The following is a 119,707-nucleotide window of genomic DNA, read 5'->3' on the forward strand; positions in this document are numbered from 1 at the left end:
CTCATTCCCACCTAGGGACAATTTGGACCAGCCAATCCACCTGAAATGCATGTCTTTGGAATGTGGGAGGAGACCGGAGTGCCCGGAGGAAACCCACGCAAGTACGGGGAGAACATACAAACTCCGCACAGTAAGTCCGGTAGCTGGATTTGAACCCACACAGGAGGTTCCCAAGACCTTAGAACTGTGCCGCACACGCGCTAACAAATGCGCCGCCGTGCTGCCGTGCACAAATACCCATTTCCTGTAAAATAGAAGGCTTGTGTGAAACGTTACGCGATTGGGTCCTGATCCTGATCCGGTTCATGACATTTTGTTTTAGGTTTGAATTGTAGTTATCGAATAAAAAAGAATAAACATTTTTAGTGCCTGTGTTTGTCATAAATATAAACTATTTCAATAGGGAGGATTCAATTAGTTTAGGGCGGCAGTAGCTCAGGAGGTAGAGCGCTCGTCTTGGGATCAAGGGATTCCAGTTCGAAATCCGGCTCGTCCGTGTTACATGTCGAAGTGTCCTTGGGTAAGACACTGAACCCCTAATACTCCCAATAAGCAGGTTAGCGTTTTACATGGCTGCAATACAAGGCCGAATTTCAAGTCAATGACTTTCCAAAGCGCTTCACATTTCCCAATAGCGGCCTTGTATTGCAGCCATGTAAAATGCTAACCTGCTTATTGGGAGTATTAGGGGTTCAGTGTCTTACCCAAGGACACTTTGACATGTAACACGGACGAGCCGGGATTCAAACTGGGATCCATTGATCCCAAGACGAGCGCTCTACCTTCTGAGCTACCGCCGCCCCATAATGACATTTACAAAAATATCGCATCGGTATCGATCGATACCACCATGTATTTACCTGCAACGGATTGATACACCCTAATTTTTCATAACTACGCACCTTTGCTATGTTCCTCTGTTGATTTTCTTCAAGGAATCCACATAAACGTTTTTCAGTTTTCAAGATGATTTAAGAACCAGTTTTTGATTGAGAAGGCGTCTGGAGGTTCCAGTTCAGATAAGAAGCATACTTCAAATAGCTGAGGAAAACTCAGTAAGGGATTAAGCCTACAGGCTTCGAAGCATTTCAGACTCTTCCAGATTTCTTTTTGATGTTGGCAAGCATGCCATATCTTTTAGCGCTTGTGTACTTTGGACCCGCGTGTATCCGTATACCACCCGAGGAACTTCTGATTCATAGTCAACCCCTCGGCTGCTCACCACTGGAGAAAATTTGATGCTGCGGAAGAGGGTTGCGGTTTTCTATGGGTCATTGTTGGAAACTTTATGCTGTGGTGAGATTTCATAATGGCCAAGGTATTTCAATCATTGCTGAAATCGATGTCTCGGATAGGGGTGTCAAACTCATTTTAACTCGGGGGCCACAACGATAGAACAAACATTCTGTCGGGGGGGCGGAGTAGTAGATTAACGAGAAAGAAAAAAGAGAAAAGAAATAAGAGAAAGAGGGAGGGAAAAGGAGAGAGGGTGGGGCCAAGAAAGAGAAAGAGGGAGAGAGTGTGAAAAACAAAAGAGATAAAAAGAGAAGTCGTGAGAGAGGGGGAAAGAAAGAGAGCGGAAGAAAGAAATCCAAAGAGAAATAGAAAGACAGAAGAAGAGAAAAGAGAAAAGAAAGCGCAAAGGGTAGGAAGAGAGAAAGAGAAAAGAAAGAAAAGGATAAAAGGAAGTTAGAGCAAAAGAAGTTAAAAAGACACAGAGAGAGAGAGAGAGACAAAGGAAGAGAAAAAGAGAGACACAGAGAGTGAAAGAGACAGAGACAGAGAGTGGGAGAAAAGGGGTGGAAAAGAGGGAGAGAGAGGGAGAGTGTGTGAGAAACAAAAGAGATAAAAAGAGAAGTCGTGAGAGAGGGGGAAAGAAAGAGAGCGGAAGAAAGAAATCCAAAGAGAAATAGAAAGACAGAAGGAGAGAAAAGAGAAAAGAAAGCGCAAAGGGTAGGAAGAGAGAAAGAGAAAAGAGAGAAAAGGATAAAAGGAAGTTAGAGCAAAAGAAGTTGAAAAGACACAGAGAGAGAAAGAGACAAAGAGCAACAAAGGAAGAGAAAAAGAGAGACACAGAGAGTGAAAGAGATAGAGACAGAGAGTGGGAGAAAATGGGTGGAAAAGAGGAAGAAAGAGAGAGAGAAAGAGAGAGAAAGAAAGAGAGAGAGAGAAAGAGAGAGAGAGGTAGAGAGAGAGGGGGAGAGAGAGAGAGCAAAAAGCAACAAAGGAAGAGAAAAAGAGAGACGCAGAGAGTGAAAGAGACGGAGACAGAGTGGGAGAAAACGGATAGAAAAGAAAGAGAGAGAGAAAGACAGGGAGAAATAAATACAAGTACAGTCTCTTTGAACGAGGCACCTTTCTTTGGCAACATTAAGTTTACATATATCAACCTGCAGCTTGTTTTTCTCTTGCGCTTCTCTGAGTGTTGTCTCGCGGGCCGGATTCCTTCCTTTAGCAGGCGTGATCTGGCCCGCGGGCCGCCTGTTTGACACCTGTGGTCTAGGAACTTTGGTTATGTAGCAGATGCAGTACAAATACAAATCGAGTAAAAATGTATTTTCTCGCACGTATCTGAAACCTGCCGGGCATGTCGATTGGTGAGTATGAATTGGCCCCAGGAATGAAAGAAAGAGTGAAGGGTTGTTTGATTGCTATACAATTGCCTGGCTATCATCCTGGGGTCCCCTGCCCACTGTCCATTTTAGCTGGGATGGGCTCCAGCACTCTGTGGTCGCTGTGAGAATATGCATAGCACTCCATGTCAAGAACAGAACGGAGACAGGACCCACTTGCGTTGCGTTTCTCACAAGTTTTATAGGAAGAAAGAGAAAGGGTTGCGCCCACGATCCGGTGATTGCTGGACGCGGGAAGCAGGTCGCTCTGAACGCGGAAGTAGATCTTCCGTGGCGAGCGATGGCGGTGTCAGGAACAGAAAAACGGGTCAGTAGCCGGGACAGGAGAACAAAAACGTGGTCACGGTTGGAAGCGAGTCGTATGCCAGGAAAGAAGAGTAGACGTGGTCGGGTACAAAAGAAGTTGAAAGCCGGGACGGGAGAGTAGACGTGGTCAAAAATGGGTTAAAGCTGGGGGACTCACAAAAACAGGTGGGAGTCAGGGTCGGAAAAAGGCTTGCCTAGTGTTAACTGAGGTTCGCAGATGGACTGACAAAGGGGACAGATATGAGAGGGACAGGGAGCCAATCAGAGTCCGCGGCAATTGGCGCCAAAGGAGCGGACACAGGTGATCCACATTGGTAATCATGATACTCCAGGGTAAACATGTACTAAACACTTTATCCATCCATCCATCCATTATCTGCACCACTTATCCTCAGTAGGGTCACGGGGGTGCTGGAGCCCATCCCAGCCATCTCCGGGCAGTGGGCAGGGGACACCCTGAACTGGTTGCCAGCCAGTCGCAGGGCACACAGTGACAGACAATACGCCCGCTCATTCACACCTAGGGACCCCGGGATTTTGACCGGCCAATTCACCTGACATACATGTTTTTGGAAACCGGAGTGCCCGGAGGAAACCCACGCAAGCACGGGGAGAACATGCAAACTCCGCACAGGAAGGTTGGTAGCTGGATTTGAACCCAGACTGGTCAGACTGGAGGATGCTTGCACAATAGTATTGCCCTTTACACATTGGTTAACTGCTGTTAAAAGTTTCAATACAAATTGTTCAAACCTCATATTGTTAGAATACAATATAATGAAATTGTGAATGTATTTAATTGCTGTTAAAAGTGTCGATAAAAACTCATATTGTTGGGATATGATATAATGAAATTGTTTGTTTAATTGCTGTTAAAATGTCGGAAAAAAATGTTCAAACCTCATATAGTTAGAAAATGATATCATGAAATTGTGAATATGTTTAATTGCTGTTAAAAGTGTCAATAAAAATTGTTCAAACTCCTCTATCTATCTATCTATCTATCTATCTCTAAATATCTCCGTATACCTCCGTATATCTCTGTATATCTCTATCACTATATATCTCTACCTCTATCTATATCTATCTGTATCTATCTATATTTATCTATATATACATCTATCTCTATATATCTGTATATCTATTTATATCTATCTATATATTTATAACCAGCTCAGTAGCCTAGATGGTAGTGTGCCCGCTTTGAGACTGGGAGGTCGCTGGTTCGCGCCTCGGCCGAGTCACACCAAATTGGTAAAATGGCGGCGCCCTCTGTTGGCTGCGGCTGCATCGGCTTGCTACAACGGGTCAGGTGTATCGACATTTCGTTCTGTGTACATTGTTACAAATACAATATTATTATTATTTATCTATATCTATAGCTCTATATCTATATCCATCTATATCTCTATACCTCTATATCTATATCTATATCCATCTATATCTATATCTCTATATATCTATATCTATATATATATATATATATATATATATACATATATATATATATATATATATATATATATATATATATATATATATATATATATATGTATATATATTTATATATCTATATACCTATATCTATCTATATCTAGATCCTTATCTCTATATCTATAACTATCTCTATCTCTATCTCTATCTCTATATCTATATCTCTATATTTATCTATCTCTATACCTCTATCCCTCTCTCTCTCTCTCTCTCTCTCTCTCTCTCTCTCTCTCTCTCTCTCTCTCTATATATATATATATATATATATATATATATATATATATATTTATTTATTTATTTTTTTTATTTATTTTTTTTTCATTTGAACCTTTCATATTTTATTATAGTTTATGTGCCTTTTTTTACTTTGCGGGACAAGAATATCAGCTTGCATCGCAGTTTTGAACTACATGAAACAAAGACTGCCATATTCCATGTGCCAGAAACAAGTAAAGCCTTTCAAAAACATATTCAAGGTGATGTAGCATGTGAGCTGTTTTCAAAACAAACTCAAATAAATACCTTTAAAGGACTCGGTGTTCTTGACAAGATTAAATGCAAGTACCTGATGAATTAAAAAAAGGTATGTTTAAAGAGAAAAAATACCCCTTAAATCCACATATTATATTTTCATTTAGATTTCAAATATCTAAATGATTTAAACTGTACACAGTAAAAATCAGTGATTGTAAGTTCCAGATTTGGAACCTGGAAAAATCGTTTGTTGGTCTTGCTGGTATCTCGAAACCCAGATACAATTCTTTGTTACTGTTCGTTCTTTTCCTTCTTGCTTCCGAGCAACGACACCACCAGGGCGGCGATGCCTACAGTGGCAATGGTTAGCACCCCTGCGACGACAGCGGCCTCTCCAGCTTTACGCACCTGTCGGGATTGAGGCTGGCCATAGCGGAGCGCGGTGGCAAAGTGTTCGCAGTTTCTCCTTATATACATACATATATATATATACATATACATATATATACATATATATATATATATATATATATATATATATATATATATATATATATATATATATATATATATATATATATATATATATATATATATATATATATATACATACATATATATATATATATATATATATATATATATATATATATATATATATATATATATATATATATATATACATACATATATATATATATATATATATATATATATATATATATATATATATATATATATATATATATATATATATATATACATACATATATATATATATATATATATATATATATATATATATATATATATATATATATATATATATATATATATATATATATATATATATATATATATATATATAATTTCTAATCTTTTTTGGGTTTGAACATTTTTTATTGACACTTTTAATGTTCACGTTTGTTGTGGCAAAGATTTGGTACAGGCCAACAGAAAACGTCAATTCACAGATTGCGTAATCTGTGCTCCACTCTGAATCACAATATTCAGATTCGCGTCACGTTCGTGATCAATGATGACAAAAATTATGATTAAAGGTAATAGGTTACGATGCATATTCGTTCTCGAACGTCATTTTTTAGCACCGGAAAATTCCCAATAACAGTTTAGGTATGAAAGTTGGTGTGTTTTTATGCAATGTTCATGTTCTGGTTGCAATTTCATATTTGATGTTGGAAAACGATTTCGGACGATGAAAAGTACATCGCAGTGACAGGAATAAAGCGCATTTGTCGCGCATGACAATCGAAGCAGCCCTGCAAAAGATGCCTGGGAATGGGAGAAAGGTGGGATTTATTTTTCTTACTCTATGCAGTAACACTATTAGACCACAAGACAGCAGCAGAGTTTAGTTATCGTGTGGGTTTTAAAGGTTCACAATGTGAAACTGGTTTATTATATTACTGCATTTTAACCAGGGTTGGGTAGGGTTACTTTAACTGGATTACTTTCAATTACTTTTGGATTACTCCAACACCAAATACGCTAATAAAAGACAAAAGAAACTAAATATGAATGAAATTACTCAATTTTGTGCAGGCTTGGGGAGTAACGGAATACATGGAACGGCAAAAATGATGTTGGCAAGCTGTTTGGATTTATTTTCATTTTGATTCTGTCGCATTTTACGTTAGTTTTGCCGGAGATCAACGAGATCAAAGCCAGGAGAGAAAGCTTACCGCGTGTTGTGATTCATCATTTTATTCATATTTCGTTTCTTTTGTCTTTTATTAGCATATTTGGTATTGGAGTAATCCAAAAGTAATTGAAAGTAATCCCGTTAAAGTAACCCTACCCAACCCTGATTTCAACTATTAGGAAATGCATACCTGCCATCCCTAATTAAAAATTAAAATTAAAAGAAAACTATAGGTTTTTTAAATTTAAACAAAATTTGATATCCAAAAGCTGAATTAATTTGAAGCGAGACTAAGTCTCTGTCTGTGCATGAACCGCTCCGATGATCAAAATTGATTTCCGTTTTGGTACAAATTTGCCACTTTGAAATACAATTTATTCTTGAGAGAGATTGGATGTCTCACTTTAAAATAGACCACTTTTCAATGTCAAATTATTGGTAGGCAGAGGTGGGTGGAGTTGCCAAAAAATGTACTCAAGTAAAAGTACAGTACTCTAGCCTCAAGTCAAGTCAAGTCAAGTCACATTTATTTATATAGCCCTTAATCACAAAAATGGAAAAGGACTGCACAGGATTACAATGACACAATTACCTGATCTTAAACCAACATTCAGAATAATATTAATCAAGTAGAAATAAAAGTATTCACCCAAACACTTACTTGAGTAAAAGTAAAAAAGTACTCGGTGAAAAAATGACTCAAGGACTGAGTAACTGTAGCAACATCGTATTTATTGATTTTTTCAAAACACAGATCATGTTATCTAATGATCAAAGTCCATCCAATCAACAAATACATCTCATCTCATCTCATTAGCCGTACCGCTTATCCTCATTAGGGTCGCGGGGGTGCTGGAGCCCATCCCAGCAATCATCGGGCAGTGGGCAGGGGACACCCTGAACTGGTTGCCAGCCAATCGCAGGGCACACGGGGACAGACAACTCACTCGCTCATTCACACCTAGGGACAATTTGGACCGGCCAATTCACCTGAAATGCATGTTTTTGGAATGTGGGAGGAAACCGGAGTGCCCGGAGGAAACCCACGCAAGCACGGGGAGAACATACAAACTCCGCACAGGAAGTCTGGAGCTGGATTTGAACCCACGACAGGTTCCCATGACATGAACTGTGCCGCACAAGCGCTAACCACTGCGCCGCCGTGCTGCCTCAACAAATACATATCACTTAAAATTAGATTAAAATATGCAACGTAAATTAATGTGCTTTAATAAACAAAAAGTGAAAATAGTATAAAACAAATAAATAAATGAAGCACATGTAGCACATTTAAAGCCCCAATACTTAACAGGCTCTGCAAGCAGAACAAGTTAGCAGGTGAACTCGAACTAAGGAGACAATGAATATTGTAGCTGGTGTTCAGGGTTGGGTAGGGTTACTTTAACTGGATTACTTTCAATTACTTTTGGATTACTCCAATACCAAATATGCTAATAAAAGACAAAATAAACTAAATATGAATAAAATGACTAAATTTTGTGCAGGCTTGGGGAGTAATGGAATTCATGGAAGGGCAAAAATGATGTTGGCAAGCTGTTTGGATTTATTTTCATTTTGTTTCTGTCGCATTTTATGTTAGTTTTGCCAGAGATCAAAGCCAGGAGAGAAAGCTTACCACGTGTGGTGAGTCATCAATTCATATTTAGTTTCTTTTGTCTTTTATTAGCATATTTGGTATTGGAGTAATCCAAAAGTAATTGAAAGTAATCAAGTTAAAGTAACCCTACCCAACCCTGCTGGTGTTTGGCACCCTTTTTAAGCATGCTTTAGATGTGAGGCCAGGGGTGTTCCTCATCTTCTGGGTTTTCATAGTCAGTATTACTAAGCAAAATTTTCCATCTGTTTCAACCGTAAACAAAATTTCCCCCGCTGAGGTTGAATATGGTCACGTGACGAGGCTGCGACGTATGATTGGTTAAACATGGTAGAGCGTGGCGTGTCAGGACCAGAACGGAGACAGAACCCACTTGCGTTACGTTTCTTTCAGTTTTATTGGAAGAAAGGAAAGGGTTGCACCTACACAAGGGGATCGCTGGTCGCAGGAAGCAGGTCGCTCTGAACGCGGAAGTGGGACTTCCGTGGCAAGCGATGGCAGTGTCGGGAATGGAAAAACGGGTCAGTAGCCGAGACAGGAGAGCAAAAAACGTGGTTGGGATCAGAAAAGAGTCAAAAGCCAGAAGAGGAGAGTAGACGTGGTCAGGATCAAAAAGCGGGTCGAAGCCGTGGAACAGAAAAAGGTGTGAGTCAGGGTCGAAAAAAGCTTGCCTAGAGTAAACTGAGGTTCGCAGACAGACTGACCACAGATGACAGAAAGGAGGGGGTTTAAATAGGGACAGGGAGCCAATCAGAGTCCGAGGCAGTTGGCGCCAAATGAGTGGGCACAGGTTCTTCGCATCATGACATGGCGGAGTTCTCCGTCAAAATAAATGCGCCTTAGCAGAGACAGACAGACGCGTACTTACATGGAGGGGATTTATTAAGTAACGATGTAACGACTTCAATGTTGCCTAATGTAGCAGAGTAAAAGTCCCGTTTTTTTTTAACAAATTTACTCAAGCAAAAGTAAAAGTATAGGGATTCAAGAATACTTCTAGAAGTACAACATTTCCCAAAACTTACTCAAGTAAATGTAACTGAGTAAATGTAGTCCTTGTAAATGTACTACTACCCTCTTCTGGTGGTAGGTGATACTGCTGTTTTTTATCAATCCGATCAACTAAATACAGAATAGTCTCAACCGATACCGATCCAATTCTGAAACTTTTTGCATGGAAATCTCATGATCATTGAATAACTGAACTTCTCCCCCTCGAGAGACTTCATAATTACTAAAAACATCTAAAAATATCTATGTTTTATCGATTAACTACAATGCAACCTTTTAACTGTACGAAGATTATATAAATATTTGTATTACACCCGTTTCAGAACCAAGAACCAACAACAAATATAACAACTTATCACACTATCCATCCACGTCAATCGTGGCCTTCCTCTTGGTCTCCTTCCATTGACTTCTGCTCTGTAGATCCTCTTCAACATTCGCTCCTCATCCATCCTCTCCACGTGTCCAAACCAACCGAGTCCTCTCTTATCTACATGCTTGCTCAGTTCCACTACTACTCCTGTTCTGTCTCTCACAATTTCATTTCTCAATCCATCCAATATTGTCACTTCTAACATACTCCTCAAACACTTCATCTCAAAAACATTTAAATTCCTTCTCAAATCTGCGTTCAGGCTCCAAGTCTCTGCACCATACGACACGGTCTGCACAATCACACTCTCATACAGTCCTCTCTTAACATCCATACTCATACTCTTATACCTGTCAAGCTCCAGGGCTCCATGCCCTTAAAAACTGTCGTATTTTCCCTTACAAAATACAAAATAATCTTAAACCATTTTTTTTCAAACGTGTTTATTTATGTAGTTGAACATGTTATATTGTACATGTGTTTCGTTATATCATATATATTGTTAATTAACATTTTGTTGTGAGATACTGGGTTGCTCGACATGAATGAGGTTTATTATAAAAAAAAGTTCAAAAATTAAGTCGCTTGGACGTTCACTGTAGATGTAAAAATACATGCAAATATAATTAAGTAGAATTTTCCTATTGAAATTATGAATTCATTTTCTGCATTAAATTATTGTTGGTAATATACTGATTAAAGGGATAACCACAAACCTGTCTTTTATCATTTTCTCCTTTTATACAGGGAGTGCAGAATTATTAGGCAAATGAGTATTTTGACCACATCATCCTCTTTATGCATGTTGTCTTACTCCAAGCTGTATAGGCTCGAAAGCCTACTACCAATTAAGCATATCAGGTGATGTGCATCTCTGTAATGAGAAGGGGTGTGGTCTAATGACATCAACACCCTATATCAGGTGTGCATAATTATTAGGCAACTTCCTTTCCTTTGGCAAAATGGGTCATAAGAGGGACTTGACAGGCTCTGAAAAGTCAAAAATAATGAGATATCTTGCAGAAGGATGCAGCACTCTTAAAATTGCCAAGCTTCTGAAGCGTGATCATCGAACAATCAAGCGTTACATTCAAAAATAGTCAACAGGGTCGCAAGAAGCAAGTAGAAAAACCAAGGCGCAAAATAACTGCCCGTGAACTGAGAAAAGTCAAGCGTACAGCTGCCAAGATGCCACTTGCCACCAGTTTTGCCATATTTCAGAGCTGCAACATCACTGGAGTGCCCAAAAGCACAAGGTGTGCAATACTCAGAGACATGGCCAAGGTAAGAAAGGCTGAAAAACGACCACCACTGAACAAGACACACAAGCTGAAACGTCAAGACTGGGCCAAGAAAAATCTCAAGACGGATTTTTCTAAGGTTTTATGGACTGATGAAATGAGAGTGAGTCTTGATGGGCCAGATGGATGGGCCCGTGGCTGGATCGGTAAAGGGCAGAGAGCTCCAGTCCGCCTCAGACGCCAGCAAGGTGGAGGTGGGGTACTGGTATGGGCTGGTATCATCAAAGATGAGCTTGTGGGGCCTTTTCGGGTTAAGGATGGACTCAAGCTCAACTCCCAGTCCTACTGCCAGTTTCTGGAAGACACCTTCTTCAAGCAGTGGTACAGGAAGAAGTCCGCATCCTTCAAGAAAAACATGATTTTCATGCAGGACAACGCTCCATCACACGCATCCAAGTACTCCACAGCGTGGCTGGCAAGAAAGGGTCTAAAAGAAGAAAAACTAATGACATGGCCTCCTTGTTCACCTGATCTGAACCCCATAGAGAACCTGTGGTCCCTCATCAAATGTGAGATTTACAAGGAGGGAAAACAGTACACCTCTCTGAACAGTGTCTGGGAGGCTGTGGTTGCTGCTGCACGCAATGTTGATCGTGAACAGATCAAAGCACTGACAGAATCCATGGATGGCAGGCTTTTGAGTGTCCTTGCAAAGAAAGGTGGCTATATTGGTCACTGATTTGTTTTTGTTTTGTTTTTGAATGTCAGAAATGTATATTTGTGAATGTTGAGCTGTTATATTGGTTTCCCTGATGAAAATAAATAATTGAAATGGGTATACATTTGTTTTTTGTTAAGTTGCCTAATAATTATGCACAGTAATAGTCACCTGCACACACAGATATCCTCCTAAAATAGCTAAAACTAAAAAAGCCCCACTCCAACTTCCAAAGTATTCAGCTTTGATATTAATGAGACTTTTGGGTTCATTAAGAACATGGTTGTTGTTCAATAATAAAATTAATCCTCAAAAATACAACTTGCCTAATAATTCTGCACTCCCTGTACTTCCTTTTTTTCTTAACTTTTTTATACAATATAATAATTCGTAATATATCTATCCGTTTGAGAGCCGGCTCTCTTTAATGAGTTGAGCCGAAAAATCCGGTTCTCTAAAAAGAGACTGACTTCCTTTCACTACACAACTGCCACGGAATGATGCATGATGGGAAATCCCCAGGCGGTAGACCAGAGGTTTGGGAACCTATGGCTCGCGAGCCATATATGGCTCTTTCTATGAGTATCTGTGGCTCAGAGACAAATTTGATTGCATGCAAAATTTCTCCTTCTTGTTCAAAACTTGAGTTGTTTATCCTATTCAGGTACACGCAAGGCCAAACCAGAGCTAAATAATGAGGTATTACTTTGCAGTATATATAGGGCACGTTTTTCACTACGATTTACAGTCAAGGTGTCACACAAAAAAAAAAAGGGGGGGGGGGGACTCGTTTTGGCTGTACAACGCTAAAGAATTCTTCATATAAAAGTTCACTATATAATCTGTGTTCAGTGTTCAGATACCTTATGATGAATCCACAGAACTGAAAATACGCCAAAACACCGGAAGAGAACTTAGTCATTTGATTGGGTGAGTGGGAGGGATGGGTGGAGCTATGCAAAAAGTGCAAGCACTCCCTCCCATCTCTCGCCCTATGCCGTCTGCGGCAAAAGTGAGCTCATCAGGCTCCCTATTTGCAGAATGTTGTGACGTTTTTACACAATAACTGCTTGCATCTGGTTTTGAAACCAATATGTATGAAAAAAGGGTCAAAAGGAGTTTAACCGATCTTGAGTAATTGCAAGAAAGAGACAAGTTTAAAGTGGTGTGTTTGTTGATTTTGGGACAGGGGCCCTGGCATTCTCTTTTCATAATTTTTATCAAATCATCAAAAATAAATGTGCTGAAGACTAAGCTTTTGTCTGGGGCGCGGGTTTAGCAATTTAGTAAATTTGTCTCATAATATATGGTGTGGCTCTTTCCCCAAAATAAAATTAATATTTTTTGCTTTTATGGCTCTTTGAGTCAAAAAGGTTCCCGACCCCTGCGGTAGACGCATGCGCACAGTAGCTTCAAACCGCTCGCTTCGTTTGCAACGATACCGAGATAGAGGCTACCGCGGCGAACTCGTTTGACTTGATTGATTTGCCGTTTGGTCATAGTCGGTGTATACCGGATGGTACCCATAATTGACAAATTTGCGTTTTTCCGTACAGATCTTCTTGTACGTCGTACACGTCTTAAAATGCATAATAAACGTACTTTGTACGGCAAAAACGTACAGGTTGACAGGCATGTACTCTTTTTATTCATCACTTTCCCTTTTTTCCATTAACTACTAGTAAACATGTATTTTCGAAATAACATTGTTGTTCCCCCACCAAGACGTCCTTGGGGATACTATTGTTCTTCATAGGACATGCTGGTGTACTTACTGTTCCTCAAACAGAACAAAGGAAATAATAATGTGGTAGAGAGTTGAACAACAATAAGTGAAACACACATACAAAGAGAAGCTTTTCTTGCAATTCCGAAAATATCACAATGTCAGCTTTTTTTTTTTGTCTGAATTCGCAAGAGAAACAAAATTCACGAACGAACACGACAATGGATTTTATATTCTATAAACAGATAGTGTTGGCAAATCCATTCACTGGCAACTTGCTTCATTGTGTGAATATGGAAAGCATCCAAAAATATTCTAGTCACGACCCAGAATGGAATCTCGGACCCAATTGCGTTCGTTTTAAAGGAATCTTTATTGGATTGAGCTGACAGAGCTGGCTTTGGAAGCCGATGGTTGTCGGTCGCTAGCAGCGTTGGACGGAACGGCAGTTCCGTGACAGGTAGGCAGAATCAATACGTCTTAGCGGTGATAGGTTGGTCGTTTTGGTTGTAACATTTCTCAGAATTCACTGTGTGAATATAACTTGTTTTTATATTCCTAAATATAAAAACAATCTTTCACACACACACACACACACACACACACACACACACACACACACACACACACACACACACACACACACACACACACACACATGAAGTAACGGTTCAATAATCAGTCTAATTGCATCTCTTGTACGTTTATCAGTTTTGTACTCTTTTATTTTGAAGTTGCATTTCCGGTGTATTTACCTGTTTCCTGTGTGACTAAAGTTAACTAGACACACGGGGGCGCGCAGTGTGGCCGCAGCCCTGGTCGGGGCGAGAGGTGATGGCCCCGATGGGTCACCAGACAGAGCTAATAAATTTATTTACCTTAATGCTTGTTTTTATTTGTTTAATTCTGCCAACATAGAGTTTATATAAGTTTTGGCTTTATCAGGCGGGCAGGTCGATGACTAGGTCAGGAGAGTAGATCGTAAACGCGGGGCAGAAACAGGTCGGAACCGAAGGCAGGAATCCAAACAGGAGAGTAGTCTTTGGTACTTGGTAATCTGGCGAAACACACAGGAACACAGAAGTACGGTCTGACGTCCTTCTCTGGGCGCTGACCGCTTAAGAAGAGAACGTCAGCCAATCAGAGAGCGCGCTCCAGCGCGCCAAACGATTGCCACAGGTGTCTTCACTTTGGCAATCAGGACAATTCTCTCATTTTGGTGCTTGAGATACATTGACAAAATGGTACAGACGCTACTTACAAACATTCGAGTTACAAACAAACCGGTAGATACGATCATTTTTTTCTGGATGTCGAAAAATATCCAGACATTGCTGTAAATTAGATTTTGTATTGTGTGCACCATTTTCTGAGTACAGGACAGTACTGTAGTGCTTCTTTCTGCCGCTACTGGCGTGTTGCGCAGTGACAGGTCACCCAGCATCCACCCCCAATAAGAAATCCGCTTCCACTTCCTAGTTCGGCTGTAAACATTCTATACTGTATCTCCAGCCTGCTAAGAACATTGACATTTTTATTGTTTAATATCTCGTGCATCCATTCAATAGGGTTGGTGTAAAGTGTAAAGAAGAGGAGAGCCGTTTCTTTGGAAATGAAAGTGGAATAAGGAAGATTGATGCGGTTGAGATAATGGTTGGATCGCTTTTTTTCCGCCACTTTCTTCCACAGAGGAGGACCTCTTAAAGCGCATCTTCCAAAAGTAAGTTAAACTTCACTTTATTTATCTTTATAGAGCATATTATTTTATTATTTTTTTTTTTTTTTAGTACAAAACAACACAGGTTACTTATATAAGCCTTAAACATACTTATTCAAACCTTAAACACACAAAATATAGCACTGAAGCAACTTACGAACAAATTCAACTTACGACCAATCGTCTTTGAGCCTCGATCGTATCGTAATCCCGATTGTAAGTAAGGCAAACAAAATATAAACATTTTAGGCTGCTCCCAATCGACATCTCAGTTTTCTTGGTGTTCCCAAAAGATTTCAGTTTTGGTGTTGTTTTATTAAACAAAATGACTTAATATTCAGTTGGGCAAAAAAAGACAACAAAAAACGGGTTGTTTTGTAAGTTGTGGATGTTTTTCATGTTATTCTTTAACAGAATGACAAAACACAACCTTTGTAAAATGTTTCCGTGTCAGTTAAAAACTACAACAACTTTTATCAGATGTACCCTTGACCCCATTCAAAGCACTACTACCGCTACTACTACTAGTTCTATTAATACTACTACTTTACTGCCGCTACTAAAACTACTACTACAGTACTATTAGTATTAAAACTATTTTTTTACTGGACTTTAATAAACCCAAAAAAAATTCCTCTCAAAAAGCAAAAAAATATATTGCTATATTTTTAACATTTTTCCCCAAAACACTACTACTAATACTATGACTACTACTACTACTACTACTACTACGAATGCTACTACTGCATTCGACCACTGACACCTCTAAAACTACCAATACTACTCCTACCGTGACCAATACTACTACTGAGACTACTACTACAACTAATACTACCATTACTAATACAGACGCTGCCCTACTTACGGACGTTTCGGACGATCGTTCCTAAGTTGAATTTGTTCGTAAGTTGCTTCAGTGCTATATTTTGTATGTTTAAGGTTTATATGAGAATGTTTAAGGCTTGTATAAGTAACCTGTAATTTTTTGTACTGAAAAATAAACATTTCATAAAACAATATGCTCTATAAAGATAAATAAAGTTAAGTTTAATTTACTTTAGGAACATGAGCTTCAAGAGTTAGGCCCTTTTCCTCAGTGGTAGAAAGTGGCCGAAAAAAAGCGATCTAACCGTTTTCTCAACCGCATCAAGCTTCCTTATTCCGCTTTCAATTTAAATGAAACGGCTCGCCTCTTTACACTTTACACTAACTATAACGAATAGATGCACGATATATTAAACCATAAAAATATCAAAGTTCTTAGCGCGCTGGAGATACAGTATAGTATGTTTACACACGAATCAGGAAGTAGAAGCAGGATTTTTTTTTTTTCGGGGTGGATGCTGGGTGACCTCTCACCTACCTCAGTGATAGACAGTGGCTGAAAAAAAGTGAAAAAAACCCCAACAAAAAACGGGTTGTTTTGTAAATTGTGGACGTTTTTCATGTTATTCTTTAACATAATTGCACCATTGGCGGGCCTGAACCGTTTGTGAGCCAAAAGAGCTGACTCTCTTTAGTGAGCCGAGCCGAAAAAGCCGGTTCTTAAAAAAGAGACGAAATTCCCATCACTAGTTTCCCGGCTTGTATGTGCGGATGGGAGGAGTTCGTCCTGCAGGTTGCGGCCAAGCTTTTCTCTCCGTAACCAACTGGCTCACAAAGCTAGTCAGGGCTTCATTGCAGCTTCAATCAGCCTTTCCGTGCTAAACCAGCCCGCCCCCTCTTCTTTTCTTACACTCTTTCTCTCTTTCCCTCTCCATCTATCTCTGTGCATCTGTAGCAAGCAGAGCTGCCTTCCTCTCCTCCTCATCACTCCTCCACTCCTGCAGCATCGATCTCTGTTTGAACGGGACACTGGCCTGCAGCTCAGCAACTGATTCTGCATGACTGTCACAAAGGTAAGAGATGTTTTGTGGCTCACTTTTCGGATTTCATGTCTCCCATTTGATGAGATTTAAGTAAAGTGCAGGGTGATTAGTTTTTAACATGTTTTTTGTGTCTGTTTGCATAAAAAAAAACATTAGTTTGGGTCTAGGGAAACATCACAGACTATACATTGTTTCTTCTAATTGCATACCTCTTATTAATAATCGGGATTCCCTTTCTTAAGCGATAGTAAATATTACAAACAGCGCGGGACCTATTTACTCACAGCAATACATACTGTAACCATGCAGAATGAAAACAAAGGTTGTGTAAACAAATGTATATTATTTATTAAATAAGCAACACATATCATTTGTTTAGCATCTTAGTTCTTTCCCCATTTGCAGTAAATCCAATGTTGCCTATTATACTGTATTTGTCAGGACCAGAACGGAAACAGGACCCAATTGTGTTATGTTTCTCACAAGTTTTATTGAAGGAAAGAGGATGGGCTGCGTCCACGATCTGTTCGCTGGACGCAGGAAGCAAGTCGCTCTTTTGTACTCGGATTGGGATCCGAAAACGGAAGTGGATCTTCCCTAGCGAGCGATGGCGGTGTCAGGGACGGCAAAACTGGTCGGTACCCGGGACTGGGAGAGCAAGGCGTGGTCAGGGTTGGAAACCAGAACGGGAGAGTAGAGGTAGTCGGGGACAAAAAGAGGTCATAAGCCGGGACGGGAGAGCAGACGTGGTCAGGATCAAAACGGGTCGTAGCCGGAGACAGACGGGAGCAAAAACAGGACAGGTGGGAGTCAGGGTTGAAAATGGTTTGCCTAGTATTCACTGAGGTTCGGAGATGGACTGACAACAGGGGACGGACAGGGCTGGGTTCAAATAGCGACAGGGAGCCAATCAGAACCCGCGGCAGTTGGCGCCAAATGAGCAGGCACAGCTGAGTCACATCAGTAATCATGACAGTATCAAAAAAGTTCCTGTACAAAAAAAAATGTACAGCGTATACTATTTGAAATGATCAAAAAATAGATAAAATAACTGGAAAAATGTATTAGTATGAACATGTGTTAGAATCCAGGTATTTGTTATATGTGAGAGAAGCAGTTGTATTTGTTTGCATGCTTGTATAGTTTTTTTCTTCTCATTTTTTTTCCATTTTCACCTCTAGAGTGATCCACTTGATTTCTTGGTCAAACTTGTTTTTGCCTTAAAGAGTAAAACATTTTTCTGGGAAAGCTGCTGAGTCCGCAAAACGAATCATCATTTTTGGTCAGTTTTCCTATCTGGGGTACCTACCTGACTTCCTGCAAATGATGGTGTTGATATTCAATGCCGTTCAGGCCTCGGAGAGTGTAATGTCCTGGAAAATATGCTGAGTCAACGAATCAAACAAACCAAGTCAGCCTTTTTTGGGACATTTTTCACATCTGGTGTGAACCCTGCGAAGGATAGTGGTCATATCTTAACTCATTCTCCTTTCTTGGATGGACAGACACACAAACACAAAGTCAAAATAATACAGATGTGTTAAATCCTAAACGAAAACCTTTGTAAAATGTTTCTGTGTCAGTTAAAAACTACAACAACTTTTATCAGATGTGCCCTTGACCCCCTTCAAATCACTACTACCGCTACTACTACTAGTTCTATTAATACTACTACTTTACTGCCGCTACTAAAACTACTACTGCCACTACTACTACAACTACTACAGTACTACTAGTATTAAGACTATTTTTTTACTGGACTTTAATAAACAAAAATTCTTGGGGTTCCTATTCTTATTCTCAAAAAGCAAAAAAAATATATTGTTATATTTTTAACATTTTCCTCAAAACACTACTACTAATACTACGACTACTACTACTACTACTACTACTACTACTACTACGACTACTACTACGACTACTACGACTACTCTGACTACTACTACTACTACCACTACTACTACTACTACTACTACTACTACTACTACTACTACTACTACTACTACTACTACTACTGATACCTCTAAAACTACCAATACTACTGCTCCCGTGACCAATACTACTACTGACACTACTACTACAACTAATACTACCATTATTAATACAGCCGCTGCCCTACTTACGAACGTTTCGGACGATCGTTCCTAAGTTGAATTTGTTCGTAAGTTGCTTCAGTGCTATATTTTTTATGTTTACGGTTTATATAAGTATGTTTAAGGCTTGTATAAGTAACCTGTTTTGTTTTGTACTGAAAAATAAACATTTCATAAAATATGCTCTATAAGAATAACTAACATTATCGGTAAGTTGAATTTACTTTAGGAAGATGAGCTTCAAGAGTTAGGCCCTTTCCTCAGTGGTAGAAAGTGGCCGAAAAAAAAGCGATCTAACCGTTTTCTCAACCGCATCAAGCTTCCTTATTCCGCTTTCAATTTAAATGAAACGGCTCGCCTCTTCTTTACACTTTACACTAACCATAACGAATGAATGCACGATATATTAAACCATAGAAATATCAAAGTTCTTAGCGCGCTGGAGATACAGTATGGTATGTTTACACACGAATCAGGAAGTAGAAGCAGGATTTTTTCTTCGGGGTGGATGCTGGGTGACCTCTCACAGCACCATGTGGCGGAAAGAAGCACTGCAGTACTGTCCTGTACTCGGAAAAAGGTGCACAATACAAAATCTAACTTACAACAATGTTTGGATATTTTTCCACATCCCGAATTTTTTTATCATATCTACCGTTTTTCGTAAGTTGAATGGTCGTACGTAGGGGATCGTCCATACTATCACTATTGGTTTTGCTATTACTTTAATTTAGGAAACAAAGTGAATGTTATTTCTCTTCTCAAAGACAAAAAACTGTCATATTTATCCCAAAACACTACTATTATTACAACTACCACCACTTCTACTACTAGTAGTAGTAGTAGTTGTAGAAGTAGTACTATTACTACTGCTATTGCCACTAATCATACTACTGCCACTATTATTGCTATAACTATTGCTATTATGTTATTTTAAAAAACAATATGAATTTATTTTTTCTTCTCATTGTTTTGTTTTAAACGTTTGTTTCCCAGAAAGAAATACATAAAATTAAATTTAAATGAGTAAAGTGAACAGCCAGTGAAACACATTTCATGGTTTTTACCCGGTTGAATAAAAAAAAGAGTAATTTTTACAAATTCCTGTAACCTATCGGCTCATCTTTACAGTCACTCCTATGTTGATTTAAGTGTTCTGTTGCCTTAAGATTGTGCTTTGCGCTTAAGGCCGAAGCAGCAGAATGAATCCTCTTAATCAATTAAGTGAGTGAGAGCAAGACCCTATATGAGAGAGGAAGAGTGACAGCAAGACACATAAGGAAAATTAGTGCACTTACACCCAAGAGGAGAATTAACCTGCACTAAAATAGATGACCTAGTGAATATGAAGTACAATGGCCTCAATTATGTCCCATACCTGCTAGCTATACAGAATGTTCCATTTCCTGTAAAAGTTTTGTTATACTGGACAGTGATGGTTGGCAACCATCCGTACCAGACTGTGGGACATTTGGTTCTGGACCACACAGATAAAAAATGCCTTCATTTTTTCCTTGGCTGGTTGGATCCCTTAACCACTAGGGTCGTAGGGCACCATTTCCTGTGCTGTGTCTAGGACAAGTACAGTTTTTCTTTACACTCACGTTTTTTTCAGCTTGGGTTCGCGTTACACTGAGGTTTTACAAGGATATATCACGCAATTGATCAATCAGTTGATATTCGACCAATTAACACATTTTGCTGAATTATTTTGATTAGAATTGGATGATTAGAATTAGATGCAGTGGGAATCGAAACCGGATCACGGCAGTGAGGGGGGGGAGGGGTTTTGAGGGTTATTATTCTATCTTCTTTATTCATTATCCATTATCCGTTATCGGTCAGTTCATAATACGCCACTAAGTCTAGGAGCCGGGACTCTTACTCTCAGCCAAAAGGCTAAGCTAAGGTCCTAGCCCTAAAGCCTTGCTGCGATCATTGCGAATGCACCGATCCCGGAGGTACTGCAATACCGGGCTGATGCTGTGGAGTGGACAGAGCAAGCTCTTATTCCATCTCCGAATTGCAAAAATCAATGATCAAGATCACCTTTGTAACAGCCGAATTTCATAATTGCGGCTAAATGCCAATACACAAGTCAAAAACTGTAGAAATGATCCCTAAGAGTATAGTCTACACCTTCATGATCATGGTATCTTCCCTGCCAGGTAAGAGCACCCAATCCTAGTCTTAATCTCGCTGGTATTGAAGGTGTCAAAGCAAAAGATGTTAGGTTTTATATCATCATCATTTTCACTCATGGAACCATGTTGTAAAATGTTGTTTTGGCTGAATTATTTCCCACAACACTCGATTACAACATAAAATTGAATCCCGTTTCCTATGTTGTCTGAATCTCCAGTTGTCTGGTGTTTAAACATGGGATTTGAGCTCATTATTATTAATATTATTGTACTTTTTATTATACTAATGTTATTATAAGGCCTCGAGTGTCATGATTACTGATGCGAGGCACCTGTGCCTGCTCCTTTGGCACCAACCGCCTCGGACTCTGATTGGCTCCCTGTCACTTTGTAAACCCCATCTTTCTGTCACATGTTGTCAGTCCGTCTACGAACCTCTGTTCACGCTAGGCAAGTTTTCCGACCCTGACTCACTCCTGTTCTGGCCCTCGTCTGTTTCGACGTATTTTCTGATCTCGACCACGATTTTTGCTCTCCTGTCCCGGCTACTGACCTGTTTTTTCCGCTCTCGACACCGCCATCGCTCGCCACGGAAATACCACTTCCTCGTCCGAGGAACCTGCTCCCCGCGACCAGCGATCTCTGGATTCTGTGTACAATCCTTTCCCTTCTTCCCAATAAAACTAAGAGAAACGCACGCAAGTGGGTCCTGTCTCCGTTCTGGTCTTGACAGCGAGAATATAGTCAGACATTTGAAAAAGGATGGCAACCACTGTTGTGCAATACAGCATAGCAAACGGACACAAAGCTCAAACTACAAATGATCTTGGTGTGTGTAATTGCGTGGGAGCTGTGAGAGCTGCTGCTTCTGCTGCTCCTGCGTAGGTTCTCCACTACAAGTGAAATAGCAAAAGGCCAGTGCCACTATTTCACTCCAGACAAAACTACCGTATTTTCTGTATTATAAGGCGCACCTAAAAACTCTAAATTGGCCAGAAAATTGAAAGTGCGCCTTATATACCGCAGAATCTGATGGATAAGATTGGAATTGCATGCTATTTTATGCGTGTGTCAGGGGACCGGACCAGATTGGAGGCAGGAGGCAGGAAGGGTGAACGCAATCGCGTAACGACGAATTACTTTTATTTAGCAAAATAAAAGTTGTCCAACACTCAGGGACAAAACAAAACATAAACAGGCTTACAGGCAACCAGGAACTCAGACTAGGAATACTCACAAAGGCTTTTACTCAGAACAGGCAAACACAGGATTCCTCAATTCAAACAGAACAGATTAATGCAGAACAGAGAACGCAATGAACCAGCCACCGGCAATCCCCAAAACCTGCCTTTAAGAAGCACACACGCAAATTAGAAGATCTGCTACAGCCGGTGCCCAGGGGGCGGGGCCAACCGGTCGCCACGGCGACCATGCTGGACATGACATATACCTGTGCAATGATTCATCATATAAAAAACAATCGCTAAACATTGGATGGTTCGGGAATCTAACCCAGGTCGCAGCAGTGAGAGCACTGAAACCACATAAGTGATACAGATATGAAAAAGCATTTAATTTAATCGCATCATCACACTATATTTTCGGTGCAAGATACACTGATTTGCATAGTGCATTTTGTTTCGCATTCTGATAGGTTAAACAGTCTCTAAATAGCTGAGAATGGAGAAAACAGTCTTTCAACAAAATACCATACCAGCTCTTTTATATACATTGAGATAGGCGGATCGATCCAAATCCCAATGTTATCGGTACTACGCAAGTACTTGGATCGGATCGATACGATTGTACTACTTTACTCCTCCACCAATTTCCAGTGTTTGACAATTAGGCACACTTTTAGCAACTCTCCCTTCCTGGTCTGATGCTGTATCTTTCCTGCCAGGCAGAAAAGAGGGCCAAAACTATGTGCCGTCGGTAGCAAAAGCTAACAATGAGAGGCAAAATGGAAGTCCTGCATCGTGTGGACTTCTTTACAAGTACGGAAAAGGACAATACCTGGTGTGATTTGTTTGGTGAAGTGGCCTGCTACTGTGGCAACACCACAAATTTAAATAAACACACAAAAGAGAAAAGCTGCAAACATGTTGCTTTCCCTGAAAGAAAACCTGTAAATATGTAGTCTCGATGGCAACAGAGCCATTGAGAGACATGTAAAACTTTATTGGAATTTCTTATTTTATTTTCAAAATATTCTTCAGTGGAAGGTACTTTAATACTCTGTTTGACATTGTGATACAGTATTTGTAATTCTGTAACTACTTTGGTTGGACTTTTGGCTTTTGTTCTAAAACAGTTTTAATAGAAGTAATAATATATATATGTATATATTCTTATACTGTTTAAGAATGCAAAGTAATTATTAAAAAATTATTGGGCTGTGTTTGTCGAAATTATAAATTAACTCAAACGGGAGGATTCAAAGTATTCAACGATCTTGTCATTTCCAAGCAAAGCGTATTTCTTGATCAGTATCGATCAATACTACCATGTGTTTACCTGGATTGGATCAATAACGTGATTCCCAGCATCGCCCAACCCTAACATACATGTTAAACTGCAGCATTATTGATGCACAGGTGAAGAAGAGGATGGACTATCTAACCAATTAGAATGCAGAACAAAATCCACTCTGTAAATCAATGTTTCTGGGCACTGCGATCAAAAATATTCGCAGGGCTTCAATTCCTGTTGTATATAATATTGTTTAATTTTGGTAGGCAACACTTATCGACTTAGTGCCCTACTTTATCCATGAACAAACATGGTAGCTCATACTGTAATTTCATTTTCATGCGCCTTATAGTCCGATGCGCCTTATGTACGAAAAAGTGATGACAAAAGACTATTTTTAGTAATGTGCCCTATAATCCAGTGTACCTTATAGTACCTTATACCTTAAAACGGTAATTCTGATCATTCGTCTTGCAAAACAATCATGCATCGCGAAAAATGAAAAAAAGGGAATTGCACTGGGGTATTGCAGCTGAGTTGATGAGTGGGAGGAGCAGGCGGGGATGGAAAATAGCTGCTTTCAAAACTCCGCCTGCCAACAGTAGAAGTCACCTTGGGCAGCGTGCAGCACAAGCGCGACAGTAGCATGCTGACAGAGTCAAATGACCCTCTATCCTGCAGCGCATGGCAACCATGTTGTACTCAGGAATCCGATTGCTCCTCTGCATTGACCATAGTAGCCGAATTATTAAGTAAGGTCCACCTAAAACCCCCAAATTGGTCAGAAATTTGAACGTGCACCTTATAATCCGGAGCGTCTTCTCATCTCATCTCATTAGCTAAACCGCTTATTCTCAGTAGGGTCGCGGGGGTGCTGGAGCCCATCCCAGCAATCATCGGGCAGTGGGCAGGGGACACCCTGAACTGGTTGCCAGCCAATCGCAGGGCACACGGGGACAGACAACTCGCTCGCTCATTCACTCCTAGGGACAATTTGGACCGGCCAATTCACCTGAAATGCATGTTTTTGGAATGTGGGAGGAAACCGGAGTGCCCGGAGGAAACGCACGCAAGCACGGGGAGAACATACAAACTCCGCACAGGAAGTCTGGAGCTGGATTTGAACCCACGCAGGGTGTTCCCAAGACATGAACTGTGCCGCACATGCGCTAACCACTGCGCCGCCGTGCTGCACCCGGAGAGTCTTATTGGAAGATAAATTTGGAAATGCATACTGGTGTGTTATCATATTTGTACTATTATTTATTGATCCATCAAATATATTGCTGATCATATTTGCATAACAATGTTCGCAACGGGAATCGAAACTAGACAACAAAGGTGAGAAAGCCCAAACCTAATCCCCTGGCATTGTGTTTGCTCTGTAGCGAATATGGGTGGCAAACGAATTATTCTAACAAACAATTTATCGACCAATTTAATTAAAGAGCCGAGTTTATTCTTTTCAAAACTCGTCTCGCCTTTTTGGAGATCTACATACGTTTTTATATCATTAATTCAGGAAATTGGATAAAATCTCATCTCATCTCATCTCATCTCATTAGCTAAACCGCTTATCCTCAGTAGGGTCGCGGGGGTGCTGGAGCTCATCCCAGCAATCATCGGGCAGTGGGCAGGGGACACCCTGAACTGGTTGCCAGCCAATCGCAGGGCACACGGGGACAGACAACTCACTTGCTCATTCACACCTAGGGACAATTTGGACCGGCCAATTCACCTGAAATGCATGCTTTTTGGAATGTGGGAGGAAACCCACGCAAGCACGGGGAGAACATACAAACTCCACACAGGAAGGAGCTGGATTTGAACCCACGCAGGAGGTTCCCATGACTTGAACTGTGCCACACTTGCGCTAACCACTGCTCCACCGTGCTGCCCTTGGATAAAATCTTGTTTAGTCATTCTGAAGGGTGGCTACACACACTTTAGGTGAATCCTTCTTACCGTTTTTGATAGTTCAATATACTTTAATCAAGACAAACACACTCTTGGATTTATGGACTTTTTGTTTATTAATCATCAACTGAAGAAGCTCTTGAATAGAACTCAAAATAATAATAAGAAAATAAAACAAAGACAATTAGAAGTGGAGAACTTAAACTGGTACCATTTGGATAGACAACAATGTTGGCTTGATTATTAAGTTATTGTATTTTGACTGAATTCCCCTTTTAACGTCACACCAATACCTAGTTGCAATGAGATGTTCTGCCAAGTTTTGCTTCGATGAAGATGACGGCCTAGTCTTTATGTCCTCGGCTGTAGAGCGATAAGGAATCCTGGTAGGCTTGAGAGCCGGTTAGCACGAGGACCACAGGATGCAGAGTGTTGAAGGAGAGGTCGACTGCTGGTGGCTTGAGAACTCTCTGAGGTTGCTGCCTTTGTCCCACCGGTTTGGCTTGTAGCTTGATCAAGCTTGGTTGCTGACTTGGTAAGGTTCTCTGGCTGCTTGATGAGCTGAGACTTAGTCAGGACCGGCCAGGATTTTGATCCTGTTCTTCTAGGATATGCCATCTTGCCTTCTGGCTGGCCAGAATCAGACTGCTCTTGCGAGGTGAGATGTGTTCTATCTCTGGGGGTCCAGTCTTCTGGGAGGGGCCGACCCCCTGTGGTGGAGTTGTCACGGCAATCTTTGATCCGCAAATGCAGCTAACGCCCCCCCCTCCACAACATCACATTCGAGCAGTCAGATAACCTCTATGTGATTGACTTAAAACACAGTATTCACTTCACATGTCTTCACAATGTTCGATCATTTTCTGACATTGCGAAACGGAATTCCGACCAAACGTTGAATACTCTACACTCCCAGCAATTTCTTGCGGGATGGATTAAATCATTCGGCCCACGGGTGGTATGCTTGACACTCGTGGTTTAGATCACAGGTGTCAAACAGGCGGCCCGCGGGCCAGATCAGGCCTGCTAAGGGATTGAATCTGGCCTGCGAGACAACACTCAGAGAAGCGCAAGAGAAAAACAAGCTGCAGGTTGGAATATGTCAACTTGGTGTTGCCAAAGCCAGGTGCCTCGAACAAAGACGTTGTACTTGTATTTCTCTCTCTCTCTCTCTCTCTCTCTTTTCCACCCCTTTTCTCCCACTCTCTGTCTCTGTCTCTTTCACTCTGTCTCTCTTTTTCTCCTTTGTTGCTCTTTGTTTCTTTCTCTCTCTGTCATTTTAACTTAATTTGCTCTAACTTCCTTTTTTCCTTTTCTCTCTTTTCTCTTTCTCTCTTCCTACCCTTTGCGCTTTGTTTTCTCTTGTTTCTCCCTCTGCCTTTTTATTTTTAATTTCTTTCTTACTCTCCCTTCTTTTCCCCCTCTCTCATGACTTTTTATCTCTTTTGTTTCTCACGCTCTCTCCCTCTCTCTTTTTCTTTCTTTGTCCTGCCCGCTCTCCTTTTCCCTCCCCCTTTCTCTTACTTCTTTATCTCTCTTTTTCTTTCTCTTTAATCTGCTAGTCCGGCCCCCGACAGAACATTTGTTCTATCGTGTGCCCCCCGTGTTAAAATGAGTTTGACACCTTTGGATTGTAAGTGCAGGAAGTCTCATTCTCCTTGGTCCTCCATAAGAGAGATTTTCATACTACTAGTAAAAATTGTACCTTTCAGCCAGAATAAACGATCGAATTAATCAGCCAAATGTTTAGAAAACAATTCATTGATATCAAGATTATTCTTTGTGTCAAAGAAATTACTTTCGCCAACATTTTAAATATGAGCAACCATGTTCAGCAAGATTGTACTTTGCCGTCTTGTGTTCCTGTGGCAAACTTGGTAGTGCTACAAATGTAGGTCAACGCTTGTTTAATTCCTTGGCCTTTGACTTCGGAGAAGGCCTCACTGGGTTGAGTTGTCTGTGAGGCAGACGTGAAGTTAAGCTCTTTAACCTTTTTAAGACTCAACTGGACTTTATTTAAAACAGGGGCGCGCACACTTTTTCAGTACGCGAGCTATCCACAAAATGACATAGTCAAAACTATGCACCAACTAAAAAAAAGCGTGGTATTCAAAAAAGTGTTTTTAATTTTGCTGATTTAACTTCTTTCACGGGGCAGCACGGCGGCGCAGTGGTTAGCGCTTGTGTCATGGGAACCTGTCGTGGGTTCAAATCTAGCTCCAGACTTCCTGTGCGGAGTTTGTATGTTCTCCCCATGCTTGCGTGGGTTTCCTCCGGGCACTCCGGTTTCCTCCCACGTTCCAAAAACATGCATTTCATGTGAATTGGCCGGTCCAAATTGTCCCTAGGTGTGAATGAGCGAATGAGTGGTCTGTCCCTGTGTGCCCTGCGATTGGCTGGCAACCAGCTCAGGGTGTCCCCTGCCCACTGCCCAGAGATGGCTGGGATGGGCTCCAGCCCCCCGCGACCCGAATGAGGATAAGCGGTACGGCTAATGAACTTCTTTCACTTGTTTTATCTCAGGAAGATATTCTTCAAACCAGGATTTCTTTTTTACCTTAAACATATGGTGGGAATTTGGTAGTCATAAAAATAATACATTAAAAGAGTAAACGTTTTTGCAAATGGAACTTTACATTTTTCAGTGAGAAAGGAAGCACATGCTTTGATATTGCGTTGATGATACATTTTAACATACTTTAAAATCTCAAGTGCTCCCCATCTGAGAACCACTGGTCTTTTGATATACCGTAAATCCCGCACTATAGAGCGCACCTGATTATAAGCCGTACCCACCACATTTTAAGAGGAAACCCGATTTTGTGCATAAACAAGCCGCACCTGTATATAAGCCGCATGCGCCCACATTTAAAAATGTAACACAAACACAAAATTAACCCCAACCCTACTTCAAGTCCCGCGATTGAAACTAAATGTCCTTCATTAAAGTCCACAGTTCAAAAATCACTGCCGGCAATATGAACGGAAAATGATACCGGTACTTAAGGTTTGATGCAGACCTACAGAGTCCGGGTCCCGTTGAAAGTAATCCAAGGAAAAAAGTGTATATTTCCAAAGGTAAGGGTGGGAAAAATATATCAAATGAACACATTTACTCACGCAACTCCAACTTTTTAACCCCCTCTTCTTTCCTTGTCTGTCCCTCACCTGTAGCGGTCCCCACTTAAACTCGGCACCCCGCGTTTGTTCCGCCCCTCATTTTTCGTTCACACGTGCAAAGCATATCAGAATAAGTGTCTAAAATAAATACAAATAAATACATTACAAAAATATACAGTTGCAAATACATATTATACATTGGTTACACATATTTACAAAGAAAGACGGTACACCGAGAGAGTTTTCTAAGCTTCAATAATAATAATATAGCTTTGACAGGGCAGTTAATGGTAGCAACACTCGAGAGCCGCTAGCGGCCGTTAGAAAAATTACATAAATTGGCCGCATCACTGAATAAGCCGCAGGGTTGAAAGTTAGGGAAAAAAGTAGCGGCTTATAGTCCGTAATTTACAGTAAATAACCTTGCCATTATCGTGAGTTTTGCGATTAAATAGAGGATGAAATGGTGGAGCGGGTTAATATTGCTGCTGTAATTAAAAAAAAGAGGAGAGAGAGAGAGAACACGGTGTGAGTTGGCGGACAATAAGCGGTAGGTGGGCAGATTTCTACCGGTTAGGTCTGTCAGAGAAACCATCCATCCATCGATTATCTGCACCGCTTATCCTCAGTAGGGTCGCGGGGGTGCTGGAGCCCATCCCCGCTATCTTCAGGCTGTGGGCAGGGGACACCCTGAATTGAGCACACAGAGACAGACAACTCCCTCGCTCATTCATATCTAGCCAATTAACGTGACATAAATGTTTTTGGAATGTGGGAGGAAAACCCACGCAAGCACAGGGAGAACATGCAAATTCCACACAGGAAAGTTTGATCCTATGACCTCAGAACTGTGCAGCACACGCGATAACCTCTGCGCTACCGTGTTGCAGCGAGAGAAACCATTATTCTTTTTTATAACCCAAATTTTTGGCTTCTAAATGAAACTGTGGAGCTGGTTTGCATGTGCTACCTTATGCAAGCTCAAAGTGAGATAGAGGAACCCCAAATGGTGTTCCCAAAGTCTTTGGCTAGGAAGCCAGTCGAGTTTTCCCCATCAACTCACATTTTTTTACCCGTTGTGCTCGTTGTCAGTTTTTTGTCAGCGGAGCAAAGTCACAATTCCAACACATTTCTAATATAAGGATTTCTTTAGCTTTAATTTGCTCTACACTAAAGACACAAATCTATTCAGAAGGCTTCCTGACTTAAGTTTGTGGTCTCTCTTGGGAACATTTAATGGAGCAAAAGTGCCAAACTGTGCCTTCTGTTCAAACTAGTTTCCGTCCACTTTGTGGATTTCAAAAAGTGCAGAATACATTCCCAGCCAGCTAATGGCACAAAAGGGTGTCAAGCAGGGGTCGGAACTTATGGCTTGCAAACCAGATATGGCACTTTCCATGAGTACATCTGCACTGTTCATTTTACCTGTGAAAAGTGATGGGTCCCAGGGACTCGCATGCTCAATAATCTATGGGTCCCAACAGAGATCTATGGGTCCCCAAAATTTTGTGTCATCGCGGTTGAAATTGTAAATCGGCGACAAATATATAATATAAATCTATATATTCATTCAGTTGTAATCATTACAGTTTATTGGTAATACAAATCAGTTATCACGTCAAGATTTTTAAGTACACAGCAATATTGTACATTATACAAAATAATGTTGCTGAAATATTAGTCATTATATTCATGCAGTTTTAATCATTACAGTTAATTGGTAATACAAAGCACTTCAGATTTTTCAGTTCATATATTCTTCGTGGTTTGCTGTCCCGCCACAGTTGTAATGCCTACTCAAGGTCCAATCCATTATCATCCTCCTCATGGCGTAACCAGGAATATAATTTAGTCAATTTTGGCAGAAAAGTCCTTTTCTTGCTAGGAGTATTCTTTTGTTTATTTTCTTTCGTCGAATCGTTCGCTTCAACACACGTGTTTTCCTTGCCTTCGCGATCTTCCGAAGAATTTCTCTGCTGTTTTTTGGTGCATGAATTGTTGCCATTGTTATCACTTTCTGCATTTTGTTTCGACTTATTACTGACACTGAAGAAATTATCAATTTTGTGTTGATTTTCACCTAAGACTTACAACATTGGTACTCATTGCCTCCCTGCTTGGCGCTCGGCATTAAGGGTTGGAATTGGGGCGTTTGGTCACCTAATTACTCCCAACACAGCAGTTGGGTCTAAAATGGCGGCACCCTGTTTGGCTGCGGCTGCATCGGCTCGCTACAGTTCAACTGCACGGGTCAGGTGTATCGACATTTCGTTCTGTGTGCATGGTTACAAAGAATGACAATAAAAAAGTAAATTCTATTCTATTCTATTCTAATACTAACTGTTTTTTTTCGGAGGCATACTTAACCTTCACCTTCACTCGACGACAACCACCACAACAATGACGTAATCTCGAAGCAACGAGAGCTCGTTTGCCGAGATCGGCGTGCAGATGAAAACTCGAACCGCGAGACCTAAACAACAATGACGGATCTGCCTGACGAAAAGTTTGGAGTGCGGTAAATCTTTGTTACAAAAAGTAATCGGGTAATAATGTCAATTTTGTGGTAAAAAGTTGCGTCCCGGGGACGCACGTTGATTTGACACTATGCGTCCCCAGCAAAAATGATGCGTCTAGGACGCAGGGACGTGGGCCAACGAGAACACTGACATCTGGCTCGGAGATGATACACGGACTGGGCCTGGGCGATATTACAAAAACTGGCATCACGATAAAATGTTTCCTTATCAGTCGATATCAATAATTATCACATTTTTTATTTCTTTCACATTTTAAGTTTATTTTTACTTCCGGACTGAAAGTTGACAAAACCGAATGCTGCTTTAACCATGGTGACAATCTACTACACAGTAGGGGTGCATGATTAACCGAAATTTTATTAGCATTGCTATGGGATTGACTGGCAACCAGTTCAGGGTGTCCCCTACCCACTGTCTGAAGATAGCTGGGATGGGTTCGAGCAACGCCACGACCCTACTGAGGATAAGTTGTGCCAAGAAATATTAGGATAGTGAAAAATATTAATATAGTGATTTTATGCTTGTAACCGCAGTTTTTTGTTTTTTTGTTAGTGAAAATGGTGAAAGTAAGAAAAGGTCTGTTCAAAATACTGTCATGAAACGGAACGGGACTGTCTTGAAACGGGTCGGGAAGCAGGAAGTAGGAACTCATTTGCGTAGACGATCTGTCACTTTAATTGTGAAAGAAAAGTTGTCCAACACACAAACGGACCAAAAACAAAACAAAGCAGGCTCAAATGCAGGCAAAACTACAGACTAGGCATTTAACAGGATTAAAGAGAATTTGCCGGAATCACACAGAATGTTACACCGAAGTGCAACAAAGTCCCAACAAGCACAACAAGCATAAACAGGTTCAAACAAGTGTAAACAATGATCTGGCAACGGGCAGTTTCAAAAGGCACGTTTATGAAACCTATAGGAGTAATCGAGAAAAAACAGGTCAGCCGGTGCCAAGGGGGCGGGGCCAGCTGGGCGCCATGACAACCGTGCAGGACATGACAAATACAGTCAAAACCCCATCCCAAACCCCACAAAAAATTAAAAAAGAAGACTTTATTAGAGTGTCATTGAAATGCATTGAAAAGCACTTGCACGCGCCTCAAAAGGAGCTTGACTGAGGCTGCAATGATGACTTAAGCCAGAAGATGGCGTCAGTGAGTAGAACATTTCCAAAGTCCAGACAGCACCTTTGACATAAGTTCTGAGATAAGCAGAAATAGCTAACGATAGAGCAAGGTTTTGTTTTTTTTGTTTTTTGTTTTTGCAATGCACACAAAATTCACAACCGAGCAAAGCTTTTAAAATCCTTTCGTGAAGTTTGAATGACCCTGCTAGAAGAGGAAATTCAGATTACAATATTAAATCCAGTTAATCCTCTGTTTTCTTGCCAGTCCAAAAAGGGCAGATAAGAGACACACGCAAATGGAGAAAAAACAAATGGCTAGACTAAATGAGAGACGGTGGGTAATATTAGTGAAGAAGGCACAGAAAGATTTTTCCTCATTTGAAGGAATTTTTATCTGATGAGCTCAGTCACAAATTGGTCTGTAAAACTGTACATGTCAAATGAAATGGCTGGAGTGGATTTCCATATGAGATAGAGAAAGTCTCTGTTTCTTTGGTTCTTAACTGTGTATATAATATGATTCACCACATGCTAAATACATTTCCTCCGAGTGACTGGAACAAATGGAGAACACACTTAAAGGAACGGTTTTCTGCATTTCTCTTTTGGGTGAAGGTTTTATAATTGCATCCGTGGAGTTTACACCTAGGCCTACAGCTGCAGTCGGAATTAGTGAGCTTCACGAGCTCTTGGAAGTAAAATCTGCTACTTTATCTGTGAGGACTCTAACATAGAGGTGATTTTGGCTTAATGCCATCTAGCAGGCTCTCAGTCATCAATTCGGTATGTGATTGGCTACACAGCTTTCTCAAAGACTGATGCTACGAGACACAGCCTTCAGGATTTTTTGTGAAGGCCTCCGGGTTACTTTCTGAGCCTAAATGTGGTTGGTTGAATTCTTAAATATGAAAGCACACATCTGGAAGCAGCACAGTCAGGGGAGAAGCAATGAAAGGAAGCTGACAGACAATTTGGAATTGATGGACTACATATAATCAGTGTTCCCTCTAAGCTGCGCGCGTGCCAGCGCACAAAAATCAGGGCTCGAAATTGCTTATTAAGAAGCGAATTAAGTCAAAGTTACAGTGCATGAAGGTAAAAATACACGGGTTCCCCTGACGCTGTTTTCTAAATGCGGTATTTTGAAGTCAATGTCGAACGAAGTTGAAAAGTAAAGTCAGTAGAGTTTGTCGAGAACCGGCTTCTTCGGCTCGGCTCACTAAAAGGAACCGTCTCTTTCGGGTCCTAATCGGCTCTTCGGGTTGTTTTTGCTTCTTTAATCCCAACATGACCAAATATTATGCAAAACCATGCACAAAATGACTTAAAAGAAGGGGAGATTAGAACAAAAAAGAAAAAAAATACCAAAAAAAAGTAGTGAAAAGCTAAGAAAAAAAGAAACAAAAAGAAGAGAAAAAAAGAAGGAAAAATTTTGAAAAAAAAACAGAAAAAAAGAAAAGAAACGTAGGAAAAAAGTAAATAGAGAACAAAAAAGAAAAAAGTAACAGCTCGGAAAAAATAAACACAATGAGACTTTTTTAAAGGAATTTTTAAAAAAAAGTAGAAAAAAACACGGAAAAAAGAAGAAAAAGTTGGTGTTGCATTTAAATAATTTCCAATTATATAAAGTGAATCTTGTTGCCAACATTCTACTTTCACTAAAAAAATGTGATTAAATACAGTTCTGTATCGTGCAACCGACTAAATAAGCCTCCAAAAATGTTAGTATTATGCGACAAAAGATACCAAGAAAAAAAGGAAATGGAAATCTTGTGAAAGAATTGTTGTAAAAACAAATGACGTTTGTAGGCCGCACAACCTTTGCAATAATACATTAGTCAATTCATTCAAAAGTGAATTTTTTTTTAGCATTGCCGGAAACTCAGCAAAATGTAACGTGATGTCAAGTTATGGACATGTTTGATAATGACTTAGTTGCCACACTTGGGATTGCTGTTGCTCACTGTTGTTTCAAGCGTTACTCACCGACTTTGGGTGAACGCTCTGACCCATGGAAAATTAGAGGGAACATTGCAATGATGCCACACCATTTTGGGCGGATGTGCTCTTGTAACTTAGGAAATGTATTCAAAAGAAGGGGCTCAAAGGAAGGCCTTTAGAACAGGTTGGAATTTGTTATCTGAATTTTCCCTCTCTCATGTTCTCCTTGCAATTTGTTATTGTATATTTATAGTAACAGCATGAGCTCATCCATAAAGACCAACTATGGAGGCTATTGTGCTACTGATGGACAATCAGAATGGTTCTTGTCTCACCCTGAGACAGTAGTTCCCCGACAGGAATTCACTTATGTAATTTGATCCCACATCACATTCTTGTGTGTGAGACCAACAACAGCAATACTGTCTACTGTGCTGTCTTGTCGTTTTCCACATGCTTTGTTTTTTTTATTATCTGCGCCCTTTTTTCCACTACCAATGTGTTGATTTCTACTCTTGTTTTGCTGCAGCCAGATTTGAAATGAAATGAAATACGCAAACCATCCCCGAAATACACGATGCTGTGAGCTTCCAGCACCACAGAGCTTCAGGGATGTTATTGAGTGCTGGGATGGGCAAGAACAGCACGTCAATGCTGAATGATCCAAATACACAAATACACATGTTGAAGTTCATTCTGGTCAAAGTCAATCATGCGTTATGCCTGCAGGCTCTGATACCAGTGTATATATTGTATAAATATCACGTTTTAAGCAGCACTTTATTTCGCTTTGGCTTGCAGTTGTGATGGTTTATGTTTTACGATCCACACAGAACATACAACACGAATCTATAAATCCGTTTTATATAAGCTTAGTTCTGGCGTGCAGCTGTGAAAGCTTAACAACACAGCTTCAACGTCGTGTGTCAGCATCTTATCGATGATTTTTACAGTCATACTATAACATGAATACTACGACAGGAATACTGCAAAAATACTACTACAGAAACACTATAATACAGAAATACTACAAAAATACTGTAATGCCAATGCTCAAAAGATCCTACGTTTGAAACACTATAAAAATACAACTACAGTAATACTACAAAATTGAATACAGTATCATTTTTACTGCTTAAAACAGGGACCGAAAATACTATTTTGCTTTAATTGTAAGCATTTTTTTATGTATTATTATTATTCATGAGTGAGAAAAATTGATTAATCGCCGGTACCGGTGTTGTGCCAAAAATTGTCCCTCCGGCATGAACTGTCCCCTTTGCTCTAATGTTACAAAAACAACTTTTCATCTCATATTTTGGGGAATGTAATAGAACAATAAAGCACAGATATATTGCACTTTGAATATACAACATTTTTGGGCTAGTTGAAAACATTGAATTTGGCAAAATGACACTTTAAATAGGGAACGTTTTGCTCCCGTTTTATGCATTCATAAATTGACAGTTCATTTCACCAAAATACTGTCATTGTTGCCCATTGCCCTCACTTGGCTCCGCCCGTTTGGCGCCAGCTGTGGCTCGTTGCCTGATTGTCTTCCCTCCTCTTTGAACTCAGTGCTCTCATTCACTCCTTGTCAGTCCGTCAACAAAGACTTGACTCTGTCCGGTATCCTCCTCGTGTATCCAGTATCCGATATTGATCTCGTTTGTCTCCTCCTGCCCGGTATCTTGCTCCAGTCTACAGTATCCGATATCGATCGAGCCTGTCTCGTCCTGTCCGGTAACATGCACAGGTCTCCAGTATCCGGTATCGACCGCGTCTGTCTCATCGTGTTCGGTATCTTGCTCCAGCCTCCAGTATTGATCCCATCGGTCTTGTCCTGTCTGGTATCTTACTCCAGTCTCCAGTATCCGGTATCGATCCTGTCGGTCTCGTCCTGTCCGGTATCTTGCTCCAGTCTTCGGAATCCGGTATCGATCCCGTTTGTCTAGTCCTGTCCGGTATCTTGCCCCAGTATCCGGTATCTACCCGTGTGTATCGATCTCATCTGTTCTTTCCGGCCTTCATCTCGTCTGCCTCTGACTTCTCTGTCTCACTTATTACGCCCAGCGATCGCAGCATCCCTGGCATTTGTGTTCACGCGCATGACTGCCCCATTCCCGAAAATAAAGCTTGTGTGAAAACCTTATGCGTCTGGGTCCTCCGTCTGTGTGGGCTCTGAAAAATACGCTTTATGGTATAGGACATAACAGTTTTCAATACATTTGATATTCTGTAGATTTCTGTTTTGAATGTCTGGTTAATTGCTGTAAAATCAGCTTGTTTACATGTGCATCAATTTCTAAGAAAAGGCTCGGTTGTTTTTGTGACGTTCAGGTGAGGGGGGTCGTTTTATGCAGGGCTATGTCATTTCACCAAAGTCAATGTTTTTTTGTATAGCCCTTAATCACAAGGATTCTCAAAGGGCTGCACAGACAACAGACTATCGCAGACAACAGACTATTATCACACCATCACCTGATCTAAAACCTACATGAGGGCAAGGCAAAACTCAAAAACCTCAGCATTAGGTCGGTGGGGTGACAATTTTTGGCACAACACCATCCAGTCCGCAAATCAAAACGTTTACCTACCCTTGTTGTAAAAGGCCAGGGAAATCTCAATTAAGTGTGGAGAGATTGGGTACAGGGAATGTGGGGAGCCAAATCCTGGTGACAAACAATGTTCACTACATTGTTATCAATGACAATTAAAACCGTTTTAATTCTATTTGTGGTTGAATAACCGCAATTATACGGGTATCATTATGAAAAACATTCCCACAATTGATGCTTCTATTCAAAGAGTTTCAGACAAGAATTAATAAAAAAACAAAAACAAAAAAACAAACTGTAAATATATTTTCCAGAGTTTTCGTAAAAGGGGTGCTTTGCCTGCAGGGTTACTGTCCAGTGGAAGTCCAGTTGACAGGCTGGCAATAAATAAATCAATGCAACAGACTGGAAAGATGTGCATGAGTGACCTTTAAAAACATACGGCATCTTGCATACTGTGCAAAATTCAAGCACTTTTCTACTACTGTGTTTGATATACATTGAAATCAAATTGAGAGTTGGATGCATGGACGGATGGATAGATAAAAAGGACTGTGGTGTCAACTCCAATGATGAATTCACATAATAACCTTCAACCATGTACTCATGTGTCCTTCCAAACAGATTACTGTTTTTTTCTGGACCATAAGGCGCAACTAAAAAGCACAATTCATTCAGAAATTTGAAAGTGCGCCTTATAACCCGGTGCGCCTTACATACCGCAAAATACAGAGGATAAGGTTTGAAATGCTTACAGTATATACAGTAATCCCTCAGTTATTGAGGTTAATGGGGACCAAAACCACCCGCGAAAAGTGAAAATCCGCGAAGTAGCGACGCCCCTTCAAAAATGCTTAAAAAAAACAACATATGTATATATTTTTTTCAGTTATTTTATTTTATTATTATTTTTTAGACCTGCGAAGCTCTGAACCCGCGAACGTGGAACCACGAAGTAGCGACGCCCCTTCAAAAATGCTTAAAAAATAAATAAATAAATCCAGCTCCAGACTTCCTGTGCGGAGTTTGTATGTTCTCCCCGTGCTTGCGTGGGTTTCCTCCGGGCTCTCCGGTTTCCTCCCACATTCCAAAAAACATGCATTTCAGGTGAATTGGCCGGTCCAAATTGTCCCTAGGTGCGAATGAGCGAGTGAGTTGTCTGTCCCCGTGTGCCCTGCGATTGGCTGGCAACCAGTTCAGGGTGTCCCCTGCCCACTGCCCAATGATTGCTGGGATGGGCTCCAGCACCCCCGCGACCCTACTGAGGATAAGCGGTACAGCTAATGAGATGAGATATATATATATATATATATATATATATATATATAGATATTTTTTTTTTTTTTTTTTTTGTAATTGTATTATTTTATTATTTTTTTTAGACCTGCGAAGTTCTGAACCCGCGAACGTTGAACCACAAATGAGCGACACCCCTTCAAAAATGCTTAAAAAATAAAAATAAAAAAGAATATATATATATATAATATACCATATATAAATATATATATATATATATATATATATATATATATATATATATATATATATATATAATTATTCTGTTTTATTATTATTATTTTTTCGACCTGCGAAGCTCTGAACCCGCGAACGTGGAACCACAAAGTAGCCTTCAAAAAAGCATTTTTTCTGTCTCTATTAAAACCACTCCTATCGGTCCCGTTTTGTCAGTCCGTATGCGAAACGCAGTTGTCGCTAGGCAAGCCTTTTTCGACCCCGACTCCCACCTGTTTTTTTGCTCCCGTCTGTCCCCCGGCTTCGAAAATGCTTAAAATATATATCTCATCTCATCAGCCGTACCGCTTATCCTTATTAGGGTCGCAGGGGGGGCTGGAGCCCATCCCAGCCATCTCCAGGCAGTGGGCAGGGGACACCCTGAACTGGTTGCCAGCCAATCGCAGGGCACACAGGGACAGACAACTCATTCGCTCATTCACACCTAGGGACAATTTGGACCGGCCAATTCACCTGAAATGCATGTTTTTGGAACGTGGGAGGAAACCGGAGTGCCCGGAGGAAACCCACGCAAGCACGGGGAGAACATACAAACTCCGCACAGGAAGTCCGGAGCTGGATTTGAACCCACGACAGGTTCCCATGACATGAACTGTGCCGCACAAGCGCTAACCACTGTGCCGCCGTGCTGCCTTAAAATATATATATATATATATATATATATATATATATATATATATATATATATATATATATATTTATATATATATATATATTTATTTATTTATATACATATATTTATATATATATATATATATATATATTTTTTTTTTTTTTTTATTAAATTATTTTATTTAATTATTATAACTTTTTAGACCCGCAAAGCTCTGAACCCGCGAACGTGGAACTGCGAATTAGCGAGGTCCCACTGTATACATAGGCAACATTAGTTACAAGAAGGTGCTTGAAGACTGGCCTTAATTGGAATTGGAATTTTCATTTATAACAGTAGTGCAACAAAAAGTAGCGCAATAGCATTGAGCAACAAACCAAGTTTTCAATACAACTAGCAAAATATATATTTTTTTCAGTCTTCGCGCTTTTTTGGAGTGGTGATGGCACTGGGGAAGAAGCTGTCTCTAAGCATTTCAGTCCTGTTTTAAAGGATTAATAGCGCCTACCAGATGGCAACAGGTCAACGAGGTGGTGGCCTGAGTGAAAGGTGTCCTTTATAGTATTGTTGGCTCAGTTGTGTCCTAAACTGGCAATAGAGGAGTAAGTGTGGCTTTGTCCTATCTCAACTGACACTATTTTGGTTTGGATTATCAAATTGATTAGTTGTGTCATTCAAGTCATGTCCCTTGGAAGAAACCTGGCTTCAAATCATTATTAAAACAAGTCTCTTAAAACAAGGATCAACAGGTTTGGAGGCAGTTTCTTTTCCACTAATGGTGTGCGGATAAATCCAAATATCGATATTATCATTTATGAGCAACTGCAATACTTTTAACTGTCACAAAGCGGGTCAGGAAGCAGGAACTCATTTGCGTAGACGATCTGTCACTTTAATTGAGAAAGAAAAGTTGTCCAACGCACAAACGGACCAAAAACAAAACAAAGCAGGCTCAAATGCAGGCAAAACTAAAGGTTAGGCATTTAACAAGGCATCCAACAAGCACAACAAGAATAAACAGGTGGCATGAACAGGTTTTCAACAAGGGTAAACAATGATATGGCAAAGGGCAGTTCCAAAAGGCACGGTTAAGTGCCCATAGGAGTAATCAGGAAAATGCAGGTCAGCCGGTGTCAAGGGGCGGGGCCAGCTGGGCGCCATGACAACCGTGCAGGACATGACATTAACAAGCAACTGCAATACTTTTGTCCTGGTACCTTCTCCACCAATTTGTTCAAAGCACCAATTTAATGTGCCTGAGGCACCCCCCCCCCTTCACTTTCTCTCTCTCTCTGTCCCTCTCTCTCTCTATCTCTCTCTCTCTCTCTCCCAGTGTCCTCTGCTACTTTTATTTTATGCGTGAGTAATTGACTGACAAGCACGCTTTAAGTGCCTCCCCCTACATGGTCTCTGGTTGGCCTGCTGCATCCTGCCTAGGCATAGAAATGGACCCAGGGATAATGAAAAAGCAGCTCTAAATCAAGAACCAGAAGCTAAAAATGACAGAGGCAAACAGGAAGTGAAGCGCAGTGTGGACTTTTAAAGTGGTTCACTACTGTGGCAACACCACTAGTTTACATAACTACTGTTAAAAGAAAATAACTCTGAAATTGTTTAATTGATGTTGAAAATGTCAGGAAAAAATGTTAAAACGTCATATCGTCACGTCATATTGTCAAATATAAAAAAATTGTGAATATGCTTGATGGCTGTGTTTTGCTGCTGTTGGTGTCGGTGGATTTGTTCAGACCGAGGACAATCGACTTTGGCCTGGACGGATCTATTGACACTAACAAAGATGTTATATAATGAAATTGTGAATATGTTTGATTTTCGAGAAGGTTTGTTCAAACCTCACTTTGTGTTTGCTGTTAAAAACGTAATATTGGAATATAATATTGTGAATGTGCTTAATTGCTGTTGAGATTGTCATGATTGTTTTCTGTTTTTAGTGTCAATAAATTTGTTCAAACCAAAAAAAAAAAACAAATGAAAAAGGCTCACCTGACAAAGATTAACAAGCTGCGACAGAAAATGTAAACATGTTACTGTGCCCCGACGGATCACCACCTTATCGTGGTGGGGCACTTTGTGCGTCTCAATGACCCCTAGAGCTATGTCGGCGGGAGTCTCGTACTCCTGGCAGGGTTACCCAAGCCAAACAGGTCGAAGGGTAGAGTCCAGACTAAGAGTGATCCCAAAAGCTGGTGGCGGCACGCTTTGAGGCGGTTTCCCACAGACCTGGATTCCGGCAGCCGCCTGCAGTTGTGGGAAGATGCCGGTCGTCTAGGGTCTCCCTTGCCACTGGATCCATCTTCTCTACAATCAAGATAGTGGCGTTGGGGAAAGCGCACCCCTTACGCCACTTTAAAAACCATCATTGCGCAGGTATCTTCTTTTACCTGAGTCCCCGACCACAAAAGTCTGGCGGCGATGGAGTAACCAGTGACGGGAGCAGGTTTGAATGAGCTGGAAGCTCTTAGCTGGACCTCTGCACGTCAGCGGCACAGGGCAAGGGTCGTTAGCAGCTGGGATTGAGTGGCAGCTGTTTCCGGCAGACCCCTGTGCGTCTGAGCAGCACTATTTAGTGGCCGCACTGCTCACCCCAATTGGGGAAAGGCCTAGAAAAGGTGGCCTAAAGATTGCCCACTCAGCACAGTACCCGGACAGGAAACCGCGCCTGTCGGGACATTCCACTATGCGGTCGAAAAACAATAGCATTTAGAATTGCAGCATGGAACATAAGGACACTCCTGGATACCAGTCTGGACAGACCACAGCGCAGAACAGCACTCATTGCCAACGAGCTGAAGCGATATAATGTGGATGTGGCAGCGCTCAGCGAGACCAGACTCCTTGAGGAAGGCTCACTCAATGAAGAGGGGGAGGGTTATACATTCTTTTGGAAGGGATACCCCATGGGCGGACACCATCTTCACGGAGTTGGTTTTGCAATTAAGAACACTCTACTGCTGAAGCTCACAGAGTCACCAGTGGGTGTCAGTGAAAGACTAATGACTCTTCGCATCCCACTTGCAAAATGCAGACATGTCACATTAGTTAGTGCCTATGCACCAACACTGCCATCGAATGATGAAGAGAAGGATCGCTTCTACCAGGCACTCGATGACATCCTCAGTCACATCCCGAGGAATGACAAAATCATGCTGCTTGGTGATTTCAATGCAAGAGTCGGAAAGAACTTGCAAAACTGGGATGGTGTGATTGGTGCCCATGGCATTGGAAAAGTTAATTCCAATGGCATGAGACTTCTTAGTCTGTGCGCGGAACATAACCTTACCATCACAAACACCATCTTCCAACAAAAGAATAAATATAAGGCATCCTGGATGCATCCCAGGTCCAAACACTGGCATCTGATTGACTACGCGATCGTGAGGAGGGCTGACCTGAAGGACGTGCTCATTACAAGAGCTATGCGTGGGGCAGACTGTTGGACCGACCACCGCATGATTCTGACAAAGGTCAGAATGCATGTCCGGCCCCTAGCACGTCATGGTGGTTCAAAGAGGAAGACACTCAACTGTGCCAAACTCTCCAGTAGCGACACCCTTGACAACTTCCGTTGCTCTCTAGCTGAGAGGCTGGCAAACATTGAGCAGCTGGTCATGTCAGAGGCTGGGATGGATGAGAAGTGGACCTATATATCTACCACCCTCTTTGACACTGCAGCCCAAACCGTTGGTTTTAAAACTAAAAAACACCAGGACTGGTTTGACCAGAATGCCGGAGAGATCTCAACCCTCCTGGACAGAATGCACAAGGCACACAGAGCCACCCTGAACAACCCACAATCTCAATTCCATAAAAAGCTATGGCAAGCCCTTCGTTCCGAGGCCCAGAGAACTCTCAGAAAACTGCAAAATGAGTGGTGGATCTCAAAAGCCAATGAAATCCAGTCTCACGCTGATAGAAGCGATATGCACAGTTTCTATGATGCAGTAAAAACCATCTATGGCCCCAGACACTGCTCACTGGCACCTGTTAGATCTGCTGATGGAACATCTCTAATCAAGGATCAGGCTATGATAGTGGAGCGGTGGGCTGAGCATTTCAACACCCTGCTCAACCAGCCCACCCCAGTGGACCCAACTGTCCTTTCAGAGCTCCCTGAACATCCTACATTGCCAGACCTCGACCTCCCGCCAACTTTCAATGAAATCCTGCATGCAGTCAAAACCCTGAAAAACAATAAATCCCCTGGACCTGACAACATCCCAGCTGAACTTCTCAAGGTAGGAGGCTACCTCTGTACACGGACACTGTTTCAATATATTTCAGAGGTGTGGAGACGAGAGTGTGTCCCGCAACTGTGGAAAGATGCGAACATTGTGACCATCTTTAAGAATAAAGGAGATAAATCCATCTGCTCCAACAGTAGGGGTATCTCTTTGTTGGCCACTGCTGGAAAGGTCCTTGCCAAGGTCATGCTCCGCAGACTCATCTCCAAAATATCGGAACGCGTCATCCCAGAGTCACAGTGTGGTTTTCGAAAGGACAGGGGAACAGTCGACATGATCTTTGTGACACGTCAGCTCCAAGAGAAATGCCGGGAGCAGCACAAGGACTTGTTCATCGCCTTTGTCGATCTTTCAAAGGCATTTGACACAGTGAACAGGGACCTACTGTGGCAAGTCTTGAAGAGATTTGGGTGTCCACCCAAGTTTCTCACCATTCTTGCACAGTTCCATTCAGGGATGACGGCCAGAGTGGTAGTTGGAAGACACAGCTCAGAGCCCTTTGGCGTCGAAACTGGAGTGAGGCAAGGCTGTGTGCTGGCTCCAGTTCTCTTCAACATCTTCCTCGTCTGTGTTACAACACTGCTACGTAGAAGGATGGAGGAGCAGGCTGGAGTTACCATCAACTTCAGGGCTGATGGTAACCTGTTTAACATCAGGAGGCTACAGGCAACTACCAAACTGACTTCAGAGACCATCATTGAGCTACAGTATGCTGATGACTGTGCCCTGGTTGCCCATACACCGGAGGCTCTGCAAAACATTCTCTCGGCAGCTGTAACTGCATACACCAGAATGGGACTGACGATCAACACCCAGAAGACAGAGGTACTCTGTCAGTCCAGTGCTGACCTCTTACCAAACCCAATAACCCTCACAGCAGCAGGGCAACACCTGCTCATGGTGCCCACCTTTAAATATCTGGGGAGCATAGTGTCTGACACCTGCTCATTGGATGATGAGATCCAGAGCCGCCTCAAGCAAGCATCAGCATCTTTCGGTCGACTAAGGATAAGGGTCTTTCAAAACAACAACCTTAGACTCCACACCAAAATGCTGGTCTACAGAGCTGTATGTATCACGACATTACTGTATGGATGTGAGGCATGGACTATCTACAGCCGCCATCTGAAGAGCCTCGAGACCTTCCATGTAAGATGTCTTCAGAAGATCCTTGGCATCACATGGAGGGACAGAGTGCCGCACACAGAGGTGTTGGAGAGGGCAGGCAGCTGCAGCATGGAATCCATTATGGCCCAACGCCAACTTAGGTGGCTGGGGCATGTTGTTCGAATGCCCAGCCACAGACTGCCACGCCGTATCCTCTATGGTCAGTTACATCTAGGCCAACGCAGTGCTGGTGGGCAGAAGAAGCGGTTCAAAGACCAAATGAAGAACATCCTGAAGAGATGTCGGATAAACCCCTCCTCACTGGAGGAACTTGCTTCCTGCCGAGACCTCTGGCGCTCCCACTGCTCACATGGAGTGGATTACATGGAGGAACAGCGCATGCAACACCGTGCAGCAAAGCGTGCAAAGAGACATGCTCGCCAGGCCACCCCTGCTCCCCCCAGCACCCCCTTCACATGCTCTGTCTGTAACCGCATCTGTGGATCCAGGATCGGACTCTTCAAACATCAGCAGACTCACAATTAAAAGAAGATGGTCATCATCGTATCGATGGACAACCCCAAGCAGCAGCAAACATGTTACTGTTCCTGAACTAAAACCACTGTCACCATGCAATGGAGCTAAAAGGGCTTCTTAGTTGGGTAGTAGAGACAATTGACCCCTTTTTAATTTTATTCCTAAGTTTATTATTCAGTTTTACATCAAAGTATTGTGCAGTGGAAGGTATTTTATTTGTCTTGACATGCCTTTTTTTCCTGAAAGAGTTATAATAAAAATATTTACATTTGATACTGTTAATGTTTGAATCGTAGTTTTTTGATAAAACATAAAACAATGCCTAAAGAATTGTATTGCGTTATTGTGAATATAAATAAACTTAACAGGGGAGGGGTTCAATGATCATGATATTTTCAAGCAAAAAGTATCGGATCTGATCGGTATCAATGGATTCTAACCAATATTTACTTGGACTTGATCAATAGCAAAATTCCCAATTTTTCCCACCCCTAATAACCAACTGAAACGAGTGCTCAAGAATGTGAAAAATATATATATTTGCAGTTGTATTGAAAAATGGGTATTCACATCTTATGTATAGACTTATTAGAATTGCCCTCTGAGTTTTTCCTTGCCAACATGTAGGTTTTATATCAGGGGACGGTGTAATAATAGTCTTTGGTTTGCAATAATCTGTGGTCCCTACAGCCCTTTGAGACGCTTTGTGATTAAGGGCTATACAAAGAAACATGACTTGACCTGACTTGACTTATTCGGGAATTTTGTTGCTGCTAAATGTGCAAAGTAGACAACTTTTCATCATTATGATGCAATTGCAACTCAGGCCAAGTACTATCTTGTAAAATATATGCCTATTTACATTCATTTTATCGTATTTTTTCTCTTTAAAGTCTTTATTACATAATCATCCTGCCCTGCCACATCTAATAGATAGATAGATAGATAGATAGATAGATAGATAGATAGATAGATAGATAGATAGATAGATAGATAGATAGATAGATAGATAGATAGATAGATAGATAGATAGATAGATAGATAGATAGATAGATAGATAGATAGATAGATAGATAGATAGATAGATAGATAGATAGATAGATAGATAGATAGATAGATAGATAGATAGATAGATAGATAGATAGATAGATAGATAGATAGATAGATAGATAGATAGATAGATAGATAGATAGATAGATAGATAGATACTTTATTCATCCCCGAAGGGAAATTAAAAACAATAAACTACGTTGTTATCACTAACAATAAAAACAATTGTAATTCTAATCTTGTGGTCCAAAAGTCTTTAAATCAAATGTACTGAACTGATCTGCATAAAAAGGTCTTCTAACCAGATGGCCCCAGTTCCCATAGGGAAAAATGAAGCATCCAAATGGCAACACTTCCTGGTGTCACACTGAGAAAAAATTGGGTTTATGGCAAAGATTGACAGCATTTCTGTTTTTGGGAGGTTTACTCCTCACTGGGAAGGGAAGTCAGGATAAATGACTGCTTATTGTGGGTGTGAGGGAGACCATAAGCCACAGGTGTCGAACAGGCGGCCCGCGGGCCAAATCAGGCCCGCTAAGGGATTGAATACGGCCCGCGAGACAGCACTCAGAGAAGTGCAAGAGAAAAACAAGCTGCAGGTTGAAATATGTCAACTTGATGTTCCCAAAGCCAGGTGCCTCGAACAAAGACACTGTACTTGTATTTCTTTATCTCTCTCTCTCTCTCTCTCTCTCTCTCTGTTTTCCACCCCTTTTCTCTCACTCTCTGTCTGTTTCTTTCACTCTCTGTGTCTCTCTTTTTCTCTTCCTTTGTTGCTGTTTGTTTCTTTCTCTCTCTGTGTTTTTAATTTACTTTGCTCTAACTTCCTTTTTTCCTTTTCTCTCTTTTTCTCTCTTCCTACCCTTCGCGCTTTCTTTTCTCTTTTCTCTCCTTCTGTCTTTCTATTTCTCTTTGGATTGCTTTCCTCCTCTTCCTTTCTTTTTCCCCTCTCTCACAACTTTTTATCTATTTTGTTTCTCACGCTCTCTCCCTCCCTCTCCATTTCTTTCTTTGTCTTGCCCTCTCTCATTTTCCCTCCCTCTTTCTCTTATTCATCTCTCTTTTTCTTTCTCTTCAATCTACTAGTCAGGCCCCCGACAGAATGTGTGTTCTATCGTGTTGCCCCCAAGTTAAAATGAGTTTGACACCCCTGCCATAAGCGATGCTTGGCTGGGCCATTCTAGATTAGATGGCACCCGTTATAGTCTTCTCGTCGGGTTCTTTTGTGTATCTGAAGACTGTAAGAACTCAAATGTCCTCAGTTTTGGCTCTGATACCATTGGGGAATGTCGGAGTGAGCATTTGATGTTCTGGCTGAGTCTGTTTACAGTTTTCCTTCCATCTTACATGTTAGGATACTTGTACTTTACGTACTCACTTTTTAACACCTCTCTGGGTCAATAACGGATTCAAAAGAAGTTCATTTATGACAGTGAACCCAAATGAGGAGCGTACGTGTAAAATGGAGGTCACAGCAACAAATTTAATTGTTTCAAAGCCTGATTTTGAGCAGTTTTTCCTTTTTGTTCTGTATTATTGCATGTGTCTGTCACTGCTTTATCTGATATTGTTAGGACCGCCCCACTGCCATCTCAACTAGTCCATTTTTTAACCACACTGATTGTTTTCCACTGCAGACTTAATTTGTCTGTTTGCGTTTTCTACCTTTTTTTAATTGCCTCTTCACGCTGATGTATTGATTATGTATATCTCTCCTTTAACCTAAAGACTCCTGAGCATTTGTTAATCGCTATGGATGGTTGAAAAAAAAAAAGATTTTGTGTTACCGGTACAATAATCCCTTATTTTTCGCAGGGTTTGCCTTCGAAAAGGTCCCAGAAACATTCTTTTTAATTATTGGATATCAGTAACATGGCTGTTACAAAATAACAACAATAGCTCCATAAATACAAACACAGAATTATAGTTAAATCAAATTTTTTTTGTCATTATATGACTAAATCGGAAGGCTTCTCCTTTCAGTGTAAGAAAGCAATCTAGAGAGTGGCAGGCTAGCTGCAAGCTAGCATTGGGATCCTTTAATTAAACCAGTTCTCCGAGATGATTATAATACCAAAGTCATGAATGAAGAAGTTTCACCTAAGTTGTAGCTCCAGGTCATCTGTTTTGTGGGTAATGGAACTGATGTTGGTAAAATGCAGGCTTGGTAGAGATAATGCTTGCTCCATAGGCAGTAAATGTTTCTTGTTTTTCTTACTTCTAATATTTGCTGGGCTATATTGTTTTCTAGTATAACCTCTGTGTACTAATTTCATTAAGCACTAGATCTTTAGACTTAAAACCGGTCAGGTCAAAAATAACTCAAGTTTGGCTTAAAATTGAACCAACCTATAACTTATGTTGGTTTGACTGTGTTATTTTGCAGAAAGAGCCCCCACTCCCTCCTCCTTAAAAATGTAGCGTTTTAGTCTTTGAGAACGAATATTCTGCAAAAAAGAGTATTTTTGTTATATACGGTAATTTATTGTGCCTGCGCAGCAGACAAGTTATTACGGTAGACAGACCACGTGGAGTCCGGGACATGTTTGTAACCGTGTGAAGAAGCTATATCGTGTTCTGTAAATAAACAACGTTCATGTTTAAAGAGGACTCCGTCCATCTTTTAAAAGTAACGCTATAAAAATTTGAAATCATGCAGTTATTTTAAAATGCTGGTACAGGCAGAATATATGTACGTACTGTATATATAAAGAGGTACAGAAAGGTTTGTACATCTTAAAATTGTTGGATGTGGAATCCTTATTAAAGCAAGCATTCCTAAGACTGGTTCTGCAGTATGCCATCAACATTACACAGATGTCTTCTATTCCAAGGCTATAATCGTCTGCTGGTAGGCCTGAAGCAAGGAATGCAGGGGGCGAGGACATATTGAATAGTCGGGTGGGTTAAGAGGCGGAAAGGGTGCTGGTGGGGTGCTTGCCACCCTCCAGCTATTAGAGCCAGTGGGAGTGGAGGAGAGTAGGAAGTGTGAGTTTAAAAGCAAGCCATGCTAAAAACAGAAGAGGCAGACCGAGCACAAGCTGGCTAATGGATGCGAGCATGAAAACGAAGGAGGTGGAAAAGGTGGATGTGTGAGATCCTAGCACCTCAGTCTTGGCAGATCAAACCTGATCATCAGGATGCTTCATTCAAAGAAGAGATCTTTACAAAAAATGGCATGTGTGTCCGTGTATTACATTGAGGATGACACACACTTCCTCTAAGTACAATGCACAAGCGAGCGATGAATGAGCTCTTGTCACGAGAGCAAATAGCAGTTAGTGTCTAATTTCGTTCCTCAGTCAACTTCAATGCGTATGTACTTGATGTGTTATCAACAGGGTTGGGTAGGGTTACTTTAACTTGATTACTTTCAATTACTTTTGGATTGCTCCAATACCAAATATGCTAATAAAAAACAAAAGAAACTAAATATGAATAAAATTATGACTCACAACACGTGGTAAGCTTTCTGTCCTGGCTTTGATCTCTTTGATCTCCGGCAAAACTAACATAAAATGCGACAGAAACAAAATGAAAATAAATCCAAACATCATTTTTGCCGTTCCATGTATTCCGTTACTCCCCAAGCCTGCACAAAATGTAGTCATTTTATTCATACTTAGTTTCTTTTGTCTTTTATTAGCATATTTGCTATTGGAGTAATCCAAAAGTAATTGAAAGTAATCCAGTTAAAGTTACCCTATCCAACCCTGTTATCAAGCTGCGTTTTGGACCTGATTTCTGACCTGCTTGAACACAAAAGTTGGGATGTTTGGTAAGGCTGCGCGAATCGATGCAAATATCGATGTTATTGATTATAAGCAAGAACTTGGATCTATTGTCTTAAAATCGATAATGTCTGCCCGTTTTAACTATGTCACGACCAGAACAGAAGGAGGACCCAGATGCGTAACGTTTCTCAAACGTTTATTGAAATATAGAGGAAAGGCAGCGCCAGCGATCCGGTGCTCGCTGGACGCAGGAAGCAAGCTGCTCACGGGATCGGAGAGTGTTTAGAATACGGAAGTGGATCTTCCGGAGCGGGAGATTGTAGTGTGGTTAGACGGAAAAACAGTTCGCTAGCCGGGACGGGAGATCAAAACGTGGTCGGGGTCAAAAAACGGGTTGCAGCAGGAGACAAATGGGGAAATCAGGAACGGACTGGTGAAAAAGGGGTGACAAAACGGGACCAACGGGAGTCAGAGTCAAAAATGCTTGCATTGTGAAAACAGGTTTGCTGACGGACTGATAATAGGCGAGTGAAAGGACTGAGCTTAAATAGGATGGGGAGCCAATCAGGTAACCAGCAGCAGCTGGCGCCAAACAAGAGGGCACAGGTGACTGTAATGAGTAATCATGACAAACTATCACTATATCAATGTAGCTAGAGTGTCGTATGATTACACATACATTATACCTTTCAAATTCTATCAAATCATGGTTTCACTTTATTAGCACGACTGATTTCAATTTCAAAATATGTATTTTCTGGAACCGGATTATAAAACGCCCCTTAAAAAATACCCCACTCGTGATTTTTTTTTTTCAAATATAAGGGACATCGAACTATAAGGTGCATGACAATAAAACAAAATATATAATCAACTATTTGTAGCAACACACTGTGTCAGGACCAGAACGGAGACAGGACCCACTTGCGTTACATTTCTCTCAGTATTATTGGAAGAAAGGAAATGGTTGCCCCCACGATCCGGTCATCGCTGGGCACGGGAAGTGGATCTTCTGTGACGAGCGATGGTGGTGTCGGGAACGGAAAAAAGGGTCATAACCGGGACAGGAGAGCAAAAACGTGGTCGGGGTCGGAAGCGAGCCGTAACCCAGAGAAAAGGAGAGTAGACGTGGTCAGGATCAAAAACGGGTCGAAGCCGGGGAACAGACGGGAGCAAAAAACAGGGGGGAGTCGGGGTCGAAAAAGGCTTGCCTAGTGACAACTGAGGTTCGCATACGGACTGACAAAACGGGACAGATAGGAATGGGTTCTGACAGGGTCAGAGAGCCAATCAGAGTCCGAGGCAGTTGGCGCCAAAGGGTACTGAGGATAAGCGGTGAAGATAATGTATGCCTGGATAAAGTAACTCAAGGAAGGAGGGGTTAAATTATTCAATTATCATGAGATGTCCAAGCAAAAAGTATCAGTACCCAATTGGTATCAATCGATACCGACTCTCCATACCTTTCCAGCAATTATTGTTTAACTGTATTTTGGATCGGATTAATACGAATAAGTTTTGGGTTTAAACAGCCTACAAGAATGTGTTTTCTGTTAAGTCAACCCTATAGTTGTTATTTCTATGTGTTATATTTGCACATTAGACAAATGCAGAAAGTACCATTTCTGATCACCATCTAGTAAAATTTTGATCTAGTTCAGATATTTAAACAGTTAGTCACTTCCTCCATTTTTCTTCTGACCAAATATTCTTTTGAGTCCTCATCTGAAGTCTCACATTGTGTATTTCTTACCACTTCATGTGTGACTTTTTTCAGACATGCACAGATGGGACAGCACCCTGCAACAGAGGCTTTGATCGGCTGTTTTTTTTCTCTCTCAGTTGAGCCAATAAGTCTCAGAAATGTTATGTTATAAAAGCATGAAGTAGGATAAAAAAGGACAGGAGAACAGGAGAGGACCCAAATCTCAGACAAGTTCTGTCCTAAAAGCCTTCCTCTGAGCCCTTTCTTTTTATTAAATCTCCTATGATACAAAAGCAGATCCACCCTAAAGGAAATCATAGAGCAGCAACAGGATTGACTGATTTTGTCAATGATGTAAACACTGCATAACAGTCAAAACCGTGAGGTCAAAATAACGAACTGGCACCCTATGCAATCTCCTTTGCAGGTATCCAATATTAAAAACAGAAACAACTCATCACCTACAGCATTTTCAGTGATGGGCACGTTACTTAAGAAAAGTTACAATCAGAAATTATTTCATTTAATAAGTAATTCAGTTACCCCCCAGATTACTGACACCAAAAAGTAGCCTGTTACTCTGAAAGTAACTAGTTACAAATAATAATTAATAGCAGCATAAAAAGAGAAATAGAAGAAAACATAAACACCAACCTGTGAGGTAAAGAACCTTTTATATTTTTGGGCTTGTGCAATCTCAAAAGCTTGACAACATGCACTTAGCTGAGACACTCCATATCCATTTTTTTCCCTGGGCTTCAAACCACTCCAATATCTCCTCCATTTCTGGGTACTGTCCAATTTGTTTTATTTTATTTCTCCAGGCATGGTGAATTGCAAAAGCAATTTTACAAAAAAAAAAGACCAACATTCGATATACTTATCATAAATTGTGTGTTAATGATTGCCCTGTTGATTTCTCGTTAGTTTGTTGTTTTTGTTTAAGTCATCTTGCCGACCTGTGACCAGTGATACACGACCAAATATGCACAAAAAAGCTTACACCCTGATTTCATTATTTATTTTTACAGTGGTAAATTCTGCTTTGATGCAAGTATGTAAATCCATCCATTATCTGCACCGCTTATACTCAGTGGGGTCGCGGGGGTGCTGGAGCCCATCCCAGCAATCTTCACGCAGTGTGTAGGGGACACCCTGAACTGGTTGCCAGTTAGTTGCAGGGCACCCAGAGACAAACAACTCACTCGCTCATTCACACCTAGGGACAATTTACCTAAAATGCATGTGTTTGGAATGTGGCAGGGAACCCTTGCTAGCACGGGGAGAACATGCAAACTCCGCATAGGTAGACTGGTACTTGGATTTGAACCTATGACCTCATCTGCGGTGCCGCCCAAGTATATACAGTGAACCCTAACCCTAACCCTAACCCTAAATCAGCAGAAATTCTGTCACGGACCAGAAACAGAAACAGGACCCAATAGCGCTCGTTTACTCAGTTTTATTAATAAAGAGGGAGAGTAGGGCTTGCTTCCACGATCCGATGGTTGACGGACAAGGGTAGCAGGTGGCTGGAACGCGGAAGAAGCACTTCCGTGTCGAGCGAGGATGGTCATAGATTTGCAGGAAAACTAGTCGTTAGCAGGGACGGGAGAGCAAGGGCGGTATCGAGTTCGGAAACAAGGTCGGCAACAGGTGTCAGGCAGGTAGCGGGGCAAAACAGGTCAGATGTCGGGATGGCAGAACAGGGCAGAATCGGGTCCAGAACCAGGCAAAGGACAACATGGTAGGAATAGTGTCTGAAAGTGAGAGCTTGCTGAACTCGGATCATCGGTTGGCAACGATCTGACAGTGTTCTCTTGAAAGCCGGGGGTTTAAAAAGAGTCTCTTAGCCAATCAGCTCTCAGGGCTGTTGGCGCCAATTGGGCAGTCACTGGTGCCTTGAATCGGCAATCATGACAAAATTCATCACCCTCGTAATGTGTGCTTGAGACGGAGCCACCATAACTGTATTCGGTAGGATTTTGTATGGAAATATGAACTGCCGGAAACGTTTCTTCAGTAATGAGGGATGTATGTGAAAACATTGGTGAAGCAAGAGTACCTAGCAATCATAGGACACTAGAGGTAATGATTTGCATGTATTTATCAGGAGACCAGAAGAGACCAGGAAACCCCAGAGCATTCGTTTAAGTTCTTTATTTAAGGAAGCGTTCAGGGCGTGCAGGAGACGTGATGACCGTCGAACGTCAGCAGTGGCGCCAGGGAGATAGCTGCGAATCGAGTGGGCAATCGGAATGCGGAAATCAGGCAGGTCGTGTTTACCGGGGCTGGAGAGGAGATCGAAGCGTGGAATGGAAACAGGTCAGATCAGAGGCAGGCAGAAACGGGTAAGCAGAGTTCTTAAGTGAACGGGATATCAGGAGAAACACACAGAGTTACAAATGTACACTCTGACGCGGAACTCTGGGCGCAGCGCGCTTAAGAGCGAAGTGCCAGCCAATCATAAGGCGCCCACCCAGGCGCCACCTGATTGCTCCAGGTGATCAGAGTTAGTAATCATGACTGTATTATGCACTGGTGTAACATACTAACACACCAGTAGTAAAGACAGTTGAGTTATGATTTTTTTTGATAATCTGTCACAGTACTTGCGACGATTGCTTTACATAAACTCCTTCCTTTGTAACGCGACAGTAACAACTTTGCTTATATTAGTATTCATGACAAATGCAGGCGTAAATGTAGCAACAGATTTTCGAGATACTGAGGTGGCAAGTGTAACAGACGGAGGAGGCCATGTGCATAGTATTCTGCAATAGGGCTTCTAGGGCATGAAGTTAAACATGGATACACTACCCCCACTTTTGTGAATGTACACAGAGCAGCAGGTGTGTAACCACAGATTTGAAAGAGTTTCGTATTTGGCTTGCATCTGTGTGCTGACACAAAAAGGGCTCCATCACTAAGATTTCAAAGTCATGGCAACCTTGATGTCACCCACTCGGGTATCCGCATGTTCATGATTGTTTTGTATATGACAAGAATGCTTCAATACAGTAAGTAATCCCTTGCGGTATCACGGTTTACTTATCGCAGTTTTGCTACATTGTGGATTCTCATCGTGCATTGGTTCTGCTGCAGACAACACACAGCAAATCCTCTCAGGGGGGTGGAGGGCTGTGTGTGTCGGGTGGGTGTGACTGTCCATGTGCGCGACAGTGAAATGGTTGTTGTATGCTGTCAGTGGGTTGGCGCGTAAATCTGTGTCCACCCACCCAAAACAAACTACGAAGCACAGCTGTAGCTAGTATTATAGGCGCTTGTTACATACGAGAGAAATTGAGCAATTTAGTTGGACTCTAAAGAAAAACAGAAGAGCGCAAAGAAATGCTGATCACCGGGCTGAGAGGCTGCAGGTATGGCCTACTGCTAATAGCTATGTAAATGGTAAATGGTCTGCATTTATATAGCGCTTTTCAAGTCAATGAAGACCTCCCAAAGCATTTTACAATGTGCTTCATGCTTACCCATTCAACCACACACTCACATACCGATAGCGGCCATGCAGCCATGCAAGGCGCCAACCTGCTTATTGGGGGCATTAGAGATTCAGTGTCTTGCCCAAGGACACTTCGACATATTACACGTAGGAGCCGGGAATCAAACCTGCGATCTCTTTATCTGAAGACGAGCGCTCTACCCTGCTGGGGCTGTATTTTACCAACGTCAGATCCATTATCCATGAAACAGATGACCTGTAGCTAAAACTCAAGGAAAACTGCTACATTTGTGACTCTTGAATTTTAATCATCATGCCATGATACAATTCTCTCATCGGCACATATTAACTGTAAGGGTGGGTGGATCGATCCAAATATCGATATTTTTGATATCAAGCAAGTACTTGGGTCAGATCGATACTATTATTATGAAATCGATACTTTTCTCCTCCACCAATTTTCTCAGGAAGCCCCTTCTCTGACACAGCCCTTCTCTCGCTCACCCGGAGACTTCTGCCTCTTAATTTATGCCTCTTAGTTTAGGCCTCTTAGTGTATATCTGACTAGTCGGTAGCCGGGGCTGGGAGAGCAAAAATGTGGTCGGGATCAAAAACGGGTCGTAAATCGGGACGGTAAAGCAGTCGTAATAAATTCAGGTCATTGCCAGAGACAAGCGGGAGCAAAAACGGGACAGGCGGGAATCAGGGTCGAAAAAAGGCTTGCCTTGTAAAAACAGAGGTTCGCAGACGGACAGACAAAAGGAGAGTGACAGGACTGTGTTTAAATGGCAGGCTGCAGCTGGCGCCACATGGGCGGGGCCAATTGGGCGCCGTGGCAACCATGACAACTATGGCAACAGAGCCAATGAGAGACAATTAACACTTTATATTTATATTTTTATATTGTTACCAAAGTAGTTATTTAATAGAAAAAGTCCCCAAAATCTGTGTGTTGTGTTTATTGTTATTGTAAATAAACTCAAGGGGGTGGTTTTAAATATTTCAATGATCAGGGCATTTCCAAGCAAAAAGTATCGAATCGGGTTTCGATTGATACTACTCTGTATCTACTTGGATCAGATCGATATAAAAAAAATTAGTATTGCCCTCTCTTATCAGAAAACAATCATTTGAGAGAATGATATTTGAAATATGTTATCATTTGTACCTTGACTAGTGTTGTTGTTTTTTTCATTTGTCGTGTATGCTTTTAGTGTCATGTTCATTCTTTTATTGTCACATTTACACTTACAACTTCTTTCTGATTCGCGGTCAGATGTCATGGCGCTCAAGCTACAGAAGCTCCAAGTTTCGAAACGTCTACGGGAAAGTGGCCAGTCGGGAGCACTGCTATGACGGGATCCCCATCACTAAGAACGTGCATGACAACCACTTCTGTGCAGTCAACTCCAAGTTCCTGGCCGTGGTCACTGAGAGCGCCGGCGGGGGCTCATTTATCATCATTCCCGTTTCCCAGGTATCATATGATGTGAATGATGGAAGCGGCATATGTAATTCATGGTAACCCAATCTGTTCACTTCAGGGGTAAAGCAACATAAAATCAGGCTTTATTTTGTATTTTTTTAGGCACAGGTAGAAATATATGTTTGTTTTGACACGTTTTTTTCTTTGAAAATACAGTGAAGTTGAGGTCAGAGAAGTAGATCAGAAAGAGAAGTAGAAGAAAATAACAGGCCATTGGCTGAACTAGTAAATCAATGGCAAAATAAAGTGTGCCGTGGCTGTAGAGCTGAGGATCTATCCAAGTCTCACAACTAAATTATGCTTATGAATCATAGATTTAGTTATAAAACCATTACAGTGGGACCTAGGTTATCGTGGTTAATGGGGACCAAAACCACCCGCGATAAGTGAAAATCCGCAAAGTAGCGGCGCACCTTAAAAAAAAAAACATTTTTTTTTAATTATTTTATTCTATTATTATTATTTTTTTGACCTGCGAAGCTCTGAACCCGCGAACATGTAACCATGAAGTAGCGACGCCCCTTCAAAAATACTTAAAAAAAAAAAACATTAAATTATTTTATTTTATTATTATCATTTTTTAGGCCCGCAAAGCTCTGAATCCGCGAACGTCGAAGCGCGAAGTAGCGAGGTCCCACTGTACTGAGTTTTTTCCCCTCAATATTTTTTCATCTATTATCTGCACCACTCATCCTGATTGGGGTTGCAGGGGTGCTGGAGGCCATCTCAGCTGTCTTCGGGCAATGAGCAGGGGACACCCTGAACTGGTTGCCAGACATTCGCAGGGCACACAGAGACAGACAAGTCACTCGCTCATTCACACCTAGGGACAATTTGCACCAGCCAATTTACCTGAAACGCATGTTTTTGGAATGTGGGAGGAAACCGGAGAGCCTGGAGGAAACCCACACGAGCACAGGGAGAACATGCAAACTCCACACAGGAAGGTTCGAACTCATGACCTCAGAACTGTGCTGCACACACGCTGACCACTGCGCTGCCGTGCTGCCCTAATTGAATCGATTTCCAGTGCAGTTCATTTAATTCAGGCAACATTATTTGGACATATTGAAAACTGCAAGTCATTGTTTCTTGCTCATCTTTTCTCTTGTGCTTCTCTCAGCCCTGCCTCACGGGCCAGGTTAAATCCGTGCCTCATCCAGCACGGGGGCCATGTGTAATGCTAATCCCAGAGTATTTAGTCCATACCACAATAATTTTAGGAATCTTAATATAACAATTTGACGATGAGAAGTAGTCCAAAACATATTTATTTAACCTAATCAGACACTGTAGAAGGACAAAGGCTAACTTGCAAGAAATTCAGCTTCTATAAAGCAACTATTTATGTTCTACACTCTTTTTTAAAATCCTGTTACAGTACTTAGGCCTTCTATTCATGCTGAGTTCATGCAATTTCAAACTTCCTGTATTATTGACCACTGGTTCACTCTCCTCTGGTCAATCCATTATAGTCTGTGGAGTGAGACTGAGCAGAGAGGATCGCAACTATATCCTGGCCTGTTCTTAATACTGTTACTGTGCAGCACAGACTGTAACCTCTGGCAGGAAATGGCTGTCGTCTCGTGCAGAATCCTAAACACTTCTCTGGAGCTCACTTGCACCTTGTAATAAAGCCCTCAAGACGAGTGTGCCATCCACAAAAGAGCTCTGCATCAATTTGACAGAATAGAAGGCCATCCAGGCAAAATATTATACAGGGGTTAGCTTGATTAACTCTGAAACACTAGATAGAATTTAAGTTTCCAAAATATTTTCGTTCAGATGTTAGCTTGACTAGTAGCATTCCCCTAGAGCAGTGGTTCTCAACCGGTCTGACACCGACCATTCCACCCAAATGACAAGCTGTGACACAACCTCATCTCATCTCAGTAGCCGTACCGCTTATCCTCATTAGGGTCGCGGGGGGGCTGGAGCCCATCCCAGCCATCTCCGGGCAGTGGGCAGGGGACACCCTGAACTGGTTGCCAGCCAATTGCAGGGCACACAGGGACAGACAACTCATTCGCTCATTCACACCTAGGGACAATTTGGACCGGCCAATTCACCTGAAATGCATGTTTTTGGAAATGTGGGAGGAAACCGAGTGCCCGGAGGAAACCCACGCAAGCACGGGGAGAACATACAAACTCCGCACAGGAAGTCTGGAGCTGGATTTGAACCCACGACAGGTTCCCATGACATGAACTGTGCCGCACAAGCGCTAACCACTGCCCCGCCGTGCTGCCCGCTGTGACACAAATTAAGGAAAAAATGTCCTCTCAAATGCATCAAATGAAATGATTCTGCAGTTTGAAGCAGAGATAGTAGAAAATATTGTTTTTATTCCTAAAACAAAATGACATCACAACTTCAGGTACCGTATATACTTGTACACAGGGTTGGGTAGGGTTACTTTAACTTGATTACTTTCAATTACTTTTGGATTACTCCAATACCAAATATGCTAATAAAAGACAAAATAAACTAAATATGAATAAAATTATGACTCACAACACGTGGTAAGCATTCTCTCCTGGCTTTGATCTCTTTGATCTCCGGCAAAACGAACATAAAATGCGACAGAAACAAAATGAAAATAAATCCAGCTTGCCAACATCATTTTTGCCGTTCCATGTATTCCGTTACTCCCCAAGCCGGCACAAAATTTAGTAATTTTATTCATATTTAGTTTCTTTTGTCTTTTATTAGCATATTTGGTATTGGAGTAATCCAAAAGTAATTGAAAGTCATCAAGTTAAAGTAACCCTACCCAACCCTGCTCGTACATAAGCCTACATTGCATATAACTCTTACCCCCTTTTCTTGGGTGAACAGACATACAAACAGACAAATATATAACCTTAAAACCTAAACATAATCATAGTAAAATAAGCGATTCTTATCGACTCCAAACAGCAGCAGACCTTTGTCCATCGGATACACTACAGCCGCAGAATAGTAATTAACATCTGCAAATGTGACTCAGCATATTCCTCTTAAGCTAATGAGAAGTGGCTGGTCATGCGGGAGAACGTCACAGAATATTTATCACCTGCTTTTGTAAGAGTAGCAGACTTTTTAATTAGACTGTAATAGACTAAATAGTGCTGCAAAGTTGATAAAGATCTCACAACATGATCAAATTCAACTTGTTCTAATAATAATAATAATAATTTCCTTTGTATTGTCATTCTTTGTAACAATGTACACAGAACGAAATGTCGATACACCTGACCCGTTGTAGCGAGCTGATGCAGCCGCAGCCAACAGAGGGCGCCGCCATTTTACCAATGTTATAAGTCTTAGGTATGACTCGGCCGAGGCGCGAACCAGCGACCTCCCAGTCTCAAAGCGGGCGCCCTACCATCTAGGCTACTGAGCTGGTATTTATGTACTGATTATAAATCATTTTTTCAGATTAGTGTAGATGTAAAAACCTTGAGAAAAATACCTGGAATTCAAAAATTGTTTTCTCAAATTACTTCATTATTGTCAAGGACGTGAAACAATTAGAGTACAGACCGCATTGAACACTGTGGCCTGCGGGTCACAAGCCCATCTGGCTTTTTTAAAGGTCAAAATATAATGAAAATATATACGGTATAACTGTCACGGTTGCCATGGTTCCCAATTGGCCCCGCCTGTGTGGCACCAGCTGGAGCTTGTTGACAGATTGGCTTCCCCACTATTTAAATCCGGTCCTGTCAATCCCCGGTTGTTGGTCCGTCTGTGAATCTCTGTTTTTACACGGCAAGACCTTTTTCACCAGTCCTGTTTTTTTGCCTCTGTTTGTGTCCCGCTACGACTTGTTTTGATCTCAACCACGTCTGTTCTCCCGTCCCGAATAACAATCCGTTTATTTATCTCTACCACGTCTACTCTCCTCTCCTGGTTTTTGACTTGTTTCCGATCCCGATCACATTTTTGCTCTTCTATTCCGGCTAATGACCCGTTTATTCCGTTCCCGACACCGCTATCGCTCGCCACGTAAGTCCCACTTCCGCGTTCAGAGCAACCTGCTTCCCGCGTCCAGCAATCCCCGGATCGTGGGCGCAACCCTTTCCCATTCTTCTAATAAAACTTGTGAGAAATGTTACGCGAGTGGGTCCTGTTTACGTTCTGATCCTGACAATAACAGTAAATAAAGTACTACTAATATATTTTTTGTCCCCACGGTCCCTTTGTCTACTGCAAAAATACTACAACAGAATTACTACAAAATACTGCAAAATTACTGCAAAACTAAATGTCAAATCAAGTGCTTAAAATCAAGGACCACGATGCCATCAATAAAATGTAGTTCCATTCTACGAAAGAAGAATGATAGGTTTATAGTTTAAAAGACTCAAAATAAGTAGCAAAGACATCAAACTTACAAGGATAACAGAAGAGGACTGTTTAAAAAAACCCTCACAATGCCAAATTCCAAATCTGTTCTAAAATCCCCTTTTTTATTTAAATCTCAAGATTTAGCCTTAAAGACGTGGAAATCAAAGAACAACAACAACAATATTTGCTGATGGGGACAATGCTGTGAAAATTGCAGTTAAATAACAAACAGCAGTGAGGTTATAATAGCCAAAATATCAAACTAGCGTCCTAAGTCATCTCCTCTGCATGTGTCCAATATGAAAACTGAATAAACATATGAAAAACTCTGTTGGTTTTGTTTGACTTTTTTGCACTACTGGCAGTTCTTTATAGCTAGCCACTCCTCTGCACTATCGTACTACAGTGTTATTGTTACTGTTTACCTGACTTGTTTACCTGACTGCCTATTTTGCACATCTGGTTAGCTGCTCCTCTTGCACTCTTTGCACTACTGTAAAATACTATACATAGCCATAATTATTTAGTATATTATTAGTACTCAATACAACATTTTATTTATATCTGTACATTCAAGGAAACTGTGCGGGTCAGATGTATCGACATTTCGTTCTGTATACACGTGTACTAGAATGACAATAAAGTATATCTCAATCTGAATCTGAATCTGAAAATGATTCAGGCTGCAACAACTAATCGCTTAAATCGATTATAATAAATTTTTGGAAGCGTTGGCAACGAATTTCATCATCGATTTGTTGTGTCGCACGATTTATGCTCCACTCAGCACGTCAATTTAATGCAAATAAAAGTGCACTGAATTTTAATGTGACCTTGCAGTACCACTTGAATCCAGCAGAAGGTGACAAAAGACCAAATTTTTGGTGCAACACCCTTTTGGCCCAGCGACGAACTTGATACTTTGGTCCAGCAGGGGGCGCCTCGAGACCATATTTTGATGCATTAATAAATGAATAAATGAATGAATGAATGAATGAATGAATGAATGAATGAATGAATGAATTAACAAATGGATTCATTAACGAATAAATGAGTGAATGAGTGAATGAAAGAACGAACGAACGAACGAACGAACGAATGAATGAATGGCCATTATTGTCTTTATACAAGTTTAATGCAATTGGAGGGCTTCTTTTAGTGCAAGTAACACTAATTTAAAAAGTAAACATGTGCAAAAGGATAAAAACGTTAAAAATGGACCAAGCCCTATTCTTCCGACGAATTACTCTCATTCTCCTCTGATGTTGCCTCTCTTATGTTGCACTTTATAAAAAAATTCACATATTTTGGAGGTGTATATCATATATATGCACGTACTTTTGTTTGTTGTTAAGCTATTTCACAAACACTTCGATTTTTTTTTATATTATAAAATATTATGTTGTATGGTGCACTATTTTTCTATCCGTCCAAAACCTCAGTATTTCAACAAAGATTCATTAATTAATCTAAAAAATATTCAACTGATTAATCCATTATTAAAATAATTATTTGTTGCAGCCCTGAAAATAAAAAAAAATAACACCTCATCTTACTGTGTTTTACAGTCAGGCCGTCTGGACACTCACTACCCGAAGGTATGCGGACACCAAGGCCACGTGCTGGACATCAAGTGGAACCCCTTCTTTGAAAACATCATTGCGTCATGTTCAGAAGACAGTTCGGCAAGTGACCCTCGCTGCTACTTTTATGGCTTTCAGTGCATTGCTATCAATAATTCAAGATGTATTTCTTGCTTCGCGAGAAATTAGTTGCAGCAGTACTAGTAGTAGTATCAAGCATCTGTGGATTAATCCGGTTTCCAGGACGTTTCATGCTTTAGATTGATCTATGATGAATTACGGATTTTTGTAAGGGCAATCTTGCATAACTGCAACATTCAGGCATGATCAAGCAGAATGTTTGACGGTTGATAAATAATCCCCTCTGGGTCATCAGAGTGTTTATAGACGTACACTGGAGCTGTAATCCAGTCTAATCCCAAAGCAAAGGACTACAGTAATCACTTGCCGTATCAGGGTTCACTTATAGCGGTTGACATAAAAAATCAGATAACTTTATTACATGCTTTTGATGAAACAGACTGTAATTCATTAAGTCAAGTCACGTGTATTTCTATAGCCCTTCATCACAAAATGTCTCAAAGGACTGCACATGTTACAATGACACCACCCCCTGATCCTAAACCAACATGCGGGCAAGGAAAAACTCAGAAACTTCCGCATGAGTAGTCAACTCAAGTCATGTTTATTTGTGACACCTTTAATCACAAAAAGTCTCAAAGGGCTGCACAGACCACAGACTATTGCAAACTACAGACTATTATTACACCGTCCTTAAAATAAAAAAACCTTACGAAGGGACCTCCCAAGTGGTAATCCCCATTCCAGGATGACCAGGGTGCAATAAATTTAGCATTGGGTAACAATACACAAAACTTTGTGAACATCAATTTAAAAAAACATTAGTAATATGTAAAACATTGTCCAGTGCATGATAGCAATGAAACCTCGAGTCTGTAAAATTGTTCAAAAAGTTCATGACAGCAAATCTTGAGGCAACATTCTATGTGGTGGTATCATTCTTCACAGGATACGCTGCAGGAAAAATATCAACACTTAATCTTAAAGGCTTGTTATGTAATTGTAACCAATTGTAGTTATTTTGATAGTGTGTTGATATAGCCAATACAGTGGAACCTCGGTTCTCGACCATAATCCGTTCCAGAACCCTTTTCGAAAACCGATTTGTTCGATCACCGAAATAATTTTTCACATTAAAAACAATGTAAATCGTTTTAATCCGTTCCAACACCCTAAATGTTTACCTTGAATGTTGAACGGAAACATAAAGCTAACCCAGGCTAATCGTACGTTCGCGTTATCGTAATCTTCCGTACGAAAGATTACGCTCACATGAACGTGTAAAAATAAAAAAGTCAGGTCGTTTACAAGTCATTTAGCACCCGGGTCTCCACAACAAGTGGTGAGCGGTTCATTGGAAAGGGGGCTCCGTTCCAACACCCTGAAAGTTGGGCTCCGTTCCAACACCCTGAATGTTTACCTTGAATGTTCAACGTAAACATAAAGCTAACCCAGGCTAATCGTACGTTCGCGTTATCGAAATCTTCTGTACGAAAGATTACGCTAACATGAACGTGTAAAAATTTTAAAAAAGGATAAAGAAAAGAATTATGAATAGGATTTCTTACCTTTGTGGTGGTCAGCAGAAGGCGCAGGTGGACAGTGGGGTATTCCCTAGCAAGATCAGACACTCGCACACCTCCTTCATATTTTGCTATTATTTCTTTCTTAAATGCAATAGTTGTACGCACTACTTTTCTTTTTTCACCTGTAGCAACTTTGCTGCTTGCACTGACTTTCTTCTGAGGCATAATTAGGGGCTAAAACACTTACACCTCTATTAAAAGTGAAAGCAAAACAAAGCACGTACGCACGCAATAACAGTTGGTCACGAAAAGAGCGATCTACACCCGTACGCCGCTCAGCATCGCACCCTAGCGTACGCACTCACGCATTAAAGACGTTCGAACTCCGAATTTTTGACCGAACAGCGAAGCAAGAATTTCTCTAAATTTTTGTTCGGACTCCGATTTGTTCGAACTGAGAGGCGTTCGAAAACCGAGGTTCCACTGTATAGCTAAATGCAGCATGTGTCGTCTTTATTATAAGGTTTTTACAGTAATCCCTTGCCTTATTGCGGGGTAATTATTGTATTTTCGCTACTTCACGGATTTTCAATCTGTATCTGTACAATCAATCAAAACCCCTTGATGAACTTACATAATGTATGTGCAAATCTCTTTGTACTCAAGTTTCTCTAAAAGCCATTACGTCAACAAAACGCTCTGGACCCACGAAAGCACCAAAAGCCAGAGGAATATACTTTCTATCACCAACAAACTTGGACTTCTCGACCCGCTAAACTTGCTCTGGAGCCACATGCACGTCTTTGGAGCTCCCTAGTGGCTCCCTGGCACATTTTGCAAATGTTTGATACTGGAAAAATATATGGTGTTTGTAGAACAAACCAGGACACATTCTAGGTTTTTCAATGATTATAGATGGCTATCATATGTGTTTTATTTCTTATAAAATGTAGATAAGACTTTTTAAATGGTTTCGGATCCACACTTCTTATTTAATATTGCTTGGAATGCCTAACGGAAAGTAAATGCAGTTTTCCATAACGTCCACATGGTGGCGTCAAAGTATAATGTAAAGTGGATCGTGTCTTCAACACAGTTATGCATTAAAGTGGCAAGATTACTTTTAAAATTTGTATTTAACAGTGCAAAACTTATTTGTAAGAAAGAAAAAATATTTTTTTTAACAAATACCTTAGCCTGTAAATTGTTTTTAAAGTATTTGTACATAAATAAATAAATAAATAAATAAATAAATACATAAATAAATAACATTCTACTTCGCCCCACAAATTCAGGGGATATCTCCTTAGAAATCAGAAGCTCTTTGGAGCTCCCTACTGGCTCCCCTGTGCTTTTTAAAAAATGTTTTATAATGGGAAATGACATGATTTCTGTATGACGACAAACATGACACAATCAGTCTTTAAGTTTTCTAATTAATATAGATGTATACAGTATATATATTTCTATATATATTCAGTATGTGTTGACTTCCTTATAAGGCTCAAATAAAGATTTAAAACATTTTTACGGGTCTAAATATATGTTATTTTTATCTGTTTTTTGTCCAATATGGCTCTTTCAACATTTTGGGTTGCACTTTTTGCTTATATTGTAATAGTGCCTTTAATGTGCTACACCTTTCTAGTTTTCTGTCTCGTGATGCAGTATGACATGTGACAATGACAGGTGCGGGTGTGGGAGATCCCAGACGGCGGCCTGCAGCGTAACATGACTGAAGCAGTTCTAGAACTGTACGGTCACAGCCGGCGAGTTGGTCTGATCGAGTGGCATCCAACCAGCAGCAGCATCCTATTCAGCGCTGGCTATGATTATAAGGTATACGATTTACACACATTACGTCACCGCAAGTTTTAAATCACTTCACAACTTCTTACAATAAATACACAATACCGTTCAAGGTTTGGGGTCTCTTAGAAATGTCCTTTTAATGATAAAAAGCACTGTTTTTTTTAAACGAAAATAACATGAAACTGATCAAAAATACATCTCATACATTGTTAACCTAGTAAATTACTATTTTAGCTTCAGTTGTCTGTTTTTAATGCAATACCTACATAGATGTATTGAAGTCCATTTCCAGCAACCGGCACTCAAGTGTTCTAATAGCACATTGTGTTTGCTAATTGGAAGGTTAATGGATGATTAGAAAACCCTTGTGCAATGATGTTAGTACAGTTGAAAACAGTTTTGCTAGTCGAGTCAAGTAAAGTCATATTTATTTTATAGCCCTTTGTTACAAAAAGTCTCAAAGGGCTATAAGGAGCTACAGACCATTATGACACCATCCCCTGATCTAAAACCTACATGAGGGCAAGGAAAAACTCAAAAACCTCAGCATGAGGCAAATGAAGAAACCTTGAGGAGGGACCGTACCTGGTCATTCTTTTTATTTTAGTTTTTATTTTTATATCAGACATTAATTATTTTATCTTTTATTTTTTATTCTATTGTTTGTTATTGCAACATCCGTTGCAGCCTGGTCATCCTGGAAGTGTGGTTCAATAGTACCTGCAAAATACCAGGCGCCTTTAAGATGCTGGCTCTCAAGGCAGAGTGACCAAAATAACGACATATTGGAGACTGGCCAATAAAAAGAAGATATTTGTCTTGGCAAAATAATACGGACATTGTACAGGTTATTTGATGAATGAAAGTCCATCCATCCATCCATTATCTGCACCGCTTATTCTCAGTAGGGTTGCGGGGATAAATGAAAGTGTAGTGTAACTTACCTCTTCATTTCAGATCCTGATCTGGAACTTGGAGATTGGCGAGCCAGTTAAGATGATCGACTGCCATACAGACGTCATCCTGAGCATGTCCTTCAACACAGACGGCAGCCTGCTGGCCACCAGCTGCAAAGACAAAAAGCTGCGAGTCATTGAGCCACGCTCTGGAAAAGTCCTTCAGGTAAATTCATGGCATCAGAATATTGGCGCCATACTGCATGTCAACACATCATAACTTATCCGGGCTGTGATCACAGAGGTTTGGGGTTGAAATACTAATGAATCCTGACTCTCCATGCTCCCCCTCCAGCAAGCCAGCTACAAGAACCACCGGGTTAACCGAGTGGTTTTCTTAGGCAACCTCAAGCGGCTGCTCACCACAGGCGTCTCCCGTTGGAATACACGACAGATCGCTCTTTGGGATCAGGTCTGATAAGCGGCAGTTGGAAGTTCCAGGACAGGAGGATCAAAGTGTAGTTTTCAATTGCATGCATGTTGCGCTTGCCAGGAGGATTTATCCATGCCACTGGTTGAAGAGGACATAGACGGTCTCTCGGGATTGTTGTTTCCCTTCTATGACTCCGACACCCACATGTTGTACCTGGCAGGCAAGGTAAGCCGTGCCCCTCTCTGCCTAAAAGTACTTTTCTGGGGATGTAACATTCACCGTAGTTGAGGAATCCAGAATTTTGTTTGTGCTCCAAAAATTTGTAAGGTAAAATGGATAACCTCAGCTTGTTTGTTTGTACATGATTCAGATTGAATCGTTTCTTGTACATGATTCAATTGTTTGTTTGTTTGTACATGATTCAAATTGAATCGTTTCTCCGGCGCCGTCACGAATGGCAGCCACTCCAGCAGCTCCCGTGTTATTTTCGATTGTTCTCAGTTATTTCGATTGTTCTCAGCTTAGGGATGCTGCTGGAAAAGTGAATTTCCCTTCGGGGATGAATAAAGTATCTATCTATCTATCTATCTATCTACACACACACACACACACAGAATTAATGCATTTCTCTACCAACTACCACTAATATACCTGGTGTCTCTACCCTTTTTAAAACTGAGAGGTACTTCCTAGATACCTGATACATATTACTAGAATAAGAAATTTGCACAAATTATGTTTAATTGTGTTGCGTATGAGATGTAATAGTAACTGCAGTTGTTATATGGTATTTGTATGTCGTGAATTGTCAGAACCAAAACATATGGTTGACCCAAACGTTTCACACAAATGTTTATTGGGATATCGAGGAAGTCAGGTGCAAGGAAACTAACGCCAGCTATCCTGTGATCGCTGGACAGGAGGAGCAAGCAGCTCATGGGATCGGAGCGTGATCGGAATGCAGAAGTGAGTGGATTCCATCGGGCAAGAGATCGGAGCGTGGTCAGGGGCAAAACGGATTGATAGCCGGAGGGAGATATCAGAGCGTGGTCGGTAGGCATAAACGGATCGATAGCCGGAGCGGGAGATCAGAGCGTGGTCGGTGGGCAAAAACGGGTCAATAGCCGGAGAAGATCAGGGGCAGACGAGTAGGATACGGGTGAAGATGGGACAGACGGGAACCAGAGTCAAAGTGCTTGCCTTGCGTATGCGGAGGTTTGCTGACGGACTGGCAAGGAGTGACTGGAGTGCTGAGTTTAAATAGGAGGCGAATCAATCAGGCAACGAGTAGCTGCTGGTGCCTAACGAGCGGGCACAGGTGAGGGCAATGAGTAATCATGACAAGAATGTTTTTTTTTTAATGTTTGTAACATTTTATTACTTTGTAATAGCTATTTGTTAATCAATATGGTTTTGGTGCCAGCTGTCGTTATCATTAAGAAGGAATCAATTAAACAAAGAAACTGATTTTGTAAAGGATTTTTCAAAAAGGATAAGCAAATATAAATATGAATATCTGACATCATCCATCCATCCATTATTTGCACCACATATCCTCAATAGGGTCGCGGGGGTGCTGGAGCCCATCTCATCTGTCTTCAGGGAGTGGGCAGGGGACACCCTGAACTAGTTGCTAGCCAGTCGCAGGGCTATGAGACACAATTTTTTCCTCATCTTTGAATTTTGTACTTTGAAAATTACCATAACTCATTGGTGGTAAGCTTTTTGGAAGTACTCTGTGGGTTCCCTTTAGTGCTCCAGTAGGGGTGTGCAAACTACGACCCATGGGCTACATGCAACCCAGCAGACCCCGAACAAAAATGCTCAAAAAATAATGACAATATGTATGATAAAGTATTACTAATTTGATCCTGTTCTCATGTGTTACTAGGGAGATGGCAACATCCGTTACTTTGAGATTACCACAGAGAAACCCTTCATCCAGTACCTAATGGAGTTCCGATCTCCATTCCCTCAGAAAGGATTGGGTAAGTCTTTCATGAATTTTATCTCATCTTAATTAGTATTCATAACTAGTTCATTGCTACAAAAGAAACTTAGCCGGTCGCAAAGCAACTGTGTTCTGTCCTCAACAGGGTTGGGTAGGGTTGCTTTAACTTGATTACTTTCTATTACTTTTGGATTACTCCAATACCAAATATGCTAATTTGTGCAGAGCTCGGGAGTAACGGAATACATGGAACGGCAAAAATGATGTTGGCAAGCTGTTTGGATTTATTTTCATTTTATTTCTGTCGCAATTTTTGTTAGTTTTGCGAGAGATCAAAGAGATCAAGGCCAGGAGAGAAAGCTTACCACGTGTTGTGAGTCATCATTTTATTCATGTTTAGTTTTTTTTGTCTTTTGTTAGCATATTTGGTATTGGAGTAATCCAAAAGTAATTGAAATGAATCAAGTTAAAGTAACCCTACCCAACCCTGGTCCTCGAGAGGTCTTGTAAAGAAAAGTGAATTTGGGGATCGGCTCTTTAGCGCTGCCTGCTGGCTTCCTGGCGATTTTTTATAAACGTTTGAAATTGTACATGGATGAGAGGGAAACATGTTTATTGTTTTATTTAAAGGTGGGTAGTAACGGAGTACATTTACTCTGTTCCATTTACGTGAGTAAGTTTTGGGAAATTTTGTACTTCTAGTAGTATTTTTGAATATTTTACTTTTACTTGAAAAAACGGTACTTTTACTCCGCTACATTAGGCAACATTAAAGTCGTTACTTCGTTACTTAATAAATCCCCTCTACGTAAGTATGCGTCTGTCCGTCTCCGCTAAGGCATATTTATATTGAGGCAGAACTCTGCCAGGCTCTACCATGTTTAACCAATCAAACGTAGCAGCCTCGTCACCTGACCATATTCAACTACTGCGGGGGAATTTTTGTTTACGGATGAAACAGATCCAAAATGTCGCTTAGCAATACCGACTATGAAAACACGGAAGAGGAGGAGCACCCCCGGACCTACATTAAAAGCACGTTCCCCTTAAATAGGATGCCAAACAAGAGCTACTATATGCAATGTCTCCTTTGTTTGGCCTAAACAAACAGAGATTTCAGCATTCAAGAATTCAACATCAAACTTGAGGAAACATGTAGCAGTAAGTTTCCTAAATTCTAATTTTAACTATACTTTGGTTTTATTTGCTATTCATTACTTGCTTGTTTTATTCTTGTTTTATTCTTGTCTGATATTCGGTTTACAGCAAACTTGAATGTCCTGAAAGGTACTTTGAAGTAAAATGTATTATTATTATTTGTTATTATTTGATAACCATCCAACGTCTTTGATTTAAAAAATATTTTAATATGTAATATGTACAAAGACAGGCTTTTTTTTACTGTTCTGTATGCGCAGTGCATATACATTTTTATGTGTGTGTATATATATATATATATATATATATATATATATATATATATATATATATATATATATATAATTGTTATCTTATTGTTTATTAAAGTATTTGAATTTACCTTGATTATTTTAATTGTCAAGTCAAGTCATTTTTATTTGTATAGCCCTAAATCACGAAGAGTCTCAAAGGGCTTCACAGATTGTTACACTATAATCTACTTTAGATTAAATGCTTTTGTTGTTGATTGAATCCTTTGATGGTTTGGTTGGTTGTTTCAAAAACACAATAAATATGACATTGCCACAGTTACTCAGTACTTGAGTATTTTTTTCACGAAGTACTTATTACTTTTACTCAAGTAAATAATTTGGATGACTACTTTACTTTTACTTATACTTGCATAATATTATACTTTTTGATTGGTACGTCAAGCCTCTTTTAGATCTGCGCATGCGTAATGGGCACGGGTTACATAACCTCGGTCATTTCAGGCATAATGGTTTGAAATTTTGGGACCGTTTGACATGCCAACAATTTTGGATTAACGAGGAGTTTATTGTTTCTTTCTTTAGTGTGAACTTCTCCGGTGAGTCATTTTTTAAGTTAATTATAAAATATTTTGAGAGAACTTTATGAGCTGAGGAATTAGCGGTGGAAAGGTGAGCTTGGCTAGCTAAAACGCCTCGTGTGGTGTACAGTATGTGTTTAAAATGCGCGATATTAATGTTAGGTGTGTTTTCTTTACATGTTCGTTATTTTTATAGTTAAATAAGAGTTTTTGTAGCATTTTATTTGTCAACATCATAGTAAAAAGATATATATTAACAAACTCGTGTTTAAATGTAACGGCTGTAATCGCCGCGTCAGAGGTTGCCCTCTAGCGACTGTGAAATTAACTGCAAGTTGAGCTCAAATTTCAAACTGACGTGGGTAAATGTCCATAATGTATCTGATTTGAATATAATCTATATATATATATATATATATATATATATATATATATATATATATTCATTCAAATGTTTTATTTCAGCCTTGTGGAAAATTATTGTACGCTGTCTGGAATTGTAAAGGTTTTTTGTTTGGTTAAACAGTGTAGTGGAGGGGCATTAGGGGAACCGATCTACTTTCAGAAGTTGCTGCCGGAACGTATTTACAGATGTACGATGTTGCGTTTATTTCAAGCAAGATTCCAAACAACGTTGATATGACTTGAAAAATTTGCACTACTCGATTTCATCTAGCCTTTTTATTCTATCTCAAATTGTTTTGAAGGATGCGACTTTAAAAAAAAAACTAATTAAAATCGCATGTCTCGCAAAGCATTGTGGGGCTTGGTATGGTGTAATAGTAGTCTGTGTTTTGCAATAATCTGGTCTGTGCAGCCTTTTGTGACTCCTTGTGATTAAAGGTTTGATGTTTTTTTTTGTTTTAATAATTTTATTGACATTTTTAACAGCAAACAAACAATGTGAGGTTTGAACAATTTTTCTCGACATTTTTAACAGCAATTAAACACATTCACAATTTCATTCTATCATATTCTAACAATATGAGGTTTTATCGACACTTTTATGTTTATTTTTTGTTTGAACAATTTTATTGACACTACTAACAGCAAATAAATAATGTGAGGTTTGAACAATTTTTCTCGACAATCTTAACAGCAATTAAGCATATTCACAATTTTGTTATATCTGACAATATGACGTTTTAACAATTTTTTTCCGACATTTTTAACATCAATTAAACATACAATATCATTATATCATATCCTATCATATCCCAACAATATGAGTTTTTATCGACACTTTTACAAATACTGTAAAGATAACTTTATTTGAGGACTTCAAATATAATCTAGATTATAAACTTCAGTACCTTGTGTGCACATTTACTTGAAATTTTAATGACAATGAGGCTTGAAATGATAAATGATTTAAGATAAAATTGTCGACATTGTTACCTTTTGGGATAAAATGGTCTGTTGACTATTAATTTGGGTCGTTGCACGTTCAGAATTTGGGAATATACATTCAGGGATCATTTCTATAGTCCTCAATTCGTGAAACGTGTTTCTAGTTTGCATGATTCTGCAATCTTCGATGATGAGATTTAACAATCTTCCCTGAGCGGGAAGTCGACTTGGATATACAATGTAAGGTTTGAACAATTTTTCTCGACAACTTTAACAGCAATTAAGCATATTCACAATCTCGTTATATCTGACAATATGACGTTTTAACAATTTTTTCCGACATTTTTAACAGCACTTAAACACTATATCCTATCCCAACAATGAGTTTTTATCGACACTTTTAACAGCAATTAAATACATTCACAATTTCATTATATCATATTCTAACAGTATGAGGTTTGAACAATTTTTATTGACACTTTTAACAGCAGTTAACCAATGTGTAAAGGGCAATACTATTGTGCAAGGGCATAGCTAAAAACTTTTGATGCCTGTTTGTTGCTTCATTAAGGAACTCTTAAAGGAAGATTATGATCAGAGAAATAGTTATTCTATTAAGAGAAGTCCCAATACTGATATTTACAATTTAAGATTTATGATGGTGAATGCCTATAATGCTGTAAAAATGCACACAAATAGGTCAGCGAACATGTAAGGTCAAGTTAATTGAACCTCTAGTAATTATGTCTAAATTACATTGTCAATCTGATCTGTAATGAGATTTTACAGTTTACTCACCTTAATACATGTGTCAATTTACTTAAGGGATTAGAATGTACTACAGAATTGCATTACTTACAAATTTGTGTTGCAGTCTTTCCGCGGGTGTTGTCTTTTTGTAAACGCACATTTGATAAGTATAACAAAATACATATTTAGTGGAACTCATGCAGAATAATAACTATAACAATATTACTAAAAATAGCAAGGGTAATTATTTGCTTAAACCATTGATTTACTTTGTCATTCAGACCCCATTTTCATACTTTCTGTACTTTGGCAATGTCGTTATTTGTATCTGAATTCGAACAGGTGAATATTTAGACATTGTTGGAGCTCATCCTGTAATATCTTCACAAAGTTTCACTCCACATACAGACAACGGCATACTTTTCTTGGTGGTTCTCACCGGTTGGATCTTGAAATTACTTCATCCTCTCAAGTTATAGCTTCCTTCTTTTCGTGTGATTTAACGTTTGGATGTTGTCTAGCAGTACATCTTTGTTCACTTTAAATAGTAGTTGTGAAGTGTAAAACTCCACTAGATCAAACCACTGTAACAATTTGGATTGCAGAAATAGAATATTGATGTGATCACATTATTTTGCCTTGTGTATATTTTTTATTGCACCTTTTTGGAGTATAAAAAGGAACTGGAGTTAACGTTTGTAATTATTGCCCCAAACTTCTGCGCAGGACATTAAATATGCCAAAGCTAGGGAACAATATTATAAATATAATGCATTATAGTTGAAAAATAATTTGACTTCCTTCATAATTTAAATGCTTTTAGATACCTTCATTTGTATGTCCCTGATAATGTGTGTTTTCCAGTTTAATTCACTGTAACTCCTAAAAATGTGATTTCTGAGAAAATGTCTGTGGCAACACCATCCATATTCACAGCCAGGTCTAGATTTGCTTTGTGATTACCAAAGCGCATCACTTTAGTTTTGTTTGAATGTAAAGATAATTTATATCAATCACCAGTAATATTTTTTACTAGATTAATGTAATTATCATTGGAGTAGAAAATGTTATTGACATCTGCTGAATATGACTAATTTGAATGGTTTTGAAACATTAAATATACCGTTAATTTATAATTTGAATAGCTTTGGACCAGGACCGAACCCTGCCTTTTCAACACATGTCAAAGTATCCAGATGTCAACGCTCTCATTTTCACATATTGTTGCCTCCTAGTGAAATAAGATTGTCGAGAAAAATTGTTCAAACCTCACATTGTTTATTTGCTATTAATAGTGTCAGTAAAATTGTTCAAACCAAAAAATTTAAACATAAAAGTGTCGATAAAACCTCTTATTGTTAGAATATGATATTATGAAACTGTGAATGTGTTTAATTGCTGTTAAAAATGTCAACAAAAATTGTTCAAACGACATATTGTTAGAAAATGATATAACGAAATTGTGAATATGCTTGATTGCTGTTAAAAGTGTCAATAAAATTGTTCAAACCAAACCTTTTGAATCCATCCCAAAGTCACTTCCTAGATGCCAAATCGTTCTAGTTTTTTTATTGGATATTATATTTAATGGTATCAAAAGCAGCAGCATAGCGGATAAGTGGTATAGTTCTGAGGTAATTGGTTCAAATCTAGCCACCAGCCTTCTTGTGCGAAGTTTGCATGTTCCCCCCGTGGTTGTGTGGGTTTCTTCCAGGCACTTGGGTTTCCTCCCACATTCCAAAGATATGAATTTAGGTTGTTTTGTGACTCCAACTTCTACTTGGAATTAACGAGTGGATTGTACAGCATGTCTCTGTGTGCCCTGCAACTAGCTGGCAACCGGTTCAGGGTGTCCCCTGCCCACTGAAGATAGCTGGGATGCACCCCTGCGACCCCACTGAGGATAAGGGGTGCAGACAATGGATGGAAGGGGAACAAATGTGTTTTTTAAGTCAATAAATATCCCAGCTGTGTAGCTCTCCTATGCTATGCTTTTTTTTTTTTTTTTTCGACCGCATCAATAACGGGTATTGTTGTTGATTTGTTTGTCCTAAAACCATATTGACTTTTGTTTATTAATGCTTATCTATGAATTTGCCTAGTTGTTACTATAAAAATTTTCTTATATTTTAAAGAATTGGGGTGGCAGAGATTCCAATCTGTAGTTTGTGGAGATGTGTCTGTTTCCATTTGTGTTTATTGGGATAACTTTTGTTCTTTGCATTTCATTTGAAAATTTCACTGTTAGGAATGATTGATTACATATGAAGGTTAATGGTTTCACAATGTTATGTATAATCTGCTTAACTAATACCATATCCATGACAAAACAATCAGTGGATGTTTTACTTTTTATAACAGTTTACCTAGTCTATTATCTCTGATTCCGTTACTCCCGACAGAAGCATGGTCTTTGAGTTGATATTTATCAATGACTCGTAATTTTCTCCTACTTGTGTTTGTTTTCTTGATTGTAAACGCACATTTAATAAGTGTACCATGTGCATGTTTTTGTGGAAGTTGTGCGAACGTTCTAAGCTCTTAAACATGGCAAAAAAAAAAATCACCCGACTTTTCCAGATAGTATTTTACGTGATTACTGACTCTCTACCCACAATCCCTTGCGCCAAATGTTTGTCATAAGACTGAAAACTCATCATAGAGCACACTAACGCTTTAAACATGCAAGTGTGTAGTGTATGACTAGTCAAAATCGTCTATAATTATCCGTGTTCTTCTTCTGGTGGGACTTTACTTAATAAGACCTTCTGTTAGAAACGTATCGTGAGAAGATTAATACCCTGGTTTTAATGATAATCGTCAGCAACTCTTGTTTCTCTTCATTTCGAATAAATCTTTCGCCTTTTACTAAAGATTTCCGTGGGGAGGAACAACAAGAGTCTTTACCAATTTTTTGATGCTCTGCGAAAGCGGAGCTTTCTCTCATGTCAAAGAAATTTATCGCTTTAGACCTTATTGATGTCATTCCGAACACTGAGTCATAGTTCATACATTAGTTTCGGAATAATTGGATAATCAACAACACAGTGACTTTTTAGCGTCTGGTTTGCGTCATTTGGGAATAGAGTACAGTAGACGTTGAGATGTAACTGTAATGCATGAGTGCGTGGGATACGTTTGCTACACTCCACGCATCGATCTGATCTTGCAGTACCTCCAGGAACGGTGCGCCGCCCTTTAATGGTTAAAATATAATGTATTACATTGTCGACATGTTTCGTGGCCAATTCCCTTCGTGTTTTCGTTTCAACTGGATTGTGAAATTGTGGTGGCGAATGTGTTGTAAACCATGCCTAGTTAAAGGAGGGGGAATCAAATTCCAACCACATTTCATGTAATGTGCAGTGATGTCCAATAGGTGGCAATGTTCCATTGTATCATGAACTGGCTGCTATTGTTTAGTGTGCGAGGGAATATCTCGTTTGTGTCATGAAAGGCATTGATTTGAATGTGGTTGCGACATCTCCTAAAGTTGTACGCTGGATGAATGTTTCATAGTGTGTTTGATTTTGAGGGCTGTAATGTTTTTTTTCCTCTTCGTGTCGCTATGCATTATGGGTAACTGCTGAAGACTCAAACCGTAAATACTAACTTAAATGTGTTTTTTTTTTTTTTTTGCTGGAATTCTCACGCTACCCTGAGCTTTTCACACGCATGCAGGCGGGAGTTTTGCGAGTGTTGTATATTGACTGTGTAGTGTTGTCACCGTAGCTGCAGTAATATGACAAACTATTGCCACCACTTTTTGTGAGAATTATGCAAAGAAATTGGTTTAAAAGTTGAGGTTGAGCTTGACCTTTGCGAAATCCTCAGATCTCAAAATAATGCATTTGTTGAGCGTCAGTTGGGGGTTTAACAAACGTTATTGACACATACACACTACATCACACTCCAACAACGTGGCCCAATTTAGAGATTGCAAACATTGCTTATTATAACATCATTACTAATGTTTCAATAAAAAAAATAATTGTGGCAGGATAATAAGGTTACTGAGACAAATAAACAGGTGAGAGGGGGGAGACAAAATCACAGAAGAAAAACTTGATCCGGAAATGGGACCCGCTGGAAAATAAAAACAACCTATGTGTACAAGAACAGATTTTTCTTGGCTTGAACAACCCTCACGGACACCTCCAACAGCAACCAAACACACCCACAACTCCACCACATCACGCTCCAACAACATGTTGCAAAATAAGGAGGAAAAAAAAAACAACAATGTTTACAGGGCAATACTATTGTGCACGGGCACAGCTCTGTCTTCTCAAGTGGGATTTCTTCCCACCCTCCCAAGCAGCATCCTTCAGCTGTCTCTTTTCCCATATGCTGATCTTCTGACTATTGTATAACTACCACTGGCGTCATTATATGCACAAAATAAGGACCCGTGAATATTTTTTAGCCATGGGTGTACCCAGAACGTCTTGGCGCGTGCTCAATCCAAGCACCCCCGAAAATAAAAATATTTATTAAAACTCTTTCTTCCTTAAGGCCCTAGTGGGAACTTTTTGACAACTAGATGGCGCTGTTGTCTAATTCAAACGTTAAACCAGTGCAAGGAGTATAGCATAGCAGCTAAAGACACCACACAAACATGGCGGTAACTACTAGGTGTGGTTCCGCCATGGAATATAATACAAATTTCTCGCCCTATGATTTCTTGTAATAACTAACACTGATATGCAGAAGTGGGTCGTAACGCAGTACATTTACTCTGTTACATTTACTTGAGTAAGTTTTGGGAAATTTTGTACTTTTAGGAGTATTTTAAAATTCCTATGCTTTTACTTTTAAGTGAATTTGTAAAAGAAAAATGGTACTTTGACTCCGCTACAGTAGGCAACATTGAAGTCGTTATCTCGTACCTTAATAAATCTCCTCCACGTAATTTTAACTTTACCTTTTTTTTTTCGCTGTTTATTACTCACTTGTTTTATTCTTGTTGTATTGTTATTTGATATTCTGTGTACAGGGAACTTGGGTTTCCTGAAAGCTGCTTTGAAATGAAACAAATTACTATTATCCTCGACTATTTAGCGTCTGATTCAAGCTTCCTGTTTAAAAAATTATTTTTACATCAAATGATTTATAGGAAGGCTTTATTTAGATAAATTTAGCCTCCCACACACAAACGCGCAGTGGCTTGCGAAACTATTTGGCCCCCTTGAACTTGGTGACCTTTTGCCACATTTCAGACTTCAAACCTAAAGATATAAAAGTGTAAATTCTTGTGAATAATCACCAATAAGTGGGACACAATTATGAAGTGGAACACACTATTGTATATTTTAAACCTTTTTAACAAATAAAAAACAAAAAAGTGGGTGTGCAAAATATTAAGCTCCATTGATTTAATACTTTGTAGCGCTTCCAGATGTGTTTTTTGGTTTGAACAAATTTATTGACACTAATAACAGAAAACAATCTTAACAATCTCAACAGCAATCAAGAACATTCACAATATTATATTTCAACATGACGTTTAACAGCAAACACAATGTGAGGTTTGAACAACCCTTCTCGAAAATCTTAATAGCAATCAAGCATATTCACAATTTCGTTATATAACATCTTTGTTAGTGTCAATAGATCCGTCCAGGCCAAAGTCGATTGTTTTTGGTCTGAACAAATCCACCGACACCAACAGCAGCAAAACAAACACGACAATCTCAACAGCCATCAAGCATGTGTGCTCTTATTTAAGCATTTAACCAATCACATTAAAGCCATTACTTCTTGCCTGGGTCAGTTATCTTCCTGCAAGCCTTCACAAAGACTTCTGGAGCTGTGAGATGACATAACAACCCTCGACTCATCATAAAGTGGAGCACTGTGATGAAAGAATGACACGATCAAACAAGAACTATAAGCTTTGGCGGAAATAAAGCGCAAAGGCAGAATGTCACACTTTCACTTTACCTCCAGAAACCTTGTTAGAATATGATATAATGAAATTGTGAATGTGTTTGATTGCTGTTAAAAGTGTCAATAAAATTGTTGAAACCAAAAAAAAAAAACGATAAAGCTCTTGATTTAGCCATTTAGGAAACATCGGCTAGGGGGCGGTATTGTACCAAAGCGTAAAATGTATTATTCTACTTAATTGTAATAGCATTGATTTTTTTTTTTACTCTAAAGTGAACATTTAACCCCTTCTAAAGAAATTTTGTTATACTAAGTAACTTTCATGTCAAGCAACTCTTAAAAACACAGCAAAAGTTTAATTAAAGATATTGAATTTTCAGTGCAACAACACATAAACTGAAATATAAACTTTTGTTGAGTAAAACACATTATGCCTGAAAAACACAGAAATGTACAGCAAAAAGATAAAATACAAAATCATTTTTTATACTCAACAAATTTAAAGTCAACAACTCAAAATCCCTGGAAAAAAAGACTAATTTACCAATCATAAGAGGAAAAAAAAGAAAAGCAGGCCTCGATCCTGTCCAAGTGACACACCACTAAAGGCCTTTAAATGAAATGCACGGGCCACTACTGACAGCATGTGTTGCCTTCATTATAAGGCCTATATAAGGCTTCTCAATTTGCGACGCCAGACTCATCCGTTTTTTTTTTTTTTTTTTTTGGGTCCAATATGGCTCTTTCCACATTTTTGGTTGCCAACTCCTGCCCGAGCACAATTTTGTTTACAGTGAATTAGTTTCCGTCTTGTGCGTAATCTGGGTTACCTCATTCTTTTCAGGTGTGATGCCAAAGCGAGGTCTTGATGTGGGCGCTTGCGAGGTCTTCCGATTCTACAAGATGATCACCCTGAAGGGCTTGATCGAACCCATTTCAATGATCGTACCAAGGAGGGTTAGTGAGAACATCAAAACTCAGAAGTTGAATGACGACCTTCCAAAATTACTCAAGTGCATTTGACTTTGTATACAGTCAGACACGTACCAAGAAGACATTTACCCTATGACATCAGGAACAGAACCTGCACTCTCAGCCGGCGAGTGGCTCAGCGGCATCGACAGAGGTTAGGAAAACTCGAGACTTAAAGTGCTTTCTTTAACTCATTTATTGCCATACATTTCTCTCAAACGGGAAGAGCCAGTGCCAATGATTTCTTTTCCCCGTTGACTCATTTTTGAAGGCCTACAGAAAATTAAGTTCTGTAGCTATATAGGCATCGGACATATCAGAAGAAAGCTTCATCCATCATCTAGCATTAAAAAACTGTTTCTAACTTTTACCATTGTTTAGTAGACAACAGTTGAACATTGCTAAGTTTCTTAAAAATACTAGTTCCCGAGACAAATTCTGTGAAAAGCATTTTGAGCAGAACTTTCACATCAATGTTTTTTTTCCGCATTTGTTATACCTTAAATATTGAAACATTGCTTCCCATTTGGCCTGGAGAGGCATGGGCGCTGCTAGGTTGTACTTGCCCAAAACACTCAACAGGAATGGGTGCCCGACAACCCTGGTGTTGAAGTGATCCGTGAGCTTTCCATTAAAACAAAGGCACTTCTCTTGCAAAATAACATTTTATTGCAAGAACAATGAACTTTTGCATTAACGATGCAGAACTTTGCAAGAATCTTTCAGCGCCCGATGTTTCCGGTTGTGTGATTACACAATTTCTGTATCCATGGCGAACGCGTTCCTGCGGACGTATACGAAACATCATCCCTCTGCCCTGACGATGACAAAGGGACTTCATCTATTGTTTTTAAAATAGAGAAATAAGCTCTGTTTGTATATATCCATATATTCACTTCTATTACAAACTAAAAAGTCGTGGCTTCCTCGATGTGTGCACAAAGATCTCATTAAAGATGCTCCTGTCATCTAATAGTGATTTTTCATATTGAAATCATTCCCAGAGGGTTGATACTTACTGATGAGGTGCAACAAACTCTTCATAAGTTTTTAAAATAAAAGGGCAAAAAATGCATTTCTACATTTTGACACTCATGGACAATGCTTTTGAAAATGTATTCATACTTTATGGCACTGAATGAGTTAAACAAACAAAAAAACAGGTTCAATGATTGCCAGTTTTACTTTCATGGCTTCATGTGTGAAAACAGAACCCGTCTTGATGTCGCTGAAGGATGGCTTCCAACGACCAAACAAATTGGTGTTCAAAGCCCCAATTAAAGAGAAGAAAAACGTTGTAGTCAATGGCATTGACTTGCTTGAGAACGTACCACCAAGGACAGAAAATGAGGTAACACTTCTAATAAGAAAATGCATGTAAAAATATTTTTTATAATTTTTCGTTTCCATTTATTATATAAGTTTTGGTTTTTCACTCATCCCCAATGTGAATACAAATGAAAATGTCCGTATAAAATGTATGGAAATAATACAAAGGAGATATTTTTCAACGACACCCTGTGGGCCACATGCTGGCCTTCAGGCTTTTTAATCCGGCCCACAAAGCGAAAATTGTTTAAAAATACAACAATTTGTTAAATAAAGTAACGGTGATACAAATTGTGGTTGACTTTTGTGATCAAGGGTTATACAAATAAATATGAGTTGATTTTAGAAGCCAATCTTCCCCCCCAGGGTATATTTCATAAAACATAAATGTGGCTGGCTACATTTTTCTGTTCTTGCCATTTTTGATCATGTATTTTTTATTTTATTCATAAAGATATGTATCAAGTTGATCTTAGCACTATTGTATTTTGAGTTTTTCAGTGCAATTTCTTTTGTTTGAATTCTCAGAGTTTCAAAACCAATTTGCTGGAATTATTCTATTTTTAAACAAATATTGGTACCGGTAAATGTTTGCATGTATATTAATTCACAAAAGCAAATGGTAAAAATTGGTTAAGTCAACATTATCTCTTTTTTATGTATTTCTGAGATATCTGATTTGATTGGCAGATACCCAAAAAATCTTTGTAAATTAATGATCCAAAAAATGTAAAAAGAGAAACATTCATTTTATTTTGTCCTTCTACTTTTTCTTAATTTCATTTTTTTTAACAAAGAAGAAAGTAAAAGTAAAAAAAAAAACATGAAATCAAGGTAATGAATTTGAGGCAAATTTCAATTAGTAGTAGTAGGTACTAAGTATCAATACATTACTATTTAATATTAACCTTTACGCAGTACACAACAAGTTATATATGTTTAGTTTTAAACATTAACCGAAAAATATTTATATTTTTGGGTCATATTAGTTAGCCCTAGTCCATCTCTAAGTAGTTTGATGGACCTGCAAATTTAAATCAAATCAAATTTAATTATAAAGCACTTTTCAGGCAATAATTTGCCGTTCAAAGTGCAGTTTGAACATTTTCAGTGTACAATAAGTGAGTAAAATCCCCTCTTTTATCCCACCCAACAACAGACACGCACAATGTTTAAAATACGGTAAAAACAAAATAAACAGTAGTTAAATAAAAATCTGATTAAGACAAGGCACAGACTAACCATGTAAGGAAAGGGACCTGAGGGAGGGTTATCCACACTGATAGGGATGGCAGCAGATGGCCTCGGCATTTCAGCCATTGGACGACACCCTACCAGCGAGGGCCTCTAAAATGAGGAAGCACTCAAATTTAAAAATTAAAACATGTCAAGTAAAAGTAATGTATGATACAATAGTTGCATCAAGTCCATGAGACTTCTGTCATATCTATGTGATGAATCCTATTATCCTCTATCTGTCTTTTTTATTTTTATTTCAAATATTCAGCTCCTGCAGATGTTCTTCCGGCAGCAGGACGAACTACGCAGGCTGAGGGAGCAATTGAGCAGCAAGGACGTGCGAATACGCCAACTGGAGTTGGAACTCAACAACATGAAGAACTTGAGCCCCAACAATATTTGACCTCCTTAAAGGGCGCCCATCTGCTTCCTCTCTAGTTTGGACATCCAAAAAGCTTTAAATCCCCCTTCATGTTATGTTAGAACATAGCCGAAATCCAGATGCCCTGCCTCACACACCAAATAGCAATGTACAGGGTGTTCCAAATGTCTTGGACACATTTTTACATTGAATATCTTGAAAACAACTATGGGTATAAAAATATGTCTGGTAAATTCAGAAAACTTGCAATCTAAATTTTCACATGGAATATTCAAAGATGTTCAATTTGATCACCAATGGTCACGCAAAACACATCAAGCCGATAGTCAAAGTCTTGCCAGACGTGTCCCAGCATTGCGTTGTCAGTGGTTGCACCAGCTTCTGTTATTTGTGCCTTCAGCTCACCCACATCTCTTGAAATAGGGGGCACATAGACTCATGCTTTTACTAATCCCCACAAAAAGTAATCGCTTGGTGTGAGATCAGGACACAGGATCATTCTGCCCAGACTGTCCAATCGATTTCTGGCAGCGTTGTGTTCGGAAAGTGTCCAACCCTGAGGCTCCAGTGTGGTGGTGCCCCATCCTGTTTGAAAAGGTCACCAGACTCTTTCTTACTCACTTTATCCTTAAACAAGTTTTCCTGCATGTTGAAGTACATCTTACCAATGACTGTTGCTCTTTCAAAGAGTAATGATCCATAGACAGCTTTCTTCAACAAAGCTTAAAACACAGTCACCTTTGGGGAATCTGGATGATGGTCAAGAAATTCCTGTGGGTTCTCAATTCCCCACTTGCTGTTGTTGATGTGTTATCTTGGCCATTTACGTGGAGAGACGCCTCAGTGTCAAAAACAAGCCGTCATATTCCATCTGCTGTTGCATTGCAATGCAAAATCATGAGTGACCTTTAGCTGTTGGACTAACTGTAGCTTGTAAGGAGTCATGTGCAGTCTTCTTAAAACACCCGAAAAATTGTTGCAGGACACTGTAGTTCCCTATTGACTCTTCTGATCGATTTATGGGGGCCCAACTGGAAAGCAGTTCGAACTTCTTCAATCGCATCTTCTGAATTTGAGGAATCCTGTTTTGCCGGGAATAAACACCCATCCGTGATGAATTTATCATGGTATCTCACCATGGAATTCATATCCTGGTGGCTCCTTTCTGATTTTTTTGCAAAATGCATGTTGTACAACAGTCCATTGTGCAGTTTTTGCAAATTCAAGCACACAAAACATCTTTTCTGGTTGAGTGCTTGCAGTTACCGGGTCTGAAAAGGAATTTAAAAATCAATGGCCTTAAACTCTTAACCTAATTAGCTTTTAAATGGTACAACATTTATGTAACCACCACTCATAGTTAAGAAGATATGGGGACTTCAAATGTGCCCAAGACTTTTGGAACACCCTGTAATTGTTTTTCAATTATACGAGTTCTACTTTAGCTATAACCCATAACCCACGACAGTCAAAATGCCTCAAAATGTTAAAATGTTGTCCTGTAGCACTTTAATTTATGAAATTTAATTAGTGGATGAAATACATTTTCCCTTAAAGCCTTAAACAAACATGGATTTTGGTTGCAAAGACCAACCGACTGCATAATCTTTCTAGAGATGCACAAATCCACGTGGGAAAGACAAGTGTGGAATGTCGGTTCACCATACACACAAAGCCATTTTTTTGTGCATGCAATTGGTTAAAGGGCTATTAGTTCAAGGATTGGGGTTGTATTTATTTGCGATTTGTTTCTCTTTTTTGGCAATGTGACGGGGCATTTAATGATTATGACAATTTACAGATTTTGTTGAATGTTTATGTGTAAATAATGAAAGATTTTTGTGGAAGTGGCTCTTTAAAGGCTTTCGACAATAGCATAAAACATAGATCTGACTAACTAGGTATACTATGCTCCAAAAGTAATCCCTTTAGGTGACAAAATCATTGTTACTGTCAGCCATGTTTACTACTAGCAAGTATCTAATTTTGCCTTGCCTCCAATTATGTGAAGATATGTATGCTGTTTTTAAACCCCGTGTTTTTGAAGGCTATGCATTGTACTTTTTTGACCTAATAATAGCCATACAGATAGTGTGTTCTTTCTCTTGCTAATTTAGAAACATTTAAAATGATCCTGTCATGGGTTAAGCTAGAAAGAGCAAGACATGTGCAAAAACAATTGAAATGTAAACCTCCAGTAAGTTCTAGTAAAGGTTGATTCTTCTACGCAGTTTGCCTTTTAACCACTTATTGTGTACATGGTAATATTTATACAACGTAGAGATTTTAGGCTTCAGTGCAACCTGGTGATGATATGTCCTGTATCACTCTTTATCAAGGGTTTTCCAAAGGTACCAGATTTTAACTTCATTGTATAAGAATCATCCATAGAAAAATATCCAGTGGCAGGGCACACAGACAACCATCCACTTGGCCATTCATACCTAGAGACAATTTGGACCCGCTGATCAACCTGCCGTGCACGTTTTCGGAATGTGGTAGGAAACCCACGGAGGCACGGGGAGAACATGCAAAGCGCACACGGGGAGGCTGGCAGCTGTAATTGAACCCTGTGCCTCTGCGCCGTGGGGTTAACATGCGAACCACTCATCCGCCGTGCTGCCCAAGTTGAATGGCGGACTCAAATTGTCCTTAGGTATTCATGTGAATGGTTGTCTGCCCTTCAGCTGGTTGGCATCCTGTACTGCGTGTCCACTGCCCGGAGACAGCACACATGGGCTCCGGCATTCCTGCGACCCCAGTGAGGAGAATTGCTGCAGAAAATGGATGGTTGGACAAAATAAAGGTATCAGAAATAATGCTACATACAAAGGATCCAGTAAGTGTCCACGTGCACCATCTGATGTGTTCAAAGACAGAGTGGAAAAAAATCCGCCATTTCTTTTTCAAAGATTGTGCTTTCTCAATAAGAGCGAACAAGCGCAAGCAATAACTGTCAAGAACTCATTCGGCGTGGTCCCGAAGCAAAGTGTAAGTACACAGATTAGAACAGTGAACGGTGGTCTTTTATTTGAGCAGGGTTTGGTACAGGTAGTGAGGCCACAATCGTGGTCCAAGAGGCAGGCGAAAGGTCGGTGTTCCAGTAAGTCCAAACAGCGAAGGCGACGGTCTAGAAGTTAGGTTGTACCTGTGATCTGGTAGCTCCATTCTGAATGCTGGTGTCTTTTGCCTGTTGTGTTTGTAGTACTTTACAATCTGCAACTTTCTTTGAATTGTTGTTCGGGCACTCTTCTAATTCTGCATTGGTCTTTGGTCCATTTCTCCTTTTGCTTCTCTCAGGCTCTTTCCAATGTGCTTGATGGCTGCTGTATACTTGGCTGCTTCTCAAGGTTGCTTCTTTTGTTCTTGAGTACTCAGCTGTGACGCATTGTTGGGGATTTTTTTTGTAACTAATATCTTCCTGTATTTTCCTGCAATTTCTTTTGCTGCTTCAGTCTCCATCTCTGAGAACTTTGTGGTAAGGGTTTTGTCATTGTCGTATAACGCAAGCAAAGGAGCATATTTCACACCAATAAAAGCCTGGAAGCTCTCAACCACTTTTAGGTCTTTCAGCTGCTCGCAGTCAAACTTGATCAGTGGGTTCTGTGGCTTGATTTTCTGAAGGTCAACGCAGAAGTTCATCATGACCAGGTCATGATAGCTTCCCATACCCGCCCCTGGATATGTGCGGGTGGTTGCTGTCTTGATTCTCCTCTTGAAATGTTGTGGGATCATGATGTGGGTCGACCTCACCGTGGTGAATTCTATCCATTTGGTGCAATGTCCACTTTCTGGAGTTCTTGTGGTTGCCAAGCGTTCGCCAGGAACAACTTGTAGTTGGAAAGTTCAAGAAGCCTTGGTCCACTATCATTGGTTTCTGAGTTGCAGCTTTTTCCACCTGCCTTGTTCCGGTCTTCATGAGCATTCGGGGGCGGCAGTAGCTCAGGAGGTAGAGCGCTCGTCTTGGGATCAAAGGATCCCAGTTCGAATCCCGGCTTGTCTGTGTTACATGTCGAAGTGTCCTTGGGTAAGACACTGAACCCCTAATACCCCCAATAAGCAGGTTAGCGCCTTACATGGCTGCAAGGCTGCTATTGGGAAATGTGGAGCACATTGTAAAGAGCTTTGGGAAGTAATTGACTTGGAAAGCGCTATATAAATGCAGATCATTTCATTCACACAAATTTGGACATCGATTTGGAATTTAGGCAGAATGAGGATATCTTGCTTTGGTGCTTTGTCTGTGACGTTTGGAACCTGTGTATAAGTCATCAGTTTCTTCGTCTGGTTGAATATTTTGAGGAAAAAATGATAGTTACAGGTACTGGGCTATAAAAAGGGGGTGGGCAAATGTTTGAAAGGGGAATTTTCACAAAACATAAGTAATATAACCGTCTTAGGCTTACCCGCCGCCAATGGCGTCATGACCGAGGCATATTTGATATGTACAGAACAATTGTAACGCATGTTATATCATGTTGTATATAGTTAGAACGCGGAGTTTCTGCAGATTCTAATTATTCCTAACATTATTAGATAAATACTCACCGAGCCTTCAAATATGATTTAAAGTCATAATAAACCAATAATAACCAAAAATATGGAACTCACCATTTGAGCCTAATAAAAGTTGGACACAATTTCATAATCCATCATCAATAATCACGTTATGTCAACAAGTATACAGTAGAAAAATTTCTCTCCATTCATTCCAATCACATCGGACATATGTAAGAAAATCCTATCCGTTTTGCCTTTCTACATTAATATACATACCTAAAAGCCTTCCAATGTTTTCAAAAGCTGACTGTGCGCCTTATAGTACGGTGCGCCTTACATATGGGTTAATATTGAGTGCACGCAGGATAGATATATATATATATATACCGGCGTTACCATTTTCAGAATTGTGTAGGCTGAACCGTGGTAAAACAAAGTCTGCAATTGGCCGAAAAAGTTGTGAATCACAAGTTAAGTTGGTCTACGGGCTAGAGAAAATAATTTTACTAGTTTATTTGTAAACGGGTAGCATCGGGCTAAACACGACTGGCAACACGCAACGTCCATTGATGCAGAGATGCCTTTCGGTGGATTTTTTAAAAATTTGTCGTGTTTGACTCTAACGGATGTAAGGAGACCATGTTTGCACATTATCATCGAATGTGATGGCTGCAAGATGACGTCTTTGGTGAGTAACCCCGGCTTTACATTTTTCAGGTATCTTGTTTCAGACAAATAAGTATATTAATAAATGGTCCGCATATCTTGAATCCCAAGAGTTTAAGCTTTCTAAAGGTATGCGGCATGACCTATTTCAGTAACTGTTGACATCGGACAGACACCGTGTCTGTACGTGTTTGAGACACGTATTTGCTTCTCAACGTTAAGGGGTTAATAAAGTTTGACTGACCTATCCGACTGTTTTGTTGATGTTCCTACTGTAGAGCCTTATAGTCCGTTGCGCCTTATGTATGGCAAATATAAAAAGACGATTTTTGTTGGAGGGTGCGTTTTATAATCTACTAACATTTTATAGGGCAGAAAACACGGTAATTAACATGGACATCAAATACTATCCCAACATTATTAAAGGTCGTGTCCGCAACTTGAAATTTGGTCACTCTCTGCCGCCATCTCTTGGCTTAAAGTCTAATTGCAGGCTCAATCAGCTGATTCCTCAAGTACTAAAAACTTGTTTTTTCATCTTTTTGGGGTTTGGACTTTATTTGAACCAAATGTGTCTTACTTTAACCGTTTTCAGGCTACACTAACAGCAAAAAAAAGTGAACGAGCATGAAATCACTCCCCACCCGTCCTTCCCTTCCCCCTTTTTCTGCCTCCTGTTATGTTGCCAGTACCAGACCAGGGTGTCACGGTTGCCATGGCGCCCAATTGCCCCCACCCGTGTGGTGCCAACTGCGGCTCATTGACGTATTGGCTTTCCGTCTGTTTTAAGCTCAGTGCTCTCACTCTTGGTTTGTCAGTCCGTCAACGAACCTTTGCCCCGCAAGACGTGGGTCTTGAGTCTGTCCTGTTTTCCTGTTGGTATTTCCAGTCCAGTATTGTTCCCGTTTATTTTTGTCCTGTTTAATATTCTCTCCAGTTGTCGTCCCGTCTTGTTTGTCCGGTTTATTTTTGATATCCTGTTTCACTATCAATCCTGTCTGTAGTATCAATCTCTTTGGCCCCTGGCTTATTTCACGCCAGACTGCTGCCTAACGTGCATGACTCCCCATTTCTCGTAAAATAAAAGGCTTGTGTGAGGACGTCACGCGTTTGGGTCCTGATCCTTTTCTGGTTCATGACACAGGGGTCTTAAAAGTAAGATAAAAGCATATAGGCATGGTGGGGGAAACTAAAGCTTCTTTGAACTTACCTGGAAATTAATACTCGGTAGAGAAAATATTTCAACTTTCAAAGACGTTTCAAACGACGCACCCTACCTTAAAGACAGCGTGTTTTGATTAATATTAAGCATGTTGAGAAAAGAAATCCCAATAAACCAAAAATAAATAAAATTGATTTCTGTATTAAGTAAGGAAATAGGGGAATAAGATTTTGAATTAGGGTTAATGAAGGCCTGGTTTACCATGGGAAAGTAAACAAACAAACAACCTGATTCTGGATTAATCATCTTTATGGAGAGATCATGTTAAAAAGATATTTTCAAATTCAACACGCTTCACACAATGCAAATTTCAGGTCAAGTAGAATACATTTCTATTTCATTACAATGTATACTGTAGTTTCATACCACTTAATATGCTTTATGTCTGCTGCCATCAGAGAATACAAAAAATAGATTTGGTCAATATTTACAAGAACACGTAGTATCCGAACTATCAAGGCGAGGGTTTTGACGAAGGTCGACTCAAATTAGGAAAGCATAGTATATGGTAGCTTTTTTTCTTTGCAAAAATAAGATGAGAGCAGAGAAAATCTAACGTGTTCACGCCCTAATACTACTTTTGGATTTACTACATAACATGCATTGTTTGTTGGGCTGAGTTACTTTATAAAGTGAGAGATATGCAAGGAACCCTGACCATGACCACATCTCAAAATGCAACAGCTGACGTTAGACTATTAAAACACGTTGTTATAAATAGACAGTATATTTACTGTGCGTTGAAATATTTATTTATTTTTTACATAATTTGATAAAGCACAGTCTATGTGTGTGCTTTGTGTTCATGACTAACATCGCAAACAATTTGTATTGACATAGTGTGGCTTTTGATGAAATTTTCATGCAGACTTAAAGGAACAGTGTATATGATTTTACGACTAAGTGGTAAAAAAATACATTTAAAAAACCTATTTGTTTCCATTATAAGCAAAAAACATTAACTCTAATATAAACATGCACATTTTTAAATACCAGGAAGTCAAGAAATTATCATTTATTTTACATAACATCAACCTCACCTAAAGGGAGCTGGCATAATTGTCCGCCATCTTGCTGCTGCAAGTATCCAAAAAACCCCAAAAAGGGTAGGAAAAAATTTGAGACGCGAAAGGGTGCATTTTAGTCATTGAATTTCCAGTATGTATTCTTGAGCTTAGCCCTCATTTTTGGTTATATTACACCATACAGTGACATCTAGAGGTGAAACAATACACACTGTCCCTTAATTAAAAAAAAAAAAAAAAAAAATGGTGGAAGATGCAGTTGGAAGAGGCCTTATGATTGTATTCCCAAAGTCTAAAACACGCAAAATATGAGGAAATAGTACATGTTTTTTTTGCATAAAATCTACATATATTTCTTTGGTATATTCCAATTATATTCTGAGATAATGCATTTTGAAGACAACCTGTCTCGTCTTGGACTTCTTGAGCTGTGACGTCATGTGAAGAACACTAGCACCCTAGCAAGCAAGCCACTCACCACACTGAAAATTCATCTCCAAGGTTACGAGTGTTTTAAGCCAAGTTTTGGTGTTTTTTTTTTTTTTTTGTGTGAAGAATGCCTAGACGTTGTGTCGCAGGTGCGTGCAGTAATGGTACAAAAAGGGCAAGCAAGAGAGGGTAAGCATTTTTTCTAAGCAGAAATGAGCTGTTAGCAATCTCTGTTCACTAAATTTGCTGTTCGTTCAAGAGCTGCCTCATATGTTGTGTTAATGGGATTCACTATTTTGTTTTTTAAATGACATCACAGCTCTCGCTGAAACAACCCAGATCAGTCAACTTTGGGATTAAATTTCATGAAATATTTTGAAACATAGTTGCATAATTTTGCGAAAGAACAGTACACATTCTGTGGCTACTTGAAAAAGAAAATTGGTCTTCAGGAATACCTTTGGGAATACATTCAAGGCCTTTTATCGCCCTCATCTTAGGAACGAGCTCACTGGCGTAGCCAGCAATAAACAACATTGCGGGGGCCGAAACACCCAAGAGTTACATGTAAAAACGTGCTAGAAAGCGTTTACAGACCTCTGTAAATTTCAATAAAGCTTACCCTCTTCGGTCATGTGCGTCCAATATGGCAGAGAAATGCACTTATGATTCTGGCAATAAAACAAGAATTTAAATGGAGACAGTGAGAGTAAACTCATCTACATCATGACTCCAATATTTTAAAATAAAAGGAGGGGATTACTAAATACACCATACAACTGTTTAATCGCCACCCACAGAGCAAGGACGTCTACGAAAATTGCGAAAATATTAAGTTGAAATTATTTTGGAAAGTTTAAATATTTGAGAGGAAAAACGTCATCGTCGGGGTTCCTTTTAAAATAAAGATTTATTCACAAACTGGTCTCATACAAATGGGACAAAAAATCCCAAGTATCTCGTCAAATTTTCCCGCCTTAGCTTATAAAATGCGTTGCCTGGAAAGTAGTTAAAAGTGGGCTGGAAAGAGCTTCAACGATACAGAGCCTGTGACAAAAGGGCCAAAAACCAAAGCTCTCCTACCGAAGGGGAAAACACTCAGTTACCGGGAAGAGACTGGAACATACGAGTTCAAACAATTCACGTGACACCTCAAAACGAGCATCAGTCGTCCTCGTCGTCCTCGTCGCTCTTTCCATCTTCGTCGAGTTCTCTTTTCCGCTTCTGACCTCGCTCTTGTTCTGCGATAACGGTCAAGTTGTTTATAATGTCAGAAGACGATTTAGAGTTTTCCAATACTGTTTTTTGGATTTCAAATCCACACTCACCCTCTTCCTCTTCTGCCTCCTCATCGTCATCTAAATCCTTGTCTTTCAAGTCTTCCTCATCTTCATCCTGAAGTTCAGACAGTTCCATTACATCACATGTAACCCATTTTTAACACATACAAACTTACTAGCGACACTAGGAGTGGGCAAAAGTTTGGTTACAGATGTTGAGCATGGATAGACGCAGATACAGCAGAGATAATGGATTTTATTATATTAAGGACAAAGCTAATGAAGTGAAGTGTCATGTCCTGCATGGTCGCCATGACACCCAGCTGGTCCTGCCCCTTGACACCGGCTGACACAGATTGACTTAATTGCGTGTGGTATACTTAAGGGCTCGTTTTGGGACTGCCCGTTGCCATACCATTGTTTTGTTTGACTCGAGGAAAAACCTGTTCATGCCCGTTTGTTCTAAGTGATTGCCTGTAAGCCTGTTTTTGTTTTGTCTTTGGTCCCTGCATGTTGGACAACTTTTATTTTCTAAATAAAAAGTGACTGATCGTCTACGCATTTGAGTTCACACTTCCTGCCTCTCGGTCCGTTCCCTGACACGAAGAGTTTTGGATTTCATTGGAAATGCAGCTAATTCACCACTAGCTGTCTCTGTATTGGGTATTCAGACCCTCCCCTACTTACGAACATTCGAGTCACGAAAAACGATACATACGAACATTTTCTTGCTGTAAGTTAGATTTTGTATTTTGTGCCCTTTTTTCGAGGTCGGGACAGTACGGATACAAGTAGCTGAAATGAGTTTCCTCCGCAGGGTGTCTGGGTTCTCCCTTAGACATGAGGTGTGAAGCTCAGTCATCCGGGAGGGACTCTATGTTGAGCCACTGCTCCTCCGCATTGAGACGAGCCAGTTGAGGTGGCTGGGGCATCTGATAAGGATGCCTCCTGGACGCCTCCCTCGGGAGGTGTTCCGGGCATGTCCCACCGACAGGAGGCCCAGGACACGCTGGAGAGACTATGTCCCTAGGCTGGCCTGGGAACGCCTCGGGATCCCGTCGGATGAGCTGGAGGAGGTGGCTGGGGATAGGGGCGTCTGAGCTTCCCTTTTAAGGCTGCTGCGACCCGACCCCGGATAAGCGGAAGACAATGGATGGATGAGGACAGTACTGTAGTGCTTCTTTCAGCCGCTACTGGCGTATGGCGCTGTAAGAGCTCACGCAGCATCCACCCTGAAGAAGAAATCCGGCTTCCTTTTCCTAGTTCGTATGTAAACCTTAGATACTGTATCTCCAGCGCGCTAAGAACTTTGACAATTTTATTGTTAAATATTTCATGCATCCATTCAATATGATTGGTGTAAAGTGTAAGGAAGGGGCGAGCCGTTTCATTTCAAATGAAAGTGGAATAAGAAAGCTTGATGCGGTTGGATCGTTTTTTTTCGGACACTTTTTACCACGGAGGAGGAAGTCGCCTAACTCTTGAAGCTCATCTTCCAAAAGTAAGTTAAACTCAACTTTGTTTATCTTTATAGAGCATATTATTTTATGAAATGTTTGTTTTAGTCCAAAATGATACAGGTCACTTATACAAGCCTTAAACGTACAAAATAATGCACTGAAGCAACTTGATGCGGATGAGAAAATTGTTGGATCGCTTTTTTTCGGCTTCTTTCTACCACGGAGGAGACTTCGCCTAACTCTTAAAGCTCATGTTATTTATGTACTGTTGTTCGTAACTCGAATGTTTGTACGGTAAATAGGGGAGCGTCTGTAATATATAACTGCATGCCACAAGGGTTAAATATTTCAATAATCATCTCATTAGCATCACCGCTTATCCTCAGTAGGGTCGCGGGGGTGCTGGAGCCCATCCCAGCTATCTTCGGGCAGTGGGCAGGGGACACCCTGAACTGGTTGCCAGCCAATAATAATATTTCAATAACATTTCTTTATATTACAACAATATGAAATGTGACCTCTCCACTGAGACCCTCCTCTTCATTCTCCTCTTCATCGCCTTCATCCTCCTCTCCTCCTGATGGTGCATCGTCATCAAAATCTTCTTCATCTACATTTGCGTAAAACCAAAAGCTTTTAGCAACATGTACATTGAATGTATCAATCGGTGATGTATCATCTTTTGAATGCAGCGAGTTCAAAACACCTATCTCTTCTCCGTCACCGTCTTCCCAGCCTTCAGGGTATAACTCCCCATCCGAATCGGACGACTCCTTGTCGTCTTTGTCGTATCCGTCCAGGTAGGTCAGTTGTGGTAGTAGCTTAAAAACACTATCTCTGTACTCTCTCAGGTTTGTCACCTCACATGTGGACAGCTCAAGGCGTCTGAGAGTCTTCATGTCTTTCTGTGAGAAGGAGCAGTTTCATAAATAATGCAGAAAAGTAGGTGAGAAACTCCCATGTTTTTAACTTTTTGTTGAAAGGAATGTTGCCATTTTGTTAGCCAATGGTTAATACTTAAAAGCAGGGCTCTCAAAACATTTAGAGTCGCGGGTAGTAGAAAGAAAATAGCTGATGGATGTATTTATTAGTTTTGTATATGCCGGTAGACAGTGTTCCCTCTAAGCTGCGCACTGCTCGCACATTCTCTGCGGCAGGAAATCTAGCCAGCGCACAAAAATGAAGACTCAAAATTACTCATTAAGAAGCGACTTAAGTCAAAGTTACGGTGCATGAAGGTAAAAATACACGAGTTCCCCTGACGATGTGTCCTAAATGCGGTATTTTGAAGTCGAGTCAGAGTAGAACGAAGTTGAGTAAAGTTAGTAGAGTTGGTCGAGGACCGGCTTCTTCGGCTCGGCTCTTTCGGGTCCTAAACGGCTCTTCAGGTTGTTTTTGCTTCTTTAATCCCAACATGACCAAATATAATGTAAAACTATGCACAAAATGACTTAAAAGAAGGGGGCAATAGAACAAAAAAGAAAAAAATACCAAAATGAAAAAGTAGTGAAAAGCTGAGAAACAAAAGGAAGAGAAAAAAAGAAGGAAAATTTTAGAAAAAAGCCAGAAAAAAAGAAAAGAAAGAAATGTAGGAAAAAAGTAAACAGGGAAAAAAAAGAAAAAAGTCACAGCTTGGAAAAAATAAACACAATGAGATTTTTTTTAAAGGAATTTTTTAAAAAGTAGAAAACAACACGGAAAAAAGAAGAAAAAGTTTGTGTTGCATTCAAATAATTTCCAATTATATCAAGTGAATCTTGTTGCCAACATTGTACTTCCGCTAAAAAATGTGATTAAGTACAGTTTTGTATCTTACAACCGACTAAATAAGCCCCCAAAAATGTTAATATTATGCGACAAAATATTTCAGGAAATAAAAAGAAATGGATATCTTGTGAAAGAATTGTAAGAACAATCGACGTTTGTAGGCCGTACAACCTTTGCAATAGTACACGAGTCAATTCATTCAAAAGAGAAAAATAATGTTGCATTGCCGGAAACTCAGCAAAATGTAACTTGATGTCAAGTTTTGGACATTGAATGAATTATCTTGCCACACTTGGGATTATGGTTGCTCACTGTTGTTTCAAGCGTTGCTCACCGACTTTGTGTGAACGCTCAGACCCGTGAAAAATTACAGGGAACATTGCCAGTAGAGCGTCTTAAATTCGAAACCTAGGCAATTCATGATAAAAATATATAACATAACCCAATCCATTTTTTCATATTTGCTTGCACAAGTTTTGCTTCATTATTTTTTTGTTTATAAAGGGACCGTTTCATCCAATTGCTTTTAAAACACACGAAGGATACAAACATTTTCAATTACAAAGACTTTAACCTTCGTGGGGTTGTTTTTGGTGACACAACGTATGTCAGTGTCCATTATTTGGACGTGAACCGAAAGTGTGATAACTCAGACAGTTAGCAATATTTTTGACTTCCAACCGTTCAAAATGTTCAGTGGCATCAGACCTATCCATACACATATACTGTAAAATTCAGACTATAAGGCACGACTTTTCCCCCAAGTTTTCAACCCTGCGGCTTATGCAATGATACGGCTAATATATGCCTTTTTTCTAACAAACGCCAAGAGTACCCAAGCAGTAAAGCTAAGAGTGGGACACATAGAATATATGTGCCAAGGAAGACACAGCTTTGTGCATGAATAAAACTAGCATGAACAGACCCCCATCATGGGGGCCGTATTTAATTCATTGGTGGGATAGATTTGGCCCGCGGGCTGTTGTTTGGTGAGCACTGCTTTGAAGTGATTAGCCATGCCAGAATATTAAAATAAACAAAGTAAGTAAAGTAGTATAATATAGACTATAACAGATAAATCTCCCAAAATAACTTAAAACCACATTTCATGTCAATAAAACGAAGTAAAACTTTAAAAAAATATATACTGAAAATGTCTTTCATTTGTATTCTCGTATTCTTCGTATTTGTTTCATTTGTGTACAGCCACACTCGAAAAACTGGATAGGAAGGAAAGGTGGATATCTTGTGGGAATTGAGGTTACCTTTAAAACAGATTTTAATACTTAATAGTGTCATGATTACTGATGTGAATCAGCTGTGCCCACTCATTTGGTGCCAGCTGCCTCTGACTCTGATTGGCTCCCTGTCACCATTTAAACCTACTCCCTTCTGTCACCTGCTGTCAGTCCGTCTGCAAACCTCAGTTTACGCTAGGCAAGCTTTTTTCGACCCTGACTCCCATCTGTTTTTGCTCCCGGCTTCGACCCGTTTTTTGATCCTGACCACGTCTACTCTCCTCTCCTGGCTTTTCACTTGTTTCCGATCCCGACCATGTTTTTTGCTCCCCTGTCCCGGCAACTGACCCGTTTTTTTCCGTTCCCGACACCGCCATCGCTCGCCACGGAAGTCCCACTTCCGCGTTCAGAGCGACCTGCTTCCCGCGTCCAGCGATCACTGGATCGTGAATGCAACCCTTTCCTTTCTTCCAATAAAACTGAGAGAAACATAACGCAAGTGGGTCCTGTCTCCGTTCTAGTCTTGACAAATAAACCTTATTTATACAAATTGACTTGGAATTAAAAAGAGAAACTAATATTTTAAATATAACATAAACAAATGACAAACTCACTTTAAAAATTAACATAACCTAATGCAGGGGTGTCAAACTCATTTGAACTCGGGGGCCACACATTAGAACAAACATTCTGTCGGGGGCCGGACTAGTAGATTAAAGGGAAAGAAAAAGAGAGATTAAAAAAATTAGAGAAAGAGGGTGGGAAAAGGAGAAAGGGTGGGACAAAGAAGGAAAAAGAGAGAGAGGGAGGGAGCGTCAGAAACAAAAGAGATAAAAAGTCATGAGAGAGGGGGAAAAGAAAGGGAGAGGAGGAAAGAAATCCAAAGAGAAATAGAAAGACAGAGGGAGAGAAAAGAGAAAAGAAAGTCCGAAGGGTAGGAAGAGAGAAAGAGAAAAGGAAAAAAGGAAGTTAGAGCAAAACAAGTTAAAAAGACAGAGAGAAAGAAACAAAGAGCAACAACGGAAGAGAAAAAGAGAGACAGAGTGAAAGAGACAGAGAGGGAGAAAAGGGGTGGAAAAGAAAGAGAGAGAGAGAGTGTGAGAGAGAGAAAGAAATACAAGTACAGTGTCTTTGTTCGAGGCACCTGTCTTTGGCAACTTCAAGTTGACATATTTCAACCTGCTGCTTGTTTTTCTCTTGCGCTTCTCTGAGTGTTGTCTCGCGGGCCGGATTCAATCCCTTAGCGGGCCTGATCTGGCCCGCGGGCCGCCTGTTTGACACCTGTGGCCTAATGGGTTATAAATAAATAAATACAATAAAATAAAGACTGAACTGCATGTCATGGGAACCTGTCGTGGGTTCAAATCCAGCTCCAGACTTCCTGTGCGGAGTTTGTATGTTCTCCCCGTGCTTGCGTGGGTTTCCTCCGGGCACTCCGGTTTCCTCCCACATTCCAAAAACATGCATTTCAGGTGAATTGGCCGGTCCAAATTGTCCCTAGGTGTGAATGAGCGAATGCGTTGTCTGTCCCTGTGTGCCCTGCGATTGGCTGGCAACCAGTTCAGGGTGTCCCCTGCCCACTGCCCGGAGATGGCTGGGATGGGCTCCAGCCACCCCCCCCACCCGCGACCCTAATGAGGATAAGATGAGATGAGAAAGACTGAACTGATCGTCCAGATTTGCAGTTGCCGTCAAACCAAAAGAAAAAGAGAACTTTTTTGCATTGTTGTCTTTTAGGCTGTTCACCTGGGGAGCAATAAATAATGAACAGGTAAGCAAAATTAGCTCAGCAATGATGTTCCTTAAATAATGTTATTATATGCCATTTTAGGTGGCGTGACAAGAAGACCATGCATGACTAAATAAGAAATGACTTCAATTTCATTTTGCTGTCAGGTATGTTTCACTCACAAGTGGTTCAATGGCTTTGAGGTCTTTGATGCAATTTTCCCCCAAGTCGAGAGTTGTGAGGTTAGGGCATTTTTCTACCAACACTTCCAGGCCGCCTGAGATCTTGTTTTCGCTGAGTACAAGCTGCGAATGATTCAAATCATCAGAAAGATGCACAATCTTAGCCGTTTCCAATGTAACAAAAATAAACTCAAATACAACCTTCTTGAGTTTCTTTAACTTCGGCAAGTGAGCGATTGTGGTGAGCCCGACCCGAATTGTGCTTAGAAATTCCAGCTCCACAAATTCGTCCGTTAGCCCCTCGAGCTTGCCATCATTGGACAAACAGTTGTTAAGGACGAGTTCTTTGACCTATATCAAACACATTCAAGTATGATAGTCATTATTTGCAAATCCAAAATGGCCAATTGTAAAGTTGGCTGTTTTGAGATGTGTACATTTCTCAGAATTCAATACAATAAAATTAATTTGTTTTTATATTCCTAAACACACACATATAGTCACGTTTAAAACATCAGTCTAATTCACATGTGTCAAACAGGAAGCCCGCGGGCCGGATTGGGCCCGCTAAGGGGATTGAATCTGGCCCGCGAGACAACACTCAGAGAGGCACAAGAGAAAAACAAGCTGCAGGTTGAAATATGTCAACTTGATGTTGCCAAAGCCAGGTGCCTCAAACAAAGACACTGTACTTGTATTTCTTTCTCTCTCTTTTCCACCCCTTTTCTCCCACTCTCTGTCTCTGTCTCTTTCACTCTCTGTATCTCTCCTTTTCTCTTCCTTTGTTGCTATTTGTCTCTTTCTCTCTCTCTCTGTCTTTTTAACTTCTTTTGCTCTAACTTCCTTTTTTCCTTTTCTCTCTTTTCTCTTTCTCTCTTCCTACCCTTCGTGCTTTATTTTCTCTTTTCTCTCCTTCTGTCTTTCTATTTCTCTTTGGATTTCTTTCTTCCTCTCCCTTTGTTTTCCCCCTCTCTCATGACTTTTCATCTTTTGTTTCTCCCTTTGTCTCCTGCTCTCTCTTTTTCTTTCTTTGTCCCGCCCTCTCTCCTTTCCCTCTCTCTTTCTCTTATTTCTTTATCTCTTTTTCTTTCTTTTTAATCTACTAGTCCGGCCCCCGACAGAATGTTTGTTCTATCGTGTGGCCCCCGAGTTAAAATGAGTTTGACACCCCTGGTCTAATTCCATTTTTCATGTCCATACATTTTTCCTTTTATTGTGAAGTCGCGTTTATGTGTGACTCCATTTCCTGTTTATGTGTAAAGTCAAAATAAACCACACCTCCTGACCGGTTGTCGTCGGTACTGTCGGAGAGATTTTGGCAAGATGGCTTCCCGACAGTGCTGTCTCCTTCGCAAAGGAGATTTTAAAACTTAATGAGTGATTTCATCTGAGTAATTCTGCCAACAGAGAGTTTATATAATATATAGCTCTGACACCAATGCATGAAGCACATGTCACCAACGCCGGTATTCTCATGTCTTCACCCTGTCAAGGTTAAAACTTTTGTATTAGGATGAAAAAAAAGTCAGATATTTAGATTTCTGATAGCCTTTCCATCAGAGGCACGTACTTTCAGAATCGGCTAACGAAGGAATCACGCTCCGCCGTTGGCTAGAGGCTCATTTATTGGATAACACAAGAATGAAACAACACATCTGATTGGTTTAAGCGAGGTCTTATGAATACAAGAAAATAATCTGATTGGTTTAGACAGAAATCACATGTTTAAATGAAATGAATGCTGGTCGCTAGATGGCGTGTGAGCATAGTAAATAAGCAGTAAGGAAAGTGAAACTTTGTAACACAAAAGGTACACTGTTAAAAGAAAAGTGGGGAGGAAAGCTCTTGAGCAGACTTCCCGGCACTAAAGCGAAGGCCATCTTGATTTATAGTTAGCAGGCCCCAAGAGGATACATTTGTTGCAAGAATAGAAACGTCACCTGGATATAATCTTTAGCTTCGCTTTTGAGGATAACATCATACAAAGGCACATTCAAACTATAATTTCCCTTACACTTCATTGCTGATTCACTCTTTATAATATGCTCATTAGATAAATCTTCAGGGGCCTGCTAATGATCCTGATCAATTGAATCCATTGTGTTTGGAGGGAAACAAAACACGCTGCATAGTTCCCATGGGGACTGGAGTTGGCGACCCCTGAATGGACATTTCAAAAATGCTTATGTAAGGCAGGAGCTTACAATTATTTTGTAAATTAAGTGTCAACTAGTAGTCAAGTCAAGTCATAGTAACCATTTAAAACGTTGTTTTTTGTTGCTTCCATCTCCTGGCTTTAAGGTGGAGTGACTTGTTTGAGGTTTCCTTAAAAAGTTGAAAGTAGAATATTTTGTCTCTTAAGTATGTTATGAGTGGCGCAGCGGATGGGTGGTTACCACACAATCCCACAGTGTGGAGGTTCAGGGATCTATCCCAGGTACTATCCGTGCGAGGTTTGCATGTTCTCCCCGTGCCTGTGTGGGTTTCTTCGGGCACTCCGGTGTTCTTCCCACAAAAAGCATGCATGTGAGCTTAATTGGTGACTCCAAATTGCCCCTGATTGTGAATGAGTGACTGTGTCGTCTGTCTCTGTGTTCCCTGACACTGGCTGGCAACCAGTTCAGGGTGTCCCCTGTCCACTGCCCGACTATGGCTGGCTAGAGAGAATAAGGGGTGCAGAAAGTGGATGGAAGTATGCGTTTACAATACCCAACTTAGTTAAAAGAGCCATGATAATTTTATTCCACCGTGCCTATCTGCTTTTATCTTACTTTTATCAGAACTGATGAGGACTTGCCAAACAATAGGAAGGGGGGGTGGGGTTCAGTTTAGTATGTCATGCAGTTTTGTTAGTGTAGCTTAAAATGGTGAAAGGGAGAAAACGACTGTTCTAAATACAGTCCAAACTCCAACCCAAACCCCAAATAAGAAGAGTTTATTCGACTACAAAAGGAAAAGTTTATTCGAGTGCACCTAAAAAATACTCATTCTTGCAGGTAACCATACAAGCAGCTTGACAGGGGCTGCAATTACGATTTAAGCCAGTAGATGGCATCAGCAAGTAGAACATTTTCCAATTCCGGACAGCACCTTAAAATACAGAAAGTATTCAATTCCATTCTTCTCTTACTCCCAAGACGGAAGAACACATTATATTAGGGGGTTTTCTTAGATATTAAAAATGGATTAAGTTTACTTAATTTATAACCACAACCTTTTTTACTTGACTAAATAATAGGATGAGAATGTTTAATTTATAAAAGAAAAAAAGAAAAATAAAGAGAGAGAAACTGATCAAAAGAAATACATATATATATAAACATCGTTGATGGATGGTGTTATGAGTGCACTGCAGGAAAGAGGTCTAAATCTAGTGGAAGCTAGAGCTCTTGTTGGTGATAGGAATGAGTGGAGAGGTGTTGTAAAAGGATAGTGGGATGTTTAGACATGTTCTAAGGGATGGGCAGGGCACCTCTATGATGCAACAGGGGTAAACCAGTGAAAGCTGTTGGGCCCTGCTGTTGGACTAAAGAGTGTGTTGTGTCACCCTGACCCGAGTGACATGGCCGCTGTCATGTGTCTTGTTTCATCTGGAGGGTGCTGAGGTGCTTAACTTGTTTGGGTGTTTAGGCATTTGGGTTGGCCATGGTCCAAAAATATGTGTGGGGTTTTTTTTTTGTTTTTGTTTCTTTGTTATTGTGTATGTTTATCTTGCTGTCGGTCACCCCTCTTGAGGGATATGACCAAGGTAGATAGATGGATGGAAACATACATACATACATATATATATATATATATATATATATATATATATATATATATATATATATATGGTATTTGTTAAATCTCTTTGTAAGCAGGACAGTAACAGCTGATGGCTCCCTTGAAATAGTGAGCAGGTTGGGCGGATGGATATTCATGAGTGCTACGACCTTCAATGTGACACCAATCAGCATCGGAACCCGAACATAGACCATCCCGATATCATTCCGCTCATGACGAATGTACTTATTTATTTGATCAGATGAGGCGAACTGTACTATAAATTCGTTTTCCTATCGTTCTTAAAAGAGGGGAATATTTAGGAATGGTTGATTAAGACATATGTAAACGACGTAAAATGCGTTTTCGGAACCAGAAATTCTAGTCCACTCGGGTCATTTATTTTCTAAGTAGGAGGGGCAACTAAAGCGGATTACGCCACTGCCAGGCGGACATTTCTTCCTGTTGTTTTCGAAAAACAACCCCATTACTCGTCCATTTTGTGTTATTTATAACGGGAGTGGGGAACAGTTTTACGTCGGTTTCGTCGAATAAACGCGGCGTTCGAGCGTTTTAGAGAAGGATCTTCGGTAGTAAAATGGCGGCGTGCGTCCTACTTCCATAAACAACTTGCACAGATTGTCAAAGGAGATCTTAACAATTCGAAGGAGTCGCAAAATGTATATAATAGAAAGTAACGAAAGAATAATCAATTTTGTATTCGGCAGAGTGATTCAATTCTGCCCTAGATGGACTACAGTAAGTGTTGAACTGCGCTCACTCGGGGTGATGGGTGGAGCTGCACACGAGTTTCGTAAATACTGTGTTATTACTTAAGCAAATGCATGCTCCGGTAGTTTTTCCTGAAACATTTAATGGCGCTGATGCTTTTGCACGGATATGCGACGAGAACGTAGCGTTACGCGGATCAAAAGTTACTCATATGGCTTCTTGTGTCGCTTGTGTTTATACGGCGGCGCACGGGTGGAATTCACGCGGTGGTTGCACCTGTCCCCTGTCAACATCTTCGCCATAACGGAATCCATTTACCGGCATCGTAGTCCGACATGGAAAAACTTTGTATTTCTCTCTCTCTTTCCCCGTCGCTGTCGTTAAGAACGCACGCGAAAGCGTTCAGCCTCCGCTGTGTCGAGAAAGCCACGGCACGCACGCTCACTTACGTCTGCCGGAGTGCGGTTCCGCAGTTCCAAATGAATTCTTTTCTTCATCTCCATCTTGGTTAGGATTGCCCTTCGATAAATACTTTTTAATAATTGGCGAAAATATTCCCGGTTCCTCCGGAGCGAGGCTGTTGCGGTTCATTCAAACTTGATCCTCTATAGTGGGCGGGGCGCGGACATGGATTGTCGTCACGGTCGACCAATGAGATGCGCTGGATTTTGAGGAAAATGATTTACATACGGACGAACCAATGAGATCCTGTCTGAGACCTGGGTGGGGATTTCTCCTCTTTACTCGAGTTACACTGTGAAATAGTGATGGGAATTCCAGGTCTCTTTCGTCTTTTGGTATCGATCCGATCCAAGTAAATAAATATTACCATGTAGTATTGATCGATACTGATACTTTTTTGCTTTTGTCATAATCATTAAATAATTGAAGCCTTCCTCCATGAGTTAGTTTTAGGCATGAACATTTCTCACATTAAGAACAAATTTCCCGTTTTGAATTCAAAAAGGGTGACCTATGTGAATTGTATAGACCCGAGGAGAAAATATTTTGAAATGGGGAAGGGAGAATTGTGAGATTTTGGTGGTGTGTTTGAATTAAAATCAACGTTGTCTGCATGGGCAGGATTACTGTGTTTATTCAGGTGCAGTGTTCCCTCTAAACTGCGCGCGTGCGCAATTGCGCACCGCTCGCACATTCTGAGCGCACAAGAAAATCTAGCCAGCGCACAAAAATGAGGGCTCAAAATTACTTATTAAGAAGCGACTTAAGTCAAAGTTACAGTGCATAAAAGGAAAAATACACGGGTTTCCCTGACGTTGTGTCCTAAATGCGCTATTTTGAAGTCGAGTCGAAGTAGAGCAAAGTTGAGTAAAGTTAGTAGAGTTTGTCGAGAACCGGCTTCTTCGGCTCGGCTCACTAAAAGGAACCGGCTCTTTCGGGTCCTAAACGGCTCTTCAGGTTCTTTTTACTTCTTTAATCCCAACATGACCAAATAGTATGTAAAATTATGCACAAAATGACCTAAAAGAAGGGGGGAATAGAACAAAAAACAAGAAAAATACCAAAATGAAAAAAATAGTGAAAAGCTGAGAAAAAAAGAAACAAAAGGAAGAGAAAAAAAGAAGGAAAAATTTTTAAAAAGCCAGAAAAAAAGAAATGTAGGAAAAAAGTGAATAGAGAACAAAAAGAAAAAAGTAACAGCTCGGAAAAAATAAACACAATGAGATTTTTTTTTTAAAGAATTTAAAAGAAACACCGAAAAAAGAACAAAAAGTTTGTCTTGCATTCAAATAACATAATAAAAATAAGTGAATCTTGTTGCCAACATTGTACTTCCACTAAAAAACGTGATTAAGCACGGTTCTGTATCTTACAACCGACTAAATAAGCCCCCAAAAATGTTAATATAATGCGACAAAATATATCAGGAAATAAAAAGAAATGGATATCTCGTGAAAGAATTGTAAGAACAAACGACGTTTGTAGGCCGTACAACCTTTGCAATCGTACATGAGTCAATTCATTCAAAAGAGAAAAATAATTTTGCATTGCCGGAAATTCAGCAAAATGTAACTTGATGTCAAGTTTTGGACACATTTTATAATGATCTTGCCACTCTTGGGATTATAGTGGCTCACTGTTGTTTCAAGCGTTGCTCACCGACTTTGTGTGAACGCTCAGACCCGTGGAAAATTAGAGGGAACATTGTTCAGGTGTAATGTAAATTCTTTTATTCATGGTACCAGAGACCTATGTTAGAGAATGGGGGAAAACAGAAAGTTGTCCTGAAAGATATGAATTCCGAAATAAAGCACAAGGAGGGAAACAATTCTTTGGTGAGTCTGATGATGAGTTGGACTTTGAAGGACATGCAATTAAATTGTTTGTTGGTATTGTGTTCGTAGTAGTCAATAAAATTATTTGAATCATCAGTGCATATATTTTACAACATTTGTCACTTCCAAAGCTTAGTTTGAGCTGCAAAAAATGTATGTTGATTTTTTTTAATAAAAAATAAGGGTACACATTATACACAAAACTATATGGTATTTCCCACAAATCTTTTTTTGCCTTTTTATAATCACGCAGCACGAATATTTTAGGCACTAAAAATGTTTCATATTTTTTTAATTAAATAACTACATCGCTAACTTTTGCAGGATAAATAAAAAAAAGTATTCATTGGATTTTTTTTCCCAGAACAAAAATTGCAACAAAAATACTGAATAATGATTTTAAAAACTAAAATACTTCCCACTATACAATATTTTGAAAACGAATTCAGTAATGCAAATTCAGTGTCAATTGTCTCTCATTGGCTCTGTTGCTATAGTAAATGGTAAAGGGTCTGCATTTATATAGCGTTTTTCAAGTCAATGAAGACCTCCCAAAGCGCTTTGCAATGTGCTTCACACTTACCCATTCACACACACACTCACACACCAATATGGAGTCAGCCATGCAGCCTGCTTATTGGGGGCATTAGGGATTCAGTGTCTTCAATGACACCAGATTTACAGGCTTTTGTTCAGGAACAATAACATGGTTCATTTTAGTTGCAGCTCGTTGCTCTCTGCAGGGTCGGCTTTTTCCGTGTGTTAATGTAAATTTGTGCTGTTACCCCAGTAGCAGACCACACAAATTACACCTGGCATTGTCCTTATCTGTAGTTGAAAAAAATAAGTCCACACCTTGCTGCGTGTCCCGCTTGCCTTTGTCATTTTTAGCTTCTGGTAGTAGTAGGCGCACCAATTTGGCCCTATATTTTGCTGTCCAAGCCTATTTGAAACTTTCCGTAATACAAATGAGAACGCTTTCTCAAGATTCAAAGTTTTTAGGGTGATGAGCACCCATAGCAGGAGTGGGCAAACTACAAACACATGCAACCCGTCAGGCTTTTTCATCTTGCCCACCAAAATAAAACACTCCAAAAATGATAAATATGCAGTATGATAGACAGTGTTGGGCACGTTACTTAAAAAAAATAATCAGTTGTAGTTACGCACTACTTTTTCCAAAAAGTAATTGAGTTAGTAACTGAGTTTACTCTGTAGTAAAAGTAACTAGTTACCAGGGAACGTAACTATTTCCGTTACTTTGAAAATAAGTTGTATGTCAAAGAATTTGAAATTTTCCGAGCAGTATTTGAGTAAGTTGACTGAATATTAAATTGAGTGCTTAAAACAGGGACTTTATATATTATTTTGTCTTTATTATCTGAGGAAAAACATTTTATAGAAATACCACAAAAATACTACTACAGTAATACATAAATACTATCACAGGAATATTACAACAGAAATACAATTAAAGTAATATTTTAAAAATGCTAAAGAAATATTACAAATATACTCCCATGAAAATACTTCAAAAATATGCAAACTCCGCACAGGAAAGCCGGTAGCTGGATTTGATCCTTTGACCTCAGAACTGTGCCGCGAACGTGTTAACCACTCAACCACCATGCCAACTCTTTAAGTCTTGATTTATCTTTTATATCCTGGATTCTTATTAGTTTTATTTCAGATGTGAAGACTTTATAGTAGAGGTGAACTTTTTATGCCGTGACTAATCTCGTTGCAAACAATGTTCTCTGCATTATCATTGGCGCTAAAGACGATTCTATTCAGTCCTCTTCTTTTGTGTACTGGAATAACATATAAATGAATGATGTCCGCTTTACCGTCCCGGCTTACGACCAGTGTTCCCTCTAAGCTGCGCGCACATTCTCAGCGCACAAGAAAATCTAGCCAGCGCACAAAAATGAGGGCTCAAAATTACTAATTAAGAAGTGACTTAAGTCAAAGTTACAGTGCATGTAGGTAAAAATACACGGGTTCCCCGGACGTTGTGTCCTAAATGCGGTATTTTGAAGTTGAGTCGAAGTAGAGCAAAGTTGAGTAAAGTTAGTAGAGTTTGTCGAGAACCGGCTTCTTCGGCTCGGCTCACTAAAAGGAACCGGCTCTTTCGGGTCCTAAACGGCTCTTCAGGTTGTTTTTGCTTCTTTCATCCCAACATGACCAAATATTATGTAAAATTATGCACAAAACGACTTAAAAGAATGGGGGGAATAGAACAAAAAAGAAAAAAAATACCAAAATGTAAAAGTAGTGGAAAGCTGAGAAAAAAAGAAACAAAAGGAAGAGAAAAAAAGAAAGAAACATTTAGAAAAATAAGAGAAGAAAAGAAAGAAATATAGGAAAAAAGTAAATAGAGAACAAAAAGAAAAAAGTAACAGCTCGGAATTTTTTTTTTATCTTACAATTGACTAAACCCCCAAAAATGTTAATATTATGCGACGAAATATATAAGGAAATAAAAAGAAATGGATATCCTGTGAAAGAATTGTAAGAACAAACAACGTTTGAAGGCCGTACAACCTTTGCAGTAGTACATGAGTCAATTCATTCAAAAGAGAAAAATAATTTTGCATTGCCGGAAACTCAGCAAAATGTAACTTGATGTCAAGTTTTGGACATGTTTGATAATTGATTATCTTGCCACACTTGGGATTATGGTTGCTCACTGTTGTTTCAAGCGTTGCTCACCGACTTTGTGTGAACGCTCAGACCCGCGGAAAATTAGAGGGAACATTGCTTACGACCCTTTTTGTCTCCGACTACGTATACTCTCCCGTTCTGGCTTACGACTCGTTTCCCACCCCGACCACGCCTTGCTCTCCCAGTCCCGGCCACCGACCCGTTCTTCCGTGCCTGACACCGCCATCGCTCGCAACGGAAGATCCACTTCCGCGTTCGGATCACAATCCGAGTACGAGAGCGACTTGCTTCCCGCGTCCAGCGAACACCTGATCGTCGGCGCAGCCCTTCTTCTTTTCTTCAATAAAACTTGTGGTAAACGCTACGCAATTGGGTCCTGTTTCCGTTCTGGTCCTGACAATGTATTTCTATTTATCAGTATTTATAATGTATATGTTTTCCAACTGGTGCAACTGTAATTTTGTTGTAGCAATCCAATGATAATAAAGGTCTGATTCTGAAATGCACCTACCTACCTGTAGATCCTGATGTGGTCTTGGAATGGCCCTCAGTGCCATGAATAAATTGTGTGCCGGGTGTTTTAGCATTTCAAATATCGAAACCTTTAAAAACAGTTTGACAACAACAAAGGGAAGCACTTATATGGAAAAATGTTTCTTCATAAAATCAGAACCGGCCTAAGGGATAAGCGAGCGAAGCGGCTGCTTAGGGCCCCGCAACCACTAGGGGGGGCCCCAAGAGTGGTTAACCTTTTTGATTGTCACTTTGTGTGTCCACACAACTATTTCTCTTTATAGAGCATATTATTTAATGAAACGTTTATTTTTTTTAGTACAAAACAATACAGGTTACTCATACAAGCCTTAAACATACAAAATATAGCACTGAAGCAACTTACGAACAATCGTCCAGAACCTATCTAGTTCGTAAGTAGGGCAGCGTCTGTAATTGCGTTCCAGAAACGCGTTACAAAGAAACACGTTACTCCCAACACTGCTCACAACTATTGTGGGATTACAAAAATCACAGTAAGTGTAGTTCTATCTGACTGACTCCAGAACACACCGTACAAATGCCCACCATTGCCGGCAGTGGCTCAGGACGTAGCGCGCTCGTCATTGGATCAAGAGGTCGCAGGTTCGATTCCCGACTCCTTCGTGTTACATGTCAGAGTGTCCTAGGGTAAGACACTGAACCCCTAATACCCCCAATAAGCAGGTTAGCGCCTTACATGGCTGCACGGCTGCTATTGTGAATGTGAAGCACACTGTAAAGCCCTTTGGGAAGCGCTATATAAATGCGGATCATTTCATTTCATTTCAAATCTATATACAAGCTGTGGGCCAAATCAAGGGGAAAAAACACTTGTATTTCCAGTCAGTAATGATCACCTAGCCGAAATTTGGCTATCTGCCTAAACAAAGTCTTTTACATTATCTTGTTGTTTGTTTTCTAATTTAGAAAATGAAGAACATATTTAAAAATGTAAATATTGTTATTGTAATGGTACAGCATTATTAAGTGTAATTGACCCTTAAATAATTTTTGTATCTTAGCATTTTTTGCCGAGTTAGAGAAACACAGTTCTCTGGCCAAAAGTGGAAATCAATTATTGAGCCACTGTCATGAACCAGAACAGGATCAGGACCCAAACGCGTGATTTTTCTCACAAAAGGCTTTTATTTTACGGGAAATGGGGAGTCATGCACGTTAGGCAGCAGTCTGGCGTGAAATGATTGGAAGCCAGAGGCCGACGAGATCGATACTAATTGCCCGAGTAGATATCGGGCAGATGGGGTCGATACCGGACAGGACGGGACAGACAGGATTGATTATGAAACAGGATATCAAAATACAACTGGACAAACTAGACGGGAATGAAAACTGGAGAGAATGATAAAAAGGACAAAGATAGACGGGAACAAAACTGGAAACCGATATTAAACAGGACAAAAATAAACAGGAACAATACCAGACAGGAAATGCCAACAGGAAACAGGGCCGAGTCAAAACCCAGGTATTGCCGGGCAGAAATTCGTTGATGGACTGACAAAGAAAGAATGAGATGACTGAGCTTAAATAGACGGAAGGCCATTCTGTCAATGAGCCGCAGCTGGCGCCACACAGGCGGGGCCAATTGGGCACCATGGCAACAGTGACAGCCACAGCCCAGGTAAGGATAAACTAATCTAGTGTTTTTATGTTCATTTTATATTCATTTTAGCCCAAAAGGTTAAAATGACAAACAAGATTGACAATAAAGTCTCTTATGTCAACTATGAAAAAACTGTTTTTTTAGTAAATAAATGTATGGACATTTCTCAATCAGAAAGAACAAATTATTTAGCATGATGAACAGCATTTGTGAGAAAAAAATCTGTTATCGCTGACAAAAAAAAAAGCAGTTTAGCCTGTCAGTATCTGGTTGTCAAAATATGTTTTACAATAAATGCCCGTCATAAATAGAGGATATGCAGCTAACCAATGGCGCTACTAAGTAGCGCTTGGCTACAGATTTTCCCACAAGCAACAATAGAACGGCGTTTACACGCGAGCTAAAGGCCTTAAGCTCTGGTCAACTATGGTATCAAAATTCTGTAAACATAGGCCCATCGAGCAAATCTGCAAGAGGATTGGCAATCCAGATTTACAGTGGAACCTCGGTTCTCGACCATAATCCGTTCCAGAAGCTTGGTCGAGAACCGATTTGGTCGATCACCGAAGATCAATTTTCCCGTTAAAAATAATGTAAAATGTTATAATCCGTTCCAACACCTTGAATGTTTAGCATGAATGATCAACGTGATCATAAAGCTAACACATGCTAATCGTTCACGAAAGATTACGCTAACATGAATGTGTAAAAATAAAAAATCAGGTCGTTTACAAGTCATTCAGCACCACAAGTGGCTAAGCGCTTCATTGGAAAGGGGGCTCCGTTCCAACACCCTGAATTTTGGGCTCAGTTCCAACACCCTGAATGTTTACCTCCAATCATAAAGCTAACCCAGGCTAATCGTACGTTCGCGTTATCGTAATCTTCCGTACGAAAGATTACGCTAACATGAATGTGTAAAAATAAAAAAAGGATAAAGAAAATAATTATGAATAGGATTTCTTACCCCGTTCCTCGATATCAAAGGCAAAAAAGAGGCACGTGTGCATGTTGTTACAATGTATGTGTTTCACCCGGTGCGGTTAGAAGGGGGCACCAACTGTCAACGTAAACACTGAAGTTTCCGGTAAAACTGAGTGACATACTTCAGTGTTTACGTTGACAGTTGGTGCCCCCTTCTAACCGCCCCGGGTGAAACACATACATTGTAACACACGTGATAAAAGTTGGTCACGAGGGGTGGGGGCCATCTACACCCGTGCGCCGCTCAGCATCGCACCGTAGCGTACGCACTCACACATTACCGGCGTTCGAAGACCGATTTTTTGACCGAACAGCGAAGCCAGAATTTCTCGAAATTTTTGGTCGAGCACCGATTTGTGCGAACTGAGAAGCGTTCGAGAACCGAGGTTCCACTGTAAATCCGAAAGATTTACACCATCGCGGGGAAACCATGGTCCCTCCAACATCTATGGCAGGGGTGGCTAACCCGGTCCTGGAGAGCCACATGTCCTGCATATTTTGGAGGTTTCTCTGCTCCAACACAGGTGATGCCTATTTTCAGCTTGTTAGCAAACTTTGTGAGAGCTTGATAACGATCCAGGTAATTGGAATCACCTATATCGGAGCAAAGAAACTCCAAACACATGCAGGACGTACGGCTCTCCAGGACCGGGTTAGTCACCCCTGCCATAGATCTACGAGGGACCATGGTGTCCCTGGGATGATCTGTGGTCAAAACCATAGTCTGCCCTTAGGAGTCCATGAGGGAGCAAACCGGATGCTGGTACCATGAACTAGGCAGCTCACAACCTGCCCGCTCCCGGAACAGTCACTATCGCCCAAAGGACAGGACACCCTTCCGATGTAGTCAAGCGTGCTGTGCCCGATGGCTGATTGTTGTCGCTGACGTTCTTTCTATTAGTTCCCATGTGACCTCAATTCTGCAATTGTCTTTGTCCTGTAAGGGTGCCTACTGTATGGGCGTCCATTCCAAAGGTTTCTCATTTTCTCTTGTGCTGTTTTATTATTATTATGAGGTTCTTTTTTAGTTTTCCAATACCTAATTGTAGGTTTATGATCAGCCGATATTGTAACTACTAATTTGTGTATGTTATAAGTTGGATAAGTCTGGGTCACCAGTGACTTCCAGGAAAGGCTGGATGGCAACCAAGGAAGATTGGTGACACTGGAAAGACAGATGACCTCTAGGAAAGTCTGGCACAGGGGTGTGAGGCTAGCAACCGCACCCACAGCACTCGCAAGAGGGCATTAACCATTGCTACGGAACAATAAGCAACACCCCCAGAGTCTGCCGAGAGGGGGGCAGGATGAGAGACTCAGGAGGACGGATTCAATGGCAACGGCTATGACACAAATACAGATGACGAGACGCCTTACCTGAACCACACTACTGGGGGATGTGTTAGAAGTGCTCTGGATTAGGAGGGAGAAGTTAAGCTGGGGACCAGGAGAAGATGGGCAGTGACTGGCCATTACTGCCGGCCCGCCAACTTGAACTTGAGGGCGTAGTGGTTCAGGGTCAGTGACTGGTTGAAAGCTACAGTCACTTTTTGAGTCACTGTTAAGAGTAGCACTAATTTGTGTATGTTATGAGATGGGCGAGTGCAGCCCTTTGAGACACTCTGCTATTAAGGGCTATACAAATAAATGTGACTCACTTGACAGTCATCCATTAAGATCTGAAATAATTCATTATTCATCATAATTGATTTGTCAGGTTTGAGACAGTTCTTTGTAATTTAACACCCTATCAGTACGGGAAGACCATGAAACGCAAATTATTCCCTTAGACAAGGCATCCTCAAGAAATTGCTTCCTGATGACCAAGATTCTATTCAACTTGGAGCTTTTTAATATCTGTTGTGTCGGTGTGAGATGCATCTGCTCTTATTTTAATGATAGGTACAAGTGGCTTTTGTCCATTGTTACGTTGTGTAGCATTTTTGTACATAAAGTAGAAGTCAACCCTATCTAAACTATGTTTTTGGACCCCCAACAAGTCCAAACAATTCATTTTCATACATTTGGAAAACCTCTTGGGTTGCCATTTGATTTAATGAGACTCAGGTTCGTCAACATAAAGGCACTGACATATTTTCGGGCATTTATAATTTTGTTGTAGAAAAGGAAGCAGAAAAGGTCGAGGGTGTCCCTCCTGGATATCTTCGAGTCCCACTTCAGCCTTAAAATCATAAGGATTGCAGGTGACCCCACCCATTTTACAGCGTCTTCAAGCTGCGTTTATCATGGAGAGGTCTCAGATCCAGAAACAGCAGGCTCAAGGACAGTTTCTTTCATCCGTCAGGACTCTGAACTTTCTTCCTGCCCTATTCTGTCCCAGCCCTTTGCCTTCTGCCAAATCAATGCATATCTTTTCTATTTTGATATGGGCTATACTTTGCACATTTTTTGTATTCTAAACCTAATATAATTTTCTACTTTCTCTGTTCTTTTTTCCATTGCCTCTATTATTTCTATTGTGTCTTATTTGTTGCATGTTTGCACGCAAGGAAAGTGAAGTAATTTTATTTGTGCAATATGTTGTGCATATCGCAAATTTGACAATACAGTTAAAATGTAATGATTTGTCAATTGCCCTCACCTGCGCTGACTCTTTCAGCCCCAGCTGCCACTTATTAATCCTCCTATTTAAGAACGCTATTCTCGTTCACTCCTGGTCAGTCCGTCTGCGGACCTCAGCACATGCAAGGCAAGCACTTTTGACTCTGTCTCCCGTTTTGATCCTGATCTGTATTGATACCCGATCCAAGCTCCGTTCTCCTGTCCCGGCTACCCATATCCTGCCTGATTCAAGGAGGTACCCACTCCAATGTATTGATCCCGATCCAAGCTCCGTTCTCCTGTCCTGGCTACGCGTATCCTGCCTGATTCCGTTCCCTGTATCGATCCCTGATCCCTGGCTTCCCGCTCGTCCCGGCTACACGACGTGTTTCTGATCTCCGACCACGCTCCCTTCTCCCGTCCCCGCTGCCCGACTTGTTCCGATCTCTGACCACGCTTCGTTTGCGAAGGCTTCCCGCTCCTCCTGCCCAGCGAGCACCAGATCGCTGTCTATTTCCTCTCGCCCTGACTTCCCCGATCCCTTAATAAAGCATTGTGTGAAACGTTACGCAATTGGGTCCCCTGCTTTGACCGGTTGTGACATTAAAATGTATAAAAACACAATATTTGTTTTGTGCATCCCTTAAAAACGGAAATAATTCTGTTAATTTAGGAAAATGAACCATGTATTTATGGTAATCTAATTACATTATAAAACTATGTCATGATTACTAACTCTGATCACCTGGAGCATTCATGTGGGCGCCTTCTGATTGGCTGGCACTTCTCTCTTAAGCGCGCTGCGCCCAGAGTTCAGTGTCAGAGTGTACATTTGGTAACTCAGTTTCTCCTCATATCCCGTTTATTTATGAATTCTGCTTACCCGTTTCTTCCTGCCTCTGATCCGACCTGTTTTCTCCTCTCCAGCTTCGGTAAACACGACCTGCCTGACTTCCGCACTTCGATTCCGGACTCGTTCCGAAGTGTTCTCCCCGGCGCCGCTGCTGACGTCTGACGGCCATCACGTCTCCCGCAAGCCCTGAACGCTTCCTTAAATAAAGAACTAAAACGAAAGCTCTGGGGTTTCCTGGTCTGTTCTGGCTTCCTGATAAACTAGAGAGCTCGTCTCGGGATCAAGAGATCGCAGGTTCGATCCCCGGCTATATGTCGAAGTGTCCTTGGGCAAGACACTGAATCCCTAATGCCCCCAATAAGCAGGTCGGCGCCTTGCATGCCTGCATGGCCGCAATTGGTGTGTGAGTGTGTGAGTGAATGGGTAAGTGTGAAGTACATTGTAAAGCACTTTGGGAGGTCTTCATTGACTCTAAAAGCGCTATATAAAGCGCTTTATTTTATAAAAAGTGATCAAAAGTGTATGTTTTTTTTCCAAGAGCCTTTTTATTGAATCGCATAGTTACACAGCCAACAGTAGTCATCTGAGACACATTCACTTTCTTAGAGGAAAAAAAATGAAATGCTACTTATGTAGATGCTGAAGCACTCAGCACTCTGTGGCAATTACATTTTAATGAGGCTTCTTTCAGCTCAACTGGAGCAGTGGGATGAAACAGTAATGTGCAGACACTAATGCTCGCTGTCACCAATGAGCTTATTTACTCCCTAGCACGTTTTCACTAGATTTTTCGGAGGTCCAGGTTTAAAAGAAGATCCGAGCAGCTGGAGGCTGTGAGAGAAACTCACACACCGATTTCAGACATTGTCGCCACCACCAAATCGGAATGCATAATTACATAGTCTAAGTGTGGTACTCTGCGGCAGTGTCCTGATGCTGATTACGAGCTAACGGAGCGTTTGACACAGATCTGATTAGCTTGGGTACTCACACATCTGTGGCAGAAAAGATGGGACTATTTCCAAGTGGAAATTTCCAGAACATCTTCCTTGCTATTGATCTTTCGGTATGCAGCTTGAGAATTAACATAGGAGAGTATGCTAGAAATTTAGTAGATTTATATAAGAAACGGCCTATATCTGTTTCAAAGTCTTTTTCAATGATATAGTCAAGTCAAGTCAAATTTATTTATATAGCCCTTAATTACAAAAAAAATGTCTCAAAGGACTGCACAGGATTACAATGACACAATTACCTGATCTTAAACCAACATGCGGGCAAGGAACAACTCAAAACCTCAGCGTAAAGAAAAAGAGAAACCTTGAGAAGGGACCTCACAAGTGGTAATCCCCCTTTCAGGATGACCAGGGTGAATTCCATTTAGCATTACAGTACACAAACATAGTAAACACTAGGTAACATGTTGAAAATTTGTCCGGAAAGTGCATGACAGCAGCGACGCCCCCAGCCTGTAAACTAGTCCAGAAAGTCTATGATGGCCACGACGCAGCTTCCCATCTCTGCCAGCTGGTCCATGCAGGCGTTCACATGTTTCAGGTCAAACGCTGGTCCTTCTCCCTCGTATCACCACCAGGCAGGCAGTCGGAAAAAGACAGGACAGTACAGAATATGAGGTGGGCGTCAATCATAAGCTTCGGAATAGAAGTGTGTCTTAAGCCTTGATTTAAAAACTTCCATTGAAGTTGCAGATCTTATCTCCGGAGGCAGGGCATTCCATAGCACCGGGGCCCGGATGGAGAACGCTCTCAAGCCTGCAGACTTATTGGCTCTCGGAGTCACCAGTAGACCGGCATTTTCCGAGCGCAGACTCCGTGCAGGAACATAGGGGGAAATCAAATCGGAGAGATAAGAGGGTGCAAGTCCGTGCAAACATTGATATGTTAATAAGAGAACCTTAAACTCACACCTTAAGTGGACTGGGAGCCAGTGCCAGTTGACCAATACAGGAGTAATATGCTCAAACTTTTTGGTCTTAGTCAAAAGTCAAGCTGCTGCATTCTGAACCAGCTGCACACTTTTGATGCTAGACATCGGGAGACCAGAAAGCAATACATTACAGTAATCAAGCCGAGAAGTAATAAACGCATGGATTAAAACCTCTGCATCTGATTGGGACAGCATTGAACGAATCTTCGCAATACTACGGAGGTGGTAGAAAGCTTTTCTTGTAATATTTTTCCCGTGCGACTGAAACGACAGATTAGGATCAAATATAACACCTAGATTTTTGTGTTAGTGTTTGAAAACAACTCACGACAGTGAGCTGGACCAATAATCAACATTTCAGTCTAATCACAAAGAGTCTCAAAGGGCTGCACAGACCACCGATTATTGCAAACCATCACCTGATCTAAAACCTACATGGGGGCAAATAATACACAGATAAACAGAAATTGTCAACATAAAATATAGGTTATTCATATGATATAGAGCAGAAGTGTGTTTTAAGCTTAGATTTAAACATTTCCACTGAGGTTGCAGATCGAATCTCAGGTGGAAGAGCGTTCCACAGCACCGGGGCCCGAATGGAGAACGCTCTCGAACCTGCTGTCGTGAGTGCCTAAGTGAAGTCACCCGGGGCAATCGTTTGGCGCGCTGGAGCGCACTTCCGGATTGGCTGACGTTCTCCACTTAAGCGGTCTGCGTCCAGAGATGGACGTCCGGGTATACTCTTTGTATCCCTGAGTGTTTCTCCAGACTACAAGGTACCCACAACTCCTCTTGCCTGATTCATGCCTGCCTTCCGTTTTTGACCTGTTTTCCGTTCCAAGTTTTGCGACCTACTCTCCCGCCCCAGGCGTCGACTTACCTGCTCAGCTGTACTTTCTGTCCACCCGTCACGGAGCTGCCATTCCGCCCGAAGAGGCTGACGACTGACAAGCGTCGACGTCCCAAGCCAGCTCCAACAACTCTTTCAAATAAAAGCACTTTTGAAACTAACGCTATTGGATCTGAGAGTCCGTTCTGGTTCATGACACCTGCGGATCTCTTCTTGGCTCTTGGGATCACGAGTAGACCAGCATTTTCAGAGCGAAAGCTTAGGAACGGAACATAGGGCGAAATTAAATCTGAAAGATATGAGGGAGCAAGTCCATGCATGATTTTGTAGACTACCAACAGAACCTTAAAATCACATCTTAGGCTAACAGGGAGCCAATGCAGGTTAGCTAAAATCGGGGTCATGTGATCAAAGTATGCTTCTTTCACACAAAGAGAACCAGAGTCAAGAAAATACCTGTTATTAATCGTTTTCATATGATGCAATGCGCATACCTGTACGTAGAAAGTTGGTCTTGGGTCCCACAGACCCATGATTTGATGTTATCATGGGTCTACACCAATGTTCCCTCTAAGCTGCGCGCGTGCGCAATCGCGCACTACCCAGAGCTTTTCCACGCACAAGAAAATCTAGCCAGCTCACAAAAATCAGGGCTCGAAATTGCTTATTAAGAAGCGAATTAAGTCAAAGTTACAGTGCATGAAGGTAAAAATACAAGGGTTCCCCTGACGTTGTGTTCTAAATGGGGTATTTTGAAGTCAAGATCGAAGTAGAGCGAAGTTGAGTAAAGTCAGTAGAGTTTTTCGAGAACCGGCTTCTCCGGCTCGGCTCACTAAAAGGAACCGGCTCTTTCGGGTCCTAAACGGCTCTTCAGGTTGTTTTTGCTTCTTTCATCCCTACATGACCAAATATTATGCAAAATTAAAGGAAGGGGAATAGAACAAAAAAGAAAAAAATACCAAAATGAAAAAGTAGCGAAAAGCTGAGAAAAAAAAGAAACAAAAGTAAGAGAAAAAAGAAGGAAAATTTCACAAAAAGGCCAGAAAAAAAAGAAAAGAAAGAAACAAAGGAAAAAAGTAAATGGAGAACAAAAAGAAAAAAGTAACAGCTAGGAAAAAAATAAACACAATGACATTTTTTTAGGGAAATTAAAAAATAGAAAATAAGAGGGAAAAAGAAGAAAAAGTTTGGACGAAAAAGAAAAAGAGAGACAGGGAGAGAGCGTGAGAAACAAAAGAGATAGAAAGTCCTGAGAGAGGGGGAAAAGAAAGGGAGAGGAAGAAAGAAATCCAAAGAAAAATGGAAAGACAGAAGGAGAGAAAAGAGAAAAGAAAGTGCGAATGGTATGAAGAGAGAAAAAGAAAAGAGAGAAAAGGAAAAAAGAAAGTTAGAGCAAAAGAGGTTAAAGACACACAGAGAGAAAGAGACAAAGAGCATCAAAGGAAGAGAAAAAGAGAGACACAGAGAGTGAAAGAGACAGAGAGTGGGGGAAAAGGGGTGGAAAACAGAGAGAGAGAGAGAGAGAGAGAGAGAGAGAGAGAGAGAGAGAGAGAGATGAATACAAGTACAATGTATTTGTTCGAGTCACCTGGCTTTGGCAACATCAAGTTGACATATTTCACCCTGCAGCTTGTTTTTCTCTTGCGCTTCTCTGAGTGTTGTCTCGCGGGCCGGATTCAATCCCTTAGCGGGCCTGATCTGGCCCACGGGCCCCCTGTTTGACACCTGTGGTTTAAGAGGTGCAAGAGGATTTCTTCTTCCGAGGGGGGTCGGGATGGGGATTGTGACAGCAAATAATTGAGAAGCACTTCATTTTGTGACAAATAGATTTGTAGTTGTCACATGGGACCCTTCTAAATGCGCGAATAAATGTGCGTTGTTGATTAGGTTGCGCAGTTACCGTTATATCTCGCGTAGCGAGGGCAATTACGGCTCTTTTTCGAGACCCGGATCCACCGGCATGACTCACTGACAAGAGCGGCCTTGTGACTCCTAAACGGTTCCTCCGATTGTTTCCTTTTTGACGATATAATAATACTAACAATGACACATTGTGCACCCGGAAGAAAGAAAGAAAAAGATAGAGAAAAAAGAAGAAATAGAGAGGAGACATAGAGGGAGATAAAAGAAGGTGGAGTGAGAGAAAGAGACAGGGAGGGAGAAATAAAGAAAAATGGGGAAGAAGAAAGAGAGAGAAACAAAAGAGTAAAGAGAGAAAAAGAGAGGGAGGACGAGAAAGAGAAGCTAAATAGACAGAGGTGGAAAGAGAGGGAGAGAAATAGAGAGAGAGAGAGAGAGAGAGAGAGAGAGAGAGAGAGAAATAAATGAGAAGGAGACAGATGGAGACTGGGAAAAACAGACAGAGAAAATGAGAGAAAGGAAAAGAGAGAAACAGAGAGCCAAGATAGAAAGAAACACAGAGAAAGATAACATACATAGAGAGGGAGACCGAGAGAAAGAGAGATACGGAATCACAGAAAGAGAAAGGGAAGAAGAGAGAGAAAAGGGAGAGCAAAAGTGAAAGAGAAAAAAAGAGAAAGAAAAAGAGAGTGAGAGATAAGTAAAGACATAATCAGAAAGAGAGAGAGTATTAGAGAGAGAGAGAGAGAGAGAGAGATTGAAATACAAGAGAGTTAAGACAA

At 40.4% G+C, this 119,707-nt stretch overlaps 2 protein-coding genes, 1 non-coding gene and 2 pseudogenes across 6 annotated transcripts; 3 read left to right on the plus strand and 2 right to left on the minus strand.

Annotated features, from left to right (window-relative positions):
* The first annotated feature begins 6,024 nt into the window (after positions 1–6,024).
* On the plus strand, positions 6,025–84,988 carry coro2ba (coronin, actin binding protein, 2Ba). Of its 2 annotated transcripts, XM_088333624.1 has the most exons (13): positions 6,025–6,217; positions 16,752–16,869; positions 56,034–56,234; positions 62,144–62,260; positions 65,455–65,604; positions 66,535–66,699; positions 66,829–66,945; positions 67,027–67,131; positions 68,798–68,894; positions 79,681–79,793; positions 79,872–79,962; positions 81,020–81,159; positions 82,645–84,988. In XM_088333624.1, the coding sequence occupies exons 2-13, from the start codon at positions 16,855–16,857 to the stop codon at positions 82,777–82,779; spliced, it is 1,446 nt and encodes a 481-aa protein (XP_088189750.1). In that variant the 5' UTR covers positions 6,025–6,217; positions 16,752–16,854; the 3' UTR covers positions 82,780–84,988. The 2 variants fall into 2 exon arrangements, with proteins under 2 accessions (XP_088189750.1, XP_088189751.1); XM_088333625.1 differs by lacking the exon at positions 6,025–6,217 and having other exon boundaries at positions 16,579–16,869.
* Positions 20,872–21,050, minus strand: LOC148366815 (U2 spliceosomal RNA; annotated as a pseudogene).
* On the plus strand, positions 72,304–72,416 carry LOC148366816 (small nucleolar RNA U3; annotated as a pseudogene).
* LOC148366817 (U5 spliceosomal RNA) lies at positions 75,772–75,885 on the plus strand. The gene has a single exon (XR_015850397.1). It is a non-coding gene; the product is annotated as a U5 spliceosomal RNA (small nuclear RNA).
* Positions 84,989–91,320: 6,332 nt separating the features above from the next.
* Positions 91,321–103,367, minus strand: anp32a (acidic nuclear phosphoprotein 32 family member A). 3 transcript variants are annotated; one of them, XM_088333628.1, is made up of 7 exons: positions 103,200–103,366; positions 98,458–98,607; positions 98,257–98,379; positions 94,047–94,245; positions 93,859–93,950; positions 91,929–91,995; positions 91,321–91,841 (listed from the first exon to the last, which is right to left on the minus strand). In XM_088333628.1, exons 1-7 carry the CDS (start codon positions 103,251–103,253, stop codon positions 91,765–91,767), a joined length of 762 nt encoding a protein of 253 aa, XP_088189754.1. In that variant the 5' UTR covers positions 103,254–103,366; the 3' UTR covers positions 91,321–91,764. The 3 variants fall into 3 exon arrangements, with proteins under 3 accessions (XP_088189754.1, XP_088189755.1, XP_088189753.1); XM_088333629.1 differs by lacking the exon at positions 103,200–103,366 and adding an exon at positions 103,069–103,195; XM_088333627.1 differs by having other exon boundaries at positions 91,321–91,995; positions 93,859–94,245; positions 103,200–103,367.
* Between the last annotated feature and the right edge of the window lie 16,340 nt (positions 103,368–119,707).

Source organism: Urocampus carinirostris, chromosome 4 (genome assembly GCF_059441175.1).
Source record: "Urocampus carinirostris isolate Australia breed hairy pipefish chromosome 4, RoL_Ucar_1.0, whole genome shotgun sequence".
NCBI classification, from domain to species: domain Eukaryota; kingdom Metazoa; phylum Chordata; class Actinopteri; order Syngnathiformes; family Syngnathidae; genus Urocampus; species Urocampus carinirostris.

Coding starts and splice junctions, on each gene's coding strand:
- coro2ba (XM_088333624.1), top strand. Junction 62,261..65,454: donor CATGTTCAGAAGACAGTTCG/GCAAGTGACCCT, acceptor TGACAATGACAG/GTGCGGGTGTGGGAGATCCC. Junction 81,160..82,644: donor CACCAAGGACAGAAAATGAG/GTAACACTTCTA, acceptor TCAAATATTCAG/CTCCTGCAGATGTTCTTCCG.
- anp32a (XM_088333627.1), bottom strand. CDS start 103,253: ATGGAGATGAAGAAAAGAATTCATTTGGAACTGCGGAACCGCACTCCG. Junction 98,608..103,199: donor GGAACCGCACTCCGGCAGAC/GTAAGTGAGCGT, acceptor TGTTTGATATAG/GTCAAAGAACTCGTCCTTAA. Junction 91,996..93,858: donor AGGAGGGTCTCAGTGGAGAG/GTCACATTTCAT, acceptor TCTGAACTTCAG/GATGAAGATGAGGAAGACTT.